Source organism: Somniosus microcephalus, chromosome 31 (genome assembly GCF_052327205.1).
Source record: "Somniosus microcephalus isolate GS21.2 chromosome 31, FLI_Smic_1.0, whole genome shotgun sequence".
NCBI lineage: Eukaryota > Metazoa > Chordata > Chondrichthyes > Squaliformes > Somniosidae > Somniosus > Somniosus microcephalus.
In genome coordinates, this window is record NC_141017.1 from 20,813,319 (window position 1) to 20,955,825 (window position 142,507).

Genomic DNA, 142,507 nt, shown 5'->3' on the forward strand with positions numbered 1-142,507 from the left:
GAGTCCTGAACACAAGGCCTCATCAAACTACACAGAATGTCAGTGTTTGACAGCTTCACAGAGCTGTCAAACGCTGACATTTCTTCTTTCAAGAAATCTTGACAGATAGCACGTCAGACGTTGACATGCTCTGTCAGTGACTTCCCCCTCATTGGCCTGCTGAGCCCGCTGGGCGGGTTTAACAAGGTCAATGAGGGGGAAATCCCGCCGGTTGGCCAGAAGCTGATGGAGGCGGGATTGAGAGCCGGCAAGCAGCAGTCCCGCCTCCAAAAGCTTCCCATTGAGAAAATCCAGCCCATGTCTCTGGTCACCACCTTCTGTGTGCCTCTCACGCTCTCTGTCCCTCTCTCTCTCTCTCACTAGCTCTCCCTTTCCCTATCTCTCCCTCCCTCTCTTTCTTTCTCTCTCCCCCCTCTCTCTGTTCCTATCTAGGTCCCCATTGCTGATTGAGGGCACACACACCGGCTGAACAAGGCTTGAGATGTGTTCACCTCCCCTGGAGGAAGGGGGTTGGGATTTGGGTTGGGGACTGGGGCCCATCCTCCCTGGGTGTTGTGTATGTACCTTTAAGAGAATAACTGGTCTCAGACTGCAGTACCGGCAGTGACCACCCCTGTATAAAAGGCGCTAGAGAGCCTCTGTTGTTTAGATTCGTTATGGACTTCCACCAGTAAACATCTGTTTGTTTTCACACCTGCTAGTCCGTGTCTAAATCATTCACGGACTTAACACTGGCGACGAGTAAAGAAACGAACTTACCTGCAACTCAGCAGCAGCTCCGACGACGTTGTTGAAGGTCGGAGCCAGAAGAAATAAAAAAAATAGAGGCCATTGAAACTCGAGAAACGGGTGTCGACCGTCAATCATCGGGTTCAAGGCTTTGCAGGAGCGACTTTCCAGAGCCAGGCTGGGTTCCTCGGTCCGTGGTTTCCCAGCTAATCGGGCTGGTGGCAGGTAGTGCTCTGATCCTTCCTGGGCTGCGGCGGGCTGAAGCTCGATCGGGTGGCCTTTCAACGGGGCCAGGCAGCGAGTCGGGAAGCAAGGAGAGAGAGAGAGGGTGGAGCACACAGGGCGCGGCCGGTGTTTCGAAGCTGGGCAGCGTTCGGACCTCAGAAGAGGGAGGGAAGTGTCCCAGAGGGTCCACTCCACGACGGGAAAATAATAAAAGAAAACGAATACGCGCAAGAAACCGTGGAAAGCAGCGCTAACAACAGCGGGGACGAAGACAAAGCGCGGTGATGTGCCTCAATAAATCCGAGACTCAATGTTAACTGAACAAAGAAAGGCTTTTATTAACTCAGAAGGTAACACACAGTGGAGAAGTGTCTCCCATCCAGAGGTCAGCTGTACTGGATGTGAGGCACGCTGGGCCTGCTTACATAGGGGCCAGGTATGGGCGGAGCCCTACACACAGGTGAGGAAATGGGACTGAGGTAAGGGAAATGAAACTGAAACTAAACCACAGTCACAGGCACAATTACACACAGAGAAACAGATGAGTGATGAATGGCATATTTCATCACACGCGGGAGGCGCCATTTTGTTAAATCGGAGAAGAAGGCAAAGCGCGGGAGGCGCCATTTTAGATTTGCAAGATGCCGAAGACTGGCTGTATCACTGCTTTTGATAATACATTAGAGGACTGGACCACGTATGTGGAAAGAGTAGAGGTATATTTCGAGGCAAACGATATAGCGGAGGGAAAAAAGGCATCGATATTGTTAAACTTAATGGGCGCTAGAACGTACGGCCTATTGCGGGATCTGATTACACCAGCCAAACCGAAGGCGAAGAGTTTTAACAAAATTGTTGCTGTTCTACAGGAGCACTTAAACCCTGCACCGCTGTTGATAGCAGAAAGATTTAAATTCCACAGGAGAACTCAGCACAAAGATGAGAGCAATGCTGAGTATCTTACGGAACTGCGCAAGCTATCAAAGCACTGCCAGTTTGGAGCAGGACTGGCAGATACCCTACGGGACAAATTTGTCTGTGGACTCCTGAGTGAAGGAACACAGAAGAAGTTACTCGCAGAAAAAGAGCTGACGCTGGATCGGGCTTTCAGCGTGGCAGTATCGTATGAAGCAGCAGCCAGGGAAGCTGCAGAAATTCAACAAAAACCACAGGAATACGGCACCCACGAAATGACACGGGGATTTGCAAAATGTTATCGCTGCGGCAGAACTAACCATGACCAGAAGGACTGCTGGTCCAAAGACAAAATATGCAGACAATGCGGGAAGATTGGACACATTGCACGAGTTTGTAGGTCTGGGAAGAAGACCAGCGACAACAAAAAGGCTATTAAGGAACCGTACAAGAAAGTACAAAAGATGACAGACAGTAGTTCCAAAGACCAGATGAGCGATAGTGAATCCGGAAACAGGAGACTAAGCTGTCTCAAACTTCACAATGTAATCGCAAAAGAGGATCACCGAACCATTTGGGTCACTCTCACGATAGCAGGGTCCCAAGTTAAAATGGAATTGGATACAGGATCAGCGCTAACCGTCATGAATCGACGAGACTATGAGCGGCTATTTTCACACATACCCTTGAGAGAGACATCCATCGTCTTGACGACGTTTACGGGGCAAAAAGTATACCCCAGAGGAAAAATAAGGGTGCCTGTCGAATACAACGGCAAGAAAATACGGAAATTGTATCTCTACATACTGCCAAATGGTGGACCACTGTTATTGGGACGGGAATGGATCAGGAAGATAAACTTGGAATGGCATTCCATTCATGCAATGACTGTGGACGGTAAAAAAGATGACGACGTCACTCCTGGACGATTGTCAACAATCTTAGCTAACGCCAAAGAGGTATTTCAACAAGAACTGGGCACGCTTAAAGGCGTAACCGCCTTGTTAAAAATAGAAGAGAATGCAGTTCCCAAGTTTTTCAAAGCGAGACCGGTACCATATGCAATTCGCCCAGCCGTCGAGGTAGAGCTGGAGAATCTGGAGAAGGCGGGTGTGTTGTCTAAGGTCGACTGGAGCGAGTGGGCGACACCCATCGTTCCTGTCATGAAGAAAACGTTAAGCAATAAGTCCGGAGAGCCAAGGAAGATTCGCATCTGTGGGGATTTCAAGGTGACGGTGAACCCTGTCCTTCACACAGTACAATATCCTCTTCCAAGGATAGAAGACATCTTCGCCTCACTGTCTGGAGGGAAGCGTTTTACAAAAATTGACCTAGCACAAGCATATTTGCAGATGGAGGTTGAAGAGTCCTCCAGGAAGTATCTCATGATAAACACTCACAAAGGTCTTTACCAGTATCATCGATTGGTATTTGGAGTAGCATCGGCTCCGGCGATATGGCAAAGAGCGATGGAACAAGTCCTGCAAGGGATTCCGGGGACTCAGTGTTACTTGGACGACATCCTTGTAACAGGTGAAGATGACAGTGAACACCTTAACAACCTAGAACAGGTGCTCACTAGACTACGGGAACATGGGTTGCGAGCCAACCGCCCCAAGTGCGAATTTTTTAAGAAACGGATATCGTATTGTGGCCACGTGATTGATGAAGAAGGGTTACATAAGTTCCCTGACAAAATTGAAGCGGTTGTTAAGGCCCCAGCGCCTGAAAATGTGTCGCAACTGAGGTCATTCCTCGGGTTGGTGAATTACTATCATAGGTTTTTGCCGAATTTGTCGACAATTCTGCACCCACTGAACGCCCTGCTACGAACGGGGATAGCATGGAAATGGAGCGATGATTGTAAACGTGCTTTTCAGAAGAGTAAGGACTTAATCACTTCGAAGGAATTATTGGCTCACTACAACCCAGCACTACCAATCAGGCTGGTGTGTGATGCATCTCCCTACGGCATTGGGGCGGTACTGTCACATAAATTCCTTGATGGTTTGGAGAGGTCGATAGCTTTTGCGTCACGCTCGTTAACCTCTGCCGAGCGTAACTACGCCCAGATTGACAGAGAGGCCCTCAGCCTAGTGTGGGGGGTGAAGAAGTTCAATCACTATCTGCACGGTCAAAAATTTACTCTACTAACCGATCATCAACCTCTTGTCTCCATTTTCAACCCTCAGAAGGGCGTACCGATAATGACGGCACAACGGTTGCAGAGATGGTCCCTTTTCCTAGGGGCACACCAATATGACATCGAGTACAAAGGAACTAAACAGCATGGAAATGCTGATGGATTGTCACGTCTACCGTTGCCGACGGTGGAAGAAGAAGACCTTGCAGTGGATCCAATGGAGTTATTCCACTCGACCATAGTCGAATGTCTCCCTGTGACGAATGCAAACATAGAAAGGGAAACACGGAATGACCCGACACTATCACGGGTCTATGATTTAACAGTGAAGGGATGGCCAGCACATGGCGAACCACTGCTGCCAGCATTCTCGCCGAGAAGAGAACAGCTGTCAGTGTGCAGAGGGACCTTGATGTGTGGATCCAGAGTAGTAATTCCACCTAAGTTGACGGTTAGAGTGCTCAATGAGCTTCATGAGGGTCATCTGGGTGGGGTAAAAATGAAGAGCTTAGCCAGAGCGTTTGTGTGGTGGCCGGGAATCGATAGAGAAATCGAAGAGATGACCAAGAGCTGTGCAGGATGCCAGAAGGTCCAAAACGCCCCACCACAAGCTCCTCTGCATCCATGGGAGTGGCCCTCATCTCCATGGCAAAGGGTGCACATTGATTTTGCTGGTCCTTTCATGGACTCGATGTTTTTAATTGCGGTGGATGCACATTCAATGTGGCCAGAGGTAATAAAAATGTCCTCAACCACCACGGAAAAAACTATCACAGTTTTACGAACAATATTCGCCAGGAATGGGCTGCCTGAACAGATTTGCTCTGACAATGGACCACAGTTTATGTCTGAAGAGTTCCGGAGGTTCTTAAAGAACAATGGTGTTAAGCATTACACATCTGCCCCATATGATCCAGCCACTAATGGATTGGCCGAGAGGTTTGTCCAAACATTCAAGAAGGCTATCAAGGCAATGTGTAATGGAGATATACCCCTACAACACAAGGTGGACAACTTCTTGTTTGCCTACCGGAATGCGACACATGCGGTTACCAACCAAACTCCAGCCATGATGTTCTTCAATCGAAGACTACGATGCCGCTTGGATTTGGTTAACGGTGGCATAGTGGTTAGCACTATTGCCTCACAGCGCCAGGGACCCGGGTTCGAATCCGGCCTCGGGTGACTGTCTGTGTGGAGTTTGCACATTCTCCCCGTGTTTGCGTGGGTTTTCTCCGGGTACTCCGGTTTCCTCCCACAGTCCAAAGATGTGCGGGTTAGGTTGATTGGCTATGATAAAAAAATAAAAAAATTGACCCTTAGTGTTAGGGGGATTAAATACGTGGGGTTACGGGGATAGGGTGGGATATGTGTTGGTGTAGGGGTTACGGGGATCGGGTGGGATATGTGTCGGTGCAGGCTCGATGGGCTGAAATGGCCTCTATCTGTACTGTGAGGTTTCTGTGATTCTGTGATTCTGTGAAGCCAAACGTCCGAAGAGATGTGGAGAACAGGCAGTTTCAGAATATGAATGAAAGGCCGACCAGGAGTTTTAAGATAGGTCAACCAGTTTTGGCCCGGGACTACCGCACTGAGAAATGGCAGCCAGGAACGATTTGTACACGACAAGGACCTCTCGTGTATACCGTGGACGTTGGGGAGAGCATTGTAAGACGCCATGCTGACCAGATTCTAGAGTCACTGGAAAACGTCAACTCCACACCACAATCTGATACACCTGGTAATGAAATCGACGTTCCAATTGCAGCTACCGCAGAACCGGTAATATTGGAAGCAGATGAACCAAACAACGACATTGATTCCGACTCAACATTGCCAGAAGAACTTGTTACCCCAAAGAGGCGTTATCCAGACAGAATCAGAAGCCTCCTCAAAGACTGAACTTATAATTGCTTAAACTTAACCACTGCATCTAGTAACCGTAATTGTGATTGTAATTCGTTATCATTTAGTTGTTAAATGAATGTTATGTACTGTTTATCTAAAAGGGGAGGAATTGTTGTGTATGTACCTTTAAGAGAATAACTGGTCTCAGACTGCAGTACCGGCAGTGACCACCCCTGTATAAAAGGCGCTAGAGAGCCTCTGTTGTTTAGATTCGTTATGGACTTCCACCAGTAAACATCTGTTTGTTTTCACTCCTGCTAGTCTGTGTCTAAATCATTCACGGACTTAACACTGGGTTTGGGGCCTGGGACCTCCCCCGCCCTGGGTTTGGGCCTGGGACCCACCCGCCCTGGGTTTGGGGACTGGGGTCCACCCTCCCTGGGTTTGGGGCCTGGGACCTCTCCTGCCCTGGGTTTGGGCCTGGGCCCCACCCACCCTGGGTTTGGGCCTGGGACCCACCCGCCCTGGGTTTGGGGACTGGGGTCCACCCTCCCTGGGTTTGGGGCCTGGGCCCCACCCGCCCTGGGTTTGGGCCTGGGACCCACCCGCCCTGGGTTTGGGGACTGGGGTCCACCCTCCCTGGGTTTGGGGACTGGGACCCACCCGCCCTGGGTTTGGGGCCTGGGACCTCTCCCGCCCTGGGTTTGGGGCCTGGGTCTTCTCCCGCCCTGGGTTTGGGGCCTGGGACCTCTCCCGCCCTGGGTTTGGGGCCTGGGACCTCTCCCGCCCTGGGTTTGGGCCTGGGACCCACCCGCCCTGGGTTTGGGGCCTGGGACCTCTCCCGCCCGGCCCCAGGTCAACAGTTTGTAGACTGTGGGCTGGAACTCCACCCTCCGGCCTTTGTGATGTTGGGATGCCTCTCTCTGCAGGGACCAGCCTGGTTTGACCAGAAGTCTGTTGCTGGGACTTGAGACATTCCAGGGACCACTTTTGCTGATTTGAAATCTTACACTCTTGCCCTTGTTGAGAAATTATCAAACACTGATCCCACACTGGCCCCTGAAATAATCGCACAAAATCCCCAACACAGGACTGGGCAAAGAGTGTGGATTATCACTGAGTCTCTCCCTCTGCTTTTCTTGCTCTCCCCCTCTGTTTCTCTCTCTCTCTTTCTCTCCCTCCCCTGTTTCTCTCTCTCTCTCCCCCTCTGTTTCTCTCTCTCTCTCTCCCTCTGTTTCACTCCTTCCCTTTTATTCCAGCTGCATCTTTCTCCCTCTCCGCTTCTTTCTCTCTACCTGTCTCCCCAGCTGTTTCTGCCTCATTGTAAAAACACAAACACTGGCAATCCCTGAGCCTCTCCCCCTCAGTGCTCCCCCGTACCCGCTCGGCCCGGGATTGGTGCTGTGCGTACATTAAATGTTACAGTGCATCTTCCACATCTGGCATTTAACAGTCACCTCCATCTGTGTGTCTCTCTCTCTGTCCCTATCTCTCTCTCCCTTTCTCTGTTCCTATCTAGGTCCTCATCTTTGTCCCTCTTTCTCTTCCTTTCACTCTCCTGCTCTCTCTCTCTCTCTGTTTCTTTCTCTCTATCTCAGCTTTAATCTTGATTGAACTGTTTCTGTCTACCATTTAAAATAAAGAAAGACCTGCATTTCTATAGCGCCTTTCACGACCACCGGACGTCCCAAAGCGCTTTACAGCCAATGAAGTACTTTTTGAAATGGAGTCACTGTTGTAATGTGGGAAACGCGGCAGCCAATTTGCAGGCAAATCACATTGCTGCGTGTGGCATTTTTTATATGTTAAAGGCTTAAATAGAGAGTCAGAGATCGAGAAAGTTCTCTTGGCACATATCAGAAACTCTTCTCCTTACCTAACCTTAGCATAAACAGAGACGGAGAGAGGTGCGTACCTGAGTGTGCAGTGCTACAGAGAGACACCAACAGAGGGAGGTAGAGAAATAACAACAACAGAAAACGCTGGAAAATCTCAGCAGGCCCGGCAACATCCGTGGAGAGAGAAACAGAGTCAATGTTTCGGGTCAAAGACCCTTCGTCAGAACTGAGAAAAGGCAGTTTGGAGGCTGGGAAATGGGGGAGGGGATGAAAGAAAAGGCATGAAGAGATATTCAAGGCGAGACGAGATGGTAATAGGACAGGTAAAGAGACAAACAATGGCTCTAGATGAAGTGTGAAATGCGCTGGCAGAGTGAGAGACAGCTGCCATGTGGGAGAGAGAGAAAAAAGAAAAGGAAAAAACGTTGACTCTGTTTCTCTCTCCACGGATGTTGCCTGGCCTGCTGAGTTTTTCCAGCGTTTTCTGTTGTTATTTCGGATTTCCAGCATCCGCAGTATTTTGCTATCGAGGTAGAGAGGTGTGTAACTCTGTGTGCAGTGACAGAGAGACACCAACAGAGGGAGGGAGAGAGAGAGGTGTGTAACTCTGTGCAGTGACAGAGAGACACCAACAGAGGGAGGTAGAGAGAAAGGTGTGTAACTCTGTGTGCAGTGACAGAGAGACACCAATAGAGGGAGGTAGAGAGAGAGGTGTGTAACTGTGCAGTGACAGAGAGACACCAACAGAGGGAGGAAGAGAGAAAGGTGTGTAACTCTGTGCAGTGATAGAGAGACACCAACAGAGGGAGGTAGAGAGAAAGGTGTGTAACTCTGTGCAGTGACAGAGAGACACCAACAGAGGGAGGTAGAGAGAGAGGTGTGTAACTCTGTGTGCAGGGGTAGGGGGAAAAACATATGATGTAATTAAATCAATGTATACAAACAACAAATGTGCAGTTAAAATTGGAGACAAACAAACAAAATACTTCCCACAGGGGCGGGGGGTGACGCAGGGCTCGCCAATCTCACCGACACTCTTTAACATTTACATAAATGAATTGGCAAAACTACTTGAACAATCTACAGCACCCGGCCTCACCCTATATGAATCCAAGGTTAAATTCCTCCTCTATGCAGACGACCTGGTTCTGCTGTCACCAACTAAGGAGGGTCTACAGCAGAACCTGGATCTGCTGGAGTCGTACTGCCAGACTTGGGCCCTGACAATAAATCCCCAAAAAACCAAAGTCCTTGTGTTCCAGCAAAGATCCAGACATCAGGGACCCAAAATAAATTTCACACTAGGAACAACCAAAATTGAACAAACCACTAACTACACATACTTGGGCTTAAAAATCAGTTCTACGGGAAACTTCAAACTGGCTGTGAATGAACTGAAAGAGAAAGCAAGAAGGGCTTTCTATGCCATTAAAAAATCAATCCAAATAGAAATCGCAATTAGCATTTGGCTAAAAAATTTCAAATCAGTAATTGAACCAATTGCACTCTATGGCAGTGAGGTATGGGGACCGCTAACACAACAAGAATTTGCAAAATGGGACAAACACCCAATTGAGATCCTACATGCAGAATTCTGTAAAAGTATCCTCCGGACTCAAAGGAAAACAGTAAACAATGCATGCAGGGCGGAACTAGGCCAATATCCATTAATAATCACTATCCAAAAAAGAGCCACCAAATTTTGGAATCACCTACAAATGAGCAACCCCCAATGCTATCACTACGATGCCCTGAAATGCCAAGAGCTGACCATAAAGAAGAATACCCTCAGTCAACTAGTCCTGGGACTCAGTGAAGTAACTACTAACACTACTAACAATAACCAGCCACAGGACAGTGACAGCGTAACACAAAGAATTCGACCCAACACAATCGTCGCTAAGCAAAAGGAACAATATCTGACATATTGGGCAGAAACAACAAAAACCCAAAGCAAACTCAATTGCTACTTGGCCCTAAACAGACAATACAACATAGCTGATTACCTGACCATGGTAAAGGACAGCAAACTGAGAAAAATCCTGACAATGTACAGACTTAGTGAACATAGCCTGGCGATCGAAAAAGGTAGACACAGGCAGACCCGGCTACCAAGAGAGGACAGGATATGCCCTCACTGCAGTCAGGGAATGGTGGAGACAGAGATGCACTTCCTCACAGCTTGTAGAAAATATCAGGGCATAAGGGAGAATTTCTACCCAAAATTTACAAAAATATTCCCGGAATTCAGAAAATTGAATGACAACCAAAAACTCCCATACCTACTAGGGGAAGAGAGAAGTTGCATAACACTAGCGGCACACTATGTTACAGCTTGCCATAAACAGAGGGACAACCACTAAAGATAAGATAAGAGTATATATAAATTATATGAAAGTATATTTATACACTCAGGGATATATCTGTTTATGCACTGTATGGATAGATCTGTATTTTTGTGAACAAACATGAATGTTTTCCGATGCTTTGGCAACATAAGATGTAACTTGTCATGCCAATAAAGCGATTTGAATTGAATTGAATTGAATTGACAGAGAGACACCAACAGAGGGAGGTAGAGAGAGAGGTGTGTAACTCTGTTGTTATTTCTCTCTACCTCCCTCTGTTGGTGTCTCTCTGTAGCACTGCACACTCAGTTACGCACCTCTCTCCGTCTCTGTTTATGCTAAGGTTAGGTAAGGAGAAGATTTTCTGATATGTGCCAAGAGAACTTTCTCAATCTCTGACTCTCTATTTAAACCTTTAACATATAAAAAATTCCACACACAGCAATGTGATTTGCCTGCAAATTGGCTGCCGCGTTTCCCATTAAAAAATCAATCCAAATAGAAATCCCAATTAGCATTTGGCTCAAAATTTTTAAATCAGTAATTGAACCAATTGCACTCTATGGCAGTGAGGTGTGGGGACCGCTAACGCAACAAGAATTTGCAAAATGGGACAAACACCCAATTGAGATCCTACATGCAGAATTCTGTAAAAGTATCCTCCGGACTCAAAGGAAAAGCATAAACAATGCATGCAGGGCAGAACTAGGCCAATATCCATTAATAATTACTATCCAAAAAAGAGCCACCAAATTTTGGTAACACCTAAAAATGAGCAACCCCCACTGCTATCATTACGAAGCCCTGAAATGCCAAGAGAGGACCATAAAGAAGAATACCCTCAGTCAACTAGTCTTGGGACTCAGTGAAGTTACTACTGACACTACTAACAATAACCAGCCCCAGGACAGTAACATCGTAACACAGAGAATTCGACCCAACACAATCGTCACTAAGCAAAAGGAAAAATATCTGTCATATTGGGCAGAAACAACAAAAACCCAAAACAAACTCAATTGCTACTTGGCCCTAAACAGACAATACAACATGGCTGATTACCTGACCATGGTAAAGGATAGCAAACTGAGAAAAACCTTGACAATGTACAGACTTAGTGAACATAGCCTGGCCATCGAAAAAGGCAGACACAGGCAGACCCGGCTACCAAGAGAGGACAGGATATGCTATCACTGCAGTCAGGGAGTGGTGGAGACAGAGATGCACTTCCTCACAGCTTGTAGAAAATATCAGGGCATAAGGGAGAATTTCTACCCAAAATTCACAAAAATATGCCCTGAATTCAGAAATTTGAATGACGACCAAAAACTCCCATACCTACTAGGGGAACAGATAAATTGTGTAACCTTAGCGGCACACTATGTTACAGCTTGCCATAAACAGAGGGACAACCACTAAATATAAGAAAAGAGTATATACAAATTATATGAATGTATATTTATACACTCAGGGATATATCTGTTTATACACTGTATGGATAGACCTGCATTTATGTGTTCGACCATAAATGTTTTTCGATGCTTTCGCAACATAAGATTTACCTTGTCATGCCAATAAACCGATTTGAATTGAATTGAATTGATAGAGAGACACCAACAGAGGGAGGTAGAGAGAGAGGTGTGTAACTCTGTGCAGTGATAGAGAGACACCAACAGAGGGAGGTAGAGAGAGGTGTGCAACTCTGTGTGCAGTGATAGAGAGACACCAAAAGAGGGAGGTAGAGAGAGAGGTGTGTAACTCTATATGATTACGGGTCTGGACCCATCCTCTTTCAGAGCATTCACAGTCAAACCAGAAACAACACTGTCAGATCACAGTCAAATTACTGCATATCTTAAAAGAACAGAAACAACCAACACAGAAACACAGCCCAGTAAGCTGCACAACATTAAAAAATCCTACAGATGGGCCAAAAACAGCACGGAAAAATACCAGAAAGCAATTAGCAATCAAACAACTCAAGCTCTCTTGGACACCTTTCTGGAAAATACATACACACACAATAAAGAAGGTGTAAACCGGGCAGTGAATAACCTAAATAATATTTTTGATAATTTGGCATCAATGTCAAACTTGAAAGTTCGCAAGAATAAACCCAAAACAAAAAACTACGAAAAATGGTTTGACTCAGATTGCCAGAACATGAGGAAAAAACTCAGAAAAATATCAAACCAAAAACACAGACAGCCAGAAAACGAGGAATTATGCCTTACTTATTGTCAGGCACTAACACAATACAAAAAAACACTCAGAACCAAGAAAGAGCACTATATTAAGGATACACTCAGCTCCATTGAGGAATCCATTGATTCCAATTGTTTCTGGGACAACTGGAATACATTACACAAAAAACGACATGACGAATTGGCCATTCAAAACGGAGACACATGGGAAAACCATTTTGAAAAATTATACCAGAAAAACACACTAAGCCCAGAGCAATACCAAATATGCAAAAAACTGGAAAAGCTCGAATTGGCCATAAAAGATAACCAAAACCCGCTAGACCCCATAATAACTGAAAAAGAGCTAATTGAAAAACTCAAGGACCTGCGACCAGGAAAAGCTTGTGGTGCAGACGGCATCCTAAGCGAGATGATTAAACACACGGACGATAAAATGAAATTGGTTATCCTAAAACTCTTCAACTTGGTTCTGAGTGTCGGTTACTTCCCTGATATCTGGAACAAAGGACTCATAACACCCATATGCAAAAGTGGAGACAAAGCTGGCCCAAATAACTATCAAGGCATCTGTGTAAACAGTAACCTGGGGAAGGTATTCTGTAGTATCATAAACAAAAGACTTATAAACTTCCTTGAGGAGCACAATGTCTTGAGTAAAAGCCAAATTGGATTCCTACCAAACTATAGAACATCAGATCATATCTTCACCCTACAGACCCTAATTGACAAACATGTTCATCAAAACAAAAGCAAAATTTTTGCCTGCTTTATAGATTTCCAGAAGGCTTTCGATTCCATCTGGCATGACGGTCTATTCTTGAAACTTACTGAAAGTGGTGTAGGGGGAAAAACATATGATGTAATTAAATCAATGTATACAAACAATAAATGTGCAGTTAGAATTGGAGACAAACAAACAAAATACTTCCCACAGGGGCATGGTGTGATGCAGGACTCGCCCATCTCACCGACACTCTTTAATATTTACATAAATGAACTGGCAAAACTACTTGAACAATCTACAGCACCGGGCCTCACCCTATATGAATCCAAGGTTAAATTCCACCTCTATGCAGATGACCTGGTTCTGCTGTCACCAACTAAGGAGGGTCTACAGCAGAACCTGGATCTGCTAGAGTCATTCTGTCAGACTTGGGCCCTGACAATAAACCCCCAAAAAACCAAAGTCCTTGTGTTCCAGCAAAGATCCAGACATCAGGGACCCAGAATAAATTTCACACTAGGAACAACTAAAATTGAACAAACCACTAACTACACATACTTGGGCTTAAAAATCAGCTCTACAGGAAATTTTCATCTGGCTGTGAATGAACTGAAAGAGAAAGCTAGAAGGGCTTTCTATGCCATTACAAAATCAATCCAAATAGAAATCCCAATTAGCATTTGGCTCAAAATTTTTAAATCAGTAATTGAACAAATTGCACTCTATGGCAGTGAGGTATGGGGACCGCTAACACAACAAGAATTTGCAAAATGGGACAAACACCCAATTGAGATCCTACATGCAGAATTCTGTAAAAGTATCCTCCGGACTCAAAGGGAAACCGTAAACAATGCGTGCAGGGCAGAACTAGGCCAATATCCATTAATAATTACTATCCAAAAAAGAGCCAGCAAATTTTGGAAACACCTAAAAATGAGCAACCCCCACTGCTATCATTACGAAGCCCTGAAATGCCAAGAGAGGACCATAAAGAAGAATACCCTCAGTCAACTAGTCCTGGGACTCAGTGAAGTTACTACTGACACTACTAACAATAACCAGCCCCAGGACAGTAACATCGTAACACAGAGAATTCGACCCAACACAATCGTCACTAAGCAAAAGGAAAAATATCTGTCATATTGGGCAGAAACAACAAAAACCCAAAACAAACTCAATTGCTACTTGGCCCTAAACAGACAATACAACATGGCTGATTACCTGACCATGGTAAAGGATAGCAAACTGAGAAAAACCTTGACAATGTACAGACTTAGTGAACATAGCCTGGCCATCGAAAAAGGCAGACACAGGCAGACCCGGCTACCAAGAGAGGACAGGATATGCTATCACTGCAGTCAGGGAGTGGTGGAGACAGAGATGCACTTCCTCACAGCTTGTAGAAAATATCAGGGCATAAGGGAGAATTTCTACCCAAAATTCACAAAAATATGCCCTGAATTCAGAAATTTGAATGACGACCAAAAACTCCCATACCTACTAGGGGAACAGATAAATTGTGTAACCTTAGCGGCACACTATGTTACAGCTTGCCATAAACAGAGGGACAACCACTAAATATAAGAAAAGAGTATATACAAATTATATGAATGTATATTTATACACTCAGGGATATATCTGTTTATACACTGTATGGATAGACCTGCATTTATGTGTTCGACCATAAATGTTTTTCGATGCTTTCGCAACATAAGATTTACCTTGTCATGCCAATAAAGCGATTTGAATTGAATTGAATTGATAGAGAGACACCAACAGAGGGAGGTAGAGAGAGAGGTGTGTAACTCTGTGCAGTGATAGAGAGACACCAACAGAGGGAGGTAGAGAGAGGTGTGCAACTCTGTGTGCAGTGATAGAGAGACACCAAAAGAGGGAGGTAGAGAGAGAGGTGTGTAACTCTATATGATTACGGATCTGGACCCATCCTCTTTCAGAGCATTCACAGTCAAACCAGAAACAACACTGTCAGATCACAGTCAAATTACTGCATATCTTAAAAGAACAGAAACAACCAACACAGAAACACAGCCCAGTAAGCTGCACAACATTAAAAAATCCTACAGATGGGCCAAAAACAGCACGGAAAAATACCAGAAAGCAATTAGCAATCAAACAACTCAAGCTCTCTTGGACACCTTTCCGGAAAATACATACACACACAATAAAGAAGGTGTAAACCGGGCAGTGAATAACCTAAATAATATTTTTGATAATTTGGCATCAATGTCAAACTTGAAAGTTCGCAAGAATAAACCCAAAACAAAAAACTACGAAAAATGGTTTGACTCAGATTGCCAGAACATGAGGAAAAAACTCAGAAAAATATCAAACCAAAAACACAGACAGCCAGAAAACGAGGAATTACGCCTTACTTATTGTCAGGCACTAACACAATACAAAAAAACACTCAGAACCAAGAAAGAGCACTATATTAAGGATACACTCAGCTCCATTGAGGAATCCATTGATTCCAATTGTTTCTGGGACAACTGGAATACATTACACAAAAAACGACATGACGAATTGGCCATTCAAAACGGAGACACATGGGAAAACCATTTTGAAAAATTATACCAGAAAAACACACTAAGCCCAGAGCAATACCAAATATGCAAAAAACTGGAAAAGCTCGAATTGGCCATAAAAGATAACCAAAACCCGCTAGACCCCATAATAACTGAAAAAGAGCTGATTGAAAAACTCAAGGACCTGCGACCAGGAAAAGCTTGTGGTGCAGACGGCATCCTAAGCGAGATGATTAAACACACGGACGATAAAATGAAATTGGTTATCCTAAAACTCTTCAACTTGGTTCTGAGTGTCGGTTACTTCCCTGATATCTGGAACAAAGGACTCATAACACCCATATGCAAAAGTGGAGACAAAGCTGGCCCAAATAACTATCAAGGCATCTGTGTAAACAGTAACCTGGGGAAGGTATTCTGTAGTATCATAAACAAAAGACTTATAAACTTCCTTGAGGAGCACAATGTCTTGAGTAAAAGCCAAATTGGATTCCTACCAAACTATAGAACATCAGATCATATCTTCACCCTACAGACCCTAATTGACAAACATGTTCATCAAAACAAAAGCAAAATTTTTGCCTGCTTTATAGATTTCCAGAAGGCTTTCGATTCCATCTGGCATGACGGTCTATTCTTGAAACTTACTGAAAGTGGTGTAGGGGGAAAAACATATGATGTAATTAAATCAATGTATACAAACAATAAATGTGCAGTTAGAATTGGAGACAAACAAACAAAATACTTCCCACAGGGGCATGGTGTGATGCAGGACTCGCCCATCTCACCGACACTCTTTAATATTTACATAAATGAACTGGCAAAACTACTTCAACAATCTACAGCACCGGGCCTCACCCTATATGAATACAAGGTTAAATTCCACCTCTATGCAGATGACCTGGTTCTGCTGTCACCAACTAAGGAGGGTCTACAGCAGAACCTGGATCTGCTAGAGTCATTCTGTCAGACTTGGGCCCTGACAATAAACCCCCAAAAAACCAAAGTCCTTGTGTTCCAGCAAAGATCCAGACATCAGGGACCCAGAATAAATTTCACACTAGGAACAACTAAAATTGAACAAACCACTAACTACACATACTTGGGCTTAAAAATCAGCTCTACAGGAAATTTTCATCTGGCTGTGAATGAACTGAAAGAGAAAGCTAGAAGGGCTTTCTATGCCATTACAAAATCAATCCAAATAGAAATCCCAATTAGCATTTGGCTCAAAATTTTTAAATCAGTAATTGAACAAATTGCACTATATGGCAGTGAGGTATGGGGACCGCTAACACAACAAGAATTTGCAAAATGGGACAAACACCCAATTGAGATCCTACATGCAGAATTCTGTAAAAGTATCCTCCGGACTCAAAGGGAAACCGTAAACAATGCGTGCAGGGCAGAACTAGGCCAATATCCATTAATAATTACTATCCAAAAAAGAGCCAGCAAATTTTGGAAACACCTAAAAATGAGCAACCCCCACTGCTATCATTACGAAGCCCTGAAATGCCAAGAGAGGACCATAAAGAAGAATACCCTCAGTCAACTAGTCCTGGGACTCAGTGAAGTTACTACTGACACTACTAACAATAACCAGCCCCAGGACAGTAACATCGTAACACAGAGAATTCGACCCAACACAATCGTCACTAAGCAAAAGGAAAAATATCTGTCATATTGGGCAGAAACAACAAAAACCCAAAACAAACTCAATTGCTACTTGGCCCTAAACAGACAATACAACATGGCTGATTACCTGACCATGGTAAAGGATAGCAAACTGAGAAAAACCTTGACAATGTACAGACTTAGTGAACATAGCCTGGCCATCGAAAAAGGCAGACACAGGCAGACCCGGCTACCAAGAGAGGACAGGATATGCTATCACTGCAGTCAGGGAGTGGTGGAGACAGAGATGCACTTCCTCACAGCTTGTAGAAAATATCAGGGCATAAGGGAGAATTTCTACCCAAAATTCACAAAAATATGCCCTGAATTCAGAAATTTGAATGACGACCAAAAACTCCCATACCTACTAGGGGAAGAGAGAAATTGTGTAACCTTAGCGGCAAACTATGTTACAGCTTGCCATAAACAGAGGGACAACCACTAAATATAAGAAGAGTATATACAAATTATATGAATGTATATTTATACACTCAGGGATATATCTGTTTATACACTGTATGGATAGACCTGCATTTATGTGTTCGACCATAAATGTTTTTCGATGCTTTCGCAACATAAGATTTACCTTGTCATGCCAATAAAGCGATTTGAATTGAATTGAATTGATAGAGAGACACCAACAGAGGGAGGTAGAGAGAGAGGTGTGTAACTCTGTGCAGTGATAGAGAGACACCAACAGAGGGAGGTAGAGAGAGGTGTGCAACTCTGTGTGCAGTGATAGAGAGACACCAAAAGAGGGAGGTAGAGAGAGAGGTGTGTAACTCTATATGATTACGGATCTGGACCCATCCTCTTTCAGAGCATTCACAGTCAAACCAGAAACAACACTGTCAGATCACAGTCAAATTACTGCATATCTTAAAAGAACAGAAACAACCAACACAGAAACACAGCCCAGTAAGCTGCACAACATTAAAAAATCCTACAGATGGGCCAAAAACAGCACGGAAAAATACCAGAAAGCAATTAGCAATCAAACAACTCAAGCTCTCTTGGACACCTTTCCGGAAAATACATACACACACAATAAAGAAGGTGTAAACCGGGCAGTGAATAACCTAAATAATATTTTTGATAATTTGGCATCAATGTCAAACTTGAAAGTTCGCAAGAATAAACCCAAAACAAAAAACTACGAAAAATGGTTTGACTCAGATTGCCAGAACATGAGGAAAAAACTCAGAAAAATATCAAACCAAAAACACAGACAGCCAGAAAACGAGGAATTACGCCTTACTTATTGTCAGGCACTAACACAATACAAAAAAACACTCAGAACCAAGAAAGAGCACTATATTAAGGATACACTCAGCTCCATTGAGGAATCCATTGATTCCAATTGTTTCTGGGACAACTGGAATACATTACACAAAAAACGACATGACGAATTGGCCATTCAAAACGGAGACACATGGGAAAACCATTTTGAAAAATTATACCAGAAAAACACACTAAGCCCAGAGCAATACCAAATATGCAAAAAACTGGAAAAGCTCGAATTGGCCATAAAAGATAACCAAAACCCGCTAGACCCCATAATACCTGAAAAAGAGCTGATTGAAAAACTCAAGGACCTGCGACCAGGAAAAGCTTGTGGTGCAGACGGCATCCTAAGCGAGATGATTAAACACACGGACGATAAAATGAAATTGGTTATCCTAAAACTCTTCAACTTGGTTCTGAGTGTCGGTTACTTCCCTGATATCTGGAACAAAGGACTCATAACGCCCATATGCAAAAGTGGAGACAAAGCTGGCCCAAATAACTATCAAGGCATCTGTGTAAACAGTAACCTGGGGAAGGTATTCTGTAGTATCATAAACAAAAGACTTATAAACTTCCTTGAGGAGCACAATGTCTTGAGTAAAAGCCAAATTGGATTCCTACCAAACTATAGAACATCAGATCATATCTTCACCCTACAGACCCTAATTGACAAACATGTTCATCAAAACAAAAGCAAAATTTTTGCCTGCTTTATAGATTTCCAGAAGGCTTTCGATTCCATCTGGCATGACGGTCTATTCTTGAAACTTACTGAAAGTGGTGTAGGAGGAAAAACATATGATGTAATTAAATCAATGTATACAAACAATAAATGTGCAGTTAGAATTGGAGACAAACAAACAAAATACTTCCCACAGGGGCATGGTGTGATGCAGGACTCGCCCATCTCACCGACACTCTTTAATATTTACATAAATGAACTGGCAAAACTACTTGAACAATCTACAGCACCGGGCCTCACCCTATATGAATACAAGGTTAAATTCCACCTCTATGCAGATGACCTGGTTCTGCTGTCACCAACTAAGGAGGGTCTACAGCAGAACCTGGATCTGCTAGAGTCATTCTGTCAGACTTGGGCCCTGACAATAAACCCCCAAAAAACCAAAGTCCTTGTGTTCCAGCAAAGATCCAGACATCAGGGACCCAGAATAAATTTCACACTAGGAACAACTAAAATTGAACAAACCACTAACTACACATACTTGGGCTTAAAAATCAGCTCTACAGGAAATTTTCATCTGGCTGTGAATGAACTGAAAGAGAAAGCTAGAAGGGCTTTCTATGCCATTACAAAATCAATCCAAATAGAAATCCCAATTAGCATTTGGCTCAAAATTTTTAAATCAGTAATTGAACAAATTGCACTATATGGCAGTGAGGTATGGGGACCGCTAACACAACAAGAATTTGCAAAATGGGACAAACACCCAATTGAGATCCTACATGCAGAATTCTGTAAAAGTATCCTCCGGACTCAAAGGGAAACCGTAAACAATGCGTGCAGGGCAGAACTAGGCCAATATCCATTAATAATTACTATCCAAAAAAGAGCCAGCAAATTTTGGAAACACCTAAAAATGAGCAACCCCCACTGCTATCATTACGAAGCCCTGAAATGCCAAGAGAGGACCATAAAGAAGAAAACCCTCAGTCAACTAGTCCTGGGACTCAGTGAAGTTACTACTGACACTACTAACAATAACCAGCCCCAGGACAGTAACATCGTAACACAGAGAATTCGACCCAACACAATCGTCACTAAGCAAAAGGAAAAATATCTGTCATATTGGGCAGAAACAACAAAAACCCAAAACAAACTCAATTGCTACTTGGCCCTAAACAGACAATACAACATGGCTGATTACCTGACCATGGTAAAGGATAGCAAACTGAGAAAAACCTTGACAATGTACAGACTTAGTGAACATAGCCTGGCCATCGAAAAAGGCAGACACAGGCAGACCCGGCTACCAAGAGAGGACAGGATATGCTATCACTGCAGTCAGGGAGTGGTGGAGACAGAGATGCACTTCCTCACAGCTTGTAGAAAATATCAGGGCATAAGGGAGAATTTCTACCCAAAATTCACAAAAATATGCCCTGAATTCAGAAATTTGAATGACGACCAAAAACTCCCATACCTACTAGGGGAAGAGAGAAATTGTGTAACCTTAGCGGCAAACTATGTTACAGCTTGCCATAAACAGAGGGACAACCACTAAATATAAGAAGAGTATATACAAATTATATGAATGTATATTTATACACTCAGGGATATATCTGTTTATACACTGTATGGATAGATCTGTATTTTTGTGTACAACCATGAATGTTTTTCAATGCTTTGGCAACATAAGATGTACCTTATCATGCCAATAAAGCGATTTGAATTGAATTGAATTGAATTGAATTGAATTGATAGAGAGACACCAACAGAGGGAGGTAGAGAGAAAAGTGTGTAACTGTGCAGTGATAGAGAGGCACCAACAGAGGGAGGTAGACAGAAAGGTGTGTAACTCTGTGTGCAGTGATAGAGAGACACCAACAGAGGGAGGTAGAGAGAGAGGTAGAGAGAGCGAGAGAGCAAGAAGGGCTTTCTATGCCATTAAAAAATCAATCCAAATAGAAATCCCAATTAGCATTTGGCTAAAAATCTTTAAATCAGTAATTGAACCAATTGCACTCTATGGCAGTGAGGTGTGTGGACCACTAACACAACAAGAATTTACAAAATGGGACAAACACCCAATTGAGATCCTACATGCAGAATTCTGTAAAAGTATCCACCGGACTCAAAGGAAAACCGTAAACAATGCATGCAGGGCAGAACTAGGCCAATATCCATTAATAATCACTATCCAAAAAAGAGCCACCAAATTCTGGAAACACCTAAAAATGAGCAACCCCCACTGCTATCATTACGAAACCCTGAAATGCCAAGAGAGGACCATAAAGAAGAATACCCTCAGTCAACTAGTCCTGGGACTCAGTGAAGTAACTACTAACACTACTAACAATAACCAGCCACAGGACAGTGGCAGCGTAACACAAAGAATTCGACCCAACACAATCATCACTAAGCAAAAGGAAAAATATCTGTCATATTGGGCAGAAACAACAAAAACCCAAAACAAACTCAATTGCTACTTGGCCCTAACCAGACAATATAACATGACTGATTACCTGACCATGGTAAAGGATAGCAAACTGAGAAAAACCTTGACAATGTACAGACTTAGTGAACATAGCCTGGCGATCGAAAAAGGTAGACACAGGCAGACCCGGCTACCAAGAGAGGACAGGATATGCTCTCACTGCAGTCAGGGAGTGGTGGAGACAGAGATGCGCTTCCTCACAGCTTGTAGAAAATATCAGGGCATAAGGGAGAATTTCTACCCAAAATTCACAAAAATATGCCCGGAATTCAGAAATTTGAATGACGACCAAAAACTCCCATACCTACTAGGGGAAGAGAGAAATTGTGTAACCTTAGCGGCACACTACGTTACAGCTTGCCATAAACAGAGCGACAACCACTAAATATAAGAAAAGAGTATATACAAATTATATGAATGTATATTTATACACTCAGGCCTGTGGAAAATATCAGGGCATCAGGGAGAATTTCTACCAAAAATTCTCACAAATATGCCCTGAATTCAGAAATCTGAATGACAACCAAAAACTCCCATTCCTACTGGGGGAGGAGAGAAGCTGTGTAACACTGGCGGCACATTATGTTACAGCTTGCCATGAACAGAGGGACAACCAGTAAACTAAGAAAAGAGTACATATAAACAAGGCGAATGTATATTTATACACTCAGGGATATACCTGTTTATACACTGTATGAATAGAACTGCGTTTATGTGTTCAACCATAAATGTATTTTGATGCTTTGGCAACATAAGATGTACCTTATCATGCCAATAAAGCGATTTGAATTTGAATTTGAATTTGATAGAGAGACACCAACAGAGGGAGGTAGAGAGACAGGTGTGTAACTCTGTGCAGTGATAGAGAGACACCAACAGAGGGAGGTGGAGAGAAAGGTGTGTAACTCTGTGTGCAGTGATAGAGAGACACCAACAGAGGGAGGTAGAGAGAAAGGTGTGTAACTCTGTGTGCAGTGATAGAGAGAATTTGCAAGATGGGACAAACACCCAATTGAGATCCTACATGCAGAATTCTGTAAAAGCATCCTCCGGACTCAAAGGAAAACCGTAAACAATGCATGCAGGGCAGAACTAGGCCAATATCCATTAATAATCATTATCCAAAAAAGAGCCACCAAATTTTGGAAACACCTAGAAATGAGCAACCCCCAATGTTATCATTACGAAGCCCTGAAATGCCAAGAGAGGACCATAAAGAAGAATACCCTCAGTCAACTAGTCCTGGGACTCAGTGAAGTAACTAATAACACTACTAACAAGAACCAGCCCCAGGACAGTGACAGCGTAACACAAAGAATTCGACCCAACACAATCGTCGCTAAGCAAAAGGAAAAATATCTGTCATATTGGGCAGAAACAACAAAAACCCAAAGCAAACTCAATTGCTACTTGGCCCTAAACAGACAATACAACATGGCTGATTACCTGACCATGGTAAAGGATAGCAAACTGAGAAAAACCTTGACAATGTACAGACTTAGTGAACATAGCCTGGCGATCGAAAAAGGTAGACACAGGCAGACCCGACTACCAAGAGAGGACAGGATATGCTCTCACTGCAGTCAGGGAGTGGTGGAGACAGAGATGCACTTCCTCACAGCTTGTAGAAAATATCAGGGCATAAGGGAGAATTTCTACCCAAAATTCACAAAAATATGCCCGGAATTCAGAAATTTGAGTGAAGACCAAAAACCCCCATACCTACTAGGGGAAGAGAGAAATTGTGTAACCTTAGTGGCACACTATGTTACAGCTTGCCATAAACAGAGGGACAACCACTAAATATAAGAAAAGAGTATATACAAATTATATGAATGTATATTTATACACGCAGGGATATATCTGTTTATACACTGTATGGATAGATCTGTATTTTTGTGTACAACCATGAATGTTTTTCGATGCTTTGGCAACATAAGATGTAACTTGTCATGCCAATAAAGCGATTTGAATTGAATTGAATTGAATTGATAGAGAGACACCAACAGAGGGAGGTAGAGAGAGAGGTGTGTAACTCTGTGCAGTGATAGAGAGACACCAACAGAGGGAGGTAGAGAGAGAGGTGTGTAACTGTCTCTGGAATGCATTATCGCCACCGGGAACCAAATTTTAATTTAATTGGTTAAGGTTCCTTTAAAGTTTTATTAATTTACAGACCAATTGTTTAAACACCCAACATGAAAGAGTACACTCAGGGTGGGGGCAGGCCTTTATCAAATCGCAGCATGGAACGATACATCGCAACTCCCTCCGATATGTTGTTCCAGCGGCCAATCCTCACGTGCGAACCTAGGCGGTGAGCGTCGACAGGGTAATCAACTTCAGGCCGAGCCCGATTCTGGGTGCAGTCACCGTCCACACACACACCCACCTTCCGGCAGGGTCCCGGAGCAGTCATTCGGGGTGGGGGGGCGGTGGGGGGCAGAGTCCCAGGCCGATTCCACACTCCGAGGCAACTAATTCAACTCAGAACTGGGGTTAAACCTACGAGAGGTCCAGGTGGCACAGTCACCCCCTAAACCACCAGGGTCCCTCTAATAAAGACTTTCTGAACAGTTTAAAACTAGTTAGCCTCTTCCCACTCCGCGACCGCCCTGATGTTATTTGACCCCATCTCGCTCTCGCTCAAAACTAAAGCTGAGCTCCGTTTACGTGGAGCAGTCAGGAAATGCAAAGTGTATCAGCAGCAGGGGGAGCATCCATGTCTTAATCATAACAATCAGTTACCACAGCAACTGGTTACACTGGAAAGAGCCCATCTCCTCTGTTAACAGAGAGATAGAGATAGACAGACAGACATATAGATAGATAGACAGACAGACAGACAGATAGATAGATAGACAGATAGACAGACAGATAGATAGACAGATAGATAGACAGACAGACAGACATATAGATAGACAGAGAGATAGACAGACAGAGAGATAGACAGACAGAGAGATAGACACATATAGATAGACAGACAGATAGACAGAGACAGACAGACAGATAGACAGATAGAGACAGACAGACAGATAGACAGATAGACAGACAGATAGAGACAGACAGACAGATAGACAGACATACAGTTGTCATGCCAATAAAGCAATTTGAATTGAATTGAATTGAATTGAATTGAGAGAGGTGTGTAACTGTGTGCAGTGATAGACAGACACCAACAGAGGGAGGTAGAGAGAAAAGTGTGTAACTGTGCGGTGTGTGATGCAGAAGGAGATAGAGAGAGAAACATTACTGCAGTTTGAAAATCTCAAACGCTGATCCCACTCACAGGCCCCACACAGGGGAGCGGGGCCAAGAACAGGCCCCAGTGAAACCGCTCGATTCCACCCACAGCTCACACCCAACAGAAAACAGACCTGCTGAGATTCTCCGTCTCTGTTTATGCTAAGGTTAGGTAAGGAACAAGTGGGGAATGGGACCTCCTCCTTCCTCATCCTCGCTCCCGCTCCCCCTCTCCTGCTGTAACCCCACCCCCTGCCCTCCGGTGTGTATTCCGAGTGTGGGGACATCACCTCACTCCCCAGAAAGTGCGAAACTCTCTCTTTAAACTGGGATTAAGCTGCTGATTCCTATGGGACACTTATTAAACTTACCGTCCCAGGATTTAGTTTTAAATCTGACATTCTGGAAGGGTGTGACGGAGGGGCTTTTCTGCAGAGGCTGGGAGCTGGGCAGTGACTACACACTGGAGACCCCCAGAGCCTGTGTCTCTCCCTGTGTGTTGAACCCAGTCAACTCCATCTGTCTCTATTCTATCACTCTCCCTCATTGTTTCTTTCTGCCTCTCCATTTCTTTCTCTCCGTGCCTCTCCCTCTCAGTGCCCCGTACCAGCTCGGCCCAGGATTGGTGCTGTGCGTACATTAAATGTTCCAGTGCATCTTCCACTTCTGGCATTTAACAGTCACCTCCATTTACGTGACTTGCTCTCTCCGTTCTCTCTCCCTCCCTCTTTCTTTACTTCTCTCTTCCCCTCTCTCTGTTCCTATCTAGGTCCCCATCCCTGTACCTCTTTCTTTCTCTCTCTCCCCCTTTTATTTCTCCCTATCTTGGATTTAATCCTGATTGAAATGCACTCTGAAATGTGTCTGTCGACCATTTAAAATAACGACAAATCACATTGCTGTCTGTGGCATTTTTTATATGTTAAGGGTTTAAATAGAGAGACAATGAGAAAGAGGGAGAACAATAGAGAGACAGAGAGAGAGAGATGGAGAGACAGAGAGAACGATGGAGTGAAATAGAGAGACAGAGAGAAATCCATACTCAGAACCGCAATAAAATGAATCAAAATGGCCACCGCACATCTCATTTAACCGACAAAATCATCGCATCGCCCAAAACACCAGCATTATTCTGGAATTATAACCAGCCTTTAGACGGGTCATGTTGAGGACTTTTAGTTCACAACCTCAGGAGCGCTTTACAGCCAATGAACTCATTTTTGAAGTGTAGTCACTGTTGTAATGTAGGAAACGCAGCCGCCAATCCCCTTAGCACAGGATGACCTAGCGTCAGCTTGAAGAAGTTCTGCTCTTCTCTCCGACGGGATTTCCGATTGTCCCCTTTACCTTGTTCACCTTCATTGCTTTCTGTTTCCCTTCTCAGGTGGCCTGTTACATCTCCAACTTTTTCCATAGCAAAATACTGCAGACGCTGGAAATCCGAAATAACAACAGAAAATGCTGGAAAAACTCAGCAGGCCAGGCAACATGCGTGGAGAGAGAAATAGAGTTAACGTTTCAGGTCAAAACCCTTTTTGGCAAGACCTCATGTGCAACCTTCCTCAATCACGAGTAAAGGCCATTCGGCCCATCGTGCCCGTGGGGCCAGCCCAGAGAGATTGGCGCTTTTATTTTGCGCCCCCCCCCCCCGATTCAAGGAGGTAACCAGCATGCTCCAATTTTCCTGCTTTACACTCAGAGTGGGGGCCTGGCCAAAAAGGCCATTAACAGGTCCAGGCAGCGGGCGGTCAAGGGGGTCGTTCGGCCCGATTGCCTGCCTTTCTTCCGCGGCCATGTTCGCGCCCGGGTGGCCCTGGAGATGGAGCACGCGGTGTCTGCCAGCACGCTTGAGGCCTTCCACGACAGAGACAGACAGACAGATAGACAGATAGAGACAGACAGACAGACAGACAGATAGACAGACAGACAGATAGAGAGATAGATAGACAGATAGATAGAAACAGACAGACAGATAGACAGACATACAGTTGATAATAGATAGAGATAGATAGACAGATAGATAGACAGATAGATAGCGAGAGAGACAGACAGACAGATAGATAAATAGATAGAGAGATAGACAGACAGACAGACAGAGAGACAGATAGATAGACAGATAGATAGAGAGACAGACAGTCAGACAGATAGATAAATAGATAGAGAGACAGACAGATAGACAGATAGACAGACAGACAGTTGGTATATAGTTAGATAGAGATAGATAGACAGAGAGAGATAGACAGACTCATAGACCGATAGATAGATAGACAGACAGATAGAGAGATGGAAGGCAGACAGATAGATAGACAGATAGCAGACGGATAGATAAATGAGATAGAGATATATATACTAGGTAGTTAAATAATAAAATAAAGACTTCAGGACATCCCAAAGTGCTTTACAGCCAATGAAATACTCTTTGAAGTGTAGTCACTGTTGTAATGTAGGAAACTTTGCAGCCAATTTGTGCACAGCAAGCTCCCACAAACAGCAATGAGATAATGACCAGATAATCTGTTTTTAGTGATGGTGGTTAATAAATAGATAAGATTATAGATAGTTTATTTGCATAGGGGAGAGGGAGAAGACAGTATTTAAGTGCAGAAAAGATTTATTTTCCTTTTAGCTGCACTCTCTAATCTCCCACATTTTCAGCTGACACACGCAATACTCACTCAATACCAGATCGCACCGTCTCCAGTCCATGATTTTCCCAGGTGCGGTCTCTGGCAGAATAGATCCCAGTTACTTCAGTCAGTGCCTCTCCGACTCCGTGTCAGCGTCTGACAACGACTTCTACCCTTGTAGACAGCCTGGCCCAATGCCAGGAACTATGAGCAATAATCAGGGCGGGACGATTCTTAAAGCTGTACACAGGCGAGTCTGTGACTGGCTTTTCCGGAACTCCTATCATTTTATTATTTGAGAATAACGATCAGTTGATAATCATCGGTTTGCAGCCGAGAACAATCTGGTGACACTAACACGGGTGAAACTTTGGTGAAACAAGTATATCTCAGGGCCAGTTCTAGGCCACCAGTGTACAAACAGGCAGAGTTTTATAGATTAGCTTTCCTGCACTTTTTGAACCGATTCTGTTGCAACTTTAGGCTTTTTCCAAACACTGACTGGTAGACTGGAGTTTCCATTGGCAAACCAGGCCTCCTATGAACCAAAGCGGATGTCTTTATCTATTACCGAGTCCAGGGATAGTGTGCCAAGTTTTAACAATCAAGATGAAAGAAAGAAAGAACTTGCATTTATATGGCGCCTTTCACATCCTCAGGGTGTCCCCAAAGCGCTTTACAGCCAATGAAGTGCTTTTTGAAGTGCAGTCACTGTTGCAATGTCGGAAACGCAGCAGCCAATTTGCGCACAGCAAGATCCCACACACAGCAATGTGATAATGACCAGATAATCTGTTACATAGAAACATAGAAAAATAGGAGCAGGAGTCGGCCATTCGGCCCTTCGAGCCTGCTCCACCATTCAATATGATCATGGCTGATCCTCTATCTCAATACCATATTCCCGCTCTCTCCCCATACCCCTTGATGCCTTTTGTGTCTAGAAATCTATCTATCTCCTTCTTAAATATATTCAGTGACTTGGCCTCCACAGCCTCCTGTGGTAGAGAATTCCACAGGTTCACCACCCTCTGAGTGAAGCAATTTCTCCTCATCTCAGTCCTAAATGTCCTACCCCGTATCCTGAGACTGTGACCCCTCGTTCTCGAACCCCCCAGCCAGGGGAAACATCCTCCCTGCATCCAGTCTGTCTAGCCCTGTCAGAATTTTATACTTTTCAATGAGATCCCCTCTCATTCTTCTAAACTCTAGTGAATACAGGCCTAGTCGACCCAATCTCTCCTCATACGACAGTCCTGCCATCCCAGGAATCAGTCTGGTGAACCTTCGCTGCACTCCCTCTATGGCAAGTATATGCTTTCTTAGGTAAGGAACTTTAAACAGGGCCTCGGTTTAAAGTCTCATCCGAAAGCCGGCACCTCCCAACAGTGCAGCACTCCCTCAGTATGGCACTGGGAGTGTCAGCCTGGATTTTTATTTTGCGCTCAAGTCTTTGGAGTGGGACTTGAACCCACAACCTTCTCACTCACGGCTGTCACAGGTGAATAAAAGTTGAGTAAAAGAGGTAGCTTTCAAGGAGGGTCTTAAAGGAGGGGAGAGGGTTGGAGAGGCAGACAGTTTTAGGGAGGAAACTTGTACAAAAATGTATATAAAACATCCTGCGCCGAATCACATTTCTTGCGACATTCCAAGGTGCTTTACAACCACTGAATCACATTTGCAGTGCAGTCACTGTGTTATGTAGACAATTGCAGAAGCCAGTTTATGCACAGCAAGGTCCCACAAGTAACAAAGGATGAGCTAAACTGCTGTTGGACAGGCTAAGCATGCAGGTGCAGCAGGCGGTTAAGAAGGCAAATGGTATGTTGGCCTACGTAGCGAGAGGGTTCGAGTACAGGAGCAAGGATGTCTTGCTGCAGTTGTACAGAGCCTTGGTGAGTCCACATCTTGAGTATTGTGTGCAGTTTTGGTCGCCTTATCTGAGGAAGGATGTTCTTGCCATGGAAGGAGTGCAGCGAAGATTCACTAGGCTGATACCTGGGATGGCAGGAATGACGTATGAGGAGAGATTGGTTCGATTGGGCTTATACTCGCTGGAGTTTAGAAGAATGAGAGGGGATCTCATTGAAACTTATAAAATTCTAACAGGACTAGACAGACAAGATGCAGGAAGGATGTTTCCGATGGTCGGGGAGTCCAGAACCAGGGGTCATAGTCTAAGGATAAGGGGTAAGCCATTTAGGACAGAGATGAGGAGGAATTTCTTCACCCAGAGAGTGGTGAACCTGTGGAATTCTCTACCACAGAAGGCAGTAGAGGCCAATTCATTAAATATATTCAAGAAGGAGTTGGATATATTTCTTAAGGCTATAGGGATCAAGGGATATGGGGAGAAAGCAGGGACCGGGTACTGAGTTTGGATGATCAGCCATGATCGCATTGAATGGTGGAGCAGGCTCGAGGGGCTGAATGGCCTACTCCTGCTCCTATCTTCTATGTTTCTATGTTTCTATGACACTAAGAGAACTCCCCTGCTCTTCTTCGAATCATCCCACTGAATTTTTTATGCCTTCCGGATCGAGCAGACGGGCCCTCAGTTTAACATCTCATGAAAGACAGCACCTCCGACAGTGCAGCACTCCCTCAGTACCGCACTGAAGTGACACCCTTGACTATGTGCTCAAGTCTCTGGAGTGGAACTTCTTTTTCTAATTCATTCACGGGATGTGGGTGTCGCTAGCAAGGCCAGCATTTATTGCCCATTCCTTACTGCCCTTGAGAAAATGGTGGTGAGCCACCTTCTTGAACCACTGCAGTCTGTGTGGTGAAGGTACTGTAGAAAAGCGGGGGGGCAGGCAAGGTGGGGTGTGATTTTGGTTGCCCCTGGGGTTTGTCTCTGGCCAGTCAGAAGTATCTGAGCTGCTCCAGGCCCCGTGCGGTTTCAAATCGTTCCCTTTTCTGGTTCTGACCGCTGGACTTATTTCAGTAGCGATGTAGACAAAATGAGACTCACGGTTGGGTGCAAAGAAAACCAGTATTTTTTGAAATAAAGAATAAATTGAAAATAATGATGAATGAGCACACTTTTACTTAATACAGCACCCCTTTGCTTAATACAACACACTTTTGCTTAATGGGGAGGAGAAACGGACACATCGAGGGAAAATTGACTAAAATTACAATTTAACAAAATTCCCCTTTAATTCCCACCCCTGGTACCTATCTAGGTTGCCTTGTAATGGCCAGAAAGTTTATGCTCACCAGTGAATGCCTGCTCCGTGCCCCTGCAGTCTGTCTTAGATTCTTCACCACCCTGAAGTAGAGATACCCCAGTAATTCAAAAGTAACTGCTGGTATTCCACTTCTTTGGGCGGGCTGTTGAGCTGTTCCTCTTGTAGGCAGGGCATCGGAAGCAAGGTGGCAGAGAGAGAGAGAATGGCTTCCTGAGGGGCTATTTTTATACCCCATTGGGAGCCGTTATCTTCGCACCCAAATCTGGATGTATCTGGGCTATACAAAAGGGACCGATCTGTCCCCATTGACTGTAATGGGTTTGAATGTGTTTCCCATTCATTTAAACTGGTTTGTGCTCAGTTTAAAATGTCTCAAGTGCTGGACAAACAAATCCTTAAGTGTTCAGTCTAACAGCACTCAAGTGCTTTGTAAACAATCCATTGTCTTGTGGTCACCGCCCAACCGCAACTGATTGACAGCTTTAAGTACTTAAGCCCTTGAGTCAACATTGTAGAGAGCTCGTGTAAACAAACAATCCTTTTGTTCCTCTGTTGAACTTCCTAAACCGCAGTTGATTGACAGTTTAATTACCTCAAGTACTTCAGTCAGTGATGGGAGATGTTCAGACAAGCTGCCTTTGTCTTCTGCCACGAGGCCTGACAGCCATTTTTGATGCCCTGGGTTTTTAAGGTACATTCCAACCAGGTTTTCTTTTAATCAAATAATCTTCGGGGGCTGCAGAAATTTCCGAAATTTTGCAAAACCTTACAGTCCACCCTAGGATACTAAAACTTGCTTGTAGTATCCTGTTCAAAGGTGAGCAATAATTTCTGACCCCCCATAAACAACCTTCCCTTATACTTATCTATATCTATCTTTGATCCCTTAACCCCTCCATCTCCCCTACCCAGAGAGAATCGCAGTACACGGTAGGCATCTATCGACAGAAAAACATGATTAGTTACTGTTATATCCGTGTATCTTAATGTTGTGTCCTTCAATAATCAGACAACAGACTGCAGGGAATGATCAACAGGTGTTTACTGAATGAGGGTTACACTAGAACTAACTGTACATATCACTACTCCAGGTTTATATACAGGTGTGGTCACTGCCAGTACTACAGTATACAGGAGCTGTAAAAAGTAGTTCTCTCCCTTAAGGTATATATACATTACATACATTACAATTCCTCCCCTTTTAGATTAACAGTACCATAATAGTCATTTAACAATTAACATTTTTAATATACAATGTTATATGAAAATAGTCCATTCATATATTCAGTCCCTGGGGAGGCTTCCTGATTCTTTCTGGATAACGCCTTTCCCGAGTGTCTCGCTCTTGGTGCGGAGGCGATTATAGCACCCTGTAGTCAGTTGATTCATCAGCTTCCAATGCTATTGTTTCTGAGGTAGATGCGACCTGTACATCGGGTTCCTCACCAGGTACGTGTGGCCGAGACATGGGGTTGACTCGTTCCTGTGACTCTAGGATCTGGTCAGCATGGCATCTCACAATGTTCGCCCCAACATCCACTGTGTACATTTGTGGCCCCTGCCGTGTGCATATCGTTCCTGGTTGCCATTTCTCTGTTCGGTAGTCACGGGCCAAGACTGGTTGCCCTACATTGAAGCTCCTTGTCGGCTTCTCATTGATGTGCTGGAATTGCTTACTCTCAACATTTCTTCGTACATTTGGTCTGAGCAAATCCAGACGAGATCTCAACCTTCGGCTAAAGAACATCATGGCCGGGGCCTGGTTGGTGACTGCATGTGTCGCATTTCTGTAGGCTAACAGGAAATTGTCCACCTTATGCTGCAGTGGAATGTCGTCATCGCACATGGCCTTTACTGCTTTTTTAAAGGTTTGTACTTAAGTCACCTGAAAAAATTGAAGCGGTCATAAAAGCCCCAGCACCTGAAAATGTCTCACAATTAAGGTCGTTCCTGGGATTGATAAATTACTATCATAAATTTTTCCCGAACTTGTCAACTGTTCTGCACCCTCTTAACGAACTGCTACAAACGGGAGTAATTTGGAAGTGGAGCGAAGACTGTAAACGTGCCTTCCATAAATGCAAAGGCTTGATCACGTCCAAGGAAGTTTTGGCTCATTACAACCCATCACTGCCAATCAGACTGGCATGCGATGCATCCCCTTACGGCGTAGGAGCGGTATTATCACATAGATTCCCTGATGGCTCGGAGCGGCCGACAGCTTTTGCGTCGCGCTCATTGAACTCAGCTGAGCGTAACTATGCCCAGATCGACAGGGAAGCACTCAGCCTGGTGTGGGGGGTGAAGAAATTCAACCATTACCTACACGGACAAAAATTTACCTTGTTGACTGACCATCAACCCCTCATCTCCATATTCAACCCTAAAAAGGGCGTTCCCATTATGACAGCGCAAAGGCTACAGAGGTGGTCCATTTTCCTAGGAGCACACCAATATGACATAGAATACAAAGGATCAAAACAGCACAGGAATGCTGACGGTTTATCGCGCCTACCGTTGCCAACGGTAGAAGAGGCACCTACAGTTGACCCAGTGGAGATGTTCCACTCAACCATCGTGGAATGTCTACCAGTAACAAATTCTGCCATTGAAAAGGAAACAAGAAATGACCCGACTCTCTCACGAGTCTACGATTTAACGGTGAAGGGATGGCCAGCACATGGCGAACCACTGTTGCCAGCATTTTCGCAAAGAAGAGAACAGCTGTCAGTGTGCCGAGGAACCTTGATGTGTGGATCCAGAGTGGTGATTCCACCCAAACTCCAGGATAAAGTGCTAAAGGAGCTTCACGAGGGGCATCTGGGTGGAGTGAAAATGAAGAACCTAGCCAGAGCGTTTGTGTGGTGGCCAGGTATCGATGGAGACATCGAAGAAATGACCAAGAGCTGTCTAGGATGCCAGAAGGTCCAAAACGCACCACCACGAGCCCCTCTACATCCATGGGAGTGGCCCTCATCTCCATGGCAAAGGGTACACATCGACTTTGCTGGTCCATTTATGAACTCAATGTTCTTAATCGCGGTTGATGCACACTCCAAGTGGCCGGAGGTAATAAAGATGTCCTCCACCACCACGGAAAAAACCATCACAGTATTAAGGACCATATTTGCCAGGAATGGGCTGCCTGAACAGATCTGTTCTGATAATGGACCGCAATTTGTGTCCGAAGAATTCAGGAAGTTCTTAAAAAACAATGGGGTTAAGCACTACACGTCCGCCCCATACCATCCCGCCACCAATGGATTGGCTGAAAGGTTTGTCCAGACCTTCAAGAAGGCCATAAAGGCCATGGGTAATGAAGACATAAAATTACAGCATAAGGTAGATAACTTCTTGTTTGCATACAGGAATGCAACACATGTGGTTACAAACCAAACTCCCGCCCTGATGTTTTTCAATAGAAGATTTGATCAAGCCAAACATCAGAAGGGACGTAGAGAACCGGCAATTTCAAGGCATGAATGAAAGGCCAACTAGAACCTTCCAGATAGGTCAACAAGTTTTGGCCCAGGACTACCGTACCGAGAAATGGCAGCCTGGAACTATTTGCACACGACTAGGACCACTGATATATACCGTGGACATTGGAGAAAGCATAATAAGGTGCCATGCTGACCAGATCATAGAGTCATCCGAAAAGGGACAACCTACACCACAACTCTATACGCCTAATGATGAAGCCGAGATACCCATAGTATCTACCTCCAATCCGGTGATACTAGAACCAGATGAACCCGACACTGGCATTCAAGCCGAATCGACCTTGCCAAAAGAATCTACTACACCACCAAAAATTACTACACCACCGAGGCGTTATCCAGACCAAGTCAGGAAGCCTCCAGAGAGACTGACTTATAATTGATTAACTGCAGCAAATGTGTAGATTATTGTTCTTGTAAACATGTTAATTAATGATTACTTAAAATGTTATGTACTGGTTGTCTAAAAGGGGAGGAATTGTGGTGTATGTGCCTTTAAGAGCCCCTGTGTACTGTAATGCCGGTAGTGGCCACTCGGCTATATAAGCCTGTATAGTGTCTTGTATCTTTTAGGCATTCCGTGTCTCCATTAACACACAGATACAACAGTTTCCCCGTAGATCCGACGGCCATCGCCACTGCGGAACGCCCATTAGACTTGGTCATCCGTCGCCAGGGATGCCGCCTGCGCTTTCTTGGGTTTTTTTGGGCGAAAAACTGCAGGGGGAACAGCAGCATCGTGCTTTCGCGCCAAAACGGGTGTGATAGGAGCACCAGCCCGCTGTAGGAGGAGCTGGAACCGCGTCTGTGGGGGATGGGCGCCTCGTGGCCGCGCAGCACTGCTGGGTAACCGTGAAAATCTTTTCGGCTTCGGCCGCAAGCTCGGCGCAGTCTGTAATGTCGGATCTGGCTAGGGCAGCCTGAACCTGTTCAGGCATTTGATAGAGGAAAAGCTCCCGGAAGAGGAAACCTTCTGGTTCGGCACTCAAGAGCGTGAGCATTTGGCTCATGAGCTCGGACGGTTTGGAGTCCCCGAGGCCGGGCAGTGTGATGAGCCGGCGAGCGCGCTCCGACTTTGAGAGCCCAAAAACCTGAAGCAACCGCGCCTTAATAGCATCATACTTGCTGTCAGTAGGAGGACTACCGAGGAGGCTGATGATCCGTGATGCAGTTGCGCTGTCGAGGGCGGAGACCACGTAATAATAACGGGTCTGATCCGCGACGATGTTCCTAATGGCGAACTGGGCTTCAGCCTGGATAAACCAGGCGTCTGGTTGTTGCTCCCAGAACTGTGGCAGTTTCAGCGTGACAGCATTCGTGTCCATGTTGAATCTTCCACGAAAATCGTTCGTAGAAGTCGGGGTCACCAATATAGGAACGGAGGTTCCTATCAAAAAGACTGAGTTCGACTCAGGCAATTAAAACAATGAACTTTAATGAAACGAAACAAGTTTAAACTGGAAGCTGCTAGAACACATCAATTACAGGTCTACTCTCCTTGAGGGCTCCACGAGGACTGATCCTCTGGTCAGAAGACTGACGTCATGACGTCATCACATTCTTCCCGCCATTGGGGCATCACGTGACTAACGGCATGACGTCATCACGTTGCAACCGCGCTGTAAAGGTAACTGGACATTGTACAGTCAAACAGTGTAATTAAAGGTACAGGCACAGACAGTAACTACATTGCTGTTAAAGGAATTATGTACAACCGCTCTGAGTCCTTTGGTGGCTCCGCCACAAGCTAAAAGATCATTATAAGGCTCTGTGGATGCTTTATTCAGAATTTTTAAAGTACAATCGATTAATATATGTTACAGGAGACAAATTAAACTTCAGGTTTTGATGTTAAAATGTGGTGGTGGAATGGCTGTGCAGAGCGGCTGAATTGATTTGTATCATACAGTACAATGAAATGATCACGATGTTGTAAATGTTCTTAATGTTCAATAAAGTATATTTATTTTAAAAAAGTGGGTAGCACCCTTACCTCTGAGTCAGAAGGTTGTGGGTTCAAGCCCCACTCCAGAGACTTGAGCACAAAAATCTAGGCTGGCAGTACTGAGGGAGTGCTGCACTGTCGGAGGAGACGTCAAGCCGAGGCCCTGTCTGCTCTCTCAGGTGGATGTAAAAGATCCCACGGCACTTTTTGAAGATCAGGAGCATTCTCCTGGTATTCTGGCTAACATTTATCCTTTAACCAACACCAGTAAAAAAACAGATGATCGGGGTCATCTATCTCGTTGCTGTTTGTGGGACCTTGCTGTGCGCAAATTGGCTGCTGTTTTGCCTACATTTCAAAAAAATAGTGAACTCATGTTCCCTGCATTACTAGTCCAGTAATATCACCACTACACCACTTTACCCCTTTCAATCCAATGACCAAATGGTCCTCGGGCCTTGTTTGATTAGTGGCTCCTGATATTTCTTGCCCTACTCTCATCATCTCTCCCACTCAGTGCCCCCACAGGTTGGGCAGCAGAAGAAATTCCAGACAACGTCGAGGCCCGTGAGTTTGCCAGTTGTGGAGGTGGGAAATGGAAATGAATTTCCAGGAGATTTGAAGGAAGGGTTCAAAGTTTCACATTGATACATATTTTGCATGGGCTACAATTCAATGTTAGAAATCACTGTCTCTAAATTTCAGAGAAAATGGCTTTTCTATCACGTCTTTTACGACCTCAGCACATCGCAAAGAGCTTTACAGCCAATGAAGTACTGTAGAAGGGGAGTCATTGTTGTAATGTAGAAAACGCAGCAGCAATTTGCGCACAGCAAGCTCCCACAAACAGCAATGTGATCATGGCCACAAACAGCAATGTGATCATGGCCACAAACAGCAATGTGATCATGGCCACAAACAGCAATGTGGTCATGGCCACAAACAGCAATGTGATCATGGCCACAAACAGCAATGTGGTCATGGCCACAAACAGCAATGTGATCATGGCCACAAACAGCAATGTGATCATGGCCACAAACAGCAATGTGGTCATGGCCACAAACAGCAATGTGATCATGGCCACAAACAGCAATGTGATCATGGCCACAAACAGCAATGTGATCATGGCCACAAACAGCAATGTGATCATGGCCTGATCATCTGTTGTCCAGTGATAACAACAGAAAACGCTGGAAACACTCAGCAGGCCAGGCAGCATCCGTGGAGAGAGAAACAGAGTCAACGTTTCAGGTCTGGGACCCTTCATCAGAACTGTTCTGACGAAGGGTCATCGACCTGAAACATTGACTCTGTTTCTCTCTCCACGGATGCTGCCCTGGCCTGCTGAGTTTTGCCAGCGTTTTCTGTTGTTATTTCGGATTTCCAGCATCCACAGTATTTTGCTATTGTGTTGTTCAGTGATGTTGATTGAGGGATAAATATTGGCCAGGACACCGGGGAGAACTCCCCTGCTCTTCTTCGAAATAGTGCCATGGGATCGTTTATGTCCACCTGATAGAGCAGACAGGGCCTCGGTTTAACATCCCATCCGAAAGACGGCACCTCTAACAGTGCAGCACTCCCTCAGCACTGCACTGGGAGTGTCAGCCTGGATTACGTGCTCAAGTCTCTGGAGTGGGACTCGAACCCACAACCTTCCTGATCCAGAGGCGAGTCTGCTGATCACTGAGGTACAGCCGGCACCTCTATCTGCGGCTGACTTTAGAGAGGTTAAAAAAAAAAGGCATTTACTTCGAAAAGTCGCGACTGATTTTTTTCATCTAACTCAGTGTCTGTCCTTTTCTTTCCTAAGGGGAGGAGAAGTGTCCAAGAAACAGAGTTGACGATATCCGGTGCCGTTCAGTGACGCAATGGAGGGCTTGTTGGACTACCAACTTCTCATCATACCTCAGTCAAGGTCTACGCAAACTCGGGTTTTATCACACGGTGCCACACACTCGCTGGGCAGCAGATGTTCTGGCCTGCACCAGCTCAGGGTACACAGGGTTGCTTCTTGCCATTGTTATATAGCACTGCTTATTTTCAAGCACCGGCAAGGCCCATAGAAACATAGAGCATAGAAACATAGAAAAATTGGAGCAGGAGTCGGCCATTCGGCCCTTCGAGCCTGCTCCGCCGTTCAATATGATCATGGCTCATCCTCTATCTCAATACCATATTCCCGCTCTCTCCCCCAGAGACAGGTAACAGTACGGTGGATGTAGAATGGAACTAGCCACCTCACCGATCACAGAGAGTTCGCCCCAGTGTCCTGGCCAACATTTTTCCCTCAACCGATCCCTAAAGACAGATTTATTTAATTGCTGTTCATGGGACCTTGCTGTGCACAAATTGGCTGCTGCATTTCCTGCAGTGACTGCACTTCAAAAGTATTTCATTGGCTGTGAAGCGCTTTGAGACATCCTGAGGTTGTGGAAGGTGCTATATAAATGCAAGTTCTTTCTTTTAATGAATTTTAAAGTTTGTCAACATCTATATCGTGCTAAAATCTGTAACAAAGGATTATGATTTTACATTTTTTTTTGGTCCTTTTTTAAAAATGATGTTTTTACAGTGGCGTGAAAGCCAAGGGGTCGTTCTGAGTTCAGTAGTAGCAGGAGGTCCATCAAGAGGAAGAGTTTAAATGGTACATGTTATTCCGCGGGTTAATGTCTTGCCTCTCTGTTGATGTTAATTCAGATTCCTGGGATTGTGGGACTCAGTAAAAGACACGCGCCAATTCCTCACTCTGCTGCTACACTCACTGGCTTACTCCTGGACTAATAATCCAGAGAACCGTGAGTTCAAATCCCACCATGGCAGTTTGAGAATTTCAACTCCGTTTAAAAGCCTGGAAATAAAAAAGTTGGCATTGGTAAAAGCTGCCGGATTGTCGTAGAAACCCAGCCGGTTCACTGACGTCCTTTAGGGAAGGAAACCTGACGTCCTTCCCCCGTCTGGTCTATGTGTGACTCCAGAAGAATGATGTACGGACTGCAGCGGTTCAAGAAGAAGGCCGCCCACCACCTTCTCAGGGCAACTAGAGATGGGCTAAAAATAATGATGGCCTTGCCAGCGATGCCCACATCCTGAGAATTAATAAAAAAAGTTCTTCATTTTCACCCATCCCTTCCTGAAGATACAGGCTCAAGTGGGGGATGAGAACCCCAGGCAGTAGTAGCCCCCTGTAAATCACCCAAACAACCAGTGTAAGCCCAAACAGTGGAACATAGGAACAGGAGTAGGCCATTTAGCCTCTTGAGCCTGCTCCGTCATTGAGTTAGATCATGGCTGATCTGCATCTCAACTCCACTTACCCGCCTTGGTTCCATTAGTGGAAGCCTTAGTGCCCTTACCCAACAAAGGGTGCCCGTCAGGAGGCTGTTCAATGGCAGTGTGCATCACAGCTCTTCATTTGATGTCCGCTCTTCTAACACTTCAATAAATGATGGCCTTTACCAGCGATGCCCACATCGAACACTGGTCACTGGATAGTGACAAGGATTGGGAATCCAACCAAAGCACCATTCAGTAGCCTGAACTGAGATAACTCGGCGCAGGCCGAGGTTTGGTCCAGAGAAACTGTTGGTCGTCATGGCCAGTCCACGTAAGACGGAATGTTACCCGAGAGGAAAAAAGGTGGAAAGGATGCAGTTATAAAATGAGTCACAGTTGTTTGTAGCCAGTTGATATGTTCAAGCTTAATACGAAAACGTGAGCGAGAGAGCAAGAGAGAGAACAAGAGAGGGAGAGCGCAGATTGACTCAGAGACAGAGAGGGAGACCGAGGGAGGAAAAAAAGAGTAAAAGATAAAAAGAGAGGAAGGCGGGATGAATTTGAGCGGTACGGGGAATCAGAGACACAGTTACAAGAAGAGATTAAAATGATATTTGCCCATGGGAAGACTAAAAGGAAATGTGACTAAACAGATTGTGTGAATATGGAAGAATCTGGTACTGGTAGAATAAGAGTAAATATTGGTAATGATGTATATTTGTATGATAAGAGATTCTCTATTAAAGTATTGGTTGTTATATTCCGCTGAAATGCTTATGATGTAAAATCTGCTCGGGGAATGGAATAAATATAAATTTCAATGTAAACTTTGTGTAATTATTATAATATATAATACACAACTATTACACCTTCATCGCACAAACTGTGTGACTATATAATATGCAGGGATATTATTTGACCATCGTACATTGTGTTATTATCTGATGCACTGGGATATTACAGCTCCATCACACAGTGATTATATATACACAAGATGACTACACTTCCACCATACAAGCTTATTAGAAACATAGAAAAATAGGAGCAGGAGTCGGCCATTCGGCCCTTCGAGCCTGCTCCGCCATTCAATATGATCATGGCTGATCCTCTATCTCAATACCACATTCCCGCTCTCTCCCCATACCCCTTGATGCCCTTTGTGTCTAGAATTGTATTATATAATACACATGGATATTATAACACCAATTTAATGCTGTTATTATGTAATACACAAGAATATTACATCTCAACAACAACAACTTGCATTTATATAGCGCCTTCTGGGCCTGCTTCTGGGAAAGGTGGGACTTGTACAAGTCGGACGGGTTGCACCTGAACCAGAGCGGGACAAAAATCCTTGCGGGGAGGTTTGCTAGCACTGTTCGGGGGGGTTTAAACTAAAATGGCAGGGGGTTGGGAACCTGAGGAGGGAGACAGAGGAAAGGAAAACAGAGATAAAAGCAAAAGATAGGAAGGAGAAAAACAAATGAAATACCCACTGGAAATGTTATGTACGCTAAGTATGGTTATCAATCTTTAACTTAGACACTGTATTATCATTGTTATAAATCCCTGGGTTAAAGTTGCCCATGTGAAGGTATGGCAAGAACTTTTAAGGACACAATGTGACTAAGAGCAGACTTTCCATAATTCTGCACCAGTATCAACTGTTGCAGACAGTGAGGCTGCGCAGTCTCCAGGCAGAAACCCCAGGAGGAAGGGGTGGAGTCGGGTTTTTCGAGCGGGAACAGGAGCGACTGGAAGAGAAGAGGGCAGGAGCTCTGAAAAGAGGGCTCAGGAGGCAAATGGCTGCCGCATCCCGTCCCGGGCTTCCAAACTCAGCCGCCGCCCTTCGTATTAGTAGCTCTGCATCCAGAACTCAAAGTGGGATTCAGTGATCGTGAAGAGAATTCAACGAAGGGGTTCGGAGTCATAAGTCTTGCAGACATTATACATACCATGAGCTCCAACTTAAGCGCGCCAACGAAAGAGTGCACTCGAATTTGGACACAGGGACAGATTCTCCTTTGAATCCATATAAATGGAGAATGTATGTTTATTATGTCTAGATTCATTCCAATGTATGCAAATGTCTAATTTAGGTCATTGACCCGTAATCTTCTTATACTGTCTGACGTTAAAACTATCTGACGTTAAAACTATAAAGTAAGATAATTAGAATTAAGCCATTGTAGCAGTGATCTCCTTACTGGACTATAGAATACTGTGTACAACAGAGACCACATCTCACGTATATCTAGAGAATCGTGAAGGGGTTACACAAATGTGGCAGTCAGAGAAATCAACGGTTTAAATCAAACGTGGCCACAGTAAATAATAATTCTAATAAGCCTAAGAGCGTTAAAAAAACAAGCCTGAAGGCTTTGTGTCTTAATGCGAGGAGCATTTGTAATAAGGTAGATGAATTGGCTGCGCAAATAGAGGTAAACGAATACGATTTGGTTGGGATTACAGAAACGTGGCTCAAGGATGGCCAAGACTGGGAACTCAACATCCAGGGGTATTCGATATTCAGGAAAGATAGGCAAAAAGGAAAGGGAGGTGGGGTAGCAATACTGGTTAAAGAAGGGATTAATACAATTGTAATGAAGGATATTAGCTCTGATGATGTGGAATCTGTATGGGTAGAATTGAGAAATACTAAGGGGAAAAAACATTAGTGGGAGTGGTATATAGACCTCCAAACAGTAAGGTGGAGGTTGGGGATGGCATTAAAAGGGAAATTAAAGAAGCGTGCAATAAGGGCACAGCAGTCATCATGGGTGACTTTAATCTATATATAGATTGGGCCAACCAAATTAGTAACAATACTGTGGAGGAGGAATTCCTGGAGTGTTTACGGGATGGTTTCCTGGACCAATATGTCGAGGAACCAACCAGAGATCAGGCCATCTTAGACTGGGTATTATGCAACGAGAAAGGATTAATTAGCAATCTTGTTGTATGAGGCCCCTTGGGTCGGAGCGATCATAATATGATCGAATTCTTCATTAAGATGGAGAATGAAGTAGTTGACTCAGAGACAAGGGTCCTCAATTTAAATAAAGGAAACTACGATGGTCTGAGGAGCGAGTTGGGTAGGATTGAGTGGGGAATGGCGCTCAAAGGGTTGACGGTGGATAGGCAATGGCAAACATTCAAAGACCAAATGGATGAGCTACAAAATTTGTTCATCCCAGTTTGGCGTAAAAATAAAACAAAAAAGGTGACTCAACCGTGGCTAACAAGGGAAATTAGGGATAGCATAAGATCCAAGGAGAGGACATATAAATTGGCTAGAAAAAGCAATAATCCTGAGGATTGGGAGCAGTTTAGGAGTCAACAAAGGAGGACAAAGGGATTAATTAAGAAAGGGAAAATAGAATATGAGAGTAAGCTAGCAGGGAACATAAAAACTGACTGTAAAAGCTTTTATAGATATGTGAAGAGAAAAGGATTAGTGAACTCAAGCTAAGGTCCCTTACAGTCAGAATCAGGGGAATTTATAATGGGAAACAAGGAAATGGCAGACCAACTAAATGCATACTTTGGTTCTGTCTTCACAAAGGAGGACACAAATAACCTCCCAGAGATGCCGGAGAACATAGGGTCTGATGAAAGCGAGGAACTGAAAGAAATCAGTATTTGTAGGAAAATGGTGTTAGGAAAATTGATGGGACTGAAGGCCGATAAATCCCCAGGGCCTGATGGTCTACATCCCAGGGTACTTAAGGAAGTGGCCCTAGAGATAGTAGATGCATTACTGATCATCTTCCAGAACTCGATAGACTCTGGAACGGTACCCATGGATTGGAGTGTAGCTAATGTTGCCCCACTATTCAAAAAAGGTGGTAGAGAAAAAGCGGGGAATTATAGACCGGTAAGCCTGACATCGGTAGTGGGGAAAATGCTAGAGTCTATTATAAAAGATGTAATAGCAGAGCACTTGGAAAGCAGTGACAGGATCGGACAAAGTCAACATGGATTTACAAAAGGTAAATCATGCTTGACTAATCTACTGGAATTTTTTGCGGGTGTAACTGGTAAAATAGATAAAGGAGAACCAGTGGATGTGGTGTATTTGGACTTTCAGAAGGCTTTCGATAAGGTCCCACACAAGAGATTAGCATGCAAAATTAAGGCACATGGGATTGGGGGCAAGGTATTGACTTGGATAGAGAACTGGTTGGCGGACAGAAAGCAAAGAGTTGGAATAAACGGGTCGTTTTCCGAGTGGCAGGCAGTGACTAGTGGGGTACCGCAAGGATCGGTCCTAGGACCCCAGCTGTTCACAATATATATTAATGATCTGGACGAGGGAATTGGATGTAACATCTCCAAATTTGCAGACGACACAAAGCTGGGCGGGAGGGTAAGCTGCAAGGAGGATGTCGGGAAACTCCAGTACGATTTGGACAGGTTGGGTGATTGGGCAGAAACATGGCAAATGCACTATACTGTGGATAAATGTGAGGTTATCCACTTTGGTGGCAAAAACAGGAAGGCAGATTATTATTTGAATGGCAATAGACTGGGAGAAGGGGAAGTGCAAAGAGAACTGGGGGTCCTTGTGCACCAGTCGCTGAAGGTAAGCATGCAGGTGCAGCAGGTGGTTAAGAAGGCAAATGGTATGTTGGCCTTCGTAGCAAGAGGGTTTGAGTACAGGAACAAGGATGTCTTGCTACAGTTGTACAGGGCCTTGGTAAGACCGCACCTTGAGTATTGTGTGCAGTTTTGGTCACCTTACCTGAGGAAGGACGTTCTTGCCATGGAGGGAGTGCAGCGAAGATTAACCAGGCTGATACCTGGGATGGCAGGAATGACGTATGAGAAGAGATTGTGTCGATTGGGCTTATACTCACTGGAGTTTAGAAGATTGAGAGGGGATCTCATCGAAACCTATAAAATTCTGTCAGGTCTGGACAGACTAGATGCAGGAAGGATGTTTCTGATGGCCGGGGAGTCCAGAACCAGGGGTCATAGTCTAAGGATAAGGGGTAAGCCATTTAGGACTGAAATGAGGAGGAATTTCTTCACCCAGAGAATGGTGAACCTGTGGAATTCTCTGCCACAGAGGGCGGTGGAGGCCTGTTCATTAAATATATTCAAGAAAGAGTTGGATATATTTCTTGAGGCTAAAGGGATCAAAGGATATGGGGAGAAGGCAGGGACAGGGTACTGAATTTGGATGATCAGCCATGATCACGTTGAATGGCAGAGCAGGCTCGAAGGGCCGAATGGCCTACTCCTGCTCCTATCTTCTATGTTTCTATGTTAACATAGTAAAACGTCCCAAGGCGCTGCACAGAAGCGATTATCAAACAAAATTTGACACCGAGCCACATAAGGAGATATTAGGACAGGTGTTTAATGTTTTCTATACTGATCGTTTCATTAATTCGATAGTTTCTCGATGGAGTATGCGTCAATGCTTTAAAAGTTGACTCCCTCTCCTGAGCTACATTAACCATTTCACACCTTGCTGGTGACAGCATGTCTGAGACCTGTTCTTCAGTGCAAATTCACCACGCGTTCCCGTATGCTAATTGCTTCATACGTAACACATCACATTTGCACACTCACTATCTCAATATCATGCCACACGTGACATCTGATCCCAGCCATTCTCGGGCTTTCAGGCGATCTCATCAAAAGATAGACTGGAGATCTTTGCTCACCAAAGATAAGGCACATGGGATTGGGGGCAAGGTATTGCGCAGACAGAAAGCAAAGAGTTGAAATAAACGGGTCTTTTTCCGAGTGGCAGGCAGTGACTAGTGGGGTACCGCAAGGATCGGTCCTTGGACCCCAGCTATTCACAAAATATATTAATGATCTAGACAAGGGAACTAGATGTCATATCTCCAAGTTTGCAGACGACACAAAGCTGGGTGGGCGTGTGTGCTGTGAGGAGGATGCCGAGAAACTCTAAGGTGATTTGGACAGGTTGGGTGATTGGGCAGACGCATGGCAGATGCAATATAACGTGGATAAATTTGAGGTTATCCACTTTGGTGGCAAAAACAGGAAGGTAGATTATTATCTGAATGGCAATAGATTGGGAGAAGGGGAAGTGCAATGAGACCTGGTTGTCCTTGTGCACCAGTCGCTGAAGGTAAGCATGCAGGTGCAGCAGGCGGTTATGCAGGCAAATGGTATGTTGGCCTTCGTAGCGAGAGGGTTTGAGTACAGGAACAAGGATGTCTTGCTGCAGTTGTACAGGGCCTTGGTGAGACCACATCTTGAGTATTGTGTGCAGTTTTGGTCGCCTTATCTGAGGAAGGATGTTCTTGCCATGGAAGGAGTTCAGCGAAGATTCACCAGGCTATTACCTGGGATGGCAGGAATGACTTATGAGGAGAGATTGGGTCGATTGGGCTTATAATCGCTGGAGTTTAGAAGAATGAGAGGGGATCTCATTGAAACTTATAAAATTCTGACAGGACTGGACAGACTAGATGCAGGAAGGATGTTCCCGATGGTCAGGGAGTCCAGAACCAGGGGTCACAGTCTAAGGATAAGGGGTAAGCCATTTAGGACAGAAATGGGGAGGAATTTCTTCACCCAGAGAGTGGTGAACCTATGGAATTCTCTACCACAGAAGGCAGTAGAGGCCAATTCATTAAATATCTTCAAGAAGGAGTTGGATATATTTCTTAAGGCTAAAGGGATCAAAGGATATGGGGAGAAAGCAGGGACAGGGTACTGAATTTGGATGATCAGCCATGATCTCATTGAATGGCGGAGCAGGCTCGAGGGGCCGAATGGCCTACTCCTGCTCCTATCTTCTATGTTTCTATGTTTCTATGTTTCCACCGCATGGTCCTGATGTCTCGGGTAGTGGCCAGACTATGAATTTCAGAAAGTTCTTAGACAGGGACACAAGGCTGCAAGAGAAATTTTACTATTCTCAACTGCACTTTTCTGACTTTCACTAGAATGGAAATTCCCATTTGGAGGTGTAATTTTCCTTTTTCTGTCTTACATCTTAAATGGGACATCCCTTTAATTATTATTCATATCTCATGCATGAGCCCTGGAGGTACTTTACTGTCCAATACTATTATGAAAGATAGAAAACATAGATCAAAGTTGTTTGATGAACCAATTAAAAAAAAAACAGTTGCCAGCGGTAAAGGGTTAACTCCTCTGTAGGTTTATAAGAAGGCGGAGCAACTATTGTCAGACGGAATTGCGTCACTTTACGTAAACTTTCTTTAAAAAAAACTTTCCCGATCATAAAAAAACAGTTGGGTTTTAACAATTTAATAGGTTAGTTAACTTTAATATTTCTCATTTAATTCAGACCAATATCTTATTAACTAACCACAATACAGGACAGATAAAACAAAACAGAATAGCACATGCTTGCAGACAACAGTAAATTACTTCATATTTCTTATTGCCCATTCTTCAGATGCCTTTTCAAATGACTGTAAAAATATTGAATATAACTGGAGAAAAAACAGTTTTCACTTTTAAACAAATCAAATCAAACTGCTTTAGAAAATAGCAACCGCGACTCCAAGGTTAAATCTTAGACTGAAATGTAATCTTTTGTTAAACAAACTTTTTTTTGGGGGGGGGGAGGTTGCGGTTTCAGCTTTACCACACCAGCTTACCTTAAATTGTACGATAGCAAAATACTGCAGATGTTGGAAATCCGAAATAACAACAGAAAATGCTGTAAAGACTCAGCAGGCGAGGCAACATCCGTGGAGAGAAAATAGAGTCAACGTTTTGGGTCAAACCGAAGTCTTGACAAAGGGTTTGACCCAAATCGTTGACTCTATTTTCTCTCCACGTAACTTAAATTGTAGTTCAAAGTTGTTTTCCCAATTCTGGGTGCACAATCTTAATGAATTGAAATGAACACACTCAACATATTCACACATTGTTAAAACTTCCAAAATCCAAGACAAGACTACAAAGGGTTAAATGGCTTTTGGCTCTCTGCACAGAGAAGTGGGTGGAGCTAAAACAAACATAACAGACACTTTCTTTTAAAGACAGACTTTCAGACAAAAGGAATACTGTAACTCCTTAAACATTCATAAATACTTTGTAAAAAGACATTAACATTCACACTGAACACAAAACAAAACCTGTAGAACAGCTGAAAAGAGACACGTGGTCTTCCCTTTTCTCCTTTATTCCATCATAACTAATTTATCCTTTTTCCCATAAGCCAGTTTCCAAATTCTGATGTTCTCTACTGAATTACATTCTGTACTGATTACTGCCACCGGGAATCTGGGAGAGTAGGGTGGGTGTCTCCCGAATCACCGCGGCACACGTGGGGGTGACTGAGCTGAGTTAGCGATAGTCAATAGTCAGTCGCCAGCTGTCATCTGGTTTTCTCATTGGCCAAACTGGGGAGTTAGTCGTGAACGTGCCTCTGCGAATAACACCCTCTCGGCTGGGTAAGAGTACAGCTGCACGGGAGCACGTCCCGGTCCATTAATTTCTTCGGGTCCGGCCATGCTTCCGCAATCATGTTTATGGGTTGCGAATGCACCCGGCACCGACTCTAGGGTCGTCTGTACCTCTGGGTCATCAGAGGTGGCTGGCCCGTACTCCTCCGATTTTTTAATCGCGAATGCCGAGTGCACGCTCGACACCGGAGGGGGTCCGTTTTAAAGGTTCCACCAGATTCAATTGTTGGCATAATCAATCACTGCTCAATAACTTTTGAGCACATCACTGCCCAATAGTCCCTGCCCATTAGGCATTGCCATATAGATAGGAGACAGGAGCGTGACTCGAACCCCGTCTATGTCTAGCTCCAAGGGAAGGGATCCTTGTATAGTTGTCTGGGTTGAATTGTCAAAGTCCGATAAAACTTGGGGCACGCCCTTTGTAGGGTCAGGGTGGGGATCGTGAATGATGGTGGTGGAGGAGCTGGAGTCAACGAACATTTAATTGTCGACAGTCTCTTGAATTCAGAAGAATGAGAGGGGATCTCATTGAAGCATACAAAATTATTACGGGGCTTGATAGGGTGGATGCTGGGAGAATATTTCGCTTGGCTGGGGAGTCTAGAACCAGGGGCCACAGCCTCAAGGTGTAAGGGGTTTTCTGCTAGGTCTCTCTCTCTGGTGAGACCTCTCTCTCTTTTGCACAGTAATTTACCGAGTGGTTCGACCCACTCATCCCTTAGGTTCTGTACACTGGACTTTGAGGCAGGAACCACAATGCAGAGAATACTCTGTAGACCAAGTTTAATGAAACGAAGCAAAATTTTATTGCATAAAGGAAAAATTGAATGTAAGCCAAAATAAGGTACATGGGAGGGAAAAACAAATCATAATACAGTACTAACCAATATATCCACAGGCATATTACACTTTACAAGGTTCACCATAAAATAGGGAAACACACGGAACATCGAGGGGCAACAACTCATTGTTAATTATCCCCTAAAATGCCCACCCCCTAAACCTAGCTAGTTAAATTATGAGGGGCCAGAAACATGCTCACCAGTCCCAGTTAAAAAAATAGAGGTTTTGAAGTCTGCGTTTTGGTCCTCTCAGGCGTCCTGTCTTCACGTGGTCAGCGGAACGCAGCGGGCTGCGACACACTCTTTTCTCCCTCGAGGTGATGGACATGGACAGGCTGGATGTTAGCAGGCCTGGACGTCGGCGTGGAGAGAGACCAACTGTTTGACCATTTCATATAGGTTTCCTCTTGGAGGGTCACCGTCTTTTCGTCTCGTCAAATGGCCCGGGTTTTGTCGATGATCTCCCGATAGCTACCCCGGGTCTGGACGCTGACTCAACCTGAACCACCAATGGCTACTCTGAGTCTTCAAAACGTCTCCGATCCCAATCATCTACCCAATCGTCTTCTTCTTCCGAGTCTGAACGGCCTCTCTACCGAACCCGAACTCCTAACCGAACTGCACCTTCTTCGGACCCCCGAACGATCTCTCGAAAATGATCTCTACAATGCTCTCCTTGCTCTCCCGCACTGCTCTCTCTCCGAACTCCTAATGGCTACCCCAGGTCTCCAGTTATACTTCTCATGGAGGCCCTTATCTCCCGCCATATCAAGGTTAGTCTTTGTTTAAACTTTTGGCGGGCTTGTAGCACAGAGGGGTAGTGATTGTGTTTAAAGTACTTTCTGGATGGCCGGTAACTGCCATCTCTGGTCTGGAATGACCTTGTATTGTCTTTAATGGGTCTTGATGTCCCCCTTTGAATTTGAAGCTGTTTCCCTTTGTCTGGGTAAACATTTAGATGGCCTTTATCTACAGGCCGATCTGATTGGATCTGCATCCAATCTATATGTATGGTGTTCTGTCTGGTTTCGCATTCTCCGAAATTGCATTCCAGAACTTACTGTGGGCTGAATCCACAAAAGCTGTCTGTGGACTGCAGGAACCATTTTAAAATGTCCCAAAGAGCTGGTCACGGGATCTGGCGGCCATTTTGTGTGCCTCTTTTTCTGGGCTTCTTTTAAAACAGTCTTTAAAATTAAGGCCTTTTCTGCCAATAGGCCCTTATAGGACAATGTTCAATTTTGCGAATCCTACAAAGATAAAGGGTAGGCCATTCAGGACTGAGACGAGAAGAAATTTCTTCACACAGAGGGTGGTGAATCTTTGTAATTCTCTACCCCAGAGGTCTGTGGAGGCTCAGTCATTGGGTATATTCAAAACAGAAGTCGATAGTTTTCTGACTAGTAAGGGCATCAAGGGATATGACGATAGGGCCGGTGAATGGAGTTGAGGCAGAAGATCAGCCATGATCTCATTGAATGTCAGAGCAGGCTTGAAGGGCCGAATGGCCGACTCCTGCTCCTATTTTTATGTTCTTATGTAAGCCCGGGGAGTTGAAGTAGTTCCCTGGTCCATATTCCCTAGTCATGAAAGATGTCATGGAGCATGTGTGCAAAGGCATTCGGGCTTTCAGTAGGGCCCTGCTTGGTATTAGCTAAGAGCTGGTGGAAGTCGATGCCCTCCTCCCCTGGTGTTGTACATCGGTCCATCTCGATATCCTGTATCGTGCCCTCGCTCAGGATTCCCTGATCCATTTCTTGTTTTAAATTCTGAGGAACACGCAGCCAGGAGCATCTGTTTAAGGTCGTCCCTTTTTAGTTCGGGATGAGTGACCTTGAAAAACCCTTCACCGCTGCCTGACGTTGAGGGGGCTGGTGTTCATGTCCACTGTCCCTGGGTCATCCTTTAGTGCCCTGACCTCAACGGCGGTAAGGGGCCTATGCGTGGTGGTGGTGGTGGTTTCCCCCTCACCATTAGTGCTCGTGGTCAGCTTGGCGCTTATAGGCTGGCGTGCAGCATTGGCTCGGGTAACCACACGCACTGGCATCGTCTCACTTGCCTTGCCCTCCTTGTACGGTGGAGCTGAAGCAGAGGGGGTAGGGTCCTCAACTACGCTGTTCCAACAAGGGCCGGGATCTCTCGGTTTTGTTCTGGAGACAGCAGCCCGTGGTTGGTCCGATCTGTGCCCGCAGCTGTCGAATCTTTGTTAAACATGGGGTGCGGTCTGCTTCGGGGAAGGCAACGGTTTGGCGTTGGTCCAACTCCCTCAGAGCCCCCCCCCCCCCTTGCATCTGCCAACTCCTCATCGAGTCTGGTATTCTCTGCCTGTAACTCGATACGTCATTCAATAGTTGTTCCAGCTTTCCCTGTGTGTAACCCGCCTCGTCACGGCCCCCTTTCTGTTCCCACCACGACTGATTGTGCCGGACGGCAATGCTTTCCTGCCAACCTTCGCTTTCTTTCTGCTGCTTATCTGCCCGTTCTTTTAACTCTTTGTATTTTTTTTATTTAACAGCAAGGCGCACAAGGGTGCTCCGTAGGCTAACTTATCCCGACCATTTTTCAGCTTCAGCTTGCGTTTCTGGACGTCCTCAGAGAGTCTGTCAAGAATGCGATCTTCGTTCCCGCCACATTCCGCTAGGATTTTTAGAATGTCCGTCGCCCCAGCCACGCTCTGTCAGGCTAGCTATCAACTGTTCCCAGTGATATGCCAACTCCTTTGTCCCTCTGGTTTTACTTATTTGACACACTCCCTCTAACTCTCTCAGTGAGTTCCCTACCCAGGTCCGTATGACTCCCGCTCTGCAATCCCACTTCTGACACCACTGTAAGAATTGGATCACAGGTCACACACGCGGATTACACAAAGGGTCTTAGGAGTCATCGGTCCTTTTATTAAGGAGCCGCAGTTCAAATATAGCTAAATCAGGACAAACACAGTAGACATACAACCCGTAACAGATGAGAACGGTTTACCGGCCCGCGGAACGGACAGACTGGGGTTGAGGCAGAACGGTGGTTCTCGGATCCCTTGCAGCCTGCGGCAGCGGTCTCTTCCTCTTTGGCCATCTCCTGAGGCTGGCGGAGGTGTTAGGCCGAAGCCAGCGTGAGATCCACCTCAGAGGAAGCTCTCCCCTCTCTCTGCCTGTTTTTCTCTTTCAACTGCCCGCTTGTATACCTTATTTTGGTGGGCCTTACATCAATCATTGGTTACCCATTCAATTGTCCAATTGCAGGGGAATAGACAAACCCTGCCTGTCCCCAAGAGGTCATCCCTCCGCTTATCTCCTGTTTGGACATCTTGCACTTCCTCCTAGACAGTTTGTTTATCAGAAGGCTCCTTACTCAACCTTTTGTCATCCCTAGTTATGCCCACTCGAAGGCTTGTTTGTGAGGGTGCCGGTTAGTTCCCTCAGTAACTCCTAGATGGCACCTTCACTTGTTTTTTTCCCTTTGCTAATTGTTACTAGTTTCTCCTATGTTTATTACTTAACTGCCTTTTATCAGGTTTATTGGTTTCACCTGTTTTTGCTTGTATTTAAGTTCTGTGGTTTCTTCCCTCTGTGCTCAGTCTTGACAAGCCGTTTGCCTAGTGGTAGCTTGTCTTGAGCTCCTATGTTTGTAACTGTTTACCTGTGTGATTCTAGTAAAGTACTTTTATTTAAGACTGCATACCTGCTTCTCGCCTCGTCTGTCTGCACTTGGGTCCAGAACCAGCCTCGCCCTGACATTGTTTTGTGTTATGACCTTGCAACGACCTCAGCTCTTTGTGCAACTCCCTCTCTGGTGTGATTGTAAATTTTCCATATCAACAGCTTATCCTGGCTGCTCAGCTCGGATGAGTTTATGTGTGTTAGAAAGCCATTATTTCTTACAATTCACAATTTCTTCCAATTCACAATTTCTTACATGGTGAGTGACATGAATCTTGTCATTCATGGGAAATGACTTATGAAATAATACTGGGCGGCCTGCTGGTGGCACTGTCCAGGGAGAGTGTAAATACTCGGGCATGGGCCCAGCTTGCTCAGGACATTCTTTAACAGGAACTAGTGAAGGACACAACTAGATCTCCATGTTGAAAAACAGTTGATTAAAGCCTTGTTTAATACTCAGACCAAGTGCCTAGTAGTTTTCTTACATCAGTGAGCACACTGGATCTTTCACAGTCGACCTAATTACATCCTCAAGGCCAGCCCCTAGTCTGGATTTAATCGTTCCACCATTGGCGGCCGTGCCTTCAGCTGCCTCGGCCCTAAGCTCTGGAATTTCCTCCCTAAACCTCTCCGCCTCTCTCTCTCCTCCTTTAAGATGCTGCTTAAAACCTATCTCTTTGGCCAAAATTTAAATCACCTGTCCTGCTATCTCCGTCGGTGCTTCGGTGTCAAAAAATGTTTTACTGATATCGCTCTTATTAAGCGTCTTGCTACGTTAATTGCGCTATATAAATGTAAGTTGTTGTTGGATTGGGCCTGATGCTAAGAGCTCACTGAATGTGAGAGGGCAGGAAATCCACTGTGTCATCTGTCCTTAAAGAGCCGGGGACCAGAACCTAAAGGGATGCCACCACTCAAGGTAAGTAGCTGCACGTGAGGGCATTGTTTTTTCTCTGTCTTTGCTGTAAGGAATTGAAATTTTTTAAATTTCCTTTCCAAAGGTAGTAAACCTTCAAAATTTAAGGAAGTGGTTGTGGGAAAAAACTATGGATGGAAAGATAAAGATAGAGGTGGAAACAAAGTCCACGATCAAGTGATGGAGGAGAACAGCACTCGAACCTTTTGTCTGACGGCTGGTGAAAGGGAGGTGCTGACTTAGGTAAAAGAATGTTTGCCCTTTTTAAGCCCTTCAGAGTAATTTCGTCAGAGGACAGCAGTTCTGTATTCCTGACAGAAGATCCAGCTAGGGTCAATACCATACAGAGTAACCGCAGGACGTGGTAGACAATCGTACACTTGATAGTCCAGTGCTATCCTCTGGTGGGGGGTAAGCACAAACCTCTAATGCACTGATGGTCAGGAAAGCCTGAGTAAGGCCTTCTTGGTCTGTACAACCTGGTGAGGGGTCATGAGATGCTTCCTGTGATACCTCACTCTAAGGGCTTCCAGTCCGGCCTCTACTGTTTCCACAGCATAAGAATAAAGCGATTCCTATTGGGAAATCCATGACCACAGTGCAAAGCATTAACTTGAGCAGAACTGAGTGAGACTGGTGGAACAATGTGCGGAATGAACCTCTAAAGCACTCAAGAGATTGATGCAGGCACAATAACACCAAAATTCAGTAGCTGCAGACAAAATAACCTCCTCAAATGTGGTATCTGCCTCAGGACAACCTTCCCAAGAGCTCATCCCTCCACTTATAAGGTCATTATTTGGGAAGGGCTTGGGGTGGTTGAGGTGAATGAGTTGGAAGGTGAGCCATGTCCCTTTCAGAAAATAACATTTTGGGACACAGTGTAAGAGTAATTGGAGACAGGACGTGTGGTGAGTGTAGCGAGCTCGGGAGGAACAGGTGACTTTGGACCTCTGGTTCTCAAAGCTCTCCACCACTGGGGGGTTTTCCTCGCCTCGTGTCTGGGTCTGTTGAAGACTAGTTGATGAGAGATTGATCGCTGTGATTAGCCAACAACTCCATTATCATTGTACCGTGTGACAAGCAGGATGTAGAAGGCGAACTAGATCAACCCAGGTTTTTTACCGTCCAGCAGTTCCTACGTTCTTGCATCATTTGCATGCGGCAGATAAAGCTCCCAGGGGTCCTTGAAAGGGACTGGGAATATTTTGGGAAGATTATTCTGGTGCAGTTTCTTAGGGGGAAAAATTTGGTTGCTTTGCGCCTCCCGTTAGCGGAGCGGGATGTCATCGCCGTGCACAGCGCCCCGTCCGCAAACCTGGCTCGCGCCCCCTGACCTACCGCTGGACGGGGTCAGGGTGCCATGTTTGCGGTCACGCAAACTAAAGGGCAGGTGCCGGGCAGCCATTTTTTGTGGGCCGCCTGCCAGCACCTGCCCCCTCTGGCCTCCTCCCGTGGGGTGCCGGTCGCGATCGGGCAACCCGGCACTCCTCTTTTGCCGGCACCCCGCTCCCCGGTGGTCCAGCAGGGCCCTGGTGCGTGCTGCGCTAGCCCCCTCCCCTTTAATCAGGGGAGGCCTGCAGTACCATGGCGCTACGTGCCAATGTGCGTGGCGCTGTTGCACGTAGCGCCACGATATTCATTGGGAGCGCCCCAAGAGGGAGGGGGAGCACTTCCAGTAGCACCCCACCTCCTGCGTGGGGCTTTACCATTGAGTTTTGGGCGCAGGGGTGCTAACTTTTTTGGGGTGCTAAAAGCAGCGCCCCGGCGAAGTTATCGCCCCAGAGGGGACGCGAGCCAATTTTTCCCCACTTAGATTCTTAGATTTGAGAGGGTGACCTTAAAAGAAAGTAACCATTTTGCTCCATTTTGCTCTCCAAATCTGACCCAAAACGAGAAGTAATTCAGAGCAGAATCCAGCCCAATGTGTTTGATTGAGGTACAGTATTCCTGCGTATTATGCAATATAATAATTGCAATGACTCGTCATAAAAATGCATTTATTTCTTTTAAGCCAAAAAAATGTGTTATGTCACAAACATTTTAGTACAAGTGTCAGCTGTGGCTCAGTGGGTAGCACACTCGCCTCTGAGTCAGAAGGTTGTGGGTTCAAGTCCCCACTCCATGAGACTTGAGCGCAAAAATCTACGCTGATACTCCCAGTGCAGTGCTGAAGGAGTGCTGCACTGTCAGAGGTGCCATCTTTTGGATGAGATGTTAAACCGAGGCCCCATTTGCTCTCTCAGGTGGATGTAAAAGATCCATGGCACTATTTCGAAGAAGAGTAGGGGAGTTATCCCCGGTGTCCTGGCCAATATTTATCCCTCAACCAACCTCACTAAAACAGATTATCTGGCCATTATCACATTGCTGTTCGTGGGAGCTTGCTCTGCTCAAGTTGGCTGCCGCGTTTCCCACATTACAACAGTGACTACACTCCAAAAAGTACTTCATTGGTTGTAAAGCGCTTTGAGACGTCCGGTGGTCGTGAAAGGCGCTATAGAAATGTAAGTCTTTTCTTTCTTACAACAACAACTTGCATTTATATAGCGCCTTTAACATTGTAAAACATCCCAAGGTGCTGCACAGGAGTATTTTAAGGCAACAAATTTGACACCAAGCTACATAAGGATAAATTAGGGCAGGTGACGAAAAGCTTGATCAAAGAGGTAGGTTTTAAGGAGCGTCTTAAAGGAGGAAAGAGAGGTAGCGAGGCGGAGAGGTTCAGGCAGGGAATTCCAGAGCTTGGGGCCCAGGCAGCTGAAGGCACGGCCGCCAATGGCGGAGCGATTATAATCGGGGATGCTCAAGAGGGCAGAATTAAAGGAGCGGAGATATCTCGGGGGGTTGTGGGGCTGAAGGAGATTACAGAGATAGGGAGGGGCGAGCCCAAGGAGGGATTTAAAAACAAGGATGAGAATTTTGAAATTGAGGCGCTGCTTAACTGGGAGCCAATGTAGGTCAGCGATGGGTGAACGGGATTTGGTGCGAGTTAGGACACGGGCAGCCGAGTTTTGGATGACTTCAAGTTTACGTAGGGTGGAATATGGGAGGCCGGCCAGGAGTGCGTTGGAATAGTCAAGTCTAGAGGCAACAAAGGCATGGATGAGGGTTTCAGCAGCGGATGAGCTGAGGCAAGGGCGGAGACAGGCGATGTTACGGAGGTGGAAGTAGGCGGTCTTTCTTGTGCCGCGGATATGTGGTCGGAAGCTCATTTCAGGGTCAAATATGACACCAAGCTTGTGAACAGTGTGGTTCAGCCTCAGACAGATGTTAGGGAGAGGGATGGAGTCAGTGACTAGGGGATGGAGTTTGTGGCGGGGACCGAAAACAATGGCTTCCGTCTTCCCAATATTTAATTGGAGAAAATTTTGGCTCATCCAGAACTGGATGTCGGACAAGCAGTCTGACAATTTAGAGACCGTGGAGGGGTCGAGAGAAGAGGTGGTGAGGTAGAGCTGGGTGTCGGCAGCGTACATGTGGAAACTGACGCTATGTTTTCAGATGATGTCGCCAAGGTGCAACATGTAGATGAGAAATAGGAGGGGGCCAAGGATAGATCCTTGGGGGACACCAGAGGTAACGATGTGGGAGCGGGAAGGGAAGCCATTGAAGGTGATTCTCTGGTTATGATTAGGTTGATAAGAATGGAACCAGGCGCGTGCAGTCCCACCCAGCTGGACGACGGTGGAGAGGCGTTGGAGAAGGAAATCTGCCATCCTTACCTGGATTGTCCTATTGGTGACTCCAGACCCACAGCAATGTGGTTGACTCTTAACTGCCCTCTGAAATGGCCCAGCAAGCCATTCAGTTGTATAAGGTGGCTCACCACCACCTTCTCTAGGGCAATTAGGGATGGGCAATAAATGCTGGCCTATCCGGCGATGCCCACATCCCATGAAGGATAAATAAAAACATCAGAATTAGGCGCAGGAGTCGGCCATACGGCCCTTCGAGCCTGCTCCGCCGTTCAATAAGCTCATGGCTAATTAATCTACACCATTACAACTCTCCCTCTTGATCTGCCTCCCTCCTACCGCTGAACTTAGGACCTCCAATCTGCCAGCTTCCCCACTGTGTCATCAAAGCTCACTCTGTAAAGAGTGTATATAATTCAAAACAATGCCAAAAGATGTGAATCATATTTCTTTGTTGCAGGCCTTAGTCTGATACAGGTGATGACATAAGAACAGAAGAACTAGGAGCAGGAGTTGGCGATACGGCCCCTCGAGCCTACTCCGCCATTCAATAAGATCATGGCTGATCATCGACCTCAACTCCACTTTCCCGCCCGATCCCCATATCCCTTGATTCCCCTAGAGTCCAAAAATCTATCGATCTCAGCCTTGAATATACTCAAAGACTCAGCATCCACAGCCCTCTGGGGCAGAGAATTCCAAAGATTCACAACCCTCTGAGTGAAGAAATTCCTCATCTCTGTCTTAAATGGCCGACCCCTTATCCTGAGGCTATGCCCCCCTAGTTCTAGACTCTCCAGCCGGGGTAAACAACCTCTCAGCATCTACCCTGTCAATCCCCTTCAGAATCTTGTGCGTTTCAATTAGATCACCTCTCATTCTTCTAAACTCCAGAGAGTATCATCCCATTCTACACAATCTCTCATCATAGGACAGCCCTCTCATCCCAGGAATCAATCTAGTGAACCTTCGTTGCACCGCCTCCAAGGGAAGTATATCCTTCCTTAGATAAGGAGACCAAAACTGTGCCCAGTACTCCAGGTGTGGTCTCACCAAGGCCCTGTACAATTGTAGCAAGACTTCCTTACTCTTATACTCCAACCCCCTTGCAATAAAGGCCAACGTGCCATTTACCTTCCTTATTGCTTGCTGTACCTGCATGCTAGCTTTCTGTGTCTGTTTTTCTGTCTTCAATCTTTAAAACTCATTAGCCCATACTGTGATAGAATTGAAAAGTAGGGAAGTTATGCTAAACCCGTATCGAACCTTGGTTAGACCACACTTGCAGCACTGCGTACAGTCTGGTCGCCATATTATAAAAAGGATATAGAGGCACTGGCGAGGCTGCAGAGAAGATTTACAAGGGTGATACCAGAAATGTGAGGGTATACATATCAGGAAACGATGAACAGGTTGGGTCTCTTTTCTCTTGAAAAAAGAAGGCTGAGGGGTGACCTAATAGAGGTCTGTAAAATTATGAAAGGTTTTGATAGAGTGGATACAGAGAGAATGTTTCCACTTGTGGGGAAGAGCAAAACTAGAGGCCGTCAATATAAGATAGTCACCAAGAAAGCAAATCGGGAATTCAGAAGAAACTTCTTTACCCAGAGAGTGGTGAGAATGTGGAACTCGCTACCACAGGGAGTGGTTGAAGTGAATAGTTTAAGGGGCGGTTAGACAAGCATATGAGGGAGAAGGGAATCGAGGGTTACGCTGATAGATTTAGATGGGGGGAAAGGCGGGAGGAGGCTCGAGTGGAGCATAAACGCCGGCATGGACTGGTTGGGCCGAATGGCCTGTTTCTGTGCCGTATATCCGATGTAATCCTATGTGATCAGTGAGGTGGCTAGTCCCTCTCCACAGCCTATTACAGGCCACTGGGGCTTGACCAGTGTTTGAAAGCTAGCACTGCTATCTAGGCAACATTAGCAAGAAGCGACATTGTGTAACCTGAGCTGGCACGAATCACCAAAACCCAGTGCCCAGCGAAGGTGCGGCAGCACGGGATAAAACCCGAGGTTGAGTGGAGTCAACAAGCATCTGATGAGAAGGTGTGGTCCAACAGGTCTACCATTGGCTCACTGCAATGTGTCACATGTGGCTGATACTGCTTCTTGGGCACATCTCTCCTTCAGAATAAAAAGACAAACGTTGACTTAGATGAAGAAAATCATACTGGTACATTAAGGATTTGTTTGCAAATCTTCAAAATAATTTAACTCAATGAAAAGGCATTTCACGAAAGAAAGAAAGACTTGCATTTCTATAGCGCCTTTCACAACCACTGGACATCCCAAAGTACTTTACAGCCAATGAAGTAGGTTTTGAAGTATCATCACTGTTGTAATGTAGGAAACTCGGCAGCCAATTTGCACACAGCAAGCTCCCACAAACAGCAATGAGATAATAACCAGATAATCTGTTTTAGTGATAAATATTGGCCAGGACACCGGGGACAACTCCCCTGCTCTTATTCGAATAGTACCATGGGATCTTTTATGCCCACCCGAGAGAGCAGACGGGGCCTCTATTTAACGTCTCATCCGAAAGACGGCACCTCCGACAGTGCAGCACTGCCCTCAGCACTGCACTGGAGTGTCAGCCTGGATTTTTGTGCTCAAGTCTCTGGGGTGGGACTTGAACCCACAACCTTCTGACTCAGAGGTGAGGGTGCTGCCCACTGAGCCGCAGCTGGCCCTCTAAAAGGAGAGTAAGCTCTAAATTTGAAATGGGAGTAGAAATGTATCAGTGTAGAACCTCCAGCCCCGGCGTGATAGACCCTCCCTCCTGGGATTCGCCTCACATCTGCCGACTCCAGAATCCTTTTCTGGGTATCCTTGTACACCAGTCACTGGGACAGTGTCCGGCTTCTCCCCATTGGGGAGCTGACCCAGAGGCCTCTGGGTGTTAGTGATGATGGAAGTAGAGAGTCCTGGTCTGAGGGGGTAGATTTTCCCGAACCTGTTGGGAAGGAGGCGGGACTTCCCCTTTCGGGTTTTTGACCCACCTACTTCGACGTCTGGCCAATCCGCGTGATTTTCCCTTGATTGACCTTGTTGAGCCCGCCCAGCGGGCTCAGCAGGCCAATTAAGGGCCACCCGGCAACAGGTGACGTTACAGACTGAAATTTCATCTGTCAAGAGTTCTTGACAGATGAAATATCAGCGTTTCACAGCTGTTTGAAGCTGTGAAACACTGACAGTCTGAGTTGTACCATGAGTCATTCTGCACAGACTCAGTTAGAACTCTCACCGGCACTCAAAGCTGAAGGCTATCACTTTTCACAGATTGCAGCCGTTCAGCTTTAAGCGCCGGGTGAGTGATGGGCTCCCGACGGCTACAGGAAGAAAGGCTGTTAAGGAAAGTACAGGTAAGTAAAAGTTCTTTACACACTTTAGACACACCAAACACACTTACCTTTGCACTCATGCACCCATCACTCACCTGAGCGCCGACATCGCGACCCCTCCAAGTCCTTCAACCCGACGGTCCGCCTGCTCTAACCTGGCGTGGTTTGGAGCCGTCGGAAAACCCACACGAAACCCCTCAAAATAGGGATTAGGCTAAAAACTGCCTGTTAACTACCTGTTAACAGGCAGTTAATTGGCACTAATCCCTTCCCGCCTGGTTTCGGTGGGTCCCAGTGCGGGGCGGGTACCCACCGCCCCTGAAACTTACGTGGGGCAGGGTTTTGGGCGGGATGGTGTCGGGACCCCCAAATTCAGGATTTTTCCCCCCACACACCTGAAACCCCGCCTGACGGCGCCACAAAAATCCAGATTTGTAGAGCGAAGAGAACCTGGTTTGGCAACAAGTGTATGACGCGATACTGCTGGAGTTTCACCAGATAAAACCAGATAGCTGACCAGCATTGAAACTAGTAAGCTTCCTGCTGGTTGTCTAGCCAGGATCAACCTACCAGTTAGAGTATTGGCTTACAGGTTTATCCTGCGATGAATGGGAAGAATCCCAGACCCCAGATCTACCCTTCCATTTATAAGATGGTCAATCATCAACATTGCTGTGGAAAACTTCCTAACTCAGGAATCTGATAATCACATTAACGTGCTTCCAGACCTTGATTGCCAAGCATGTCATCTTATTACAAAGTATTTTACAGCATAGAAACAGATCATGCGGTCCACCAGGTCTATGCCGTTGTTTATGCTCCACATGAGCCTCCTCCCACCCCTCTCTATCTAACCCCATCAACACATCCTCCATGGCCTCGCCCCTTCCTATCTCTGTAATCTCCTTCAGCCCCACAATCACCGCCCCCCCACCCCCCGAGATATCTGCTGTCCTCTAATTCTGCCCTCTTGAGCATCCCTGATTATTATCGCTCCACCTTTGGTGGCCGTGCCTTCTGTTGCCAAGGCCCTAAGCTCTGGAATTCCCTGCCTAATCCTGTCCGCCTCGCTACCTCTCTTTCCTCCTTTAAGACGCTCCTTAAAACCGACCTCTTTGACCAAGCTTTTGGTCACCTGCCCTAATTTTCTCTGTAAAATTTTTACCTGGCTTGCTGCTGTCTGTGTGCTGGAACTGGTAACTGGTGTCCATTTTGATGAGCTCCTCAAACAGGCTGCTGTTCCAAGGCAGTGAGCATAGGCCTCTCTCACCTATTAAAGGCAAACACAAGCAGTACTGAAGTTTAAAACCATACACAGATAATGCAAAGTGGACCAATGAGCAATAAAGTTCAGGGAGGTTTCAGGTTCATATCCATTTTGTGCAGAATTAGTTGTTCTTGATTCCAGTAAGGTGGAAAGTCTACAGGATGTGGACAATGCATGATGTACAAAGGGACCTGGGTGTCCTTGTACGCCAGTCACTGAAAGCAAACATGCAGGTGCAGCAAGCAGTTAGGAAGGCAAATGGTATGTTGGCCTTCATTGCAAGAGGATTTGAGTACAGGAGCAAGGATGTCTTACTACAGTTATACAGGGCCTTGATGACACCACACCTGGAGTACTGTGTGCAGTTTTGGTCTCCTTACCTAAGAAAGGATATACTTGCCATAGAGGAAGTGCAGCAAAGGTTCACCAGACTGATTCCTGGGATGGCAGGACAGTCATATGAGGAAAGATTGGGTCGACTAAGCCTGTATTCACTAGCGTTTAGAAGAATGAGAGGGGATCTCATTGAAACATATAAAATTCTGACAGGGTGCAGGGAGGATGTTTCCCCTGGTTGGGGGGGTCTAGAACAAGGGGTCACAGTCTCAGGACATTCAGGACTGAGATGAGGAGAAATTTCTTCACTTAGAGGATGGTGAACCTGTGGAATTCTCTGCCATAGAAGGCTATGGAGGCCAATTCACTGAATATATTTAAGAAGGAGACAGATAGATTTCTAGACACAAAAGGCATCAAGGGGTATGGGGAGAGAGCGGGAATATGGTATTGAGATAGAGGATCAGCCATGATTATATTGAATGGCGGAGCAGGCTCGAAGGGCCGAATGGCCGACTCCTGCTCCTATTTCTTATGTTCTTAAGCAATTTAAGAATGTTATACATTTCAACGAGATCACCTTTCATTCTTCTAAACTCCAGAGGATATAGGCCCATTCTACTCTCGACTGACGTCACGATCTGCCGGCGCAGGAGACCGTGGCGGTAGCGTTTAGCACCGCCGCAAAATGTCTAGTGAATTTCGTGACCGGCGCAAACATCGCCGCGCATGGGCGCTAGTTGCTTTGCGCCCCATTAGCGCCCTCTTAAGGCGCTAACGGGAGGCGCAAACCAACCGAATTTTTCCCCCCATATGTTCTTCCCTCCTCCCCTGAAGGCGCTGATTTCTCTTGAACGGCCTGGCTCTAATTTTAAGATTAGTCCGCCTCGTTCTTGACTCCCCCCACCAGAGGAAATAGTTTCTCTCTATCTTACCCCATCGAGTGTTTTTAACATTTCAAACACCTCAATCAGATCACCCCCTCAAACTTCTGTACTCAAGGGAATACAAGTCAAGCTTATGCAACCTGTCCTCATAATTTAGTCCCGGTATCATTCTGGTCAATCTTCGCCCCGCCAAGGCCAATATATCGTTCCTAAGATGTGGGGCGCGATCTTGCCAGCCCTGGGGAGGCAGGTTTGGAGGTGGGACTGCTGGGAAAATGGCAGAATCTGGGGGCGGGTGCCCATCCCGTCCCCAACCCGCCTCCGTACCATCTTCCCAGGAGGTGGATAGCCGACCCGCACCAGGTCCCGTCTCCTGGAGGCAGGAAGGGGATTACAGCCACTTAATTGCCAGTTACCAGGTAGTTAACAAGACACCAGAGTGTGTGAAGAACACATTGGGCCAGAAATTCGTGAACGGGGCTTGCCGCACGTGCAAGGTCCCGATTTGCACTTACCCGATGCGCCTGCCGATCACCTCCAGGGACGCCTGGAATTCCATTTTGAATCTGAAGAATCCTGGGCAGCGTTTGACGTCACGCCGCCCAGGAGTGCAGCCAGCGCGAAGCCTGGAGCGCGCTGTGCAACTGAGACACGCCCCTTGAGGTCTCAGTTTAATAGGACACGCCCCCAATGTTTCTGCCAAGCTGCTAAGCATTTTTACATGCAAAGCAGCAGTTTAAATAGGATTTTGGAAGTTTTTTGAAGCTTTTGGTAACTTTTATAAACTTTTAAAAACATTTACATTATTTTGAAGAATCTGAAGTAGTTTTAAACAGAATTAAAGCAATTTAAAGACTTTTAAAAGCCCTAAAAGATTTTTTTAATTCCATTTATTTATTTAGCAATGTCGTCGTCATACGTGTCTTCACACTGTTCCCTTTGGGGAACTGTATGAAGTGGTGGAAGGATTTATGGCCATGATTAACGCTCATTCCGTGACCGTAACCATCTTTGAACCAGCCATTAGGGCGGTTAGTCCTATGGCGGGAGGGTTTTACGGGCTCCCACAAGCTATACAAGGAGGGGGGGCCACCCACACCCACGGACGCAAATATCCCACTGGATGTCAACCCAGAATTTAGAGCTGGAGCTCCGACTCCACTTGCCGGGACTGTCTGGAGCGGGGTTCGAAACCCTACCCTGATCTGGCCCAGCGGCGGGGATCCTACCGCTATGCCAAAGGCCCAATCCGATTAGCAACGTGAAATGGCTGGAATGAGCACAATTCACGGCATTAAAAGAACTCACAATTGAACTGATGATGACCTCAGCAATCTCCTCAAGGAGGTGGAGGCACAGCGCCTGCTCATCATTGGTAATGAGAAGTCAAAGGCGCCGCAAAAAGGGCAGATGATAGCTTGGTCTTTCAAGTGGCAGCATAGGGCTCCAGTCACGGGGAGGGAAAAGGCGCAGGAAACATATGGGTGTCACCTTTTGTGCGGAGTGGGCCTTTTGCGTAGCAGTAAGCATCCCCGCCGCTGGGCCAGAAGGAGTAGGGTTTCGAACCCCACTCCAGACAGTCCCGGCAAGTGGAGTCGGAGCTCCAACTATAAATTCTGGGTGGACATCCAGCGGGATACTTGCGTCCGTGGGTGTGGGTGGCCCCCCCCCCATCAGATGGGTTGTGGGAGCCCGTAAAACCCTCACGCCATAGGACTAACCACCCTAATGGCTGGTTCAAAGATGGTTACGGTCACGGAATGAGCGTTAATCACGGCCATAAATCCTTCCACCACTTCATACAGTTCCCGAAAGGGAACAGTGTGAGGATACGTACGACGATGACCTCTTGCGCAATGCACCTCCTTGGACCCTCAGTCGCAGATGCGAGGGGGCAAATCGTGCAATTGTTAAATTTTTCATTTTATTGACATGCAAAATGTTGGCCCAGTAATTCCCTTCCAAATGCGCGAGTACGGTCGGGGTACTTACGCGTCTGGCCGGAGGAAATGCCGGTTTTCAGCATGCACAGTGCATGTGGGGAAAACCGGCATTTCCTGTCCTCTGAACGAAGAGGTTCAGAGGCACAACGCGTGCGACTGCACAGGCAGCGCGTGCGCAGTAAAATTCGCCGCTTTCATTCATGCTTTCAGTGAGGTCAAGTCCTTACAACTTACACATGAAAAAAGCATGGGTACAGTTGCTCCAGAGGCTGCGGAGGAAGATATTTCTTATCGTGGAGCTTCTGAAAGTATGCATGTCTGTATATATTCCTTTGCGTGTTATGTATATATTCCTTTACTTATGTGTATGAATGTATTATTTAATTATGACTTTCAGAGAAAGTAACTTATTGGAAAATCATAATTAAAAACATACATTCATACACATAAGTAAAGGAATATAAAACATACATACATATACGTAAAGGAATATATGCGGACATACATACATAATTACTTATTACTGATGAAAAGTTTCTTTCTTAAAAGTGCTGGAAATGTTACATTACTCATTTTAGAACACTCATTTTCACATTCAATTCACACAGCCACAATTGCTCCTTCTACCTACCGTTCTGAAAACCCGTTTAAAAAAAAAAATTTAAACTTTAAAACTTACTTAAAATTTCTTAAAATAACTTCCCTCCCTTTCCCAAACAAAAATATTGCCTTTCAGAAGCTCCACGATAAAATATATCTTCCTCCGCAGCCTTGGAACAACTTTACACATGCTTTTTTCAAGTGTAACTTGTAAGGACTTACCCTCACTGAATCCATGAATGAAATCGACGAAGTTCACTGCGCAAGCGCTGCCTGTGCAGTCGCACGCGCTGTGCCTCTGAACCCCTTCGTTCCGAGGACTGGAAATGCCGGCGTTCCCCGCATGCGCTGTGCATGCTGAACGCCGGCATTTCCAACGGCCAGATGCGTGAGTACCCCGACCGTACTCACGCATTTGGTCACGAATTTCTGGCCCATTAAATAAAGGAATGGAGACTTACCTTCTTATACATCAGGCAGTGCGTGATGAAAATGAACATTCCCTGGAAACTGTTTAATATGGTGAAGATGTACATCATCGGAATGGTCGCCTCTTGGATGAAAAACGCTCCCAATATCCAGGTACAGCCCAAGATGACCAACTGACCAATGGCTGTCATTGTAAACACTCTGTGTAAAAACAATCATTTATCGAATTATTCAGCGTCCAAATGAATAGCATATAGTGTATAGAATAAATAACACCAGCTGTTAATAGTGATATTTATGATATGGTCACCCTTATTTAAATAAAATTAATTTCACAACGAAAAGCTTCTATAGACATAGTTGTGTTAAACTGATTCCTGACGGAGTGAAGTTGTGTTGTCTGAAACAATCTATTGCATTTAAAAATGCGTAAACATCTGCCTCTAATTAAAAGGAACTATGTCAAAACCGACAATCTTTCTCAGCAACAAAAAACTGATCTTTAGGATGTGATACCAATTAGGCTTCCCGTCCAAGCCCAGTTACACACAGCAGCAGAATCACACACTGCATGTTAAATGGTAAAATGCTCCTGCTCTTACTAAACTGGATGGTCATTGATGAAGCCGCTGAAGATAACTGGGTTCAGGACGTTGCCCTGAGTGTTGCCCTCGAGCTGAGGTGATTGGCCTCCAATAACCACAACCATGTCCCTGTGTGCCAGGTATGACTCCAGTTATTGGAGAGTTTTCCCCCTGATCACCATATTGACTTCAGTTTTACTCGGCCGAACGCTGCCTTGATGTCAAGGGCAGTCACTCTTTCCTCACCCCTGGAATTCCGCTCTTCTGTCTGTCCGTGTTTGGACCAAGGCTGTAATGAGGTCTGGAGTCGAGTGGTCCTGGTAGAACCTAAACTGTGCATCGGTGAGCAGGTTATTGGTGAGTAAGTGCCACTTGATAGCACTGTTGAGGACTCCTTCCATCACTTTGCTGATACTTGGTATTAAGCTGATGGGGCGGAAATTGGCCGGATTGGATTTGTCCTGCTTTTTGTGGACAGGACATACCTGGGCAGTTTTCCACATTGTCGGGTAGATGCCAGTGTTGTTGCTGTACTGGAACAGCTTGGCTAGAGGTGCTGCTAGTTCTGGAGCACAAGTCTTCAGCACGACAGCTGGGATATTGTTGGGGCCCATAGCCTTTGCTGTATCCAGTGCGCTCAGCCGTTTCTTGATATCACGTGGAGTAAATCGAATTGGCTGAAGATCTGTGATGGTGGGGACCTCAGGAGGAGGCCGAGCTGGACCATCCACTCGGCACTTCTGGCTGAAGATGGTTGCAAACGATTCAGCCTCGTCTTTTGCACTTGTGTGCTGGGCTCCACCATCATTGAGGATGGGGGTGTTCATGGAGCCTCCTCCTCCCATTTTGTCTACCACCATTCATGGCTGGGTGTGGCAGGACTACAGAGCAATTGGTTGGGAAGAGTGGAGGATTCTCGCAGTCTGTCTGCTTACCATGCTGGACAAATTGAATAGCATATCACTTCAAACGGCAAGGTATCTCAAAATGCTTCCAATGTAGGTAATCTTTGACAGTGGCAAGGCTACTTCTCCCTCCATCTATTCTGTTTGTGATAATTTGCATTAAGCTGCTCACCAATTCATTTGAAATGATTGTTGAGGAACTATCTGTACATTAGTTGATCGGAACTAACTTCCAACATTACAACAGTGACTGCAACAGTACTTCATTGGCTATGAAGCGCTTTGGGACATCCTGAGGTCGTGAAAGGCGCTGTATAAGTTCTTTCTTTCTTTCAACTGGGGACCAGCAGTAGGGAATACAACACACATCTCTGCAACCCCAGGCTAGGGAGAGCTGTGATTACCATCTGAGTACTATTCAGTATCCCCTGCTAATAAGTGCATGTGTGTGAATAGCGGCTGAGAACCAGGACTGAGTTCAACTGTCACGCCTCACATGTTCGAATAATCTGAGGAAACCCTTATATCTAGCCTGACGCATGAAGAATGGGGAGTTGGGCAAGGTACGACGGCTGGTGACGGTGAAACTTGTACCCGCTCCCCCCCCCACAAGAGCCACTTTGTGCCTTCAGGAGATAATGGGACAAAAGAGGAGAGAGTTGGCAGGCCAAAAGAAAAAGTAAATTACAACTCCTGGAAGAGCAGCCAAACATGTCACCTCTTTAAGTCCTGGAGATTTGGAGGCCATCTTTCTATGCTTAAGTTAAAGGCTGACGTTCTACATATTCAGAAAAGGTTTTTCCTAAGCAAATTATTGATTGCAAAGAATTCATCAAATATCTTTATACTCTTTGGTTCAGTCATTCACTCTTCCTTCCAGTAAAAAGAAAGATTTGCATTTCTATAGCGCCTTTCATGACCACCAGACGTTTCAAAGTCAAAGAAGTACTTTTTAAAGTGGAGTCACTGTTGTAATGTAGCAGCCAATTTGCGCACAGCAAGCTCCCACAGCAATGTGATAATGACCAGATAATCTGTTTTTGTAATGTGGATTGAGCGATTGATATTGGCCAGGACACCGGGGAGAACTCCCCGTGCTCTTCTTCGAAATAGTGCCATGGGATCTTTTACGTCCACCTGAGAGAGCAGACGGGGCCTCGGTTTTAACGTCTCATCCAAAAGACAGCACCTCCGACAATGCAGCACTCCCTCAGCACTGCACTGGAGTGTCAGCCTAGATTTATGTGGATAAGTCCCTGGAGTGGGATTTGAACCCACAACCTTCATGACTCAGAGGCGAGCACTGAGCCACAGCTGACACAGTGTGAGCCTACACTGAGAGTTTTAGCAGGTTGCTCTAGCATGGAGGCAACATCGTTGAGCCCCATCCTATCCTCATCTTCAACAACAACAACTTGCATCAGTATAGCGCCTTTAACGTAGTAAAACGTCCAAAGGTGCTACACAGGAACGTTATCAGATACAATTTGACGCTGAGCCACATAAGGAGGTTTTGGGACGTTTGACCAAAAGCTTGGCCAACGGGGAGCGGTTTTATGGAGCGTCGAAGGAGGAGAGAGAGGTCGAGAGGTTTAGGGAGGGAATTCCAGAGCTCAGGATCCAGACAGCTGAAGGCACGGCCACCAATAATGGGGCGAGAATTGGAGGAGCGCAGTGTTCTTGGAGGGCTGTAGGACTGGAGGAGGTAACAGAGACAGGGAGATTCTGTCCACAAACCAACACTTCCAGCAGAGATTACTCTATATCATTCAGAGGCAGGAACCTTGGATGAACTACACTTCATTGAGCTTGTGGGGTGCGGAACCATTGTAGCAAATCAGCTGCTGTTCCAACTGAGATCAGCCAGCTCGGCACAGACTGGGAATGGAACTTGGAACCTTCTGGTTTGCCTGGCTACACGCCATGCTGGACAGTGGCCTTAGTGATATAAGAAACAGGTTGAGGCCATTCAGCCCCTCAGGCCTGCTCCACCGTTCAATTAGATCATGGCTAATCTGCACCTCAAGTCCATTTTCCCACCTTTGCTCCATACTTGCATTGGAGACAGTGCAGAGAAGGTTCAGTAGGTTGATTCCTGGGATGAAGGGGTTGACGTATGAGGAAAGGTTGAGCAGGTTGGGCCTATACTCATTGGAGTTTAGAAGAATGAGAGGCGATCTTATTGAAACATATAAGATTCTGAGGGGGATTGACAAGGTAGATGTTGAGAGGATGTTTCGCCTAGTGGGGGTATCTTGAACTAGGGGGCATAGTTTCAGGGTAAGGGGTCGCCCATTTAAGACGGAGATGAGGAGGAATTTCTTCTCTCAGAGGGTCGTGAATCTTTGGAATACTTTACCTGAGAGAGCTGTGGAGGCGGAGTCAGTGAATATATTCAAGGTGGAGATTGACGGACATTTGAACTACAGGGGAGTCGAGGGGTGTGGGGAGAGAGCGGGAAAGTGGTGTTGAGGCCAAGATTGGATCAGCCATGATCTCATTGAATGGCGGAGCAGGCTCGAGGGGCCGATTGGCCGGCTCCTGCTCCTGTTTCTTATGTTCTTATGTTCTAATCCCTCGATACCTTTACCCAACAAAAATATATCGATTTCAGTCTTGAAAGCTTCAATTGACCCCGAGCATACACAGATAGTAACAGATAGAGTTACCCATTAAGCTATCAGAGAAGCTCGACTTTACATTTGTGAGGCACACATCAAACAATTGATAAGACGTTACTGTCACAAAAGGGCTTTGGAAAACGTGGAATGAGCCATTCAAGCTGAGTGCCAAGGGAAGTTGAGCGCAATAACCATTTAAGAACATAAGAATATAAGAAATAGGAGCAGGAGTCGACCATTCGGCCCCTCGAGCCTGCTCCGTCATTCAATAAGATCATGGCTGATCTTCTACCTCAAGCCCACTTCCTTGCACTATCCCCATGTCCCTTGATTCCCTTAATATCCAAAAATCTATCGATCTCTGTCTTGAATATAGTCAACGACTGAGCCTCCACAGCCCTCTGGGGTAGAGAATTCCAAAGATTCACCACCCTCTGAGTGAAGAAATTTCTCCTCATCTCAGTCCTAAATAGGCAACCTATTATTCTGAGACTGTGACCCCTGTTTCTAGACTCCCCAGTCAGGGGAAACATCCTCCCTGTATCTACCCTGTCAAGCCCTGTAAGAATTTTATATGTTGCAATGAGCTCACCTCTCATTCTTCTAAACTCTAGAGAATATAGGCCTAGTCCACAATGTCTCCTCATAGGACAATCTCCCCATCCTAGGAACCAGTCTGGTGAACTTTTGTTGCACTCCCTCTATGGCAAGTATATCCTTCCTTAGGTAAGGAGACCAAAACTGTACACAATACTCCAGGTGTGGTCTCACCAGGGCCCTATATAATTGCAGTAAGACGTCTTTACTCTTATACTCAAATCCTCTTGTAATAAAGGCCAACATGCCATTTGCTTTCCTAATTGCTTTCCTAATATGTAAATCATTTACCTCTTCTTTTCCAGTCCCCTTTCGTTGGAACTGGTCTTTGACATTTCTGCTTTCAGCTTAACCAATGTTTTGCAAAGGAAGCATAAATTGACCTGTAATCAAGAGAAAAATACAGCAGCGCTCAAATGATTAACAAGCAGTCTGACATGGCTTTCCCGGATAAGTTTATCTAAGGAGAGAGAGAGAGAGAGGACAGGCTCTCTGCTGGGCTAGCTGATCTTAGCTGGGGCAAAGTGTAGGTGTCACAGTTGTCTCCGTGCTCCTGTTGTAGAGACGGGGGAACATCAACCAGCGTTGCTGCCTCTAATCATTATCCAGTGCCTGATGCTGCGGTGTTCCCTGTCAGATCAGTGTTAGGACCCCTTACTGTTTCTAATTGATGCTTATGACATGGATTCAGAAACTCAATGCAAACTGGTCCGGTTAACAGACAATACCAAACCAGGAAAGCCAGAGGAATCTCAGGAGTAAACTTGGGAACTACAAAATGAGTTAGGCAAAATAGGGGGCTAAAAATCCTCGAACCTTCAGGCGCACTCCCACTGCAACTCCAGCGGAAGAGCCAGAATGTAGGTCGGGACCAGGATACACCAGGACTTAGCCTTGCAAGGGCCTTGTAATGGATGGAGCCTCTGTCCACCTCACACCAGGTACTGACGCAGGAGGCAGCTAGGCTGATGAGGAGACTCCTGGCCCTCAGGGGGACCCAGTGTGTGATCGGCAGTGATATATTTAATGAGAACAGGCGTACTGGCCAATTGAAGAGCGGAAGAATGCCTCATCTGAGGGCGGGGGAGGACAATGCTGTTCTCCTGAGGATTAAAGACTCAATTATCTTTTACGTTTATTTGACTACAGCCTCCAAACAGAGCGGGGTTTCTGGAGGCTCCGCTAAATTTTCCCTGGGGGAGGCTGGGGGGTGCCAGCAAACCTCCCCTCAACTGGACATGGTAACAACCAACTCTGTAGGGCGAGACAAGCACCCAAGATGTATCCAACCAATGCACAGCAGCAATAAATAAGCTACATAGAGCGCGGCATGATATAGCCACAACAACAACAACTTGTATTTACATAGCGCCTTTAACATAGTAAAACGTCCCAAGGCCCTTCACAGGAATATTGACAAAAATTTGACACCGAGCCACATAAGAAATTAGGACAGATGACCAAAAGCTTGGTCAAACAGGTCGGTTTTAAGGAGCGTCTTAAAGGAAGAAAGAGAGGTAGCGAGGCGGAGAGGTTTAGGGAGGGAATTCCAGAGCTTAGGGCCGAGGCAGCTGAAGGCACGGCCACCAATGGTTGAGCGATTATAATCAGGGATCCTCAAGAGGGCAGAATTAGAGGAGCGCAGTTATCTCAGGGGGGTTGTGGGGCTCGAGGCGATTATAGAGATAGGGAGGGGCGAGGAGGCCATGGAGGGATTTGAAAACATGGATGAGAATTTTGAAATTGAGGCATTGCTTAACCGGGAGCCATTGTAGATCAGCGAGCACAGGGGTGATGGGTGAGCAGGACATGGTGTGAGTTAGGACATGGGCAGCCGAGTTTTGGATGAACTTAAATTTATGGAGGGTGGAAGATGTGGGGCTGGTCAGGAGTGCATTGGAATAGTCAAGTCTAGAGGTAACAAAGGCATGGATGAGCTGAGGCACGGGCGGAGGTGGCTGATGTTACGGAGTTGGAAATGGGTGCTCTTAGTGATGGAGCAGATATGAGGTAAGAAGCATAAATCATGATCAAACATGACACCAACAACAACAACCTCCTTTAAGACGCTCCTTAAAACCGACCTCTTTGACCAAGCTTTTGGTCACCTGCCCTAATTTCTCATTGTGTGGCTCGGTATCAATTTTTTGTCTTAAAGCACTCCTGTGAAGCGCCTTGGGATGTTTTACTACGTTAACATCAAGGGTGATGGGCGAACAGGACTTGGTGCGAGTTTTGGATGATCTCAAGTTCACGTAGGGTAGAATGTGAGAGATTGGCCAGGAGTGCGTTGGAATAGTCGAGTCTAGAGGTAACAAAGGCATGGATGAGGGTTTCAGCAGTGGATGAGCTGAGGCAAGGGTGGAGACGGGCGATGTTACAGAGGTGGAAATAGGTGGTCTTAGTTATGCCACGGATATGTGGTCAGAAGCTCATTTCAGGGTCAAATATGACACCAAGGTTGCGAACAGTGTGGTTCAGCCTCAGACAGATGCTAGGGAGAGGGATGGAGCTGGTGGCTGGGGAACAGAGTTTGTGGCAGAGACCAAAGACAATGGCTTCGGTCTTCCCAATATTTAATCAGAGAAAATTTCTGCTCATCCAGAACTGGATGTCGGACAAGCAGTCTGACAATTTAGTGACTGTGGAGGGGTCGAGAGAAGTGGTGCTGGGGTAGAGCTGAGTGTCGTCAACATATAACCAAGGTTGCGAACAGTGTGGGTCAGCCTCATTATAACAACAGTGGAGTAGAGGTCAGAGAAAGTCATGGTGTGGCCTGGTCAAGCTGCATCTCAAGTATCATGTCCAGCCGTGGTCACCACGACCCACTGAACACAATCAAGCCATTGGAGGTAGTGCAGACACAAGACACATGACCGATCCCTAGTGACTCGTGGAAAGACTGAGAAATTTGGAATGTTCAACCTTAAAAGGAGGCAATTGAGAGGTGACTTTATAGAGGTGTACAAAATAGTACGGAAAAGGGAAATCCTGAACACTAAACTGTGAGAGTTGAACAAGAGAACACAGATTCAACTTGCAAATGGCAAATTTAGGACCAATGTCAGAAGTATTTTCACAGAGGTAGGTAAATACTGAGAGGTTGTTTCCCCTGGCTGGAGAGTCTAGAACGAGGGGTCACAGTCTCAGGATAAAGGGTCGGCCATTTAGGACTGAGATGAGGAGGAATTTCTTCACTCAGAGGGTTGTGGATCTTTGGAATTCTCTGCCCCAGAGGGCTGTGAATGCGGAGTCTTTGAGTATATTCAAGGCTGAGATCGATAGATTTTTGGACTCTAGGGGAATCAAGGGATATGGAGATCAGGCGGGAAAGCGGAGTTGAGGTCGATGATCAGCCATGATCTTATTGAATGGCGGAGCAGGCTCGAGGGGCCATATGGCCTACTCCTGCTCCGAATTCTTATGTTCTTATGATATAGACTTTTAAGTAATGTAATGGAGCAAAATTCCGACACAATTTATGATACAGTTGAACGCTGTGATGGGAGAATTGTAGGATCTTTCTAAAATGGACGAACGGCCTCCATTCATGTGTATTGTGCAGGATCAAGAATACAAATGATAGTGTGGTCTTTGATTAAACTTACCACGCTGATTATAACGACAGGTACAAAAAAACTGCACACAAAGCAATGCTCAGGGGTGAGCCAGCAGCTGTGATTAAAAGGAAATAGATGGTTAAAGTACGTACTATCTGTAACATGCACGCGTGCATATCATCAACTTAGGCTGCATCTCCATAAATTGCAGCTCATCCAGAACCACACAAAATCCCCGTCCCGTGCAAAGTCTCTCACACCTATTACTCATCCGAGAGCCACAGGCTCCCGGTGCCATCAAGATCCAACCGTCTTCTTTCCAAATACTCCATCGCCTCACCTCCCTCGCTGGGGAATCTGCCCCTGCCGGGAGCGAGCCTCAACAGCTTGCAACGCACAAACCGGGAAGTCGGGAAGGCTGTGCTCCCAATTTTCCATCCACTGCAGTGCAGTGTGAAAAAAAATCACCCCCCCTCATAGCTGGGCTCAGACGTGCAAAATGGGAGTGATGCCAGAGAGTGCCTGGGGCCTTTCGAACCATAATCCAATTGAAGGGAGAGGACTTCGGCAAGAGCGGTTAAAAAAAAACAGCTGAGAGTAACAAAACACAGATTACAATACAATATTCATCAGTAGAATCATAAGGGGAAAAATTGGGTCATGCCCCCTTTGGGGTGCTACTTTTAGCGCCCCAAAAAAGTTAGCGCACCTGTGATGTAAATTGAGTGGAAGCGCCCCAAGCAGGAGGCGGAGCGTGACTGGAAGCGCTCCCCTTCCTTCCTGGGGTGCTACCATTGAATATCGCGGCGCTACATGATTAAAGGGGAGGGGCCTAGCGCAGCATGCACCGGGGCCCTGCTGGGCCTGCCAGCACCCCGCACCGGGAAGTGGAAGGGGGGCAGGCGCCGGCAGGTGCTCCAAAACAAAATGGTCGCCCGGCACCTGCCCTTAAATTAGCGCCGCCGCGGCCGCAAAAAACGCCCCCCTCTGAACCTGTCGGACATAGCGTCTGGCGGTACGTCAGGGGGCGCAACCGAAGTTTGCGGCCGGGGCACTGCGCACGGCGATGACGTCATCGCCACAGGCGCAGCTCCGCGGGGCGCTATCGGCTACCGCCACTGCTAACCCCCCGCTGAATTTCGCAGGAGGCGTTAGCGGCGCTGCGCCCGGGCGCTAATGGGAGACGCAAGCAACTGAATTTGTCCCCCATAGGATCATAGAATGATACAGCACAGAGGGAGGCCATTCGGCCCATCGTGCCGGTGATGGCTCTTTGAAAGAGCTCTCCAGTTAGTCCCACTGACCCCTGCTCTTTCCCCAGAGCCCTGCACAGTTTTTCCCTTCAAGTATTTAGTCAATGCCCTTTTGAAAGCTCTCGGGGTTCAGGAATGCCCTGGTGTCTCCAGGAATTGAAGACTAATCTCCTGGACAAGGCTGCGTGCAACACCCGGGAGAAAAAATTATAGAGGCATTAAAAGAAATGTATTTTATTTTCATTTTCTTTAAGTGCATTTGTTTATTACTTAAAACAAAACAGAGATGGGGGCAAGAAAAGGGTTTGATTGACAGACAAAAATCATCCAATCAGCTAATAAAGAGTCGATTTGTGGGGTGGGGGGTGAAGGCAGTGCCTTGCGAGGATGGACATGTCGGGTGACCAATGGCGGCAACGTGGGGGCGGGGCGGTTGCAGGCAGGAGGTCATGTGATGAGACCTCCTGGAACAGGGCCCAACCAGAGTTGGCAACACTATTAATCCCATATCAGAACAAGCGAGACTGGCAATTCTTCCTGACAACAACAACAACTTGCTTTTATATGGCGCCTTGATCGTCATAAAATGTCCCAAGGTGCTTCGCAGGAGATATTAGGACAGATGGTCAAAGGCTTGGTCAAAGGGTGGTCTTAAAGGAGGAGAGAGAGGCGGAGAGGTGGACAAGTTTAGGACATCATAACAAGGCAGTTAGAAATATATACTCACGAAGATTGGGTACCATATCCGTCGTGATAAACTGCTGCTGAAACCGCCACTATCAGAGCCGGAATTCCATAGCCGACCCAGTACATGTACCTCTTGAGAGGAATCCCTGGGGCAAAAACCACCTCCACCATCAGGTAGAGCTGGACACCCTCTAGGAACATCCAGGCAAAGACTGACAGAAAGGAGTAGTGGAGAACTCCTGCAATGATTCCACAAAGTATCTATAAACAAAACAGTCACAGTGTTAAATCAGTATGCCAGCGAATGGGACATAGATAACAAGGGACAGGAAAGAGCATAATAGCCAAACATATTGTCGTATGAGGAGAGATTGGGTTGACTAGGCCTGTATTCACTAGAGTTTAGAAGAATGAGAGGGGATCTCATTGAAACGTATAAAATTCTGACAGGGCTAGACAGACTGGATGCAGGAAGGATGTTTCCCCTGGCTGGGGGGTCTAGAACGAGGGGTCACAGTCTCAGGATACGGGGTAGGACATTTAGGACTGAGATGAGGAGAAATCTGTGGAATTCTCTACACAGAAGGCTGTGGAGGCCAAGTCACTGAATATATTTAAGAAGGAGATAGATAGATTTCTAGACACAAAAGGCATCAAGGGGTATGGGGAGAGAGCGGGAATATGGTATTGAGATAGAGGATCAGCCATGATCGTGTTGAATGGCGGAGCAGGCTCGAAGGGCCGAATGACCTACTCCTGCTCCTATTTTTCTATGTTTCAATGTTTCTATTTCACTAATTAGGGAACTTCATGAGTTGAAATGTCATAAGTGAGTAACTTGGTTATACTCTTCAGTGAGTATAAATTACTATTGTACAATTCCTTGCGTCATACCTGGGTGCAAATCTCGCTGGGTAATGTGAGTGATAGCCACATTAATTCGTGGGGTGCAATCTCTCTGTTGTTTCAATGAAAATGTTGATCCATGGAGGTGTGCCTTTGTCAAAATAACTTCAGTGGGAATAAAAATGGGGAGTGATGTAAAACGGGCGGCCAACTTAACTGTTTTACACCACTGCACAAAATCAAGATCTACCCCTATACATCGGTGTGTCAGCCATGTCTCAGATGGTAGCGCCCTCGCCTCTGAGTCAGAAGGTTGTGGGTTTCATAGTCCTGCTCTAGAAACATGAGCACAAAAACCTAGGCTGACACTCCAAGGGAGTGCTAAGGGAGTGCGGCACTGTCGGAGGTGCCGTCTTTCAGGCGAGACGTTAAACCGAGGCCCCGTCTGCACCCTCAGGTGGATGCAAAAGTTCCCATGGTGCTATTTTGAAGAAGAGCAGGGGAGTTCTACCCAGTTCCCTCAACCAGCACGGTGGCATAGTGGTTAGCACTGTTGCCTCACAGCGCCAGGGACCCGGGTTCGAATCCGGCCTCGGGTGACTGTCTGTGTGGAGTTTGCACATTCTCCCCGTGTTTGCGTGGGTTTCCTCCGGGTGCTCCGGTTTCCTCCCACAGTCCAAAGATGTGCGGGTTAGGTTGATTGGCTATGATAAATTGACCCTTAGTGTTAGGGGGATTAAATACGTGGGGTTACGGGGATAGGGTGGGATATGTGTTGGTGTAGGGGTTACGGGGATCGGGTGGGATATGTGTCGGTGCAGGCTCGATGGGCTGAAATGGCCTCTATCTGCACTGTGGGGTTTCTGTGATTCTGTGAATCAACATCACTGAAAAAACAGATGATCTGGGTCATTATCACATTGCTGTTTGTGGGAGCTTGCTGTGTGCAAATTGGCTGCCGCATTTCCTACATTACAACAGTGACTCCACTTCAAAAAGTACTTCATTGGCTGTAAAGCGCTTTGGGATGTCTGGTGGTCGTGAAAGTCTTTCTTTCTATGTGTTTGGGTTGAGGAGAGCGCAATCCTAGCTTCACCCTATATCCACCGACGTGCATTTTCAAGCAAAGATGCTGGTGATCAGCCAGGGAAAATAGGGCTGATTTTTGTCCCCTTTAGACCAGGGACACTGAGTCTAATTGTACCAGCCCTTAGTCACTCCAGCTGGGATCAGCAAACAGTGCAGACTGGAATCGACCTTTCGTGATCTACACAGCTCATTTTATTAATAGTGTACTTGTTAACTCAGCCATGGCTCAGTGAGTAGAACCCTCGCCTCTGCATTGGAATGTTGTGGGTTCATAGTCCCACTCTAGTGAGACTTGAGCACAAAATCCAGGCTGACACTCCCAGTGCAGTACTGAGGGAGAGCTGCACTGTCGGAGGTGCCGTCTTTCAACTGAGACATTAAACCGAGACCCCGTCTGCTCTCTCAGGTGGATGCAAAATATCCCATGGCACTATTTTGAAGAAGAGCAGTGGAGTTATGCACGGTGCCCTGGCCAATATTTATCCCTCAACCAACATCACTGAAAAAACAGATGATCTGGTCATTATCACATTGCTGTTGGTGGGAGCTTGCTGTGCGCAAATTGGCTGCTGTGTTTCCTACATTACAACAGTGACTACACTTCAGGAAAAAGTACTTCATTGGCTGTAAAGAGTTTTGGGATGTCCTGAGGTAGTGAAAGGCGCTATAGAAATGCAAGTCTTGCTTTTAACTATGCAGCAGGGAACGCCCCCATGAACCACCAAATGATGTAAGAAGGGGGTCACATGGAGTTGGAATGAGTTGAAAGGCCATCACATGAGGGTCTTGTTACTGAAGGTCCAAATAATGGCTTTTGATTGTTGACTTGTTGAGCGATGCAGGACAGCACAGTGAGGCCTGGCCAGTAATTCTCAGATCAGGTGCGGTTTATGCAAGTGTTCCACCATTTTTTCCATCAAATGTCTGACGAGACTGTGGGGCTGACATGAACATAGGAAAACAGGGGACAGGAGAAGACGTTGTGGTTCGTCGCACTGCTTCCATTCAGCATGTCGTCACTTTAACTGAACGATCATTGGGCTTTCTTACCCGATTTCCCGTTTGCGAAATTCCAACAAGGAAGACCAAATCAGCAACGAACAAACTCAGGCACAGGTTCTTGTGGATGGTGCACCTTGTGTCTTTAAGGGGATAGCAAGTGACAAAAGTGACAATCGCCAGGAACAGACACACCAGTGAGATGCTTAATCCAATGTAAGTGATGACTTCAACTGCAAACACAACTGGGAGATCCTGTGAAGACAATACAGGAAGATCAGTCATCCGGGATTATTTAACAATTACATTCTCCTTTATATCTGGGGAAGCCCTAACAGCAGTATTAGTGGTGACCGAAAGGGAGAGAAAGTAAGCGACTACACAGGGAAATCTTGATAAAATGTAATGGTGATGTGTTGATTTGAGAATGGAGCCCAGTGGCGAGATATAGGAAACAGTTAGAGTGCAGTGTGGTTTATTGGGCATCTTAAGTTCACTGAGAACGTTGGCCAAAAACTGTCATTGTGCAGATTTAATAGAGGTGTTATAAATTATGAAGGGTTTTGATAGAGTAGATAGGGAGAAACGCTTTCCATTGGCAGGTGGGTCGGTAACCAGAGGACACAGGTTTAAGATAATCAGCTAAAGAGCCAGAGGGGGAGGTGAGGAGGATTTGTTTTTACGCAGTGAGTTGTTGTGATCTGGAATGCGCTGCCTGAAAGGGCGGTGGAAGCAGATTCAATCGTAACATTCAAAAGGGAATTGGATAAATACTTGGAAAGGACTATGGGGAAAGAACAGGGGGGGAGTGGGACTAATTGGAGAGCTCTTTCAAAGAGCTGGCACAGGCACGATGGGCCGAATGGCTTCCTTCTGTGTGGTATGATTCTGAAGTTGATCGTATCAATCGCAACTCTCAAGAATTGGTATCAGATTGCAGTAATGTAAATTTCATGCAAATCTTTGTCAGGTGGCTCTGCCCACACATTACCTGTAACAACACTAGGTGCAGATCAGGATCAGACAGCCTCATAGAACATAAGAACATAAGAAACAGGAGCAGGAGTAGGCCATACAGCCCCTCGAGCCTGCTCCGCCATTCAATAGGATCACAGCTGATCATCGACCTCAACTCCGCTTTCTCGCCCTGTCCCCGTAGCCCTTGATTCCTGGCACTACCTCTTCCTGAGCTACCAGGAAGGTGCTTCTGTTGGTTCGGTGCCACAATGCCACACGATCATGAATTGACCGCACCGGGGGCCGATTCTCGGTTAGCGCGGGCACCGGGCAGGCAATGGGCAAGGCGTGAAACGCCACCCTCTGATTTCACCGGCGAGAGGCTTGAACACTTTTCACGGTCTGGCCTCATTGCCTACCGTCGGTGAGCAGCTCACTGATTCGAGAGGACTGAAAGTCCGATGGGTCAAGTGCGGAGCCCAGCTGGTGCAGTAGGTTAAGGGGAGGGAAATATCCCAACAGTAGGGCAGCACGTGGGTTGAATTTATTGGGGCAGCAGCAGCAACATTAATGCTCCTCCGGACCCCTTTAAATTTAAGTTTTAATTTTACCTTTCTCCGAGGTGCTTGCAGTGGTCCCTTTAAGGACCGCAGGTTGGGCCACTCGACACCAAGTACCAATGGGCAGAGCATGCACTGCCAATTGGTGCCAGAAATGTGCATCGGGGTCCTATTGAATTAAATAAAATCTGTTTTATGAAGAGAAGGTTTTATTCCTCTGTGAAACGTATTTATGGCTATGGGTAATTGGTCGGTTTAGATAGTGGGGCCTGCCTGTTTTTGTCAGGCACTTGGGCCACCCGTTTGAAGGACCTCACCAAAATGGCGGGATCCTGAACATTGGCAGGGGTGGGGCGGTGTGCGCTGCACCGTGATTCTTATTGTGCCACTGCCCCGCTCCCACCCAAAAATGGGGATGGAATTTGGATCTCACGTGTTGCTAATATCATAAACAGGAAGACAATGCCTAATAAAATATCTTTATGATTTTTGTAGAAATTGCAATCAGCGATCTTCTCTAAATATCTTTAATTTAATTTTAACCTCTAATTATCTAAACTTCAAGACATAACACCTCCCAGCCCTTATCTCACTCAATCTGTGCTTGCTTTTTTCCTTCCGTTTCATTGACTCTCTCCCTCTCTGTGTCTCTCTTTCAATATCTGTCTCCCTCTGTGTTTCTCCAGCCTTGCCCCTTCCTCTCCACTTCACAGCTTCTCAATCTCTCTTTGCCTTCTTCGTTATAACCACGTTTACCACCCTTCCACCCTGCCTCCCTCAGCAAGCCCAGACCTGTTTATGCAATGGATTAGCCCGAAGATTTGTACCTTTAGCGCCATCAGTACAGCGAAGCTGGAGAGGTGAAACGCTTTGCACACAGTGTGTGTTCTGTTGGACCCCACAAATTCACAGCCCTCGGTAGACCAGAAGCTTCCTGTTCCTGTGGGATTCCAGTAGACACAGCTCATCTTTGACTTGTTTTTATTGATCTGTAGAAAAGACAAGGAACCTTTCAAGAAACACGTACCATTTTCAGCACTTCTTTAGTTCCTGACTAGGAGATGCCAGAATACCGTAGGGAGATGTTACGCTGCCACCTTTACCTCAGTGCAAAGCAGTTTCAGATGTGCATTGCTCTATAACTTGCAGAATAACCCAGGACTCAGGTTGGCTATCTGACTGCCAAGCTCACTGAAGGCTGGGGTGCTTTTCTCGAGAAAGAGAGGCCTGAGGCATGGCCTAACATGGGCCTCTAAAATTATGAAGAGGTTTGACATCGAGAAAATGTTTCCACTTCAGGGGGAAGTCCAAAATCTAGAGGTCATAAATATAAGATTGTCACTAATAAATCTAATAAGGAATTCAGGAGAAACCTTCTATTCCTTTCTCCCTCATTTGTTTATCTAGATTCCCCTTAAATGCATCTCTGCTAGTCGCCTCTGTAGTGTATGTGCCTTTAAGTCAGAACTACTTTTTACAGCTCCTGTACACTGTAGTACCGGCAGTGACCACACCGGTATATAAGCTTTGCGCATGCCTCTGTACCCGTCTAGAGTTTACCCTCCTCCAGTAAAGACCTGTTATTTGTTAATGTACAGCATCCGTGTGATTATTTATCCACTGAACCATGGATCCAACAGTGGCGACGAGTGTCGATTCGAATCTACCTGCAACATAAAAGAAAAAAAAAAAATAGTCAAGTCCAGGAACACGGGTGTCGACCACGGGCAACCGCCCAGCAGTCAGGCAGAGATCCAACTTCGCTGGGGAGGCTGTGGAGAGCCGGGCTTGGTTCCCCAGCCACAACGAGCAGTAAGAGACCGACGACAGGTCCGGAGCAGACCCTTCCCGAGCAGCGGCGGCTGGAGCCGACCGACGACAGAGAGAGAGCCAAGCAGCATCAACGGGGTAAGACAGAGGGTGAAGAGCGCAGGGTGCAGCTGGGAGTTGAACACCGAGCGGCGTCGAGGAAAAATAAAGCAACCGGAGAGAGAGAGGGTAAGAAACAGTCGGGTTCTAGACTGAGCGGCGTCGAAAAATATCAAAAGAAGAACGCGCAGAGCACAGCCAGGGATCATGGGCTGATCAGGGTCCGCGGGGCGAAGCAAGGGGAGACGCCATTGAGCCGCGGAGAAGAAGGAAGAGTGCGGGAGGCGCCATTGAGCCGCGGAGAAGCAGGGAGAGCGCGGGAGACGCCATTGAGCCGCGGAGAAGCAGGGAGAGCGCGGGAGACGCCATTGAGCCATGGAGAAGAAGGAAAGCGCGGGAGACGCCATTTTGTGCTAGCGGAGAAGAAGGTGAAGCGCGGGAGGCGCCATTGGTGATAGTTAACGCACAACCAAGGATGCCGAAGAGTGGCAGTATCTCTACGTTCGACAATGAAGTCGAAGATTGGGTGACATATGTGAAACGTATTGAGGTGTACTGCAGGGCGAATGAAGTGCCAGATGCTAATAAAGCACTGGTTCTGTTAAATTCCATGGGTGCAAAAACTTATGGGTTACTGCGAAATCTAATAACCCCAGAGAAGCCGGTAAACAAGAATTTTGAAAGCATAGTAGTAATCCTACAGGACCGCTTAAACCCCACACCACTGCTGATAGCAGAACAATTTAAGTTCCATAAAAGGAACCAACACAAAGATGAAAGCAATGCTGAGTACCTAACGGAACTGCGCAAGCTATCGAAATACTGCCAGTTTGGAGTGGGACTAGCAGACACGTTAAGGGACAAGTTTGTGTGTGGGCTACAAAGTGAAGGAACCCAGAAACGGCTTCTATCAGAAAAGGACCTTACGCTGGACAAAGCTTTCAGTATGGCAGTATCACACGAAGCAGCCGCAAGGGGCGCTGCAGAGATACAACGGAGACCGCAAGAATATGGCACCAACGAAATGACCTATGGAACAGGGAAGTGCTATCGCTGCGGCAGAACAACACATGACCAGAAAGATTGTTGGTTCAAGGACCAAGTGTGCAGACAGTGTGGGAAAACAGGACACATAGCAAGAGTCTGCAGGTCTGGGAAGAAAACCAACAGTAAGAAATCTCCACAGGAGAAGTACAAAAAGGTACACCAGGTGATGGACAGTGGTTCAGACGAACAGAAAAGTGACACAGACTCCGGAAGCAAGGAGTTGGGTTGTCTGAAACTACATAATGTAACCGAAATGGAGGATCACCAGACTATCTGGGTTACACTCAAGATAGACGGAGTCCAACTGGAAATGGAATTGGACACAGGGTCAGCTCTAACAGTCATAAATCAAAGAGACTACAAGCGGCTATCTTCACACATACCCTTGAAAGCTACAGAGATTGTCTTGAAGATGTATACGGGGCAAAAAGTCTACCCCAAAGGAAAAATAAGGGTGAAAGTGACATATAAAGGCCAGGAAATACCTAAAATGGATATATATGTATTGCCAAATGGAGGACCACCACTGCTAGGACGTGAATGGATCCGGAAGATACAATTAGATTGGCATTCCATACAGGCACTGAAGGTTGAGGCCAAAAAGGATGATGGCGTCACACCTGGACGACTGTCAAAAATGCTAACTGATGCAAAAGAAGTGTTCCAGGAGGGACTAGGAACGCTAAAAGGAATAACAGCAACAATTGAAATAGAGGAAAATGCAAGCCCAAAGTTTCTGAAGGCCAGACCAGTGCCTTATGCGATCAGACCAGCTGTTGAAGCAGAGCTGGAAGGGTTGGAACGTTCAGGAGTACTGTCCAAAGTGGACTGGAGTGAGTGGGCTACACCCATCGTTCCTGTAATGAAGAGGTCGTTGAGTAATACGCCTGGGGAACCAAAGAAGGTCTGCATCTGTGGGGATTTTAAGGTGACAGTGAACCCAGTCCTTCACATGGTGCAATATCCGCTTTCACGTATTGAGGATATTTTCATCTCGCTATCTGGTGGTAAACGCTTCACCAAAATTGATCTAGCCCAGGCGTACTTGCAAATGGAGGTAGAAGAAGCTTCGAAGCATTACCTTACGATCAACACTCATAAAGGTCTCTATCAATACAACCGACTGGTGTTTGGAGTAGCCTCGGCTCCGGCTATCTGGCAAAGGGCGATGGATCAGGTCCTGCAAGGGATTCCAGGGACCCAGTGTTATTTGGACGACATCTTGGTCACGGGCGAAAATGACGGTGATCACCTCGCTAACTTGGAGAAGGTGCTCACCAGATTAAAGGAGTATGGGCTACGAGCTAATCGCCACAAGTGCGAGTTTTTCCAGAAGCAGGTCTCGTATTGTGGCCACATCATCGATGAAGAGGGGTTACATAAGTCCCCTGACAAGATTGAGGCAGTAGTCAAGGCTCCAGCACCGGAAAATGTGCCACAACTGAGGTCGTTCCTCGGGCTGGTAAACTATTACCACAAGTTCTTACCAAATTTGTCTACGGTATTACACCCGCTGAACACCCTACTGCAAACAGGGGTACCATGGAAGTGGCATGATGAACGGAGATGAGCTTTCCAGAAGTGTAAAGAATTGATCACATCAAAAGAGGTGTTGGCCCATTTCAACCCAGCACTACCAATTCGTTTGGCATGTGATGCATCACCCTACGGCATTGGAGCGGTGCTGTCGCACAAATTCCCAGACGGGTTGGAGAGGCCAGTAGCCTTTGCGTCTCGGTCACTAACCTCAGCCGAGCGCAACTATGCCCAGATTGACAGGGAGGCCCTCAGCCTAGTATGGGGAGTAAAAAAATTCAACCACTATCTGCATGGGCAGAAGTTCACCTTGCTGACTGACCACCAACCACTTGTCTCCATCTTTAATCCTAAGAAGTGCGCGCCAGTAATGACTGCACAGCAGTTACAAAGATGGTCCCTGTTTCTAGGAGCGAATCAATATGAAATAGAATATAAAGGCACGAAACAGCATGGGAACGCTGATGGGCTATCGCGCCTGCTATTGCCTACTGTGGAGGAAGCACCAGCAGTGGAACCTATCGAGATATTTTATTTGTCGATAATTGAACGATTGCCAGTAACAAAAGCGGATATAGAGAAGGAGACCCGCAATGATCCGACGCTGTCACGGGTATATGAATTGACGGTGAGGGGATGGCCAACACATGGCGACTCACTGTTGCCAGCATTCTCATCCAGAAGAGAACAGCTGTCAGTATGCCAGGGGACACTGATGTGTGGATCCAGAGTGGTGATTCCACCCAAGTTAAGGGAGAGAGTGCTAAATGAGCTACATGAAGGTCATCTGGGGGGAGTGAAAATGAAAAGCCTTGCTAGGGCTTATGTGTGGTGGCCGGGAATCGATCAACAAATCGAAGACCTAACTAAGAGCTGCTTAGGATGCCAGAAGGTCCAAAATGCACCACCACATGCCCCTCTACACCCATGGGAGTGGCCCTCCTCTCCATGACAACGGGTGCACATTGATTTCGCTGGTCCATTCACGGACTCACTGTTCTTAATAGCAGTGGATGCTCATTCAAAGTGGCCTGAGGTGATAAAGATGTCTTCAACCACTACAGAGAAAACGATTGCGGTCCTACGGACCATATTTGCCAGAAGCGGTTTGCCAGAGCAGATCTGCTCTGATAATCGACCACAGTTTGTGTCCAACGAGTTCCAAAAATTCATGAAAAGGAATGGGGTAAGGCATTACACATCCGCCCCGTATCATCCAGCCACCAATGGATTGGCTGAGAGGTTCGTACAAACCTTTAAGAAGGCGATAAAGGCCATGTGCGACGGGGAAATTCCACTACAGCATAAGATGGACAATTTCTTATTAGCCTACTGAAACGCGACACATGCAGTTACCAACCAGACCCCGGCCATGATGTTCTTTAACCGAAGGTTAAGATCTCGTCTGGACTTGCTCAGACCAAATGTGCGAAGAAATGTTGAGGACAAACAATTCCAGCACATCAATGAGAAGCCGACAAGGAGCTTCAATGTAGGGCAACCCGTCTTGGCCCGTGACTATCGAACAGAGAAGTGGCAACCCGGAACGATATGTACAAGGCAGGGGCCATTAATGTACACAGTGGATGTCGGGGAGAGCATTGTGAGACGCCACGTCGATCAGATCTTAGCGTCACAGGAACGCGTCAACCCCATGTCTCGAGTACCTGGGGATGAACCCGACATACTTCAGACCCAGTAGCAGTGGAACCCGATGAACTACCCGATGAAAAGGGGTCAGAATCGCCTCTGCACCAATAACAAGAACCTCTGGAAAGGCGCTATCCCGAAAGGGTCAGGAAGCCGCCCCAAAGACTGAATCTATAAATGGACTTTTGTTATTTAATGTACATGTAAAAATGTAATTGTTATTTGAATATTAAGGGGGTTATGATTGATCTAAAAGGGGAGGAATTGTAGTGTATGTGCCTTTAAGTCAGAACTACTTTTTACAGCTCCTGTATACTGTAGTACCGGCAGTGACCACACCGGTATATAAGCTTTGCGCATGCCTCTGTACCCCAGTCTAGAGATTACCCCCCTCCAGTAAAGACCTGTTATTTGTTAATGTACAGCATCCGTGTGATTATTTATCCACTGAGCCATGGATCCAACAGCCTCAACCACATTCTCACCACTCTCTGGGTAAAGAAGTTTCTCCTGATTTCCCTATTGGATTTATTAGTGACTATCTTACCCAGAGAGTGGTGAGAATGTAGAACTCGGTATCACAGGGAGTGGTTGAGGCGAATAGCATAGATGCATTTAAGAGGAAACTAGATAAACACATGAGGGAGGAAGGAATAGAAGGATATGCTGATAGGGTGAGATGAAGAGGGGTGGGAGGAGGCTCGTGTGGAGCATAAACACCGCATGGACCAGTCGGGTCCGATGACCTGTTTCTGTGCTGTGAATTCTGTGGAACTCTATGTAAGGGAGATTAAATGTAAGTGATTTAGGACAGAGGACATGAGATAGCAGTGAGGTTGTGGAATACATTATCGAATTAGTGATTGAAACAGGGGCCATGGCGACTTTTAAGAATAGATTAGATAAGCAGTGGAAAAAGGGTTAAACAACAACTTGCATTTATATAGCGCCTTTAAAGTAGTAAAACGTCCCAAGGTGCTTTGCAGGAGCGTAATCAGACAAGATTTGACACCGAGCCACATAAGGAGCTATTGGTCAAAAGAGGTGTGTTTTAATACACAATGTAAAGGAGGAGAACATTCGGATTAAACTACAATATATAAAAACAATTTCAAAAGAATAAACCTTTGACATCGTCATGGCATTGAGCAACAACATTGAAATATGCCAGTAATCATTGCCGATTGTGAAATGGTGTCTCTCAAACCTCACTGTGGTTGAAGATGAGGGTGATGGGATGGGTAAGGTTCCTTCTCTCTCTGTTGCTCATCACCACTGTAAGTACTTTTGAATTCAACACCCATCTCTGCTCATTGGTTCCCTCTGTGTCCTCAGCCTCTTCAGTATTATTAAGCAAAATGGATTCCATGTTTTTGTAAGTGATTAAGGCAATGGCAGGAGTTGTTCGATCTGTCAATGAAATGAGAAAGAGCAACACTCTATTAGAATTATCAAGCCAAATAGAAGAGTTCCATTCTCAGCTCTTCCTTCTCAATAAAAAAATTATCATTTTTGTGTATATATTTAATACCTTAAAAACCTTACATCTGCACACACAGCACTTATTTGGTGCCTTTAATGTAGTAAAATATCTCAAGGTGCTTCACAGGAGTGTTGTCAGACACCAAGCCACATAAAGAGATATTAGGACAGGTGACCAAAAGCTTGGTCAAAGTGGTAGATTTTAAGGAGCATCATTAAGGAGGAGAGAGAGGTGGAGAGGCGAGCAGATTGAATTCCAGAGCTTAGAGCCTAGGTCGCTGAAGGCACGGCTGCCAACGGTGGATCGTAGGAATCGGGGATGCACAAGAGGCCAGAATTTTAGGAGCACAGAGATCTCGGAGGGAACTGGAGGAGGTTACAGAGATAGGGAGGGGAGAGGCCATTGAGGGAGCAGAAGAATGTGAATCTTACAATCGAGGCTTTGCTGGACCGGGGGCCAACGCAAGCACGGGGGTGATAGATGAGCGGGACTCGGTGCGAGTCAGGTTACGGGCATCAGAGTTTTGGATGAGCTCAACTTTACGAAGGGTAGAAGGAGGGAAGCCGGCCAGGAGGGTATTGCAATATTCGAGTCTGAATGAGGGTTTCAGCAGCTGGTGAGCTGAAGCAGGAGTGGAGTCAGGAGTTGTTACGGAGATGGAAATAATCAGTTCTGGTGATGGAGATGATATGTGGTCAGAAGCCCAGCCCAGGGTCAAAGAGGACGCCGAGGTTGCAAACAGATTGGTTTATCATGAGACAGTGGCCAGGGAAGGGGATGGAGATGGTGGCTAGGGAATGGAGTTTGTGTCCAATATTTAACTGGAGGAAATTTCTGCTCATCCAATAATGGATATTGTCACTTCCTGTGCCAACCTTTTCACTATAAATCCCAACATTCACATCTATAATATAAACTGAAAAACAGCATACATAAACTTGTCACATGGTGCTGTAGTGTGTCCGTTTTGCTTCTTCTAGTTTTCCTATACTGCAGCCAACTCAATTTGTCTCTTTCCCAAACTAGTTTTGTCCAACTATTACATAAAAATAATGGCAGAATGCCTGAGATTAAAATGGGGTCTGAGTTATGTCTGGAGTGGGGACCCTGGTCCAATTATCCTCTAACCCTCTAAAAAAGGATGATATCAGAAATGCGAGGGTATACCTATCAGGAAAGGATGAACAGGCTGGGGCTCTTTTTTCTTGAAAAGAGAAGGCTGAGGGGTGACCTAATAGAGGTCTTTAAAATTATGAGAGGTTTTGATAGAGTAGATCTTTTTTTTTATTCGTTTGTGGGATGTGGGCGTCGCTGGCAAGGCCGGTATTTATTGTCCATTCCTAATTGCCCTCGAGAAGGTGGTGGTGAGCCGCCTTCTTGAACCGCTGCAGTCCGTGTGGTGAAGGTACTCCCACAGTGCTGTTAGGGAGGGAGTTCCAGGATTTTGACCCAGCGACAATGAAGGATCGGTGATATACTTCTAAGTCGGGGTGGTGTGTGACTTGGAGGGGAACTTGGAGGTGGTGGTGTTCCCATACGCCTGCTGCCTTTGTCCTTCTAGGTGGAAGAGGTCGCGGGTTTGGGAGGTGCTGCCGAAGAAGCCTTGGCGAGTTGCTGCAGTGCATCTTGTAGATGGTACACACTGCAGCCAGGGTGCGCCGGTGGTGGAGGGAGATACAGAGAGAATATTTCCACTTGTGGGGAAGAGCATAACTAGAAGTCATCAATATAAGATAATCACCAAGAAATCAAATAGGGAATTCAGAAGGAATTTCTTTACCCAGAGAGTGGTGAGAATGTGGAACTCGCTACCACAGGGAGTGGTTGAAGCAAATAGTGTAGATGCATTTCAGGGGAGACTAGATAAGCACATGAGGGAGAAGGGAATAGAGGATTACGCTGAGAGATTTAGATGAGGAAAGACGGGTGGAGGCTCGAGTGGAGCATAAACGCTGGCATGGACTGGTTGGGCCGAATGGCCTGTTTCTGTACTGTATATCCTAAGTAACCCCTTTTCAACTCGAAACTACATTTGGTTTCACTCCCTGTGTGTAACACCACAGAATATCAACCAATAATATATTAAGAATCTAAAGTCTGTGCACACTTTGTTAACTTTGTCCATTATAAATTCCCATATCTACATTTACAATGGGAACGTTACACGTAAACAGACATGCCGTTACACCCTCCCTCCAGTGGAGATGGTTCAGCGCCACCACTGGTAGGAGGGTGTAATTACAGTGCGACTAGTTTAGGAATAGCAATCTTATCCAAACGGCAGAACGTATGAATTTAAAATAGGGACTGAATTATTGCACTCCTGGTTGAATTATCCAATCCTCCAACCTTGCTTCATTTTGTTTTATTCATTCTTGGGTTGCGGGCGTCACTGGTAAGCCCAGCATTTATTGCCCATCCCTAGTTGCCCTTGAGAAGGAAACACTATCGAGACAGCGCCCTGCCACACTAAAGGTGTGCCTGTTGGGGTCAAGACTGAGGATGGCTTTTTGAAGATGCTCTAATGTTGGGAGGCCCTGATTCTAACAGTAATCGATCCCGGCTGGAGCATCAGAACTGCCGGGTTTATTGGGGGATTACCTGGTGCAATTCCTAGGGTATGCCTTGAACATCCCCCAGACATGGCCTCAACCTGCTGCTGAATGTCACTGGGCAGGCAGAAGAAGAGGCTGCATCAGAATTTCCCTTAGCTTTGTGAATGGAGGCGCAAACCCAACAATCTGGGATCCACCTTGTTTTCCTATATTCCAGGGAATACAAGCGCAGTCTAAGCAAGCTGTCCTCATAATTGAACCTTTTTTAGCTCCGGTATCATCCTGGTGAATCTGCACTGCTCCCCCTCCTGGGCCAATATACCCTTCCTCAGGTGCGGTGAGTGCAGGACTCCAGATGGGATCTCACCAGAGCTTGATACAGCTGTAACATAACTCCCACCCCTTTGTATTCCAGGCCTGTGGCGATAAAGGCCATTATCCATTAGCCCCCTAAATTATTTTCCATACCTGTCCACTAGCCTTTAGTGATGTCAATATCGCTAAATCTCTCCGCCCCTCCACAGTTCCTGACTTTTCGCCAATTAGAAAATACTCCAATCTATCTTCCTTCGGTCCAAAGTGGATGACCTCACACTTTCCCACATTGAACTCCATCTGCCGCAGTTTTGCCCATTCACTTAATCTATCAATGTTCCTTTGCAACTTTCTGCTCCCACACACTATTTGCTGCACCACCTAACTTAGTGTTGGCAGCAAACCTACCTATATTAGTGCCAGCCCTGGCTCAGTGGGTAGCACTCTCGGGTCAGAAGGTCGTGGGTTCAAGTCCCACTCCAGGGACTTGAGCGCAAAAATCTAGGCTGACACTCCAGTGCTGTACCGAGCGAGAGCCGCACTGTCAGAAGTGCCATCATTTGGATGAGACGTTAAACCGAGGCCCCGCCTGCTCTCTCAGGTGGACGTAAAAGATCCTATAGTGCTACTTCGAAGAAGAGCAGGGAAGTTATCCCCGGTGTCCTGGCCAATATTTATCACTGAAATACAGATTATCTGGTCATTGTCACATTGCTGTTTGTGGGAGCTTGCTGTGTGCAAATTGGCTGCCGTGTTTCCCACATTACAACAGTGACTCCACTTCAAAAAGTACTTCATTGGCTGTAAAGCGCTTTGAGACGTCCGGTGGCCGTGAACGGTGCGATAGAAATGCAAGTCTTTCTTTCTTTCTATTCGGCTCCCTATTCCTTCACCCAAGTCATTTATCAGTATAGTTCATATTACAGTGTGACACTGCTGTCAATCATCGGAACATAGGAACAGGAAGAGGCCATTGCGCCCTGCGAGCCTGTTGAGCTATTCAATGAGATCGTGGCTGATCTGTATCTTAACTCCATCCACCTGTCTTGGCTCCCTATCCTTTTATACCCTTGTCATGCAAAAATCTATCGATCTCAGATTTAAAATGATTAATTGCATCTACTGCTTTTTAATCAAACACATGATAAGAAAGGAAGACTTGTATTTATATAGCGCCTTTTACAACCACCAGGGAACCCAAAGCTCTTTACAGCCAATGAAGTACTGTTTTTTAGAAGTGTAGTCACTGTTGTGAAGTAGGAAACACGGCAGCCAATTTGCGCACAGCAAGCTCCCACAATCAGCAATGTGATAATGAACCAGATAATCTGCTTTTGTGACGTTGATTGAGGGACAAATATTGGCCAGGACACCGGGGAGAGCTCCCCTGCTCTCCTTCAAAAGAGTGCCGTGGGATCTTTTACATCCGCAATCTTCTGACTTGGTTTATCGCCTCATCCGAAAGACGGCACCTCCGACAGTGCGGCACTCCCTCAGCACTGCACTGGGAGCGTCAGCCTAGATTTTTGTGCTCAAGTCTCTGGAGTGGGAGTCTGAACCCACAAACCTTCTGACTCAGAGGCGAGGGTGCTGCCAACTAAGCCACTGGGCTGACATTGATGACATACGAATCATTCATTGCGGCAGTCAGCAGCAACACTGTACCTGATGGCATTCCTGCAAGTGCAGTTGAATCGACTTCCATGGTGTTTCCCAGTGCAGATAATATTAAAGGTTCTGAATGATGTCTTCTAGGTCCCCTTCCTGGGAGACGTCGTATTTCAAGTTCTACAAGTACAAGAGATGAATCTTACTTACGTTCTGACATTTTAACGGTGTTAGCCATGGCTTAGTAGTAACAGTCTTGCCTCTGAGTTGGAAGGTTGTGGGTTCGAATGCTGGGCTGATACTCCAGTGCAGTACGGAGGGAGTGTTGCACTGTCAAGAGGTCCCGCAAGTAGCAATGTGTTAATGACCAGATCATCTGTCTTTCGAGTTGCAGTGGGGAAAGAGTTAAACTGACATCGCTGGCAGTTTCACTGAAGGTGTAAGGAAGACAGGGGCTAACATGAAAGACCAGATCCATAAAGATGCGGTCAAAGATAGCTGACCTTTGGAGCGATATAAAACAATTAAATGGAGACTGGATGTCCAGCATTTCAACTGCCCGTAAGAACTTTATTACCTAGGTTACATTCCAAGGTATCTTTTAATTAGCATTCAGCAGTTTGAGTGATTGATTGAGGAGGCAGCTTATACATGTTTATATTAAGATTTGTAACCAATCCGTGAAGGTACATGTGGGCCAAGATCCAATCAGGTGGCAGGAATGAAATTAACATGAGGTGGCCATGCTTATTGTAATGTATAAAAATGTAATGTTTTCTGTAACAATTTGGAAAAGTCTGGCTAAGACAGAGCAGACTGTCTCCCCACCGGTGCAATAAAGACAACTTGACTATCGATCTAAAAACCTTGTGTCGAGTGTTGGTTTAAAATGCTCCACAAGAGTGGTGTTGGGAAAAGGTTAAATATTGGCCAGGACACCATGGAGAACGGCCCCTGCTCTTCTTCCAATAGTGCCATGAGAGTTTTTACATCCACCTGAGAGAGCAGACAGCGGGGGGGCCTCGGTTTAACGTCTCATCCGAAAGACGGCACTGCTGACAGTGTAGCGCTCCCTCAGCACTGCACTGGGTGTGTCAGCCTAGATTTTATGCTTAAGGTCTCTGGAGTGGGGCTTGTGAACCCACAATCTTCTGACTCAAGAAGCAAGCTGTGCTACCCACTGAACCATGGTTGACACTTCCCTTCTGCACTTGCAAGTGTTTGGATCAATGACTGTGCTGACTGACATTTGAATACTATTATCATTATCATTTTATGTCTTTCTCCGATATTACCAAAATCCTCCATTAATATTCGTTCCTCTCTTTGATTTGATGAAGTTTCAACTGAAGACTTCAAAGCACTTTCCGTGTCTTCCAGGAAACTTGTGATCTCCGAGTATTGGTCATGAGCTCCCAGGGGTCGTGTTGGACGTTTTTGTAGTAGACTTTTAAGGAGGCCACGTATACGATATGTGCTCATGCACTGCAACAACAGATTAAACATGAGAGAAAAGGGGTCAATTTTAAATTAAAAATAACAACAGAAAATGCTGGAAAAACTCAGCAGGCCAGGCAACATCCGTGGAGAGAGAAATAGAGTCAACGTTTCGGGTCGAAACCCTTCTACAGAACTCAATTTTAAAATATTGCTTCAATTTAATGGTAGGGGGTAGAAAGAGTGTATTGGTTATGTAATCTAGAGACCTGGACTAATATTCCGGTAGAACATGAGTTTAAATCCCACCATGGCTGTTTGAAAATTTGAATCCAGGGTAAAAAAGCATCCATGAAACTTTTGTAAAAAACCCATCTGGTTCACTAATGTCCTTTAGGGAAGGAAATCTGCCGTCCTTACCCGGTCTGGCCGGGTATATGTGACTCCAGTCCCACATCAGCCTGTGCAATGTGGTTAACTGCCCTCTGAAGTAGCCTAACAAGCCACTCAGCTGTATTCATCTGCTATCAGGAAGAAGGCTCACCACCACCTTCTCAAGGAAAGCTAGGGATGGGCAATAAATTCTGGCTGTGCCAGCAACGCCCACATCCCGAGAGTTAATTTTAAAAAAACTGGCATTGCAGTATCTCAAAAAGCCAATAAGTTGCAATTCATTACACCTCAGCATATTAGCAACAGCCACAGCCTCAGGATAGAGGATTGGGAAAACTTTAAAAGACAGCAAAAAATAACAAAAAGATTGATTAAGAAAGGGAAGATAGATTATGAAAGTAAATTAGCAAAAAATATAAAAACAGATAGTAAGAGTTTTTATAGTTATATAAAAAGAAAAAGGGTGGCTAAAGTAAATGTTGGTCCCTTAGAGGATGAGACCAGGAAATTAATGGTGGGAAATATGGAGATGGCAAAAACACTGAATGAATATTTTATATCAGTCTTTACAGTAGAAGACACTAAGAATATCCCAACACTGGACAAACAGGGGGCTAAAGGGGGGGAGGAGCTAAACACGATCAAAATCACTAAGGAAGTGGTACTCGGTAAAATAATGGGACTCAAGGCTGATAAATCACCTGGACCTGATGGCTTACATCCTAGGGTCTTGACGGAAGTGGTGGTAGGGATTGTGGATGCATTGGTAATAATTTTCCAAAACTCCCTGGACTCGGCAAAGGTCCCGGCAGACTGGAAAACTGCTAATGTAACACCCTTATTTAAAAAGGGCAGTAGACAGAAGGCTGGAAACTATAGACCAGTTAGCCTAACATCTGTGGTAGGTAAAATTTTGGAGTCCATTATTAAGGAGACAGTAACAGGACATTTGGATAATCATAATTTAATAGGACAAAGTCAGCATGGTTTTATGAAGGGGAAGTCATGTTTGACAAATTTGCTGGAGTTCTTTGAGGAAGTAACATATAGGGTGGATAAAGGGGAACCAGTGGACGTAGTGTATTTCGACTTCCAAAAGGCATTTGACAAGGTGCCACACAAAAGATTATTGCTTAAGATAAAAAATCACGGGATTGAGGGTAATATTCTGGCATGGATAGAGGATTGGCTATCTAACAGAAGGCAGAGAGTTGGGATAAATGGTTCATTCTCAGACTGGCAATCAGTAACTAGTGGTGTTCCGCAGGGGTCAGTGCTGGGTCCCCAACTCTTTACAATCTATATTAACGATTTGGAGGAGGGGACCGAGTGTAACATATCAAAGTTTGCAGATGATACTAAGATGGGAGGGAAAGTAGTGAGTGAGGAGGACATAAAAAACCTGCAAGGGGACATAGACAGGCTAAGTAAGTGGGCAGAGATTTGGCAGATGGAATACAATACTGGAAAGTGTGAGGTTATGCACTTTGGCAGGAAAAATCATAGAGCAAGTTATTATCTTAATGGCAAGAAACTGGAAAGTACTGAAGTACAAAGGGATCTGGGGGTCCTGGTGCACGGAACTCAAAAGGTTAGTATGCAGGTGCAGCAAGTGATTAAGAAGGCCAATGGAATGTTGGCTTTCATTGCTAGGGGGATAGAATATAAAAATAGGGAGGTATTGCTTCAGTTGTACAAGGTATTGGTGAGACCGCACCTGGAATACTGCGTACAGTTTTGGTGTCCATACTTAAGAAAGGACATACTTGCTCTCGAGTCAGTACAAAGAAGGTTCACTCGGTTAATCCCGGGGATGAGGGGATGGACATATGAGGAGAGGTTGAGTAGATTGGGACTCTACTCATTGGAGTTCAGAAGAATGAGAGGCGATCTTATTGAAACATATAAGATTGTGAAGGGGTTGGATCGGGTGGATGCGGGGAAGATGTTCCCGATGATGGGTGAAACTAGAACTAGGGGGCATAGTCTTAGAATAAGGGGCTGCTCTTTCAAAACTGAGATGAGGAGGAACTACTTCACTCAGAGGGTGGTAGGTCCATGGAATATGCTGCCCCAAAAAGCTGTAGAAGCTACATCATTACATAAATTTAAAACAGAAATAGACAGTTTCCTAGAAGTAAAGGGAATTAAGGGTTACGGGGAGCGGGCAGGAATTTGGACGAGTCTAGGTCCGGATCGGTCATGGCCCTGTGGGTAGCGGAGCAGGCCCAGGGGCCGTGTAGCCTGATCCTGCTCCTATTTCGTGTGTCTAATTCTGTTAGATTCAGGAGATGGTTCTGTGATAGTGGATTGGCGGTTAGGATCAGATCAGCCATGATCTTATTGAATGGCGGAGCAGGCTCGAGGGGCCGATTGGCTTACTCCTGCTCCTATTTCTTATGTTCTTATGATAAAGGGTCGGCCATTCAGAACTGAGATGAGAAGAAATTTCTTCACTCAGAGGGTGGTGAATCTTTGGAATTCTCTACCCCAGAGGGCTGTGGAGGCTCAGTCATTGGGTATATTCAAAACAGAAGTCGATAGATTTCTGACGAGTAAGGGCTTCAAGGGATATGGCGATAGGGCCGGTGAATGGAGTTGAGGCAGAAGATCAGCCATGATCTCATTGAATGGCGGAGCAGGCTCGAAGGGCCGAATGGCCTACTCCTGCTCCTATTTCTTATGTTCTTATATAGCGCCTTTAACATTAGTAAAACGTCCCAGGGCGCGTCACGGGAGTGATTGGAAGATGAAAAAATTTGACACCGAGCCACATAAGGAGAAATTAGGGCAGATGACCAAAAGCTTGGTCAAAGAGGTAGGTTTTAAGGAGGGAAGAGAGGTAGCGAGGCGGAGAGGTTTAGGCCAGGAATTCCAGAGCTTAGGGCCTAGGCAACAGAAGGCACGGCCACCAATGGTTGAGCGATTATAATCAGGGATACTCAAGAGGGCAGAATTTGAGGAGCGCAGATATCTCGGGTGGGGGGGGCGGGGGGGGGGGTGGGGCTGAAGGAGATTACAGAGTAAAGGAGTTAATAAATACTTTGCGAATTCGCTAATCAAATTCCTATGATGTTGCCAATGGGTACTTAAGAATAAGTGTATTACCTCCCATTTTTAAGAATAAACATTTTTGCATTAACATGATAGTAACTGAGTTCAACCCACCACTATCTCCTTTGGCGCATGAGAGAACGCCAAGTGCCTGTTCTGAATCAGATGTGCTTGTTTGAGTTCAGTAAAGCATCCGAATATCAAGTTGGTATTTACTGCCACCCCCACCCCCCCACCCACCACCACCCCGTCACCCCATGTACTGTAATACGCCCCTTCTTAATAAATATACACACACCTTTCGTTTGCAGTCTGTGTTGTTGGAAACAAAACATTAAAAGGCCAAGCCAAACTCAATTTAAAATCGTCAGTCTTGGACATGTTGCATGCTATCTCGCCACACTACAGCCCATGTGATTAGAATTCAGAGTAATTGAAAAGGGGAGGACCATGCAAGTTCGACTCCCTGGTTTGCAAATGTGCAATCAGATTCACAAAAAGTAAACTCATCGCAGTAACAAAAAATACCCAAAGCAAGTGCTTTGCCACTGGCACTCATCATTGAACTATAATGGTGCAGATTAACAGTGCAGAAATACAGTGGCAGCAACAGCAGGTCAGAGGCTAGGTATTCTGCGGCGAGTGTCTCATCTCCTGACTCCCCAAAGCCTTTCCACCATCTACAAGGCACAAGTCGGGAGTGTACCATCTACAAGATGCACTGCAGCAACTCGCCAAGGCTTCTTTGACAGCACCTCCCAAACCCGCGACCTCTACCACCTAGAAGGACAAGGGCAGCAGGCACATGGGAACATCAGCACCTCCAAGTTCCCCTCCAAGTCGCACACCATCCTGACTTGGAAGTATATCGCTGATCCTTCATCATCGCTTGGTCAAAATCCTAGAACTCCCTCCCTAACAGCACTGTAGGAGTACCTTCACCACATGGACTGCAGTGGTTCAAGAAGGCAGCTCACCACCACCTTCTCGCGGGCAACTAGGGATGGGCAATAAATGCTGGCCTTGCCAGTGACACCTACATCCCACGAACAAATTAAAAAAAAACTGAATGTCTTTTGGAACGTGCACGTCTGTTAACTGCCAAAAATGATTATCCTCTCATGTGAAGCAGGGTTGGAGGGCCAGGGATAATTGGGCCAGTGTGCACGGATATACTTCAGCCCAAAATTAAAGTGTCCCTACTTTTTTATTTTTCCATTACAAATTCCAATGCCTACATTTATAATAGAAACTGGCTACGTAACTGCATCACTGGTGCTGCAGTAAGGATATGAGTGTCGCATTTATTGCCCATCAATAGTTGCCCTTGAGAAGGTGGTGGTGAGCCTTCTTCTTGAACCGCTGCAGTCCGTGTGGTGAAGGTGCTCCCACAGTGCTGTTAGGGAGGGAGTTCCAGGATTTTATCCCAGCGACGATGAAGGAACCGGCCGATATATTTCCAAGTCGGGATGGTGTGTGACTTGGAGGGGAACTTGGAGGTGGTGGTGTTCCCATGCACCTGCTGCCCTTGTCCTTCGAAGTGGAAGAGGTCGCGGGTTTGGGAGGTGCTGCCGAGGTAAAGCAGAAAGTAGGGCGTCAGTACGGAATGACAAGGTTGCATAGGTGCTGAATTTGAAGGGCCTGCATCTCAAGTATGGAGAGGTTGTGGATTGAAGCCTGCCCCCTCTCTCTGGGAACAGCTCAGTCGTTGGCCCTCAAAATAAATTGACCCTCACCAGTCTCATCCAAGCTTCCTATTCAGCTGTGGCTCCGTTGGTAGCACCCTTGCCTCTGTTGTCAGAAGGTTGTGGGTTCAAGTCCCAGCTCACATGGTTTAGTACATAAAGCTCGGCTGACGCTCCCAGTGACAGTGCTGAGGGAGTGCTGCACTGTCAGAGGTGCCGTCTGTCAGATGAGACGTTAAACCGAGGCACCGTCTGCTCTCCCAAATGGGAGTAAAAGATCCCATGACACTATTTGAAGAAGCGCAGGGGAGTTATTACCTGGTGTCCTGGCCAATATTTATCTCTCAGCCAACATCACATTGGCTGCCGCGTTTCCCACATTACAACAGTGACTACACTCCAAAAAAGTGCTTCATTGGCTGTAAAGTGCTTTGCGACGTCCGGTGGTCATGAAAGGCGCTATACAAATGTAAGACTTTCTTTTTATGCGAAGAAGAGCACGGGAGTTCTCCCCGGTATCCTGACCAATATTTATCCCTCAACCAACATAACTAAAAAAAAACGGATTATCTGGTCATTATCAAATTGCTGTTTGTAGGAGCTTGCTGTGCGCAAATTGGCTGCCGCCTTTCCTACATTACACTTCAAAAGTACCTCATTGGCTGTACAGCGCTTGGGGGTGTCCTGAGGATGTGAAAGGCGCTATAGAAATGCAAGTACGTTCTTTCTTTCTTTCCCGTGATGGGCCACACTTGGAGAGCTCTTTGTTGTCCGGCGAGGACACGATGGGCCGAAATGGCCTCCTTCCGTGCTGTAACTTTCTATGATCCTCAGAAAACAGCATATCCTCTGACTCACAGAAAGCAGCGTTACATTATAAAAATAAATACATCTTGTGGGCACTTCCTCTTCACTATGCTTCTCTATCACATCTCAAGCATCACACTTACATTTTTTTGGGTCATGTTTCAAAGGGAACTATTAAAAGAAGGAACGCTCCAGGAACAGTAACATACTGAACTAACATAGAATCATGGAATAGCACAGCACAGAAGGAGGCCGTTCGGCCCATCAAGTCTGCGCCGGCTCTTTCAAAGAGCATTCAGTTAGTCCCACTCCCCCTGCTCTGTCTCCATTTCCCTGCAATTTTGTTCTTCTTCAAGTATTTATCCAATTCCCTTTTGAAGGCTACTGTTGAATCTGTTTCCACCACCCTATCAGAGGGTGGTGAATCTTTGGAATTCTCTACCCCAGAGAGCTGTGGAAGCTGAGTCATTGAATATATTCAAGGCGGAGATAGACAGATTTTTGAGATCCAGGGGAGTCAAAGGTTATGGGGAGGAGGCGAGAAAGTGGCTTTGAGGCCAAGATCAGATCAGCCATGATCTTATTGAATGGCGGGGCAGGCTTGAGGGGCCGAATGGCCGACTCCTGCTTCTATTTCTTATGTTCTTATGTTCTTAACCGGCAGTGCGTTCCAAATCCTAACCACTCGTTGCGTAAAAAAGGTTTTTCCTCTGGTTCTTTTGCCAATCACCTTAAATCTGTGCCCTCTGGTTATCAACCCCTCAGCCATTGGGAACAGTTTCTCTTTATTTACTCTGTCTAAACCCCTCATAATTTTAAACATCTCTATCAAATCTCCTCTTAGCCTTCTCTGCTCCAGAGGAGAACAGTGTCTTAACTGACATCTGCAGGAACGTAGCAATGTTTAGTCAACAGTGGCACCCTCTTATTAACCTCTATCTGCAGTCTTTAAAGAGCTGCAGCCTCACTTCGCTTTATTCACTAATTTTTTCTGCACAAAACCTAGGCTGACACTCCAGGGCAATACTGAGGGAGTGCTGCGCTGTCAGAGGTGCCGCCTTTCGGTTGACTCGCTAAACCGAGGCCCCGTCTGCTCTCTCAGGTGGATGTAAATGATGCTGTGGCACCATTTCGAAGAAGAGCAGGGGAGTTCGCCCCGGTGTCCTGGCCAATATTTATCCCTCAATCAACATCACTAAACAAAAAACAGATTATCTGGTCCTTATCACATTGCTGTTTACGGGAGCTTGCTGTGCGCAAATTGGCTGCCACGTTTCCTACATCACAACAGTGACTACTCTTCAAAAGTTCTTCATTGGCTGTAAAGCGCTCTGGGACATCCTGAGGTCATGAAAGGCGCTATAGAAATGCGAGTTCTTTCTCTTTCTTTACTAACAGAATAAGATATTGGACCGGATTTTCCAATCGGGTGCCTCCAATTGGGAAAAATCTACGCATTTCCCTGCTGGCTCCGTAGATCCTGAGACTTCCGATCCTGGGCCTCTCCTGGTCTGCGCGCGCAGAGGCCCAGGTATCCCAGGGGTGCAGGCGGTCCGCTAGCGTCCCTGGGATCACGTGGGCCATGGGGAACCAATCAAACAAGGGAATCCCCCATCACACTTTTGACAGGTCTCTACGCACCGATCTGTCAAAAGTATGAATGGGGATCACTTAAAAAACACAGTTAAACATTAATTAATTTTTTTTTAAATCGCGTATTTAAAATTAGTTAAGATTACATTAAATTAAATATTTTAAACAAAAATGTATTTTTTGAAAAAACTAATTAAAGTTTTTTTACTGGGCTAAAAATAAACGTACCTTTTTTAAAAGTATTTTTAAATTATAAATGAATGAAAAAAAATATTTTTTTACTTTTTTAAGCTCTTATGCTGGTGAAAGCAGGCCTTACGCAGGCTTTGACCAGGCGTAAGATTTTTAAAGGATTTCAGTGGGCGGAGGTTGTGCAGAAAGTGGAACTCTCTGCCCGCGGAGGCCCTTCTCCTGGGCAGGCGGAGGATCTGTCAAGAGAATTCTTCACAGATTGCAAGTGTCGGGTTTTAGTGCATGCGGTTCGCACGCCTGAGACCGGCACTTGCGAGGCACCTATAGGTACATACACACCTCGTACACACCCGTGGGGGTCAGAATATCTGGGCCTTTGTATATTATATGGCATAACATGCCTGTCTGTGAGAAACAGAGCATCAGATTCCACAGGAACTTTCAAAAAGACAATCGGACATGTACTTGAAGAGGCCTAATTTGCAGGGCTATGAGGAGAAAGCGGGGGGGAGTGGGACTAATTGGAGAGCTCTTTCAAAGAGCCAGCACAGGCACGATGGGCCGAATGGCCTCCTTCTGTGCTGTACGATTCTGTGATCCTATGGTTCTAACCAACGGTTTGTTCCTGACTTTGGACAAGACGGGCAAACTCCTGAACATAAGATGCAGGACTATTTATGGGAATAGCCAAGAGAATATCAAAAGCAGACCCCAAATTTTTAACATCACAGCTAGTGCTGCACTAGACTGTAAATTGGAAGCCCCTGAAACAAACGGTGCAGCCACTTACCATTTTGTGAGATACTTTAGCGATGGAATCATCACTCTTGTTAGGACGACCGTCAAATTCGAGGCCTACGGTAATGAAGGCAGAGATGAGTGTCACAGTGGTACATTTTTAAAATGCAGTTTTTAGTTCTCGGGATGTGGACATCGCTGGCAAGGCCGGCAATTATTGCCCATCCCTAGTTGCCCTCGAGAAGGTGGTGGTGAGCCGCCTTCTTGAACCGCTGCAGCCCGTGTGGTGAACGGGCTCCCACAGTGCTGTTCGGGAGGGAGTTCCAGGATTTTGGCTTCTCTGGGTCAAAAGAAGATCCACCATCATCTTCTTTGAAGTGTAGTAATGTAGGAAATGCAGCAGTCCATTTGCGCACAGCAAGCTCCCACAAACAGCAATATGATAATGACCAGATGATCTGTTTTTTTAGTGATGTTGATTGAGGGATAAATATTGGCCCCAGGACACCAGGGATAACTCCCCCAGCTCTTCTTCGAAATAATGGCATGGGATCACTTAGGTCCACCTGAGACAGCAGACGGGACCTCGGTTAAACCTCTCATCCGAAAGACGGCACCTCTGACAGTGCAGCACTCCCTCAGTACTGTGCTGGAGTGTCCGCCTAGATTTTTTTCTGCTCAAGTCTCTGAAGTGGGACTTGAACCCTCGACCTTCTGACCCACTGAACCACGGCTGACACTGAGCACTTGTTCACACAAAGGGTAGCGGAAATCTGGAACTCTCTTCACCCAAAAAGCTGTTGAGGCTGGAGGGCCGATTGAAAATTTCAAAACTGAGATTGATAGATTTTTGTTAGGCAAGGGTATTAGGGGCTATGGAGCCAAGGCGGGTGGATGGAGCTGAGATACAGATCTGCCGTGATCTAATTGAATGGCAGGACAGGCTCAAGGGGCTGAATGGCCTCCTCCTGTTCCGATGTTCCTGATCGCACCCACCAGAAATCCCGCCAGTTCTGGTTCCGAACACAAGAGTCTCTCTCCAACGTGACTCCAAGCTCCTACTTCACTGGTGAGAAGAGGGGCCCTGAAAACGATTGATTACCATTACGAAAACAGCTATTACAGAATCGATTCTTTTACATAAGAAATAGGAGCAGGAATAGGCCACTTGACCCCTCGAGCCTGCTCCACCATTCAACAAGATCATGGCTGATCTTGGGCTCAAAGCCAGTTCCCTGCCCGCTCCCCATAACCCTTAACTCCCTTTTCTTAAAAAAGATCCTGCATTCGTTGGCCAGAAAGGGCTGCCAATCCCCTTGACAAGACCAAGGGTCACTCCAAAAAACTTCCAGGTCCTCCTGTAGGATGGACACCCTGGAAGCACCACCAATGGTGCCGTGGTTCAGCTCCTTTAAAGGGACCCTGCCGCAAGGTGGTCAGTCCGGGGAAGAGTGGCATCAGGAAGTGGCAGTGGAACAGGTATCCAAGAACTTCAGGTCCATAAACTTCTTTAAAAAAAAAAATTGTATAAGAACATAACAGGAGTCGGCCATTATTAAGTTATTGATAAGTGTTACTTAGAGCAGAGGACCAGTTACATTCTGCATTTGTTCCATTGTCAGGGCTGTACATATAAGAACATAAGAAATAGGAGCAGGAGTTGGTCATATGGCCCCTCGAGCCTTCCCCGTGATTCAATAAGATCATGGCTGATCATCGACCTCAACTCCATTTTCCCACCCAATTTCCATATCCCTTGATTCCCCATGAGCCAAAAAATCTATCGATCTCATTCTTGAATATACTCAATGGGCTCGAATTTCCAAGCCCCGAGGAGACGGGTTTGGAGGCGGGAGTGGTGGGAAAATTGCAGAATCGGGGGGCAGGAACCCATCCCGCCCCCAACCCGCCTCCGTGCCAATGTCCCAGGAGGCGGGTAGCCGACCTGTGCTGGGAGCCGCCTCCACGAGGCGGGAAGGGGATTAGTGCCAATTAACTGCCTGTTAACAGGTAGTTTTTTGCCTAATTCCTGTTTTTAGCCCTGAAGTGTGGGCTTCCCGACGGCTCCGAACCACGGCAAGTTAGCGAGGCGGACCATCGGTCTGAAGGGGTTGGAGGGGTCGAGATGTCCGTTGTGCAGGTGAGTGATGGGTGCATTTGTGCAGAGGTAAGTGTGTGAGGTAAGTGTAAAGTGTTTTAATAAGTTTCACTTACCTTTACTTTCTCCTGCAGGCTTCCTCCCTTCAGTTCTCGGGAGACCCCATCTCACCGGCACAGAAAGCAGAATGGCCGCTGAACTGTCAAAAGCTGCAGCCTCTGCTTTCTGGTCTGGAGAGATCTCTAACTGAGTCTGAGTAGAAGGACTCAAGTTAGAAGACAGACTGTCAGTGTTTGACAGCTTCACAGAGCTGTCAAACGTTGATTTTTCATCTGTCAAAAGCTCTTGACAGATGAAATGTCAATCGCTGATGTCACCAGCAACCAGGTGTCCCTTAATTGGCCTGCTGAGCCCGCTGGGCGGGCTTAACAAGGTCAATCAAGGGAAAGTAGTGTGGGTTGGCCACAAGTCGATGGAGGCGGGACTACAACCCAAAAAGTGGGAGTCCCGCCTCCAAAAGCTCCCCATTGGCAAAATCGAGCCCATAGACTCAGCATCCACAGCCCTCTGGGGCAGAGAATTTCAAAGATTCACAACCCTCTGAGTGAAGAAATTCCTCCTCATCACAGCCCTAAATGACCGACCCCTTTTCCTGAGGCTATGCCCCCCTGGTTCTAGACCCTTCAGCCAGGGGAAACCGCCCCTCAGCATCCACCAAATCTTCTCGCCAGACATCTGAAATTCCAGGATAAAATGAACTTTAAAAAAAATGGTTCAAATTGTTGCTGTTTTTCCCTCATCCATGTTTATAATAATCCCGCACCTGCACCATCTCCAGGCAAAGAGCTAGTTCCGTCATTAGCTAGACAGCAGTATTTTCCAATTGTGTTGACGCAGGTCGCACTAGAGCCACACCTTGATGCCGACTTCATACACTCATCCGTATCTGTAAATAAATCACAAAGAATTATGTTGAGTATGTGCTCAGTGGTTTTGTGATTAGGGGTATCCAGTGTATCTCGCACACAATCTATCTCTCCATCTCTCACGCCTACTGTCTCTCACTTATTGTCTCTCACACTGTGGCAGGGAGGCAGGGAGGGTGAGAATGAGGCAGGAAACGGCCAACGAACCCGGCAGGGCCATGGACGCCCGTACTTAACATCAGGACCTCATTAACATTTTCTGGCTCCGTTTCCCGCCCAGCCGAATTGACCGGCTGGCCAATTGCCAGGCGGAAAGACCAGCAGCAGGAGACCACAGCCGGGGGTCCCTTGGGGGGGGTTCCCTGGCAATCAGAGGTTAACGGAGGGGGTTGGGGTGGCGGTGAGAGGCCAGAGGTCGGGGTTTGTGGTAGGGGTGGGACGGGCCGTGATCGGCTGGAGGGAGAGAGGCCATTGGGGCTGGATGGTGGGGCGGGAGGATGTCAGCAATCATGGTAGGGGGTGGAGGGGATGGCTGCTATTGGCAAAGGGGAGACCGAAGGCTTCCTTGAGGGACCTCGGGGGGGGCGAGCACTCCTGCTCCTCCTGGCCCACAAGGAAGGCTGAGAGAGGCTCTTACCTTGTGGAGCCGGCTGCTCCCGCCTCCCTTTCACTACCGGGTTTCCCGAGCCCACGGTAACCCGCACGGCAACGGGTAATGATAAGCCGGGCTCCCAATTGCACTGTGAGAGTCCGATTTAAATATGTTAATGAAGTATCCCGCTGTGAAACCCGCCGCTATGACAACGGCAACAAGTTGGGGACGCGTTCCCTGGTTTTTCATTTTTAAGGTCCCCTACCAACCTTCTCCCGCCTGTCGTGGGGAGGTTAACATCAAAGCCTGTGTCTCACTCCAGTGCAGTACTGAGGGAGCGCTGCACTGTCAGAGGTGCCTTCTTATGGATAAGATGTTATATTGAGGCCCTGTCTCTCCGGTGTCCTGGCTACCATTCAACCCTCAAACAACAACAATAAAACAGATGATCTGCTCATCATCACATTGCTGTTTGTGGGAGCTTGCTGTGCGCACATTGGCTGTCGCGTTTCCTACATTACAACTTCGAAAGAACTTCATTGGCTGTAAAGCGCTCTGGGGCATCCTGAGGTCATGAAAGACGCTATAGAAATGCAAGTTCTTTCTCTTTCTTTACTAATAGAAGACACTGGGCCGGATTTTCCGATCAGATGCCTCCGATCGGGAAAAATCTACGAACTTACCTTCTGGCTCCGCAGGTCCCGAGACCTCCGATCCTGGGCCTCTCTGGGTCTGCGCGCAGAGGCCCAGGAATCCCAGGGGCGCAGGCGGTTCGCTAGCATCCCTGGGATCACGTGGGCCATGGGGAACCAATCCAAGAAGGGAATCCCCCTTCACACTTTTGACAGGTCTCTCCACACAGATCTGTCAAAAGTATGAATGGGGATCACTTTAAAAAGCACAGTTAAACATTAAATACATTTTTTTTAAATCACGTATTTAAAATTAGTTAAAATTACATTAAATTAAATATTTTAAACAAAAATTTAATATTTTGAAAAAATAATTCAAGGCTAAAAATAAACTTACCTTTTTTAAAAGTAAATGAGTGAAAAAAAAGTTTTATTTTACTTTTTTTAAACTCTTATGCTGGTAAAAGCAGGCCTTATGCAGGCTTTTACCGGGCGTAAGATTTTTAAAGGATTTCAGCGGGCGGAGGTTCAGCAGAAAGCAGAACTTTCCACCCGCAGAGGCCCTTCTCCAGGGCAGGCAGAGGATCCGTCAAGGGGATTCTTGACTGATCGTAAGTGCCGCGTTTTAGCGCATGTGCTACGTATGCCTGAAACCGGCACTTGCGAGACCCCAACAGGCGTACCCTTGTAGATGGTAGAAAGGCTTTGGGGAGTCAGGAGGTGAGACACTCACTGCAGAATACCCAGCCTCTGACCTGCTCTTGCTGCCACAGCATTTAGATCACCACCAGAACAGAACACCAAAAGAGAGATATACCATAGGAAATGGGGGAACCAGAATAGATGGTTGTATTGGTATCATTCCAAAGTACAATAAGAATGTGCATAAATCAGGTTACTATATTATAAGAGGCAGGTTTACATATTAAAAGGTGCTCAATTCTGTTTTAGGAATTTCAGGACACTCTGGCCCCGATTTTCGGCTTGTGTGGATAATGGTTGGGTTTCCCCAAATGTGGGGTTTCTGACACACATAAAAAAGTGTCAGCCAGCTCCACGCAATTTTCCCTCAAGTGGCCAATTAATTCCCAGCATGTGGGAAGCCTTGCTAATTGTCCAATTTGAGTCAGAAATCCCCACAGTATGATGTCATCATTCGTGGTGCTTTCAAGGTCCATAGCAAGCACTGCATCATCTGAAGGCTTCCAAACAAACCATACAGGATGGCAGAGGAGCCTGCAGCAGCTGTGGCCAGTGCCAGACCCCGAGCTGCCTTCAAATTCGACGAGGCTTCACTGCAGGCATTATTGGATGGGGTTAGGGCCCACAGGGAGGTCCTCTTCCCTAGGTCAGGGAGGAAGAGGCCTCCCACTGAGACCAATGCTGCATGGATGCAGGTGTCAGCAGATGCCAACTCGCTGGGAGTCACCAGGAGAACCTTGGCATTACATCTCTAACTCCTTCCTTTACTCCCCCACAGTACCATCCAGAGCCCCCGTCCTCACTGTGGAGGAGGAAGAGGCTGTGCAGCCAGACTCCTCAGAGGAAGCTCCAACCTCTGAGGGCGCAGCATCAGCAGAAGTAAGTGCACCCAGCACCAGCGCAGACACTCACACCTCGGGGAGACCTTCGGGACATAGAGTAGTGTTGTCACCTGGTGTTTCACAGCTCACAAGTGAGCCTCAGCAGATTCTGGAGACAGGGACAGCAGTGGAGAGTCCTCGTCGGAGGGCGCAGGACTCTGCCAGCTCAGCTCAGCTGCGCTGCATGTCGACCCTCTGCCTCTGGGTCCATCCGCAAGAGAAGAGGTGATGGATCTCCATGCACAGATGCAGGAGTCTCTGGCAGGTTTTGTCTCCAGGGTCGCTGCGAGTGTGGAGCGAATGGAGGAGTCCACAGCGACCATGAGCAGAGCCTTTGTGGAGTCATTGGCGCATGAACACATCACCATGGAAAGGTTGGCAACCTCCATGGAGGAGATAACTCGCCAGGGTACGGAAAACATGGTGAGTGCTCATAAGAGAATGACATCTCTTGAGGAGCGTTGGCCATCTGTTGAACAGAGAAACCAGATCTTCATGGAAGTCCTTCTGAGTAGGACTGCCAGTGCAGAAACGGGTCCCCATGGCCCCCTAAAGCACAGCAAGGTGCTCTCAAGCCACTTCCAAGCGCTGGCCCCTTCTGGCCTGTGCAGCTTCAGGTGAGTGAGCAGCAGCCTGGTGCTCCTGGTGCTCATCATGCTGTTCCTGGTTCTGCTGCTGCCGTCTCTGCTGCTGGAGATCCTCTAATGGCAAGAAGGGAAGGAAAAAAAGGCGTCCCATGCTTCTCGTAGATGTCTCCGCTGAGGAAGCGCTGAGTGAGGGTGACGAGAGGGGCTTCCCAGGAGATCGCATTGGAGAAGTGTGTGAGGCTCCACCCTTCCACAGCTGTGCCTAAGCCTTGAAGAATTAGCCCCAAAGCTGCAACAACAAGGTCCTTCAACATACAAGTGCTGTCCCTTTAAATCGCAGCTTCTCCGATTGACCTGCAGCTGACAACAAGCAAGCCGGCAAGCTTCACGCCAGGTCTCATCAGCGGGGTTCCCCGCAAGCGTGTTTCACGTGGGGAAAGCCCCAAATTTGCATGGGCCCCGGAAAATCTACTTCAACAAGGTAATAATTGGTCATTAGTGTGCTAACGGCCAGTCCTGCCAGCGGCAGCCGGGACTGAAGCGGGTCGCGGAGAAACGGCGGTCTGAAAGTCGGACAGGGTGGGGAATCAGGCGGGGGGGGGGTCGCGACCCGCTTTTTCGGCGATCTTCAGCCCCCGGCCGCCTGAAAAGCCGCCCGACGGCTGGCAGAAAATCGGGGCCTCTGCATTTCATTGTCTAGCAATAAAGAGAGAACTGTAAGCCCCGGTATCATTCTTATATATAAGAAGGAAGGAACATTAAAGAGTATATTTAGCCAAAACATGTGCTTTATAGACAACACCTTACCCACACAAAGTCCATTCGCTTTTTCGTATCCGGATTTGCAGGCCTCAACAGCAGCTATGTAGTGATCTCCAAGTTTGCAGAGAGCCATCACTAGAAGCAAAGAAAGAGCCTTAGAATTTGACACCCGAGAAATCGTTTATTGAGGAGTAACATTGGCCCAGAAATTCGGGTCCCCACGGGTGAGTACGCACGGGGTACTCACCCATAGGCCCAATCGAAGTGCCGGTTTTGTGCATGCACTGCGCATGCGTGGGCATCCAGAACTTCCGTTCCCTTAAAGGAAGGGGTTCAGCCGTCGAACGCGTGCGCCGGAGAGGCAGCGCGTGTGCATCAAACTTACGTTTTTTTTCCAGGTTTCTCCTGGAGGGTAAGTCTCCAGGAGTTACACATGTAAAAAGCAGTCGCAAGGCCTGCTTTTGACAAGGTAAGTGGTGAATTCATTAAAATTAAAACATTTTTTCCACAGGTTTATTATTTTTAAATACTTTAAAGAAAGGTAAGTTTATTTTTAGCCCCGTTAGAAAAAGTAATTTTTTTTTCAAAAATTTAAATTATTGTTTAAAATAGATATTTTATGTAATTTATAGTTATTTAAAAAATGTGATTTAAAAAAAAATGTATTTGAAGTTTTAGTGATGTGTTGGGGCTTACAGTATTTATAGTTTTGACAGGTCTTCCTGTCAATTTTATGAATGAAGCATTCCCTGCTACCATTGGCTCTCCATGGCCCACGTGATCCCAGGGGGTGCATTGAACTAACTGCGCCCCTGGGATACGCAAGCACTGTACGCCGGCAGTTGGAGGAGGCCCAGGATCAGAATCCCACGTGGGCCCACAGCTCAACGGCCGGCGCGCTATGTAAGTGCAGGTCGGGGGCTTGCACCCGCGGGAAGCCCCCGACCAGAATTTCTGGGCCATTATATCGGGGGCGCTGAGAAGCAAATTATACACCTGATGTTAGCGTTAAGCACTCCCAGCTCAGATGGCAAGTAAAGCTCCCTCTACTCCACCCAGCCGCCATAGACCACATACAGTAATACTCCACATCAGCTCAAACATCACCACTCGCTGCCTGAGATTGCAAATTCAGTGCTGCGCCAAACGATAGATAGCTTGGTGCCGTGGCCCTCAGCCTTTCTGGTGCCTGGAGTCTCACTGTGCTGAAATCAAGAACCTCCACAGCTTCTCAAACTCTCACTCATTATTACCAGAGGAAGTTACGATGAGCCTTTATAAAACACTGGTCCGGCCTCAACTGGAGTTCTGTGTCCAATTCTGGGCACCGCACTTTAAGGAGGATGCAAAGGCCTGAGAGAGGGTGCAGAAAAGATTTATGAGAATGGTTCCAGGGATGAGGGACTTCAGTTACGTGTTAAGAAGAAGAAGAAGGATAGACTGGAGAAGCTGGGGTTGTTCTCCTTAGAGCAGAGAAGGTTGAGAGGAGATTTGATCGAGTTGTTCAAAATCATGAGGGGTCTGGACAGAGTAGAGAGAGAGAAACTGTTCCCGTTGGCAGAAGGGTCAAGAACCAGAGGACACAGATTTGAGGTGATTGGCAGAAGATCCAAAGGCGACCTGAGGGAAAACCTTTTTACGCAGCGAGTGGTTAGGATCTGGAATGCACTGCCTGAGAGGGTGGTGGAGGCAGATTCAATTGTGTCTTTCAAAAGGGAATTGGATAAGTACCTGAGGGGAAAAAATTTGCAGGGCTACGGGGAAAGGGCGGGGGAGTGGGACTAACTGAAGTGCTCTTGCAGAGAGCCGGCACAGGCTCAATGGGCCGAATGGCCTCCTTCTGTGCTGTAACCATTCTATAAGTCTATGATTCTAGAACTGGAAATTGCAGAACTTCTTAACCTTCCTCCTTCAATAGGTTTTTAATCTAAACCTTAGTGTCACTTAACCACAACTCAATTTATCTAGTCTTCTCTCCTACTCTCTTGCTGAGGGAGTGCTGCACTGTCGGAAGTTCCGACTTTCGGATGAGACCTTAAACCGAGGCCCCATCTGCCCTCTCAAGTAGACGTAAAAGATCCCACGGCACTATTTCGAAGAAGAGCAGGTGTCCTGGGGCCAATATTTATCCCTCATCCAACATCACTACAACAGATTACCTGGTCATTGTCACATTGCTGTTAGTGGGAGCTTGCTGTGCGCAAATTGACTGCCGCGTTTCCTACATTTGAACAGTGACTCCACTTCAAAAAGTACTTCATTGGCTGTAAAGCGCTTTGAGATGTCCGGTGGTCGTGAAAGGCGCTATATAAATGCAAGCCTTTCTTTTATTCTCTTATTTCCAGCGGTTTACGAACTAAAAGCAATTAGATATGCCATGTTTTATTTTCTTTTAATCACGGTTGACAGGCTGGTGGAAAAAGGCGACATTAATTCGTGACAGACCAACCATGAATTATACTGGCTTTTTCCTTCTCTTTTCTGTGAAATGCAACACACTCGTGCAGCATTTATTTGGAAGCCGGCACTAGTGGTACAGAGGTCTAAGTAGAGCAGCAATATTCATGAATTTCGGAGCGAGGGGGATGTGTAATTTAACTAACCTTCGAGTTGAAGCAGAGTTTAAAGGTCAGCCACTGCCATTAAACCAAAGGGTATTTATTCACTGTGGTTTTGTGTTTGGCTCAGGATTTATTCCACTTGCAGATTCTGTACACATTAAACTTTGCGATAAAAGTTTGTTCGGTGCAAAAAGTCTTTATGAATTATTTTTTTAAACTGCCTTAATATCAATCAATGCCGAAGCAAGAGGTGGGAGGGAGGCAAGTCTTCAATGCTAGAACGCGGAGGGCGTTACAGAGAACTACAGAGCTGCAAGGGCGCACTCACTAACTGTGCACGCTACACTCGCTACTCGTGTCTTGCCGGCGTGCAGTCCCATTTGCCCTGGTGAACGCCTCCCTCCTGCTCTCCATCCGACTGATTGCTCCAGCTCAGGGAATCTGCCTGCCTGTTGAGCTTACGTTGAGCTTCGTTGGCAGAGTGGAGGAGGCCGAGGGCGGAGAGGTCAGAGTGGGAGTGGAGCGGAGAATTAAAGTGACAGGCGGCCGGAAGCTCGGGGGATCACCCTTACGGACTGAACGGAGGTGTTCCGCAAAGCGGTCACCCAATCTGCGTTTGGCCACCCCCAATGTAGAGGAGATCGCATTGTGAGCAGCGAATACAGTATACTAGATTGCAAGAAGTACAAGTAAATCGCTGTTTCACCTGGAAGGAATGTTTGGGGCCCTGGACGGCGGGAAGGGAGGAGGTAAAAAGGCAGGTGTTGCATCTCCTGCGCTTGCACGGGGAAGGTGCCGGGCGTAGGGGAAGGGGTGTTGGGGGTGATAGAGGAGTGGACCAGGGTGTCACGGAGGGAGCGGTCCCTTTGGAATGCTGAAAGGGGACGGGTTAATGCGTTTGGTGGTGGGATCACGCTGGAGGTGGCGGAAATGGCGGAGGATGATCTGTTGAATGTGGAGACTGGTGGGGTGAAAGGTGAGGACAAGGGGAACCCTATCGTGGCTCCGGGAGGCAGGGGAAGGGGTGAGAGAAGAAGTGCGGGAAATGGAATGGACACGGTCAAGGGCCATGTCAACCACAGTGGAGCGAAATCCTCAGTTGAGGAAAAAGGCAGACATGTCGGAAGCACTAGTATGGAAGGTGGCATCGTCAGAACAGATGCGACGGAGATGGAGAAACTGGGAGAATGGAATAGAGTCTTTACAGGAAGCGAGGTGGGAGGAAGTCTAGTCAAGGTAGCAGTGGGAGTCAGTGGGCTTATAGTGGATTCTGACGAATGGCCCTCGACCCGAAACGTTGCCTCTGTTTCTCTCTCCTTGATGCTGCCTGACCTGTTGTTATTTCAGATTTCCAGCATCCGCAGAATTTTGCTATTGTTTTGGCTTATAGTGGATGTTGGTCGACAGCCTATCCCCAGAAATGGAGACAGAGAAGTCGAGGAAGGGAAGGGAAGTGTCGAAAAATGATTATATGTGTGGGCTGCTTTCACACAACATACACTTACAGTAGAATTCAAGTAATGGAAGCAGCATGAGACTCTAGTGTGATAGCTTGTGGTGAATTGCTCAGTCTCTCGCTTTTTGACTCAATGTTGGAAATTCACACCCGTGTGGGTGTGTGTCTCTCGGGTGAGCCAGATCGATAGTTGCACAGGCAGATTATAGCGGGCTCCATTAACAAAGCGAGGAATATGATAATGTTATTGTTGCCGTCATAATATTCTACAAAGCTTGGCCCCTTCCCCTGCTCCTATATTAGTCCTGACACACTCCCCTTGCTGGAATTCTCATGCGTTTCCTGTTCATTTCCCTGAATATATCCCTAATTCAGATCAAGAAAAAAATGAAACTTTCCACACTTTTCTTTATATTTTCCAGTTCAATTTTCTAACCTCGTACCACACTTTGAGACTCAGAACTAGAAGACTGATTCTCTTAGTCCGTTTAGCTCAGTGGGCCGCACTCTCTCTCTCGCCTCTGAGACAGAAGGTTGTGGGTTCAAGTCCCACTCCAGAGGCTTGAGCACATAAAGCAAGGCTGACACTCCCAGTGCAGTGCTGAGGGAGTGCTTGCACTGTCGGACGTGCCGCCTTTCGGATGAGACGTTAAACCCAGGCCCCGTCTGCTCTCTCAGGTGGGCGTAAAAGATCCCGAGGCACTATTTCGAAGAAGAGCAGGGGGAGTTCTCCCCGGTGTCCTGGCCAATATTTATCCCTCAATCAACATCACAAAAAACCGACTGTCTGGTCACGATCACATTGCTGTTTGTGGAAGCTTGCTGTGCACAAATTGGCTGCCGCGTTTCCCACATTACAACAGTAACAAACTTACCCAGCAAGAAAGAGGATCGATTGGATTCCAAGTGTTGCCGGCTCTTCATGTTAAACAGTAGAACCGGTAGAGAGCAGTAACACAGCCCTCTCACACTCTGTGGTCACACACCGCCACCGGACTGTCCTTCCCTTGCACTACCGCTGTACACTCCTCACACGCAGGCCTCCCCTCACTGACTGCCTTCCTCTATAAACGAGTCCCACTGTACGTGGGTGCGGTTTCTTGTTCTGCTGATCTGACGCTTCATTCAGTCTCAGGAAATGTAATCAGCTACCCAGCTAATGGGGGGGGTGCGGGTAGGTGCAGTGGTGACATGTTCAAGCTCAGAAATGCATTTACGAGAAGTTATAACCGGTGAGGCACATTTTATTTCGGCGGTGCTTTTATTTATATCACAAAGGGAGTGTCTGCACCAAATTAAACAGGTGCAGCATGACTTCAAGGCAAATATTCAAACTCAGAATCAGATCCAGCTCTCACTTGAAGTAATTCAGCAATCAGCATCCGCCGCACAGCCAGGAACCTGTTCCACAGGTCCACTATTCTCTGGGCAAAGAAACACCTCCTGACATATAACCTTTATTTGGCCTTATACATCTTAAAATTGTGACCTCCCTGGTCCTCCCGAACCTCGGCCTGTCCTTGTTTCTTGGTCAGGCGAGGATTTAGTGCACAACGTGCTCTACTGTATAAAACATATACGGTTCTGAGGGGGATTGACAGGGTAGGTGCTGAGAGGCTGTTTCCCCCATGGCTGGAGAATCAAGAACGAGGGGGCACAGTCTCCGGATAAGGTGTCGGCCATTTAAGACTGAGATGAGGAGGAATTCTTTCACTCAGTAAATCCTGGACTCTTGGAATTCTCTATCCCAAAGGGCTGTGGATGCTGAGTCGTTGAGTATATTCAAGGCTGAGATCGATAGATTATGGGACTCTAGGGGAATCAAGGGATATGGGGATTGAGTGGGAAAGTGGAGTTGAGGTCAAAGATCAGCCATGATCTTATTGAATGGCGGAGCAGGCTCGAGGGGCCGTATGGCCGACTCCTGCTCCTAATTCTTATGTTCTTACGCCTGGTCAGAACGCTGTTTTCCCCAATCACACATCCAAACCTACTTTACCGAAGCGGATTAATATGCTGCTGACACAGTGGAAGTGCTCCTCCCATGTCCAAAATATTTCGGCTATGCCACCAACAAATGCCAAGACATAATCCCAAGCCTGTCAGAGCGGAACCCTCAGGCGTTGGAATGTGGTGGACACGCTTCTCATTCCACTGAATATGTACGGCCCTGACAATGGGACTGTAACTGGTCCTCTGTACTAAGCAGCACTTATCAATAACCTCTTATGTAAGACGTGTGGAATTACCCCTCGCCCCGTCCGACAGGTTACAGAGTTCGGACTTGAGACTTATGAGAAATTACACCAGGCATACGGGGTCTGTCTTTAACCTTTTATTGTTCCTAAGACAGATTCAAAACCCCAACCACTGATCGAGCAGTCCACCGATAATATCACAGGAAGTCATACACACACTCACCCGCCGATGATCAGTCCAGCGTTGATTGTAGGTCCTCGTAAGCGAGAAGACTGACCAGGCCCCTCCTTCTGACTGCAGCCTGATCCTCGTAGGTGAGATGACTGGCCAAGTCACATTCTTCTGACTGCAGTGCTGATATTCTTTAGCCATTGTGTTTTATACAGCTTTCCGTGCCTTTTGCATTAAATCAATCATTCAGATATAGTGAAACGTTCCTTTAATGTTGGGTCTGAGCTGTTTGAGGTGTCAAACGTTTACATTAACTCATCCTGTGTGGCTTACCCTCATCACAGCCCAAAATTGTTCATTCACTCCCAAAGTTGACAAAAGGCGGCAGAAAACCACTTGGTTCGGTTCTTGAGTTCTGTCGTCTTCTGCATTTCAAAACTTCAAAAGTTTGACTTCTCCCTTTTAACCTCAGAAAAGTCATCGGGCTCGATTTTGCCAGGCCCGAGGAGGCGGGATTGGAGATGTGTGAGGAGTTAAAATCGCAAAAAATGGCGGGTGGCTCTGATCCCGCCTCCGAGCAATTTTCCCAGAATCGGGGTTTCAGACCCCGTTTCCATCCTGCCTCCAAGAGGTGGGATAGCCCCTTAAGGCCCTTAACAACCAGTTAATTGCCTCTATAATCCCATTTTGAGAGGCCTTTCTGATTTTAACACATTTTAACACGTCTCCTCTGGAACACGCCAGGTAATCCTGGCGGCCTCACAAGTGGATTGCTTACTAACAGCTGCAGCTCCACCATTAAAAAGGAGTTTTCACCAATGATCATTTGCAGGTGGCAGAACTTTGTTGTCTCAGGTCTGGGGGAGTTTTAGCAGGCCTACTCATTGTTGTGGAGGTTTCGAGCCTGACACCCATCTCCAGTGTGACCTGCTGGGAAACCCCTCTCCCCACCTTGACTGAGCACTTCCTCAACTAAGGCATATACCAGAAGCATAGGAACCGTTAATTTCCTTTCCTCCTGGACATCAGATTCAGACGAAGACCAGCCGTGGCAGCAGCAGACCCATGAACAACAACAGCACCAACTGCAGGAGCAACAGCTCACCCACCTGAAGCTGCACAGGCCAAAAGGCACCAGCGCGCAACCACATTGCTGCCCGTGATGCAAGGGACGCACTCATGTTGGCCAGATTTGCTTAGCCTGCACAATCAAACACTTTTGCCTCGCACCTTCTTACCAGAGCACTGAAAATGGACAAGAACCTGCGGATTCCTATCACTCTGACCACCATACTGACAATTGCAAGTCGCTCTAAGCCCTCAATGTGGAAGTCCCATTTGCGAAATGACACAGACCACAACTTCAACATTTTGCCATCAGAATTTTTTTATCACAACAAGCAACTGGTGGCATTTCAAAAATAAACACAACATAACACCCAAGTGACTACCCTTGTGACTACTTGTGCATTATCTTCCTCTTAAGCATGCTCCTACGTGGTGCTTCCCCTGTGGCTTCAGCAGATGTGGAGGCCCCTTGCTCACTTTCTTGCTGCTCCTGTCTCGACACCTTTGGCGGGCGTCCTCTGGGGTTGCGAGCCTGTGAGTCTGCTGCTCCTGCAGCTGTGCAGGGGATGAGACGCCCATCTCAGTTGGGTGAGGACTCTGGTGGGGCTCTGACCGAGGGCTTTGCGGTGGCATGGTCGTGTGAGCGCTTGGAGAGGAGCCCCCACTTCCTTGTTGTCTGCCACCAACATCCCTCTCATGGGTCAGCCCCACTTCAGAGCTAGCAAGTGGCTTGACAGCACCTTGCTGCACTTCTGGGGGGCCATGAGGACCCGTTTCTGCACTGGAAGTCCTACTCCAGAGGACTTCCATGAAGGTCTGGTTTCTATGCTCAATAGCTAACCATCGCTCCTCAAGAGATGCCAGTCTATTCTGAACAATGACCATGTTTTCAACACTCTGGCGACTTAGCTCCTCCATGGCCGTAGCCATCCTCTCCTCTACCGTAGCCAGCCTTACCACGGAGGTAGCCAGCCTTTCCGGGATGATGCGTTCATGCGCCAAAGCCTCCACAAAGGCTCTGCTCATGTTCGCGATGGACTCCTCCATTCGCTCCACACTCGCAGTGACCCTGGAGACAAAACCTGCCAGAGACTCCTGCACCTGTTTCTGGAGTTCCAGCACCGCTCTCCTTCTGGATGGACTCAGAGGCACAGGGTCGACATGCAGCTAAGCCAAGCTGGCAGAGTCCTGCACCCTCCGACGAGGACTCTGCACTGCTGTCCCTGTCTCCACCATCTGCTGATGCTCACTTGTGAGCTGTGATACACCAGGTGACAACACTACTCTATCGCACGAAGGTTCCACCGAGGTGTGAATGTCTGCGCTGGTGCTGGGTGCGCTGAATTCTGCTGACGCTGCGCATTCAGATGTTGCAGCTTCCTCTGAGGAGTCTTGAAGTTCAGGCTGTTCCTCCTGGGCAGTGGGGACAGGGGCTGTTGATGGTGCTTTGGGGGAGTAAAGGAAGAATTAGAGATGTGGGGTCAAGGTTACATGAACATTGAATTGTGCAGATGATTATAAGTCAATCTATTAGAGCATCAGAATCATTATCAGTCACTCATGCAATGTCAATGAGAGAGATGCCAAACTATTCTGTCACCAGCTGTGATGCGCCCATCTGTCTGTCCCCCACTTGCGAATTGTCCTCAACACCAGCGATTTCCAGGGCCGCCTCCTCCGAGGTGGTGAGCTGGGCTACTGAGGGTGGCCCTCCTCCTGTCATGGCTCTTTCCCTCTTATTGTGGGCTCTCATTTCCTGCAATGAGGGAGACAAGCGGAGTTTGAGTGAGAATGAAGGAGTGAGTGTAGAGAATCCATAGCATAGATGCACGGTGGCATAGTGGTTAGCACTGTTGCCTCACAGCGCCAGGGACCCGGGTTCGAATCCGGCCTCGGGTGACTGTCTGTGTGGAGTTTGCACATTCTCCCTGTGTTTGCGTGGGTTTCCTCCGGGTGCTCCGGTTTCCTCCCACAGTCCAAAGATGTGCGGGTTAGGATGATTGGCTATGATAAATTGACCCTTACTGTTCATGGGGTTACGGGGATAGGGTGGGATATGTGTTGGTGTAGGGGTTACGGGGATCGGGTGGGATATGTGTCGGTGCAGGCTCGATGGGCCGCAATGGCCTCTATCTGCACTGTGGGGTTTCTGTGATTCTGTGATGCTTAGAAGGAGACAAAGGGCCCTCCCTGTGTGTTGTAAGTTGTTGTCATTGCATCACAGTGATAGGGAGTGTGAGGACTGCATGGTCGAATAGTTAAGTGAATATGACCATAGAGAGAGAGGGAATGGGTAAGGGTGCAGGGATGTAAGTGTCAAGCGGGATGTGGAGGAAGAGGTTGGCTGAGGAGAGGCGATGGGGATGAGATTGATGGTGATGGGAAAGTCATATTTACTTTTCCTGTGCGGAGAAGGTCATGAAACCTCTTCCTGCACTGCAGCCAGGTTTTGCAGCTCATAGAGATGGAGTTGACCTCCTGGGCCACTTGCAGCCACACAGCTTTAGTCTGCTGGGGAGGCTTTTTCCTCCCTGAGGAAGGGAAGAGCACCTCCTTATTTGGCCTTGCTCCCTCCACCAGAGCTTGGAGGGAGGCCTCATCGAACCTTGGAGCACACTTTGACCTACTGGTGGACATAGTTGCTGAACGAAGCGATCACAACAATGGCCATAAAGTTTGCAGTCTCCAGAAGAAGCAAGGCTGCTTGCAGGTCTTAAATCCAGCAGCATTGATGACGTCATCGGAGGCGACTTTCTGGATGATAAGACTCATTGGGCCAGGGGTTCCCACATGCTGGAAATCAAGGGCCCAATTAGGGCAAAATCGCACTTTTTTCCCACTGCACATCGGAGTCGGGGTCCTGACATGAAAACCACCTGACACGCCCCATCCCGCCCCCAATGGCAAAATCGAGCCCATCATGTCTGCAAAACTAAGGGGGTTTGTTTATCTCTGTTGCCTATGACTACCCCCTGCAGTCACAACCATGCTTCCTGCCCTATCAGTAAAAGACTGCTTGTCACATTCATCAACTTTATTTCACTTTGTAAAACCTTTTAGCCTGGCAAAGGATTTCAAGAAATATTAAAAATTAAGGGTCTGTCTACACTTGTCAGGTCAGGTCAGGTACTTGGCACCCTCAGCATCTCCAGGTTCTCCTCCAGTAACAAGTAAGTGATACTTCTATCATTTTGTGTTCAAAATTATGAAGGGTTTTGATAGAGTAAATAAGGAGAAACTTGTTTCCTCTGGCTGGGTGGGTCAGTAACCAGAGGACACAGATTTAAGATAATTGGCAAACAGACCACAGGGGGAGATGAGAGATTTTTTTATGCGGCGCGTCGTTGTGATCTGGAACGCGCTGCCCGAAAGCAGATTCAATAGTAACTTTCCAAAGGGAACTGGATGAAAAGCTGAAGGGGATAAATTTTGAGGGTTGTGGGGAAAGAGCAGTGGGGGGAAGTGGGACTAAACGGAGAGCTCTTTCAAAGAGCCGGCACAAGGCACGACGGGCCGAGTGGTCTCCTTCTGTGCAGTGTGAATCTGTGATTCGAAGTATCGCCTCCAGTCAAGTCATGTTGTGGTCTTGCCCATTTTCACAGGCAAACATCACCAGTTATATCGATGGGCTCTGGCCATGCGGGCGCTGGTTTTGAAGTTTCTGTATTTAAAATCCACTTTGCATAGCCTGATTTGTTAGAAGGCAGCAAGCACAAAACTACTAATCATTTCCTGCTCACGGTTCCTGTGTGGGAGATAACTGAGCAGATTGAATGATCTCCTCTGCCAGGGAACTCATTTTACTCTCAGATAAGAGATCGGTAATCTTGCCTTCCTCTAGACCAGTAACGATAAGCTGCGCAGTTTCCTCTCCACCCAGACAGGACTTGAGCTTCTTTAGCTATCTCTGCTACATAATCTACTTCTCTACACGAAACCACCACCATATCAGCCTATAACTGCTTAAAGAAAGAAAGTCTTGCAATGATATAAAGCCTTTCGCAAGCTCAGGACGTCCCAAAGTGTTTTACATCAATGAAGTACTTTTTGAAGTGTAGTCACTGTTGTAATGTAGGAAACACGGCAGCCAAACCGCACACAGCAAGCTCCTGCAAACAGCAATGTGATAATGACCAGATTATCTGCTTTAGTGATGTTGGTCGAGGGACCAGCGTGAGTACAGTTTGCCACGGAGTGCAGCTTGGAACAGAGTGTTACGCTGCGAGTTTGGTGAGTGAGGGAGTAAGGGGAGGGAGGTGTTCCTTTCTTTTTCTATCTTTGTCAGCTTCCAGGAGAGCAGGAGCTAAAAAGCTACACAAGAGGGGACAGAGAACCAGAGGGAGTTCGGCTCTGTGACACCCCCCAATCGCATCTGGAGAAAAATAAAAGGTGACATCACAGGGAAAAGGGTAAGTGATTGGTTGGTGAGTATTTTGCTCACTTCCCTTATCTTTTAAAGCCCAAGAAATATATTAGTAATTGTAAGGTTTCATTAGTAAAGGAAACTCTCAATTTATCGACACCTAAATAACCGGAAATCTCTGTTAACCGGCAAAATTCAGGAGTAGGTTCAGGTAAGTTTTATTTCATATTAGTGGCTGTTCCTGGATCTGTGGCCGTGTAACCGGGGTTCCTGCACCTGTTGCTGTGCAACAGGGACGCCTGGATCTGTGGCCGTGTACGGGGCTCTCGTACCTTTTAACTATACCTCTCTGTAATCCGGACTTTTTGATAAACCGGCACCACGCCGGTCCCGTCGGTGCCGGATAAAAAAGTGTTTCCTGTACTAGTTTACTAGCAGTAATGAATCTTATTAGGTGTAGTAGGGTTTCTTAATTATTAATTAATAAAAATAAATTAATTAAGACTCAATAAAGATGGCAGGGCAGGTGATGTGTTGCGACTGCAGTATGTGGGAGCTCCTGGATGCCAGTGTGAACCAGGATGAACACTTCTGCGGTAAGTGTCTGCGGCTTGAGTTGCTTTGGCTCAGAGTTGATGAGCTGGAGGCCGAACTGTGAACTCTGCGATGCATCAGGGAGGGGGAAAGTTACCTGGACACTTTATTCCAGGAGGCAGTCACACCCCTTAGGATAGGGTCTTCTGATCTGGTCAGTGGTCAGGGACAGGAGGATGTGACTGCGAGTGAGGCAGGTATGGGGACCCAGGAGGTGGAGAAGCCTCAGCCTTTGCAATTGCCCAACAGGTTTGAGGTTTTTGCGGCCTGCATGGATGAAAGCGGTGGCTGCAGGGTGGATGAGCAAACTGACCATGGCACCGAGGTACAGGAAGCCATTCAAGCAGGGGGATGGTAATTGGGGACAGCATAGTCAGGGGGACAGATACAGTTCTCTGCGGCCAAGAGCGAGAGTCCAGACGGCTGTGTTGCCTGCCCGGTGCCAGGGTTCAGGACATCTGCTCTGGGCTGGAGAGCAACTTGCAGTGGGAGGGGGAGGAGCCAGTGGTCGTGGTCCATGTAGGTACCAACGACATAGGTGGAACTAGGAAAGAGGTTCTGCTGAGAGAGTAGCTAGGTGCTAAATTAAAAAGTAGAACCTCAAGGGTAATAGTGTCTGCATTATTACCTGAGCCACAAGCAAATTGGCATCGGGTAAATAAAATTAGAGAGATGAATGCGTGGCTCAAAGGCTGGTGTGGGAGAAATGGGTTTCAATTCCTGGGGCACTGGCACCAGTACTGGGGAAAGTGGGATCTGTATCGTTGGGATGGTCTTCACCTGGACCATGCTGGGACCAGTGTTCTGGCGAGTCGTATAACTAGGGCAGTAGAGGGGGTTTTAAACTAAATAGTGGGGGCAAGGGATCAAATTTGGGAAGATGTGGTAAATCAAAGTGTAGAGACAAGGCAATAGAGAAAGGTATTAATATGAGAAATGATAAACAGACCGTGACAGGAAGGGATAGAGAGTACAAATCTAAGAGTAAATCAACAGATAAGGCTAGAGGTTACAAAAATAATAAAAGGACAAAACTAAAGGTGTAAAGTCTGTGGGTTGTGCAGTTAATAAATACACAGACTTCAGAAGTAACAAACAAACAGGAATTACTATTCGAAGGTCAGGGCGAATCTGCCCCAGCAATCCTGCCACAACACTTATATACTGGTGTGGTCACTATCGGTACTACAGTATACAGAAGCCAAACAAATAGTGCCACACCTAAAGTAGTTCTCTTAAAGGTGAATGGTTACATTCAATAGTTCCCTTAAAGGTAGACGGGTACATACACTACAATCCTCCCTTTTTAGCTTATTACTTACAGAGTCCCTGTTAAACATACATATCTTCAACTTCCTATAAAACAAATTACAGATATAATCTCGGTGGAGTCAATGTCATATAAAACAATTTACAGATATAATCTCGGTGGGAACAGTTCACAGGTTCAGTCTCTGATCTTGACTCGTTCCGAACAACATTTCTTTGGTGTAGCCGGTTCACCTGGCTAGCGTGACTCCTCCATAGCCTTTTTCTTGACGTAACAGCTTGAACTTTCGTCCTGTTGAACCAGCAGTGCGGACTTTTACAACCAACTGGCTGTCTTGACATTTTCCAGTTTTTCAACTAATTTAGCTCCTTTCGTAGTGTCCCGCCTGAGATGGTAGAAGTGCTAATATTTTAGACAGTTATTATCTTCTGCTTCTTCTTTTTCTTTTCTGCCTTTTTGAAACTCTCGGAGCTCCTTTCTCGGCTGCCAGCTGTAGCGCCACCAACTCTCTATGTTCCTTAGACCTTAAGTGCTTCATCCGGATTTCAGCACTTCGGGAGTTTTCATCACAAGCTGGGCAGACCACATCCTCGTAATATTCAGTGTCACTCAACAGGTCATGGTAATATTCGGGTTCGTCCTGAGTTAGGCCAGCGAGAGAGCCTTCTTCTTCCTCCTCACCCGTCTGGACGTTAGCTGACGGTGGTTCCTTCCCTAGACATCTTTCTTGAAAAGACTTCTTCATGCATTCATATTCATCCCGCTCTTCCTGGGTTATCTGCCATTCCTTCACGACGGACCTCATTTGTGAGTTCAATACCTTCCCTTCCATCGGGAATTGCGTTATCAGGCTATTTAATCCTTCTACTGAAGTAACGGTTTCCACATTCTTCTGTTCACCTTGACTTTAATCAACGTACTTTTGGCATCCTTGTAAAATTTGTGTTGCCACCTCAGCTATCTCCGTGACTTTTGAGAGCTCCGAACTCGTTCCCCCTGAAGATTGAAGCTCGTGTTCAGATTGTTCCCCTTGCAGAGTCTTGTCCTTCAGCATATGAAGGAGTTGGCTGACCGTTAACTCTTCCCTGGGAACACGGTGGATCAGAGTCTTCTCCATTTCATCCACCTTTTCCTCCAATACTTCCACCTTCTGTTCCTCTTGAACTTTGGCTTTCAGCGCTCGGAAAAGTTGCGCCCTGATGCTCTCTAGTTCATGTTCAGGGACCATTCTTACAGTCTCTGAGTTTCTTACAGTTTCCTTTTCTTCCACTGAAAGGATTCCCAGTTGAATCTGTTCTTCAAGTTGTTGAACCTCGGTCATTGCCGCCTCATATTTGTCTTGGGTGTCCTTCAATGTTTTTATGAGTTCTTGGACATCCTGTCTTTCATGCTCTGCCATGTTTTTCACCTCTCATTTCTCATCTATGGATGGAACTTCTACCGATGAGTCTGTCTTGGCCTTGAGCTCATCAAGAATTTCCTGCAGCCTTTGGACTTCTTGCTCATGTTCAACCTTTAGTTGTTCATATGCTTCTACTGAAACTAGCTTTTCGGAGGTTGCCGAGTTAACCCCCTCCAGAATTGTAGCCTGGGCCTGTTCATACTGTTCTTTCAACTTCTCACACTCTGCTTGTAAGGAGTCGTAGAGAAGAACTGGAATAAAATCCTGGCTTCCTGAAGATTCCTCTTCCTTTGGTTCGTTCTGTAAATATTCTAGTTCCTGAACAGCATCAGGGGAATGTGATTGGTATTTGGCCACGATGGCTCTATGGTCGCTCTCTGCTTGAGCTAACTGTCTCTGTTGTCTTTCCAGGTTCTCCCATTCGGTGTCCCAGAACTTTTCCATATTTTTCATCTCTTGTACGAGACGGTCACGCAACTGTTCTAATTGTTGTCGTACTTTGACATAAGTTTGCGTCTGAGCTCGGTGTTCTTCCGTTGTGGATGAATCCTTTGCTTGAACAGGCTCAGAATTCTCTGTCAACCTGGAGTTCTGCTCTGCCGCTTTATTCTTCTTGGTACCATAAGTCCTTCTGCATGTCTTCGTTTTCTTCCCCATCGTCGGCAAGTCCCTTTTAGCCTTGTCTTCCATATTCGAATTGGTCTTATCATCATCCATTTCAGAATCTGAGCTAATAGCTTGCACCGAGTCCTCCCTCATTATGGCTTTTAGGTAATGCCATTCCATGTCTATTTTCTTAATCCACTCCCATCCTAGAAGTGGTGGTCCTCCCTCAGGTAATACGTACAAGTTAATTCTTGGGTGTTCTTTACCCCTATCTCTCACCTTGACTCTTATTTTCCCCACGGGGTATACGTTATGCCCCGTGTATGTCTGTAATACGAACTTGGTATTTCTTAAAGGTATGTGAGAGAATAGCCGGTGGTAGTCCCTTCGGTTGATGACTGATAGAGCTGATCCAGTGTCCAGCTCCATTCTTACTTGGACTCCAGCTATTTTTAGTATGACCCAGATGGTCTGTAGATCCGTTCCTTTACCCACATTGTGGATTCTCAGACTACCCAGCTCCTGGTTGTTTGGGTCTGAATCTGAATTCTGTTCGTCTGAACTCTTCTCAGCCACCTTGTGTACCTTGTTGTACTTTTCTTGTGGTGGCTTCCTTTGATTGTTGGTCTTTTTCCCGGACCGGCATACCTTCGCGATGTGACCCAGTTTGCCACATTTCCTACACTCTTGGTTCTTAAACCAGCATTGATTCTGGTCATGCGTTGTCTTCCCACAACGGTAGCATTTTGTTGTGCTTGAAGTAATGTGGTCCACCCCGAGTGCCGCCGCCTTTAGTTGCATTTCCGCCGTTCCTTTCGCTGCGGCTTCGTGCGATGCAGCTATAAGGACAGCCCTGTCCAGTGTGAGGTCGTTCTCTTCCAGTAGTCGCTTCTGCGTCCCTTCTTTGGACAATCCGCATACGAACTTGTCCCGCAGTGCTTCTGTCAGATTCCCTCCGAACTGGCAGTATTTCGCTAGCCTACGCAGTTCGACCAAGTACTCTGCATTGCTTTCGTCTTTCCTCTGCGTTCTTGCGTAGAATTTGAATCGTTCAGCCAGCATCAACGGTGTGGGGTTCAAGTGGTCCTTCAGCACAGCCACAATCTCTTCGAAGGTCTGATCCGCTGGTTTATCTGGTGCTATTAGATGCTTCAAGAGCCCGTATGTTTTTGCCCCCATCGAGTTTAGCAATGTTATCGCCTTGTCGTCTTCCTCTATTTTGTTGGCTTCGCAATAGATCTCTATGTGTTCCACGTACGTGGCCCAGTCTTCTATTTCAGAATTAAAGTCGTTAATATTCCCTCGCTTAGGCATCTTTCTTCCCTTGGGAGCAGCACCAGTATTTCTTTAAGTATTCTTATTTATTTGTTTATTTCTAAGATGGCGGTTTCCCCGCGAAATCGGCGGTTTCCCGCTCTTTCCTTCTCTCCCCGCCCACTTCAATGGCGGTATGCCAGTTAAGATGGCGGTTTTCCCACGAAAATGGCGGTTTCCCGCTCTTCCTTTCTCTCCCCGCCCCCTTCAATGGCGGTTTCCCGCTTCTGTCGTCTCCTCCGCCTAATGGTGGCTTCCCGCGTTTCTTCCTGGTGGAAGGGGTACGCTTTCCCCACAGCGGACAGGTTCAGCCGCTGGGCTGGCTCTCGCACAGCTCCCCTTACTCGGCTCTGTCTTTTCCTCCCGCCCGCACGGCTCTACCGGCGCTGGGTACACCCCGTTAACGGAGGACAGTTCAGCTGCTGGACTGGCTCTCGCGCAGCCTCTCTCTCCGTACCCGGCTCTGTCGCTCTCTCTCCCGCACGTTCGGTTCTACCGGCCCTGGGTGCCCCGTTGGTGAAGAACAGTTCAGCCGCTGGACTGGCTCTCGCACAGTCTCTCTCCCCTTGCTCGGCTCTGTCTCTCCCTCTCCCGCACGTTCGGTTCTACCGGCTCTGGTTACCCCGTTGGTGGAGGACAGCTCAGCCGCTGGACTGGCTCTCGCGCAGTCTCTCTCCCCTTGCTCGGCTCTGTCTCTCTCTCCCACCCGCACGGTTCCTGTTCGCCTCCCAGCCCTCTCGCAGACCGGTGTTTCCCTTCCCCGGCTGCGGCTGGGTTTCTCTTCCCGCGCCTACTCCCAGTCTCAGCGCTTCGTGGCTGCGGTCGCTGCCCGGCTTTTCCCGCCGACCGAGGTCCGACTGTCTCACGACGCCGTTGGACCCGACTTTCTGACCGGCTCCGTTCCCCTCGACCGTGGTCGAGTGCACAGCCCTTATCCTCCGAATATTCTCTGCACCTTCCCCTACTCACAGTCTCCGCGGCCGCCTTGTTCCCTGCTGATCGGCTCACTCCGTACCGTGGTAGAAGGGTAGTCAGTGCCTGTTGCAGATGGAAGCTTTTGTTGCTAAAGTCTTCCTCCTTCCTCCTGCTGCAGCCTCGTGTTTTCTTTCAGCAGCACGACGAGGGCGGTTGCCTCTCTTCTACGCTCTTCGTTGCTTTGGTAGTCTTGCCGCAGGGTACGATCGGACTCGTCGCCACTGTAAAGTCTGTGGGTTGTGCAGTTAATAAATACACAGACTTCAGAAGTAACAAACAAACAGGTCTTTACTATTCGAAGGTCAGGGCAAATCTGCCCCAGCAATCCTGCCACAACACTTATATACTGGTGTGGTCACTATCGGTATTACAGTATACAGAAGCCAAACAAATAGTGCCACACCTAAAGTAGTTCTCTTAAAGGTGAACGGTTACATTCAATAGTTCCCTTAAAGGTAGACGGGTACATACACTACAAAAGGCTCTGCATCTGAATGAACGTAGCATTCGAAACAAAACAGATGAACTGATAGCGCAAATAGAAATAAATAAATATGATCTGATAGCCATTACAGAAACATGGCTGCAGGATGACATAGATTGGGACCTGAATATTGAAGGGCACATGACATTTAGGAAGGACAGGAAGGTGGGAAAAGGTGGAGGGGTGGCTCTGTTAATTAATGATGGTATTAGCACAATAGAGGGGGATGACCTAAGTTCAGGAAACCAGGATGTAGAAGCGGTTTGGGTAGAGATGAGAAATAATAAAGGCAAGAAGTCACTTGTGGGAGTGGTGTACAGGCCCCCTAACAGTAACCACATGGTAGGATGGGGTATAAAGGAAGAAATAATGGGAGCTTGTCAGAAGGGTACGGCAATAGTCATGGGAGATTTTAATCTGCATATAGACTGGAAAAATCAGATGGGCAAAGGTAGAATAGATGAGGAGTTCATGGAATGTTTTTGGGATAGTTTCTTACAACAGCACGTTCTGGAGCCAACCAGAGAGCAGGCTATACTAGACCTGGTATTGTGCAACGAGATAGGATTAATTAATGACCTCATAGTGAAGGCGCCCCTAGGTAGCAGCGATCATAATATGATTGAATTTTACATTCAGTTTGAGGGAGAGACGAGTGGGTCCAAGACTAGTATTTTAAACTTAAATAAGGGCAATTATGAGGGCATGAAAGCAGAGCTAGCTAAAGTGAACTGGCAAATTAGGTTAAGGGATTGGTCAATAGAGTTGCAGTGGCAGACATTTAAGGGGACATTTCAAAATACACAGAATATATACATTCCAACAAGAAAGGAAAATTCCAAGGGGAGGACCCACCATCCGTGGTTAACTAAAAAAGTTAAAGATAGTATTAAATTTAAAGAAAAAGTATATAATTGCGCAAAGATGGGTGGCAGGTCAGAAGATTGGACAGAATATAAAAAACAGCAAAGAATGACTAAAAGATTAATAAGGAGAGAAAAATTAGAGTACGAGAGAAAGCTAGCTAGAAATATAAAAACAAATAGTAAGAGTTTCTATAGATATTTAAAGAAGAAAAGGGTTAACAAAGTGAGCGTTGGTCCTATAAAAAGTGAGTCTGGGGAATTAATAATGGAAAATAAGGAGATGGCAGTTGAATTGAACAGGTATTTTGCATCGGTCTTCATTATAGAGGATTCAAGTAACATCCCAGAAATAGCTGTAAATCAGGGAATGGAAGGGAGGGAGGAACTCAAGAAAATTATAATCACCAGGGAAGTGGTACTGAGCAAATTGTTGGAGCTGCGGGCTGACAAGTCCCCAGTTCCTGATGGACTTCATCCTAGGATCTTAAAAGAAGTGGCTAGTGAGATAGTTTATGCGTTGGTTTTAATTTTCCAAAATTCCCTAGATTCGGGGAAGGTTCCATTAGATTGGAAAATAGTGAATGTAACTCCTTTATTCAAAAAGGGAGGGAAACAGAAAGCAGGAGACTACAGGCCAGTTAGCTTAACATCTGTCATAGGGAAGATGTTAGAAGCTATTATTAAAGACGTTATAGCAGGGCATTTAGAAAAGTTCAAAGTAATCAGGCAGAGTCAACATGGTTTTGTGCAAGGGAAATCATGTTTACCCAATTTATTGGAGTGCTTTGAGGAAGTAACATGTGCTGTGGATAAAGGGGAACCGGTAGATGTGCTGTACTTAGATTTCCAGAAGGCATTTGATAAGGTGCCACATCAAAGGTTATTGTGGAAAATAAAAGCTCATGGTGTAGGGGGTAACATATTGGCATGGATAGAAGATTGGCTAGCTAACAGGAAGCAGGGAGTAGGCATAAATGAGTCATTTTCTGATTGGCAAGATGTAACGAGTGGTGTGCCACAGGGATCAGTGCTGGGGCCTCAACCTTTTACAATTTATATAAATGACTTGGATGAAGGGGCCGAAGGTATGGTTGCTAAATTTGATGATGACACAAAGATAGGTAGGAAAGTAAATTGTGAAGAGGACATAAGGAGGCTACAAAGGGATATAGATAAGTTAAGTGAGTGGGCAAAGATCTGGCAAATGGAGTATAATGTGGGAAAATGTGAAGTTGTCCATTTTGGCAGGAAGAATAAAAAAGAAGCATATTATCTAACTGGTGAGAGATTGCAGAGCTCTGAGATGCAGAGGGATCTGGGTGTCCTAGTGCATGAATCGCAAAAGGTTACTATGCAGGTACAGCAAGTAATTAGGAAAGCTAATAGAATGTTATTGCTTATTGCAAGGGGAATTGAATACAAAAGTAGGGAGGTTATGCTTCAGTTATACAGGGCATTGGTGAGACCACATCTGGAGTACTGTGTACAGTATTGGTCTCCTTATTTAAGGAAGGATGTAAATGTGTTGGAAGCAGTTCAGAGAAGGTTTACTAGACTAATACCTGGAATGGGCGGGTTGTCTTATGAGGAAAGGTTGGACAGGCTAGGCTTGTATCCGCTGGAGTTTAGAAGAGTAAGAGGTGACTTGATTGAAACATGTAAGATCCTGAGGGGTCTGGACAGGGTGGATGTGGAGAGGATGTTGCCTCTTGTGGGAGAATCTAGAACTAGGGGTCGCTGTTTAAAAATAAGGGGTCACCCATTTAAGACAGAGATGAGGAGAAATTTTTTCTCACAGAGGGTCGTGAGTCTTTGGAACTCTCTTCCTCAGAGGGTGGTGGAAGCAGAGTCTTTGAATATTTTTGAGGCAGAGGTAGATAGATTCTTGGTAAACAAGGGGGTGAAAAGTTATCGGGGGCAGGCGGAAATGTGGAGTAATCAGATCAGCCATGATCTTATTGAATGGCGGAGCAGGCTCGAGGGGCCGAGTGGCCGACTCCTGCTCCTAGTTCGTATGTTCATATGACAACCATTGGCCAGGACACCGGGGAGAATTCCACCTGCTCTTTTTCGAAATAGTTCAATCGGGTGTTTCACCTAAGAGAGCAGACGGGGCCTCGGTTTAACATTGTATCTGAAGGACGGCATCTCCGACAGGGCAGCGCTCCCTCAGCACTGCCTTGGAGCATCAGGCTGCACTTATGCGTTTTAGTCTCCTGGAGTGGGACTTGAACCCACGACCTTCTGAGTCAGGGGCAAGAGTGCACTGAGCCACGGCTGACACTGCTTTACTGACAGCAGCACCAATGCACTCTGGCTGCTTCTGATACTCTTTGCGCCCATTCCAGGTTCTCTTGTTCAGCCGACCGGGATAGGTCATCCCATAATTCAGGCGCATGCTCTCACTATGGTTCTGCTTGCATTGCTGGGCGGCAGGCCCTGGGTCACTGCATTATCTGGGGATAAATATTTGATGCCTGAGACCTGAGGCTTGAGGCCTTCTGTGCTTCTGTTGAACGGAAAGCAGCAGAAAGCGATGAGGAACTACCTGTGGCACTGAAGGCTTGTGCACCAGGTATGAGAGTCTTATTAAGTCCCCTGATTCCATGCAGAGATTTTTAAAAGAGCACATCGTGCTATAATATGGTACTAATGTCAGCTGTGCTCCATTTTTCATTCAGTGGCCTTCAGGAATGGGAACAAAAGAAGCTCCCTTCAAGGGTATGGGGTTTTCAAAGATGTAAAAGCTTTTTCTTGACCTTGCCATCTCTCGTGGCCTCGCTACTCCCACCGTGTCAATCGCAGATAAGGCCATCTCTGATCACTTCCTCGCATCGCTCTCCACCCACATCCCCCTTCCCCCACCCAACCCTGCTTCCTTCTGTGTCCGCCCCTGGTAATAGCTCTCTCCCAACTCTCTTACAACTGCACTTACAAAATCCCAACTGTCCAGCCTTTGGCCCTCCATTCACTGCGACAGTTCTGCAGCTACCGATCTGCTCAACCACACCCTCACCACCACTTTTGATGCCCTACCTAGTCCCTATTAAAACTATTACTCTCATTGTAAGGGGTTTTCAGATCGCAGAGGTTTCTCTCTCCAGAGGCCTCTCTCTCTCTTGCACAGTAAAACCTTGAGTGGTTCGACCCACTCGCCCCTTAGGTTCTAGACACTGTACTTTGAGGCAGGAACTACAATGTAGAGAATACTCAATAGGCCAGGTTTAATGGAAACGAAATGAAATGTTATTGCATAGATAAAAACAAATCAAATGCAAGTCAATAAAAAGGTACATGGGAGGGAAAAACAAATTCATAATACATTACTAACTGAGATAGAGACAGGCATATTATACTTTACAAAAGTCATCATGAAATGGGGAAACACACGGAACATCGAGGGATAACAACTCATTGTTAATATTACCCCTTAAATACCCACCCCCTAAGCCTATCTAGATCAGATTGTGAGGGGCCAGAAACATGCTCACCAATCCAGTTGGAAAATATAGAGTTTTGAAACAGGTCTGCGTTTTGATCCTTTCAGGCGTCCTGTCTCCACGTGATCAGTGCTGCGGGCTGCGACACTCTCTCTTCTTCCTCGAGGTGGAGGTCATGGACAGGCTGGATGCTGGCAAGCCTGGACGTCGGCGGGGACGGAGACCACCTGTTTAACCATGGTTAAAGAGGTTTCTTCGCAGAGCCTAGCTGGCTTACCATTTTCAGATAGATTTCTTCTGTAGGGCTGCTGTCCTTTGTCTCGTCAACGGCCCGGAGTTTGTCGATGGTCTCCCGATGGTTACCCTGGGGCGGGACGCAGACTCGAATCACCTTCTTGGTCTCTGGATCGACGTTCCTCCGCGGCTCTCAAAAGGACAAGCAGGCTTACCAAAAGCTGCAAAAGCTCCAAGCTCAAAGGCGCTCCTCCTTGATGGCTACCCCGAGACTCCAAATATACTTCTCAAGAGAAGCCTTTATCTCCCGCCAAATCAAGGTTAGTCTTTGTTTAACTTTTGGCGGGCTTGTAGCATTAGCGGGGTAGTTATTATATTTAAACTGCTTTCGGGGTGGCCGGTGATGGCCATCTCTGGTCTGGAATGACCTTGTATTGTTTTGAATGTCTTCTTGATGTCTTTAATGGGTTTTTGATGCTCCCCTTATGAATATAAAACTGTTTCCCTTTGTCTGGGTAAACATTTAGATGGCCTTTATCGACAGGCCGATCTGACTGGATCTGCATCCAATCCTTATGTATGTGGTTCTGTCTGGTTTCGTTTTCTCCGAAACGGCCTTCCAAAACTTACTGTGGGCTGAATCTACAAAGGCTGTCTGGGGACCGCAGGAACCATTTTAAAGTGTCCCAAAAGGTTGGTCACGGGGTCTGGCGGCCATTTTATATGCCCTTTTTCCTGGGCTTCTTTTAAAACAGTCTTTAAAAATCAAGGCCTCTTCTGCCAATAGACCCTTATGTAATAATATTCAATTTTGCGAATCTTACACATTCACCCTGGCCATTCCCGCTGGTACGGCCCTCATCTTCGGTCCCTCAAGTCCAAGGGACGCAGACTTGAACGGATACGGCAGACAACTGGTTTAGTCATTTACCGCCAGATCTGGCTGGACCACATAAAGCATTATCTGCTGCTGAAACCCTCCTCCATGCCTTTGTTACCTCTAGACTTGACTATTCCAACGCACTCCTGGCTGGCCTCCCACATTCTACCCTACATAAACTTGTGGTCATCCAAAACTCTGCTGCCCGTGTCCTAACTCGCACCAAGTCCCGTTCACCCATCACCCCTGTGCTCACTGACCTAGATTGGCTCCCGGTTAAGCAGTGCCTCGATTTCAAAATTCTCATCCTTGTTTTCAAGTCCCTCAATGGCCTCGCCCCTCCCTGTCTCTGTAATCTCCTCCAGCCCCACAACCCCCCGAAATATCTGCGCTCCTCTAATTCTGCCCTCTTGAGCATCCCTGATTATAATCGCGCCACCTTTGGTGGCCGTGCCTTCTGTTGCCTCGGCCCTAAGCTCTGGAACTTCCTGCCTAAACCTCTCCACCTCGCTACCTCTCTTTCCTCCTTTAAGACGCTCCTTAAAACCGACCTCTTTGACCAAGCTTATGGTCACCTGCCCTAATTTATCCTTATGTGGCTCGGTGTCAAATATTTTGTCTTAAAATACTCCTGTGCAGCGCCTTGGGACGTTTTACTACATTAAAGGCGCTATATAAATACAAGTTGTTGTTTGTTTTTCTCAGTACATTTTAAGCCTACGGTTGCTGTTTTATTCCATATCTTCTATCTAATATTAAATGATGGAAAGCAATACTGGCACCCTGGCCGGATAAATAGTACTTTAATTAATCTCAAAGGGGTAATATTTCCACAGCCAAATTTGGATAGTTGCAACATTAGCAAGTCACCAATATATCAAATATTTGGATAAGTGGATTCTCCAGTCTAAGCAGGTCCACCACGGGGCTAAGAATTGTAATCGGCTGCTTTTTCTCACGCAAAGGGTAATAGAAATCTGGGACTCACTCCCCCTGAGTCTGTGGATGCTGGGGGACACTTGGAGCTTTCGAGACTGAGATTGATAGATGTTTGTTTGGTAAGGGGTATCAAGGGATAGGGTACAAAGTGATGTTTGCTTTAATTTTTGTTTGAGGTTCACCACCCCTTTAATGGGCTGCGCAGTGCATTCAAAATTCCACGCGTGCGTGTTTTTCTATTTGAAAGCCAGTGAGCTGGCTGAGCAGGAACTACAAGGGAACACTGGAGCAAAGGCGGGTAGATAAGAGCATCAGACGTAGGAGCAGGAGTCGGTCATTCGGCCCCTCGAGCCTGCTCCGCCATTCAATAAGATCATGGCTGATCTGATCTTGGCCTCAACTCCACTTCCCTGCCCGCTCCCCGTAACCCTTGATTCCCTTATCATTCAAAAATCTGTCTATCTCCACCTTAAATATATTCAATGACCCAGCCTCCACAGCTCTCTGGGGAAGAGAATTCCAAAGATTCACGACCCTCTGAGAGAAGAAATTCCTCCTCATTTCCGATTTAAATGGGTGTCCCCTTACTCTGAAATTATGCCCCCGAGTTCTAGGTTCTAAATGGAGTTGAGGAACAGATCAGCCGTGATCTAATTGAATGGCGGAGCAGGCCCGAGGGGCTGAATGGCCTACTCCAGTTTCTAAGTGTAGTGATGTTTTAAATGCATTCGTAAAGGTTTCCTCCTCTGTATTTGTGATTAACATAGAAACATAGAAGATAGGAGCAGGAGTAGGCCATTCGGCCCCTCGAGCCTGCTCCGCCATTCAATGCGATCATGGCTGATCATCCAAATTCAGTACCCTGTCCCTGCTTTCTCCCCATACCCCTTGATCCCTTTAGCCTTAAGAAATATATCCAACTCCTTCTTGAATATATTTAATGAATTGGCCTCTGCTGCCTTCTGTGGTAGAGAATTCCACAGGTTCACCACTCTCTGGGTGAAGAAATTCCTCCTCATTTCTGTCCTAAATGGCTTACCCCTTATCATTAGACTGTGACCCCTGGTTCTGGTCTCCCTGACATCGGGAACATCCTTCCTGCATCTAGTCTGTCCAGTCCTGTCAGAATTTTATAAGTTTCAATGAGATCCCCTCTCATTCTTCTAAACTCCAGCGAGTACAAGCCCAATCGACCCAATCTCTCCTCATACGTCATTCCTGCCATCCCAGGTATCAGCCTGGTGAATCTTCGCTGCACTCCTTCCATGGCAAGAACATCCTTCCTCAGATAAGGCGACCAAAACTGCACACAATACTCAAAGACGTGGTCTCACCAAGGCCCTGTACAACTGCAGCAAGACATCCTTGTTCCTGTACTCGAACCCTCTCGCTACAAAGGCTAACATACCATTTGCCTTCTTAACCGCCTGCTGCACCTGCATGCTTACCTTCAGCGACTGGTGCACAAGGACACCCAGGTCTCGTTGCACTTCCCCTTCTCCCAATCTATTGCCATTCAGATAATAATCTGCCTTCCTGTTTTTGCCACCAAAGTGGATAACCTCACATTTATCCACATTATATTGCATCTGCCATGTTTCTGCCCAATCATTAAATGCATAAAGCAGGTGACAATATTGTGTTTCATTTCACTGAAACATATCAAATTCTGACAGTGCTTGGCAGGGTAGATGTGGGGAGGCTGTTTCCCCTGGCTGGAGAATCTAGAACGAGGGGACACAGTCTCGGGATAAAGATGTCGGCCATTTAGGACTGAGGTGAGGAGAAATTTCTTCACTCAGAGGGTTGTGAATCTTTGGAATTCTCTACCCCAGAGGGCTGTGGATGCTGAGTGAACGGGTTGGATTTTACCAGCCCTGAGGAGGCGGGTTTGGAGGTGGGACTGCTGGGAAAATGGGGAAAATTGGGAGCGGGTCCCAACCCCGCTTCCAACCCGCCTCCGAACCATCTTCCCCGGAGGCGGGTCCCCGACTCGCGCAGAGACCCGTCTCCTCGTGGCGGGAAGGAGATTAGGACCAATTAACTGCCTATTAACAGGTAGTTAACAGGCAGTTAAGAGGCTTTTCCCCATTTTATGCCTGCTGATGCGGGCTTCCCGACGTCGGCAAACCCCGCCAGGGTCAGCGAGGCGAGCAGTGGGTCTGCGGGGGGGAGCGGGGGGGCGGAGAGAGGGGTCGATATGTCAGCTGTAGAGGTGAGTGATGGGTGCAAGTGTGAACAGGTAAGTATGAGAGGTGAGTGCAAAGTGTTGGGAAAAGTTTCCTTACCTTTGCTTCTTTCTGCAGGCTTCAACCGTTGAGGATCCGGAGGTGCCTCATCTCAACGGCAGAGATGACAGAATGGCTCCTGCCTTCTCAGATGCAGCAACCATCTGCTTTCTGCTGAGGCAAGAGGCCTTGGTGAGCCTGTGTGCAAGGGCTCACCTTAGAACAGAGATTGTCAGTGTTTGACAGCTCCTCAAAGATGTCAAATGCAGACAATTCATCTGTCAAAATTTTTTCGACAGATGAAGGGTCATACGCTGACGTCATCTGTCACCAGCTTTCCCTTAATTGGCCGGTAAGGGCGGGATTAACGAGGCCAATCAAGGGAAAATAGCGTGGGTTGGTTAGACGTCGCTGGGGACGAGACTGAAACCCTGAAACCAGAAGTCCCACCTCCAGCACAGCTCCATTGAGAAAATCCAGCCCGTTGAGTATATTCAAGGCTGAGATCGATAGATTTTTGGACTCTAGGGGAATCAAGGGATATGGAGATCGGGCGGGAAAGTGGAGTTGAGGTCGAAGATCAGCCATGATCTTATTGAATGGCGGAGCAGGCTCGAGGGGCCGTATGGCTGACTCCTGCTCCTAATTCTTATATTCTTACATTTCAGATCTGAGAAAAACATAATAAGCGAGTCAGCAGTTGCTTGAATATTATTCAGACTTGTATTTATTTCTCATCACTTCACAGTTAAAACCAAACCCGCGCAAGCAATGAAAGTGAACAGCGAGAATTTCTAAACAGCAGAATCCGCAGGGAATATTTTACAAGTTAATGTCCCAGGAGCAGTGCCCTATGAAATAAGAGCATATAGTAAAAGTAATCAAAACTCACGCAGAGCAGCGATATTCCTGCCACAAACTCCCGGTGTTAGGGGTTCGTGCAGCGGGAAGCTATGTCTGGAATTCAGTGGGGGTCATTTTGACTTTGTGCGATTGTGTAAAATGGGTGATCGCGAATCGGCAGCTCGTCTTCCATTTCGCCCCATTTTTATTTCCGTTGCTATAGTTGGCCTCATGTGATATCAGCTGTGGCTCAGCGGGTAGCGCTCTAGCCTCTGAGTCAGAACGTTGCGGCTTCGAGTCCGACTCCAGAAACAAAATGTAGGCTGACACACCCAGTGCAGTGCTGCACTGTCGGAGGTGCCGTCTTTCGGATGAGACGTTAAACATAGAAACATAGAAAAATACGAGCAGGAGTAGGCCATTCAGCCCTTCGAGCCTGCTCCGCCATTCAATATGATCATGGCTGATCCTGTATCTCAATACCATATTCCCGCTCTCTCCCCATACCCCTTTACGCCTTTTGTGTCTAGAAATCTATCTATCTCCTTCTTAACTATATTCAGTGACTTGGCCTCCACAGCCTTCTGTGGTAGAGAATTCCACAGGTTCCCACCCACTGAGTGAAGAAATTTCTCCTCATCTCAGTCCTAAATGTCCTACCCCATATATTGAGCCTGTGACCCCTGGTTCTAGGCCCCCCAGCCAGGGGAAACATCCTCCCAGCACCCTGTCTGTCTCGCCCTGTCAGAATTTTATACGTTTCAATGAGATCCCCTCTCATTCTTCTAAACTCTAGTAAATTCTTCTAAACTCTAGTGAGGCCCGAGAACGAGGCCCCGTCTGCTCTCTCGGGTGGGCATACAAAATCCCACGGTCACTATTTCGAAGAAGAGCAGGGGGAGTTCTCCCAGGTGTCCTTGTCAATACCTATGCCTCAACCAAAATTACTAAAACAGATCGATGGCCCAAACTTTGCGATCGGAGGCTTCCGACCTGTAAAATATCTATACATTTACCTGGTGGCCCGGGAGGTAGGGAGGCTTGCGATCCTGGGCCTCTCCGGGTAAGCGCAGGCAGAGTGCCCCGTATCCCAGGGGCACACGCGGTTCGTGGATCACGTGGGCCGGCCCAACCAATAAAATAAGTGAATCCCCATTCATACTTATGGGAGTTCCGCAGGTACTTAAAAAATACACTTAAAAATACATGAAATATATATTTTTTAATTACATATTTAAAATTCATTAAAATGCCATTTAATTAAATATTTTAAACAAAAATTTAAATTTTTGAAAAAAAATTGATTTGTTTTAACAGGGCTAAAAATAAACTTATCTTATTGGACAGGGTTTTTAATGTATAAATGAGTGATAACATTTTATTTTTCTATTTTTTAAAACTCTTGCACTTTTACCGGGCGTAAGAATTTCACGGGCATTCAGCGAGCGGAAGTTGGGCAAATAGCACAACTCTCCGTCCGCGGAGGCCCGTCTCCCGGGGATGCGGAGGATTGAGCCAGAGGATTTTTGACAGATCGCAAGTTCCGGGTTTTAGCGCACGCGCTTCCCACGCCTGAACCCGGAACTTGCGCGGCCCCTACAGGCACGGGCGCACCTCATATGCACCCGTGGAGGTCGCAAAATACGGCCCATTATCACATTGCTGTGATAATGTTTCCTGCATTACAACAGTGACTACACTTCAAAAAGTATTCCATTGGCTGTAACGCACTTTGGGATGTCCTGAGGACATGAAAAGTGCTATATAAATGCAAGTCTTTCTTTCTCTCTTTCTCAGTGACCCTGAGCTGAAAGAGGTAAATATCTTAAGGTTCCCACCCCAATTGTTATTCCCTAATTCTTGCTAGAAAATACATGTTTATAGATATCAGGTAGGGATTAGCTCTAAGGATCTATGGTCCAGTCCACGATTGAACAGCAGATCAACAATCCTTTTAGGTCACAGATGGGTGAGGCACAAGAAGCCACAACAATCAGTAAAAGAGGGGAGAAAATAGGTAAATCAGTCATAAAAAAGTAATGTGCTAATTGATCTAAGTGCATTCTTCAAGTCAAGGTGGAAAATACCAGGGCTGAGGTAGGAGTGGAGAGATGGGGGGGTGGAAATAGGGCAGATCGGGAAGTTAGAGCAGGTTGGGGCAGGGTAGAGGCTAGTGGGGAAAGAGGAAGGTAGAATAGAGTTTGCGGGAAGGGGAGGTAGAGTATAGCGAGAGACCAGAGGAGCAGAGTTAGAGGTTTGTGCAGGGCCAAGAAGAGAATCGAAGGTTGATCGAAGGTTGATCGAAGATGGATGTCAGAACAGGTTTGCAGGCTAACGAGCAAGACAGAGGTAGGAGTGCAAAGATAGGGGGCAAGAGTAGGGCAGATTGGGAAGTTAGAGCAGGGTGGGACAGGGTTGGAGCGCGGGTCACAAGTCATTTTAAGGAGGGAGGAAGCAGGGGAGGGGAGAGGAGATGGTGAGGGAGATCGGGGCAGGGATGGGAGAGCGTGGAGGGTATGGGAAAGGGGGAGGAGGTTAGGGAGAGGGTAAGGAGGGGCAGGTCAGGGGAGGGAGGAGAAAGGAGGGGGAGGAGAGGAGATGGTGAGGGAGATCGGGGCAGGGATGGGAGAGCGTGGAGGGTATGGGAAAGGGGGAGGAGGTCAGGGAGAGGGTAAGGAGGGGCAGGTCAGGGGAGGGAGGGGAAAGGAGGGGGAGGAGAGGAGAAGGGGTGGGTGAAAGAGGGGAGTGAGCAGAGGAAGACAGAAGGGGGACAGGCAGAGAGATTGAGGGAGAGGAGGAAGAGAAGAGGGAATAGAGGGGGATGAGGACAGGGGAGTCGGAAATAAAAACGGCAGTGAGAAAAATGAATTGATGAATTCAGGGCGACTGAATGCTTCAACAAATGCTACATACCACACCATCTGTACCACAAGCTTCACACACTGCCTAAAGCACCAGACCCCCAGCGCTCACCCACCAACAATCTCTACCCACGAACACTCACACGCACATCTCACACCTTGCACGCAATGACAGTTATTCAACTATGGCAGGCACAAAGGTCATTAGTTATTAGAATGAATGTGATATGTGTGTTATGTTTATGCATACATTTATTAATGGAGTTTGCACTATTTTGTGGTCTCTCTCATTTCACCTTTGCGCCCAGGAGGATGCTGTGATATTGTGTGACACAGGGATGGTATGATGGGCATGTGGTGAGTAAAAGGGATCTGGGGTTTAAGTCATCTTGCTGTGAGGCTGGAGGTCTGTTTGGAGAAGGTGGCAGAGTTCTGTGACCGTCACCTTGGTGATGCGGAGCCGTCTAATACACTGCTCCTCACTTAATTGAAGGTAGGAGAGGTGCTGTCGGAATACCCTCGGAGGGTAAGACCTCCTGGTGAGAGGCCCTGATGTCTCTCCTCATCCCTCTGTGCACATGTTCCCGTATTTCTGGCTGCCTACGCTCCCTCCGTCGTAGATCCTGGAAGACGAGGTGGCACCAGTACCGCCCCCATTAATGTTGCCAAGTGTAGCAGTTTGAATCTTTGAACAATAAATGTAGGCACTTTGCACTTGCCAGAACACTGCTGATAATAAAGAACCTTGAAATTACTCATACAAAGTGATTCAGTAGGTAAAACTGACAAAAAAATACTATTGAAACTAACCTGCCCTGACAGCTGCGAGTGATTAATGCAGATGCCATTAAATAAGGTCCCTGGAGCCAGCTTCCTCAGCTGTGCACCCATTCTCCCGGTCGCTGTCTGGTTGAGGCACCAAGGTAAGTGGCCAGAATGAATTTTGCAGATTGGGTGTCCAGCGAGCGTTGCATGCTCACTGACGTCACGACCTGACTGGCGTTGAAGTCCCCGGCGGTACCTCGTACCAGCGGCACAATGGAGGGGGCCGGATTTGCCATCCAGTGCTGGATTCGCCTTGCCCCGGCACGACTGCATCAGCGCCCCGTTACCACCCTATACAGGCGCTAATGGGAGTCACGGACCAACTGAATTTTTCCCCCTTTACTTTCTACAATACACTTTTCTATTTCTAACAAGATATTTAAATATATCAGAGGACACAGATTTAAGATAATTGGCAAAAGAACCAGAGGGGGGAAGAGGAGAATTTGTTTTTTACACAGCGAGTTGTTGCGATCTGGAATGCGCTGCCTGAAAGGGCAGTGGAAGCAGATTCAATAGTAACTTTCAAAAGAGAATTGGTTAAATACTTAAAGAGGAAAAAAATTGCTGGGCTATGGGGAAAGAGCGGGGGAGTGTAACTAATTGGAGCGCTCTTTCAAAGAGCCAGCACAGGCAGGATGGGCCGAATGGCCTCCTTCTGTGCTGTAAGATTCTATGAAGACAGAAAGCTTCGTCGGTGATGCTCCCACTCCAGTGTCGTAACAAAGCCAGAAGTGTGGCGGAAAGCTTGCTTACACGCCTAAGAGGAGTTTCCGATGTGCTCCCAGTGAAGTTACAGCGGCAGTGTGAGAGCAAGGCTGAGGAAATTCCCAGTCAAATAGTTTTAGAGGAACTATTCACCCCATCCATCTCATCTCTGATACTCCAACTCACCCAGCCTGCCATCCTGCATTAAACTTCCATAACTTCATTCAACTTGCCTTAACTTAGATCATTCAACACATTTGTCATCTTTTTTGGAAGATCTGTTTTTAAATTTACTTTTCACTTCATCTGAACTTAAATTGATGTCCTTATTGGCCTGACGACCTTGAACTTATTATATTCGAGGGTTTATCTTTTTAATGCCAAATATAGGAAACTCTTTAGTATCCGGCACCAACGGGACCGGGATGGTGCCGGTTGATTAAAAATTCCGGATGACGGAGAGGGTTATCTACCAAGGCTATTTTTAACAAACAAAAATTAAAAAATCAAGAAATGTGCAGTATACAGTAATTGGGTACTCCTGGCAGCACGGGAGAGTCAGACTCCTGTTATTGAGGTGTTCCGACTTCCGACAGCGACAAGAAGCCGAG

The 142,507-nt window shown here is 46.6% G+C and overlaps 1 protein-coding gene across 1 annotated transcript; it reads right to left on the bottom strand.

The window, feature by feature from the left end:
• Positions 1–39,015: 39,015 nt before the first annotated feature.
• LOC147097614 (adhesion G protein-coupled receptor E3-like) lies at positions 39,016–114,622 on the bottom strand. The gene is made up of 16 exons (XM_085971418.1): positions 114,502–114,622; positions 109,655–109,744; positions 105,351–105,473; positions 102,482–102,546; positions 93,826–94,054; positions 92,588–92,710; positions 87,777–87,979; positions 81,295–81,456; positions 79,002–79,205; positions 76,057–76,277; positions 74,125–74,191; positions 70,808–70,899; positions 65,842–66,010; positions 61,513–61,617; positions 39,490–39,523; positions 39,016–39,023 (listed from the first exon to the last, which is right to left on the bottom strand). Exons 1-16 carry the CDS (start codon positions 114,548–114,550, stop codon positions 39,016–39,018), a joined length of 1,944 nt encoding a protein of 647 aa, XP_085827544.1. The 5' UTR covers positions 114,551–114,622.
• Positions 114,623–142,507: the final 27,885 nt, after the last annotated feature.

Bases quoted from the DNA above. Each gene is read 5' to 3' on its own strand.
- LOC147097614 (XM_085971418.1), bottom strand. From the start codon at position 114,550: ATGAAGAGCCGGCAACACTTGGAATCCAATCGATCCTCTTTCTTGCTG. The intron at 109,745-114,501 runs GTAAGTTTGTTA...CTTTGCTTCTAG, and splicing joins TCGATCCTCTTTCTTGCTGG to TGATGGCTCTCTGCAAACTT. The intron at 81,457-87,776 runs GTTTGAGAGACA...TCTTTTCTACAG, and splicing joins TCATCTTCAACCACAGTGAG to ATCAATAAAAACAAGTCAAA.